Source organism: Lissotriton vulgaris, chromosome 3_1 (genome assembly GCF_964263255.1).
Source record: "Lissotriton vulgaris chromosome 3_1, aLisVul1.2, whole genome shotgun sequence".
NCBI lineage: Eukaryota > Metazoa > Chordata > Amphibia > Caudata > Salamandridae > Lissotriton > Lissotriton vulgaris.
The window spans coordinates 1157448970-1157593148 of NC_141689.1; the positions used below are offsets into that span (position 1 = coordinate 1157448970).

The following is a 144179-nucleotide window of genomic DNA, read 5'->3' on the forward strand; positions in this document are numbered from 1 at the left end:
GCTGGTTTTAACCTAATTGTCGAGTCTGTGGTCCTTTCTAGTTTGTGTTTTCTAGTCAGTGAGTGCGCATTATCACTGGTTACTAGATAAGAAAGTGGTGTTGCCAGATGGTACGCTATGCCCCATTCCGATTGGAGCACCTGCTTAAAAACACATAACTTCACGTCTCTAGTATGAGCGAGGTGAGCTGACATCAGTTTTCGTCATTTGATGATGTTCACAGTATAGCCAATATAACCTTTGAAATTGACAACTAATGATTATGAGAGGAATACACACGTTCACAGTTGTATATTGTTTATTCTTATTAAAACAAGGCAATTCACTCTGTTCAAATACATACAATGAGAAAGAACTGTGGATCTGGTGGGATTAATCAAGTTTATTACATTTTATAGTAAAAATAGTATGCAGACTGTTGCTGTTGTCGGAGTAGGTGCATAATTCAGGCCATGAATGGTTCAAAAGTACTTAAGAGCCCACATCGAATTCACACAACATCTTCATGATATGGTCTTTGTTGGCCCCAGCAAATTCATAGAGCTGAAGAAATTTTGCAAAGGGTAAAAAAAAATGAAAATTAATCATAGTCATCATATACATGGGCGATTCCAATATGTTGTGCTAGAGACGGATTCAATTAATTTTAATTTTTAAAACATAAATATGAAAAATTATTCTTCACGATACTTGTTTGGTTTCACGAACACTCCTAAGTGGGTAACCCGTTATCAGTACTGTTCACCCAAGAATCAATGCACAACTGCACAGATTCTACTTGGGATATGATAAGAGATTGAAATCTGAGCATAGAAAGATGCAGTGATGGATTTAAAAAAAATGCTACTGAAGTTGTTTCATTTGAAAATGACTACTTGTCTTTACAAATGTCCTAATTCTTATTTTGTACAGTTCAAACTATAAAATCAATTCTAGATTGCTGATCAATGGGTGTATTATTCTTATCACTGGGAAACTAACTGCAGTTTAATTCCTCACAAAGGATTTTAAAACGTTCAGATCAAGAAGACTCCGTCATATTTAATGTCTAATAAATTCGCTGCAGCAGACTGTATGTTCTGCAGCATATTTTTTAACTTTTACATTTCAAAAACATTTAACAATTTTCAGGAAAAAGTGCCTCACTCATATTATGCAGGGAAAGTAGTATGCACTCAGAGCTAAGGAGAGTACCCATTTGGAATGTACAGATATGTGGCGATGTCCCATGCTAAACCATTAGTAATAATTACATTTCCTCCCTTTTAATTTGGAAACAAGTGGACAATCTCTCAAAACATTTCATTATTTTTATCAAATCCGGAGAGAAAATACTGGCTCGAGTCTAGCTTTACTAGTGCATTATGTAACTACAGATAATCTTTATTCAGGTTAGTTTGACCCTTCCTTGCCTCAGTGTGGTCAAACTACAGGGTGGTTAGTCACTATACTAGCAATTTGTGTGTCCTTTTTTAGATTTTACACTGTTGGTACCTCAACCTAACCTTGTGGCGCTAATAACTAGAACCTCAACTAGAAGAGCTAAGAGCAAGCAAATACAGTGACTGCACAATGAGGGTGAAATTATGGAAATCTTGGACTGTGACATGAAATAATAGGACTCCTTATGGCCTGAGGATAAGCATGAGCCTGAGAAAAAAGATGACATATGTATGGTAAAGAGAACCAACAGAACCCAATTGATCAAAGCGAAGCTATGACTCCGAAGTACCGGTCAATATTAAACTATGAGAGAATGGCATTGTGAAATCATTGCAAACATTTTCAGAAACGTAAGAGTGTCAACACCAATAAGATCTCAATCGGTGGGGAAAATACTGTACTTTATTAAGGCTTATTATGGACAAAAACTTTAAACTATCCAGTTTGCCCATTGCTCTGGAGTGCATATATTGCTATGCTATTTCATACAATACCACAGTGTGTAAAACACCAATACCACTGCAGTTCCCACAGTCACCCAGTATGTAACCACTTACAATACAATTTCCACATTGATCTCATATGCCATGTTTAACCTCATCCGTACGATGCAGATTTACCGCCAGTGCTGAGCCCTAATGAAAACGGGCGTGGTTATGACGGAACGGTTCCGTCATGAGCACAGCTCAACCAACCGATGCTCATGACGGAACCTTTCTTTGGAGTGAAAGTTGCGCGTTAGAAATGTCCCTTACATTACATTACATTACATATAAACTACCAGTAGAATTCTGTTTGCATTTTGCAACAGTATTTAAAACAACAGTGCCCTGAAGGTTTTCACATTGTTCACAAGTTAAAGCACAATTGTCTTGTCCTAAAACGGCCTGTTCTATCAGTAAAATTAGTAATCCCAGATACCCTAAGCTTCCATTGAAGCAATGCTTTGTTTAGTCCTTTTTTATATCCTCATTACATTATGGTAATGCGGATCTTTATACATTTCAATATTTGTATTTAATCTTTGAACACGAAAATGCATTTAAATCAGGGCCTTTGCTTTTGTAAGTCTACTAATATAGAGCACTAAATTCCAGCCGAGCAAGCAAAGAATGTGAGTGAACCTGCTAGGTGTCTGAAATGGAGAGTTTCTGGCTTTACTCTGAAAATGTCTCTGTTCCTGAATCTTGAAACCTGTTAAATGTTGGCTGTCCATCAAAACGAATCGGGTTTTGCCTGAAATGACATTCTGGGCTACTACTTACTTTCTCAATCATGTACACAGGTTTGGGATTGGAGGGAAACATCCATTACAACGCAGGCATTACAACGCAATGCCTTTACAACGCAAGTTCCATTACAATGCATGCTATTACAGTGCATGCCATTACAACGCTGACCAGCACCGTCTTTGAGGTAAGAATAGTAAATGATGTTGTAAGGGTGCATGCATTGAAATGGCTTGCATTGTGAAGCTTGCGTTGTAAAAACTGTGTTGTAAAAGCATGTGTTGTAATAGTTTGCGTAGTAACGTCACACATCCTGGATTGGGAGAACCCATAGGGTCATATTACCAACAAGTAGCGATATTTATCGCTAAATAGACTTAGCGATGATTTTTTTATCGCTGCCTATCGCTGGATATGTTAGCGGAAAAAACATGCTATTAGCAACGTTTTTCTCCATTGTGCTAAAATATCCAGCGATAGGGGCGAAATGCGTGAATATCGCTGAGAACACAGCGATATTCACACATTAGCGACAAAATGCTCTTAGCCATGTTATCCACCTCCCATTGGATAACATGGCTAAGAACTGGTCTGGGCAGATGTTAGCATTTGGAGATATTCGCGCTTAGCACGAATATTTCCAACGCTACGCCTGCCTTGCTAATAGGCGATAGCGACGTTAGCGACTAGTTTCAGTCGCTGACTGGTTGGGTACACCCACTTTGCATGTCATTAGCGATAAACATTGCGGACATGCAAAGCGGGCCCCAAACCGCTCGCTATCGCCTAAAAGCTGTCGCTAACATCAGTTAGCGACAGCTTGTTAATAGGGCGATAGAATTATCGCCGCTTAGCGGCTGAAAATGGCCGCTAAATCGGATATAATTGCCTATTGCCCCCCTTGGTAATATGCCCCATAGTCCCTTTGCCCTGAGCATCGGTAACTGCTAGAAACAAGTACGCACAGTGCTTGTTTGTCTACTGAAGGTGTGAGAGCAGACAGCTCCTCAGGCCTGAGATTTCTCAAGTGCTAATGGTATTTTGTAGTGTCACCCATAATGTTGGCCTTCGGGAGAGATGGGACTGGTGCAGTGATGGCAGTGGTTACTTAGTCAAATATTAAGTCCTTCGGCCCTTCTCGGAAGGCTACTGCAGCCTGCAACACGCATTGCCCCTGCCAGCGATGCCAATGACAGCACCAACATAACACCAAACCATCACACTCCTAAAAGTATGCCAAGACCTTAAATATCCCTTTCCTTTTTCCACTGTTTTAGCGCCCACTTTCCTCTTTCCCTCCCTTCTCCATCATCTCATTTCCCCCTCCAGCTTCGTTTTTTTTGTGGTGATACTCCCCCAACCGCCATACTTCACCAATTTATTTATTTTGTTTTTATTTTCTTGCCCTTTCGTGCCTTTTTTCCAACATTTTATTGGGGGCGGGGAGCCTTCTGTACTCTCAATCCTCTGCTTAAGCCTTTCGCTACCATACCTCCCTCTCTATCATTATTTTTAATTGTTCTTGGGTTTTTCCACTATTTTCCACCAAACTGCATTGCTTTTATTTTTTTCCACTAATTGGGTTTTAGAATATTTGGGGTTGCAGAAAATATATTTTTTTTACAAATGTACGTGCTGCACACTCCATATAATGCGTCGTGTGTTGTGCCGTATAATTCAGAATCTGGAAGACCTGCTTTTTTCAGTTCTTCCTTTCATACCCAACCATGACTCTCGGGTTAAGCCAGGCAGAATTCTCACCATGCTGACGGAAAATAAATCTAATAGTGGGGGAAAGAGATTTTCCTTTTCACCCCAAAGGTTTGAAGCTTTCTTCCTGGAGTCATCAAAACTATGGAAGATCACCTCAGCTATGGGAACAAGTTCAACATCGACTTTCCAAGCGCACCTCAACACTAACTCTGCCACTCCAGTAGGATATACCTTTCCCCTTCCCTGATCTTCCCTTACAACCTGACTTGCTTCAGACAGGCTCTGAGGCAATTATTTAACGTCTGCATGAAGTGAAAGAAAGCAAATCACTAATACAGTTCCCTACCATACAAAGGTAGATATTTATAACTCCGGTTTTGACCATAATTACCATTTTTAACATTAAATATATAACTGTGTAAACAATACTGTACCTTTTGAGTGCCCCTGTAATACTGGAATGCAGGTAAACCTGTGATTTTAAAATGATCAATAAATTCCTGAAAAAAATATAAATGGATTAAGTTTTGCATTTCTCTACACACAGACTATTCCACTTTCATTCAGACAGTAAGAACAACAGACTTTGGGCCTTATTTACCAGGCCTAGCATCACTTTTACGCCACCGGTGTGTCACTTTTTTGTGACGCACTAGCGGTGTTAAAAATGCACCATGTTGCGTCATATTTACAAAGTGACGCCTCTAGGTAGATGCGTCACTTTGTAAATCCCTGCGCCACATTATACCTGCGCCAGGTACAATGTATGAAAGGGGTGCGTTCCCACGCAAGAAATGGTCATAGAAGTGACGCAGTGAAATCTATAAGATGTCACTGTGCCACTTCTAGGACGCAAATGAATCAATGACTTACGCCTGCCTGATTGCAGGCATAAGACTGACGCAGGCACATTTAACATGGGACTTGCCCATGTGTAATGACCCATTGCTGGAGTTGAGTCTCTTTTGTGACACACTCCAGCAATGCGTTATTTTTGCGCCTACAGATACGTCAGAAATACTGACGTATCTGTAACTCCTTGCGACATGATGTGTCATACTGTAAATATGATGCATCATTGGTGTCCCAAAGAGGGTGCAATGAACAGTGACGCATCGCTGTTTTCTCACAGTGATGCAGCACTTTTTTAGAAATGAGGCCCTTTGTGTACAATAGGGACCGTCCCGTGGTAACTTGTGCGCTTAATCATCAAATAACCACAATAAATTCACACTATAATTTCTAAGACACTTTTACCATTGCAAATGTCGTTGATCAAAAACTCGAATAATTAGGTTGGTTATTACAATAACTAATAGGGTAGTGGGCGCTCCAGTACTGTGGGTGCTGACCCACAGCGCTGCCGTCTGCGGAGTCTCATCCTAGAGTGGGAGTTGTTGTGATGCACCGCAGGTCAATTGACTGTAAATGAACACTACTGAGGAGAGGGCACCGCAAGACATTTACTTTCTGTGACTAGGCATCTTTTACAACGGGGCGCTAACAGTGGCGTAACATTAGCACCCGCAGCCCCCGCGGTGGGGGATGGTGCCCCCAAGCTCCATGAGGCCCCCTCTGGCACTGTGGATGGGCGGCAGGCTCCTAGCTCCTAGCCTGAAAGCTCCTAACTACTCTACATCTACTTTGCAGAGGGGGCTCTCAAGTTATGCCACGCCACGGCGTCCTAAAGCTGTCCGACTTGGTAATCCCTTAGCACACGAGCTAACAAAGGGACTGTTGTACTGCCTTCCACCCATACTATTTTTTTTTATAATCAATTTTATTTGCATTTATAGAAACAAAACCATAGGAAGACAGCAGAAAAGTACACAACCACCCATGCTATTAAACAAGGCCTAACAGGGAGGGGAACCAGTTAAAAACCCTGCATATAGCTGTAAACCTTTAGTGCGTAACATGGCTCAACTAATAATGATCAAATAGGGGTGACCTGGTCACTTGAATTCCAATCCAATAAGTGCAAATGCAACCTCACCCCGTGTCTCCTTGTATAAAACAAAACTGAGATCAGACTCTGTCCATTTAGTCAGAGGAGCGATAAACCTCAAACTACCTGCAAAACAAGCGCTACACCTCTGTAAATTTAAGAGTGCCGTACAACAGACAAGAGAAAGAGCAGTTTGTTTTTTATCAGGTGCTCTGTATTTGTGTTGTATGTGAATTAAAATTTAAATTACTCTAGCAAAATTCGGATGATTTGGGGAATTTTGTATTATGCTTGTTACGTGAAATTCCCAAATTTACGCTATTAGGCCACTTCATGTAATTACGCTGCCATTCACAGAGAAGTTATAGGGTGGGAACAATGCAAGTAACCTGAACACGAGTGACTGTTATTTGTGGCAATTGTGTTTTTCGCGCTATGGTTTGTTACATCAAAAATTGATGTGAGGATGCATTTTGCCCTAAGATATAAAGTTGACTGACAGATTTACATTTCACATAAGTATGTGAACTTTTGTGTAATTTTCCTGAAATTTCACATTATTACGGGAAAGCAAATTTGCACATTTCGCGCATCGCTAATGGTATTTTTCTCTCCTTTGCGAGACCTCTTGGCTCCTCTAACTGTAAATAAATAACAATCCCATACCATCCAGGTCAATGGTGGAAGGATTATTAGAGCAGGAATCCGCTCATGTACCCCCTGGTCAATTCGCTGGAGGGGTTCTTCGATATTTGGACATGATTCAAGTTCTTGTCCTGTAAGGTGTAGAATGGCAGCTGTGTTGTGTCTGAATCAAATCTTGTTCCCTGCTATTGAAGCAGAGTTCATTGTTGAAGGACAAGATAATCTGTCCAGGCTACAAAGCATGGACCTTTTTTCTGGTTCTGTATAATGCCTCCAGAAGACAGACACTGTTTACATTTGAACTGACCAATCAGAGTGTCCAGACAGCATGGTTGGTGTTGGATCATGATTTCATTAGAGCCTATGTGTAAGTAGCCGGGTCTTGCATGAAGTTAATGGTGGTGTGCCTGCTGTCATTCTTTGTGCAGTTAATTAGAATTTGCAGATTAGCCTTTGATCTTTGGTCTAGTTCCCTGTCAGTACTTTGATCAAGTAGTGTCATGTCCTACAGTGCATCTTTTTTAAAACAAATAATGTAATTTGAGCAGAATATTAGAAAGAATGAATAGTTTCAATCATCAACTATGATTAATATGAATTACAATCCATAAATTAGGGGTACAATTATACATGCACACTATGGACCAAAGGGGAGAAAAACCTTTAAGAAAAAGACAATGCATCTTGAAGTATTGAGCCAAATTTATCAACAAATTGGCAAGGGATAGTAGTGGCAAAAGCAAATGTTATAAGCATTGCCTGTTCCCAGTCTGGTTAACATTGGCAAAAGGGGGTTATAACATTGTATCTTCCATATACATTAAATAGTGGTATCTATTCACATCCACTGGAAACAGAAACCAAGGCACCACCGGTGAGCCAGTCTACTTCCCAGACAGCCTTTTAAGAGCTAATCAGCTCTAAATGTTCCACTGCTGTCTGCCGCTTGCTGATTTTCCTCTGTGTTTTGTGTGGGAGGTAGCAGATGGGGGAAGGAAACATAGGTGGATCTCAGCCTCAATTAGCATTTTATATTGCATTAAAATAAAACACGCCTCAATCTTCGCCGACAATATACATCCATCTGTACTGCACCATCACACTCGCAATCATACAATATCTTACTCGGGGGACCAGGCATGGTGCTATCTGGAAGCATTTTAGTGGGCGATATTGACATGTCCTATGCACCTCTCCTACATTTTGCCCAAAGGTAGAATCTGGCTGTTACACAATCTGGAGGGCAGTTTGCAATTTTTTCATCCTAATCCCTCCTCGCAGTATGTAGGAGCCTCTCTTGCCAGTTGTGGCTAGGGCCATATCTACCAATCTTATGCATGCAGCTGATTTCCAAGCCTTAGACTATTGGTATATTTTGCGGTGACAAAGGATCACTCTGACCTACTACTCCCAGTTAATTCCTGTCCGGGTAGTGTAACTGACTCCACAGAAGGATGGCTGCACCCTGGGGGAACCAAAGATCAGTCAATGTAAATGCTTTTGAAAACAGCCTCCTGACCTCCAATTGACCTTTACTTCTTATTATAGGCCTCAACTGTGAGAAGAGTCATCCTAGGGCAAGTAGTTTTTTCAGCAGTGTCGGTGTAATATGGGGGGTGGGCTGGAAAACTGAAACGAGGAAGAATCACTGTAAAGACAATTACTGTATTTAATATGGCCATCATCAAGCAGTCACTGGTGTTAGAGCCTCAGTCCAGCTATTCAAAGGTATCTAGCCTAAAATGGAGATTAACACATGGGTCTGGTTTACTAGCCCAAAAACCGCATCTGATTCCTATCCTTGGCAAAGTAACCGGGCCTTATCGGGTCACATTTATCATCTGCTCTGAGCAAATGGTAAGAACGATCTTGTGATCCTTCACTGGTCGCGGGCTGTTGAGGATGTATGGTTGTGGGGAGGGATTCGGCCTGGGGGAGGGGTAGATTCATCCCGCCCCGTCAAGTTGCAGGCGATAGTTGGGGACCAGGCTGTGCAGATGCCATCATACCTTCTCCTCCGAAAGTATTAATTCTCCCCACCCCTCAATTCCGCTCTGGGTGACTCGTAATGAGGGCCTTTGTTGGGTCACATTTATCATCTGCTCTGAGCAAGTGGTAAATAGGTTCAAGTGATCCTTGACAGGTCGCGGGCTGTCAGGGATGTCTAGATGGAAAGATTCGGCTTGGAGGAGGGATCGATTCATCCCCTCCCCATCAAGTTGCATGAGATAGCTGGCTATCAGTCTCTGCAGATGCCAGCATACCTTGTCTACCTAAAGTAGTAACCCCAATCACCCCAGTTTCGACTCTGGCTGCAACAAAAAAAAGAGGACAGCCCAGTCAAAGAATGTGCCGCAATAAAAGAAGCATCTTTCTTGGCATCAAATCACACTTTGCTGCTATTCTGTTTAAAGCATAATAGCTCATTCATCTGCCTCAGCCAGTTTTCAATTATATTATATTATATTAATATTAATATACAGTTATTATACACCCAGTGAATTAATGAGTTGATAACTGTTCCCTTTCTTCTTTCACAAAATTCTTATAATCTGTACAAATACTAAGAACTTTAGGGTATTCCAACCCATCTTCCTCTTTTGAAAACCCTTTTTATATATAGCCCACTCTCATGCATTGGTGTGGAAAAAACCAGGGCATCTACCTACCACTAGCTGGTCGATGAGCTTCTAAACTAACACGAGTCACACTTAGGTTGCATGGAGACCTACTGGTTGTTATAACCTGTTGGGTTAGTTCAGTAAGTGGCTCTTTGTTAGAATTAGTCACTGGTAGAACATTAAACAGCACCCATATGTCTTTCATGTGCATATACATTGCTTGGTACAGCAGGACATGCTGTGTTGCAGCATTGTGGTCCCACTTTAATGACACTTAAAATATTATCCCCCAAGGGATCAATGTACTCTCAGCCTTGCCAAAATTTGAATTTAGACCTGCAGGCCAATAAAAGTTGAGAACAGAAGCATACACACAGCTCACTTGCCTCTCGTGGTGTTGCATGCTCTTTCCAGCTAAAATTAAAATTCTTACCTTTGCTTCTTCTGTGTTAATTTTAAGGAATATTATGTGCGGGCGTTCTTCACACAATCCCTGTTAAATAAATAATAAAACATGTTTAGTTTTGAGAAGTGTAAATTATGTGTTGTCCTGTTTATTGCTCTTATATAATCGAGGGCATTGCATACGACCAAAAAATGGATAATCCTAGGGTCAGGAAATTGCAAATTGTCTGAATAGCTGAGCATAATGGCATAAACGGAGCTATATCAAATGGCACTGTGTATGCAGAGCAATCTTATGTTGCCCTGGACTTTATTTAATTTCTAGCTTCACTTTCAAAATAGTAACACATTTTTGTTCACTTCTTATGCATGGAAAGAGAGCACATGTAAAGCAATGGTGGATTGTTTCTCTTTTCACCCTGGAGCAAAATGTTATGCAATATGGACTGGTCGAAGTCCTGTCAATACAGATTGGGGCACACCTCATTCCCCATTAAGTAGCAAACAATGGAAAGTCTACACAATCTAAAACTTATTGGATAGCATAGACCACAAAGTACCAAGAGAGCTTCGATGATACAACTGGTGGCTGATAATAGCTGGAATATGCATTCTACCCCAATATCCCAATGCTTGTCGTTATGTCTTCAGTGGGTGGAATGTTCTAATGGCGTTATAGCCCATCTGACACTGACTATAATGGTTGTTAAAGGCTTTCTCCCATGATATAGGCCCAGCCCTGTGAATCAGGTCTATAACTTGAGAAGAGGGCCTTTAATAACCATTATAGCCCTAAACAGTGGGATATAATTAGCTGTTAAATCTACCCAACTGATGTGTTTGCATTTCAAAGCTGTGTGATAATGTGTAATTGACAAAGTAACTTGAAGGAGGTGCCAGAATGCTCAGAGAACGCACCTGTGATATTCAAAATAGAGTCTGTAGAGAACAAATGTTCCTTTAGGATGTAGGGGTTGGGGAATGCTCCATTGACTCCAAGACTAGTGAATAGCTTAAGTATATAGACGAGTAGGGAGATTGAGCCGCTGGTCAGAAATCCTTGGATCCCCGACACACCAAGAACTCAATGGTCTTGACCCACTGGTAACAAAGTGCTCTGTAACCCTAATGGAACTGTCATTAATTTGACATGTTTGGTCATCGCATTCTGGTATGGGGCTTACCTTACATTGTCCTTGTTTGTGTTGACCCCTTGTCTGCCCCAAAACAAGGGAAGGTCTAAAAACACAACAGTTTAGAAGCACAGGCAACCCAGCGTTGGTTGTTCTTCTTGAGAGTGGTGGAGCAGCGACAAAGGTCTTTCACCATCCAGCTTTCTGTGCTGGGTTCCCCCCCCCCCCCCCCCACCCCCCCCCCAAAGGACACAGGAATATCTTGCTAGCTGAATATCCTAGGACTTGGGAAGAAATAGAACAATGGATCAATGGATCCATGGGTCTTACGTAAATGTATTTGATTTGTGCCAACCTTTTTAATCATCAAGAGAAAGCTTCATTAAGGCCTTTCAGAATGCACATCTATTGTATTTTCCTTGGTTGGTGTAACAATTGACATTGATGATAACAGAGCAGTGTTCAAAAGTGAAGGAGCAAAAATATATACAAAATGATCCAAATATGACCAGTGAGGGGTGTCTCTTCTCTTCAATACAACCCCCTGTACAGCATGTATATTGGTCCTTGGTCATATGAATTCCATATTAGACTAGGGCTAGAGAGAGGATAGCCTAAGGGGTACTTTCTCCCAGAATTAATAAGACGTTTCAAATGTATGGCCATATGTGGTGTGACCAGAGTGCGATTCCTGAATAAATTGTTAAGACTCACCCCCCTCAACAGGTTACAGCATTGTACTCCAGCGGGAGAGCAAAGAAAGCACAGCTGTATGTCTTTCCATCAAAGGAGTTAGATTTGTACTGCTGGTGCTTGTGTTCTGTCGGAGGCAGGGCAATAATACAGTTCTGGGACTGTTTGAACCTGTCGCTGAAGCTGGGGGAACGTTGGTATCTTGGGACATTACACATGGGGCACAGGTCACCGTCCTCATCCACCGTCAGGCTTGAGAACCCTATTGCTGTAAGTCACTACATGTTGCAATAACCCTGATCCACCACAAGGGACAAGAAGCCACGTCCTGGCAACAGTACTCATTACGTTCATGAGATGCTTTAGAACTGCAAGCGAGTGCTAAACTATGCACAAATATCATGTCTCTTCCTGCACATACACAATCTTATAGTGGCGTTTGGTAACTTCTATGTGTGCTGCTTAATGCAGTACACATAGAAGTTGCAAAACGTCTTTTTTTAAATATTTTTTTGTACAGGAAGGGACAACTTTCAGCACATAAACAATCAAAGGCATTTTGCTGTTTCCATGTGTGCTGCACAACGCAGCACACATGGAACCAGCAAAAATGATGAGAAATTAAACTTTTCTCCTCATTGCGCCAGGGTAACACCAGGTTTCCCTTGTCTTAATTATGGCACTGCCCCATATTTATACCACCCTTGTAAATATGGGGCAGCCTCAAAATCAATGGGGATTGCGGTGGAATGGCCACTGCAACACCTATTGCCCTCCCCTTTCACACTACGTATAGCGTTAAAGTGTGTCATGTTAAGTGGCTTAACAGCGCCTTGTAAATAAGAGAAAAGCCCCTATTGCTGCCACAAGCTGTGAAAAGTGACGCTGTGGTGGTGATAGGGGGCCTGTAAATATGCCCCTTAGTGTCTTGTTCCAGTATCTGCTAAGTCAGTTTTCACTAACTAAAAGCTATTTATAATTGTCAGTGGAAGCCAGTTTGCAAGGATAAACAAGCATTGGAAATGCAATAGGTCTCGCATTAGGAAAGTTTGAGCTATTGGTATTGTAAATGACACTTTTTTTATTTATGTGTTGGTTTTGAAAGTAGCAAAATTAATAGCTTTGTCAGTTACAATGTCAATAGTGTTAACTTTTGCAAATGTGACACCTATAGCATTTGTAATGCAATGTGTGTTGTATTTACGTAACTTAGATGTCTTGATATTACAAATAACAATGGCTTTTAATTTTGTAAATAATTAATACTTAAATAAAAGTTATTGTAATTTATAATGGCAATAGCTTAAATGTTTGTAAATAACTTTTGTGAAGATTATGTTCAGTGTATTTTATTGTGACGGAAATCCAAGAACATTGCATTTGCACCTACACACACACAGAGCCACACACACACACATATAGATGTGGTAGTGGTGGATCTGGGGGATATGGTGGTGGTGGATGTGGTGGTGGTGGTGATGGTGGATGTGGTGGTGATGGTGGTGGATGAGGGGGTGGATGTGGTGGTGGATGTGGTGGTGGTGGTGGAGGTGGTGGATGTGGTGGATGTGGATGTGGTGGTTGTGGATGTGGATGTGGTGGTTGTGGATGTGGTGAAAGTGGTGGTGGATATGGTGGTGGAAGTGATGGTGGTGGGTGTGGTGGATGTGGTGGTGGTGGATGCGGTGGTGGATGAAGTGGTGGTGGATGCCGTGGTGGATGTGGTGGTGGTGGTGGATGTGGTGGTAGTGGATGAGGTGGTGGAGGAAGTGGTGGATGTGGTGGTGGTGGTGGTGGATGTGGTGGTGGATGTGGCGGTGGTGGATGTGGTGGTGGAGGTCATGGTGGATGTGGTGGTGGATGTGGTGGTGATGGTGGATGTGGTGGTGATGGTGGATGTGGTGGTGGATGTCGTGGATGTGGTGGTGGTGGATGCGGTGGATGTGGTGATGGTGGATGCCGTGGTGTTGGTGGATGCGTCGGTGGTGGTGGTAGTGGTGGATGGGGTGGTGGTTGTAGTGGATGTGGTGGTGGATGTAGTGGTGGTGGATGCGGCGGTGGTGGGTGCGGTGGTGGTGGATGCGGTGGATGTGGTGGTGGTGGATGTGGCGGTGGATGTCATGGTGGATGTGGAGGTGATGGTGGATGTGATGGTGGATGTGGTGGTGGATGTGATGGTGGATGTGGTGGTGATGGTGGATGTGGTGGATACGGTGGTGGTGGATGCGGTGGATGTGGTGGTGGTGGTGGATGTGGCGGTGGATGTCATGGTGGATGTGGAGGTGATGGTGAATGTGATGGTGGATGTGGTGGTGGATGCGATGGTGGATGTGGTGGTGATGGTGGATGTGGTGGATATGGTGGTGGTGGATGTGGTGGATGCGGTGGATGTGGTGGTGGATGCGGTGGTGGTGGTGGATGCGGTGGTGGTGGTGGTGGTGGATGGGGTGGTGGTTGTGGTGGTTGTCATGGTGGATGTGGAGGTGATGGTGGATGTGGTGGTGGATGTGGTGGTGGATGTGGTGGTGGATGTGATGGTGGTGGGTGCACCTACACACACACAGAGCCACACACACACACACACACACACACACACACACACATATAGATGTGGTAGTGGTGGATCTGGGGGATATGGTGGTGGTGGATGTGGTAGTGGTGTTGATGGTGGATGTGGTGGTGATGGTGGTGGATGAGGGGGTGGATGTGGAGGTGGTGGATGTGGTGGATGTGGGGGTGGTGGATGTGGGGGTGGTGGATGTGGTGGTTGTGGATGCAGTGGTGGATGAGGTGGTGGATGAGGTGGTGGATGAGGTGGTGGATGTGGTGGTGGATGTGGTGGTGGTGGATGCGGTGGTGGATATTGTTGTGGTGGATGTGGTGGTGGTGGTGGATGTGGTGGTGGTGGTGGATGTGGTGGTGGTGGTGGATGTGGTGGTGGTGGATGTGGTGGTGGTGAATGTGGTGGAAGTGGTGGTGGATGTGGTGGTGGATGCGGCGGTGGTGGGTGCGGTGGTGGTGGATGCGGTGGATGTGGTGGTGGTGGATGTGGCGGTGGATGTCATGGTGGATGTGGAGGGGATGGTGGATGTGATGGTGGATGTGGTGGTGGATGTGATGGTGGATGTGGTGGTGATGGTGGATGTGGTGGATACGGTGGTGGTGGATGCGGTGGATGTGGTGGTGGTGGATGTGGCGGTGGATGTCATGGTGGATGTGGAGGTGATGGTGGATGTGATGGTGGATGTGGTGGTGGATGCGATGGTGGATGTGGTGGTGATGGTGGATGTGGTGGATACGGTGGTGGTGGATGCGGTGGATGTGGTGGTGGTGGATGCGGTGGTGGTGGTGGATGCGGTGGTGGTGGTGGATGGGGTGGTGGTTGTGGTGGTTGTCATGGTGGATGTGGAGGTGATGGTGGATGTGGTGGTGGATGTGGTGGTGGATGTGGTGGTAGTGGGTGCACCTACACACACACAGAGCCACACACACACACATATAGATGTGGTAGTGGTGGATCTGGGGGATATGGTGGTGGTGGATGTGGTAGTGGTGTTGATGGTGGATGTGGTGGTGATGGTGGTGGATGAGGGGGTGGATGTGGTGGTGGATGTGGAGGAGGTGGATGTGGGGGTGGTGGATGTGGTGGTTGTGGTGAAAGTGGTGGTGGATGTGGTGGTGGAAGTGATGGTGGTTGGTGTGGTGGATGTGGTGGTGGTGGATGCGGTGGTGGATGAGGTGGTGGATGAGGTGGTGGATGAGGTGGTGGATGTGGTGGTGGATGTGGTGGTGGTGGATGCGGTGGTGGATGCGGTGGTGGATGTGGTGGTGGTGGATGTGGTGGTGGTGGTGGTGGATGTGGTGGTGGTGGTGGATGTGGTGGTGGTGGTGGATGTGGTGGTGGTGGATGAGGTGGTGGTGTATGTGGTGGTGGTGGATGTGGTGGTGGTGGATGTGGTGGAAGTGGTGGTGGATGTGCTGGTGGTGGTGGATGTGGTAGTGGTGGTGGATGTGGTGGTGGATGTGGTGGTGGATGTAGCGGTGGTGAATGTGGTGGTGGATGTGGCGGTGGATGTCATGGTGGAGGTGGTGGTGGATATGGTGGTGGATGTGGTGGTGGTGGATGTGGTGGTGGTGGATGTGGTGGTGGGTGTGGTGGTGGTGGATGCAGTGGTGGTGGATGCGGTGGTGGTGGTAGTGGTGGATGGGGTGGTGGTGGATGTGGTGGTGGTGGATGTGGTGGATGTGGTGGTGGATGTGGAGGTGATGGTGGATGTGATGGTGGATGCGGTGGTGGTGGTGGATGCGGTGGTGGTGATGGATGGGGTGGTGGTGGATGTGGAGGTGATGGTGGATGTGGTGGTGGATGTGGTGGTGGATGTGGTGGTGGTGGATGTGGTGGTGGTGGATGTGGTGGTGGGTGTGGTGGTGGTGGATGCAGTGGTGGTGGATGCGGTGGTGGTGGTAGTGGTGGATGGGGTGGTGGTGGATGTGGTGGTGGTGGATGTGGTGGATGTGGTGGTGGATGTGGAGGTGATGGTGGATGTGATGGTGGATGCGGTGGTGGTGGTGGATGCGGTGGTGGTGATGGATGGGGTGGTGGTGGATGTGGAGGTGATGGTGGATGTGGTGGTGGATGTGGTGGTGGTGGGTGCACCTACACACACAGAGCCACACACCCACCCACACACACACATATAGATGTGGTGTATCTGGGGGATATGGTGGTGGTGGATGTGGCGGTGGATGTGGTAGTGGTGTTGATGGTGGATGTTCAGGCAGGAGACTCACGATTTTTGAAGTCTAAAATGGCTAAAGCATGGTTTCATTTTAGCTGTTCTCACCTAAAATTGCCTCTGCTTCATTAGAAGTCAAAGGTAAAAAGACATTCCCCCTATTTGGTTTTAAAACCGCCCACTTTCCTGTTCGAAAAAATGGGCAGGTATCTATGGACTGGCTCTAAAAACACGCAGTCAAAACAACTTATCCTGGTATTTACATAGGAGTACAGACATAACCACAGCATCTCTATGTATCGCAAGCGATTTTTTTTCCCACACCGTCATCTATGGAAAAGCCGGCATCACATGACACAGCGAAAACGGGGTGAGCTGAAAAACCCATGCATTGTCGCGCCAATTCAGGCATACCTGTCGAAGTAAAGACCGAGGGAGTTCAGTTCAGAGTTGTCATTGTGTGAAGTACAGGGCTATAGCACCGTAAAATAATTAGGTCGAATAGCGTAAGAAGTAACTGTGGGAAGGGTTCTGATACCAAAAGTATACGTGCGCAGGTCGGTATCCATTTAAGTGTGATAACCATTCTTTTAACAGCACTGTGGGCGAAAGAGTCGGCTTCAGGCCTGTGTGTATCCCGCAGGCCTGAACCAGACATGTATGTCTCAGTCTTTCACCAATCAGTGTTCAGTAAAGATAAGTACATTGCATCAGGTAGCACTGTGTGTTGTTAGGAGGGCATTGCTGTGGGGAGGGGGGAGGAGAAATGCGACATGGCGGGCAGGGGAGGGGGCGGAGCGGGGGAGAGGGTGTTAAGCAGCAGGGTACAGACGGCTCTGCTTCATTAGAAGTCAAAGGTAAAAAGACATTCCCCCTATTTGGTTTTAAAACCGCCCACTTTCCTGTTCGAAAAAATGGGCAGGTATCTATGGACTGGCTCTAAAAACACGCAGTCAAAACAACTTATCCTGGTATTTACATCGGAGTACAGACATAACCACAGCATCTCTATGTATCGCAAGCGATTTTTTTTCCCACACCGTCATCTATGGAAAAGCCGGCATCACATGACACAGCGAAAACGGGGTGAGCTGAAAAACCCATGCATTGTCGCGCCAATTCAGGCATACCAGTCGAAGTAAAGACCGAGGGAGTTCAGTTCAGAGTTGTCATTGTGTGAAGTACAGGGCTATAGCACCGTAAAATAATTAGGTCGAATAGCGTAAGAAGTAACTGTGGGAAGGGTTCGGATACCAAAAGGATACGTGCGCAGGTCGGTATCCATTTAAGTGTGATAACCATTCTTTTAACAGCACTGTGGGCGAAAGAGTCGGCTTCAGGCCTGTGTGTATCCCGCAGGCCTGAACCAGACATGCATGTCTCAGTCTTTCACCAATCAGTGTTCAGTAAAGATAAGTACATTGCATCAGGGAGCACTATGTGTTGTTAGGAGGGCATTGCTGTGGGGAGGGGGGAGGAGAAATGCGACATGGCGGGCAGGGGAGGGGGCGGAGCGGGGGAGAGGGTGTTAAGCAGCAGGGTACAGACGGCTGAGGGAACAGACGGCGAACAGACAGCGATTTGGTGATGTGCACGCGCATTTTAGGTCAATGCGCAAGCGCATTGACCTAAAAGCCACGGGCACAGCACCAAATCGCCAAGTCGGGTAAAGTCTATTTAAGCCCCTATAGAGCTTCGCCAGCTATGCGCATGCGCACAGCAGGCGAGCCCTAAAAACGCAGGGATAACTTTATCCATGTAATTCGCCATTACCTTCCATCTACATCATACTTGAGTTCAAAAACACACAAAATAGCTGGTGTTAATGCTATTGGAATGAAGGTATTTTGTATCTATTACATCACGAAACCCAATGACCCTGTAGGACGGACTAAGAGGGATGCTAACTGGGCCAGACCACTTTTAATTCACTTTCGCTTTCTCATTCTGTGTTTCCCAGTTTACTCCACCACATTGGTATGAGTGGGGGGGACCCTCTGCCATCTTTCATAGAATTGTCTCAGCAATCCTCTTTCCATCCCTAAGTCTTCCAAGTCAGAACCTCATTTTATTGGGTTTCCCATCCCATTTTGTCTTTCTTTTCTAATCATAGTCTGTTCAGGTGATGCTTTCCTTTCTTTCTGTGATGATCTGAATTCTTAACTCAGCTCTTTGCTTCTCTTTTAACATCCCATCATCCCATTTATGGCTGGTTCACTTCAACATGCATCCCATTCAACAAGCCTTTTTCAGTCACTCTCCCTGTCTAATACATCCACTCCGCATCTCTAACTCTCAGTGTTGTCTCTACTCTTCCTTCATGACGATGACCTTGTTTGTTCCTTCTTTATTCCTCCACTACTACATCAACCCCGTTACATTTTATGCTTTCCCCCATTTGTCTACGCTCTACTGACATTTCTGCACAGGTCTTTCTTGCTCCTCTATTTATTAGTTACTCTCATCTCTTGACTTTGAATTTTCCTTCGAACTTTTTTCCTCAATGACATCTTTATTATCATACCATCTACCCTGCAACATCTTCACTTCCCTTTTGCAAACATCCTCTGCACAGGTTAACCTCATCTAATAAAAATATCAGTTATTCACTCCAAAACGTTGAAAATTGATGAAGCAAATCTCGTTCATGCTTTATCAACTAATTCCCCAGTCGCCTTCTTCTCCTCCTGACACCTTGACTTGTTCCAGGATATATAATTCACTTCATACTGAAAAATGTTGCTGAGTTTCTAGCAAGATGCTATTGTACTGCAAACCAGACCAAAAGCAGTTAATGCAAATGCAAACACAATACCCAATCTGTATCAGTCTAGGCAGTAATCCAGCAGGAGAGAACAATGAAACCTTGCCACACACCCTCCAACAAAATTGGTTCCTCATTCTTGCAAATAGATACTGTCTGAATTTGTGGATGAAGATGTTACTCCACAACCTCACAATCACCAAGGGGCAGATTATCAACAGAGCAGAAATGCATACATGAGGTCTTAACAGAAAGACACTTTACAACTCACTTGAACACTTTATTTTCCATCACAACTGCATTCGACAAGGGCATATACATCGGCCTAAAGTTGAAGGTCCACATCTAAGGTTATTTGGATGTTAATAGAATGTCTCCGACTAAAGCTAAAGCAAAATCTAGACAGATAACAACGCCTAAACAACGAAAAGGAAGGGGAAAGAAGGCAGAGACACAGAGCCTAACTGGAGAACAAATGGATCTTGGGGGAGAATTTTGATCACATAAGGACCATGAGGAAGATTTTAAGTAGCCCTGACAGAATGTCTTTGATGGGTCAAATATCATGTCAGTTACCAAATCCATAAATTACTTTGTGGGGAAACACTTTAAGAAAAGGCAAATACAAACAGAAGTAACATCATTTAGAAATGATAATCTAAATCAAGCAGTTACTGGCAATGAGAGCATTGCATGTCTAGCCCAATGTGAAAATTGTTGTGTATAACTGATTAAGATCTGTTGGAATGTATTAAGCTGTGGAGACTGGTAATTGGGGTGGGAGATATTCATGTTTACCAAACTCTGTAGTCGTTTTTTCATCGACCTTGAGAGGATGAAGAGCTGAGTGAGGAGTTGGAGTTCAAAGCATGGAGTCAAATACAGATCATTGCCTTGTCTGGAGGCTTTTTGAATGAATTATTCCAATGAGCCTTCAGTCCCAACTAAAAGGCCTGAAACTATCTAAACTCCCTTCACACCTTCACCAGTATTACCAGTTTATGCTTTGCACAATTTTCTCCCATTCATCCCTCCACCCATACACTCTCATTCTCCCTCTGAACCATCCACTCCCATCCACACACACCCATTCTGTTATTCACCCTCTCACTCATACTCCTTCAAACACTCAATCATGCATTCTCATCTACCCTACCACTCATTCACATAATTCACATTGTCTCACCCACTCACTGTTGTACTTTCCATTATATTAATAAAATATGGTATTGATGGCAGCCGGGTGCATTTCAGCCAATTCATGGTGTTTTCATGAGCTTTCGTCTACCCACCTTATCATTCCTATAGTCATCCACTCAGTTTCTTACTCCCTCCTCAAGACCATTCACTAACCTACACACTAACCTATATACATTCAACAATTCATTCACTTTCACTTACCCGGCATCCATCAATCATCAACCTACTCATATCCACCCATCCGCATCAAGCTTCCCACTATCATTCACCCAATTGTTATAACCACTCATCACATTTACCTACCCACTCAGACAGCCCTCACATTCAATAACTCACCCATTTGCAGAAACAGACAAAACATCACTCATTGAGAAACCAGCTACATTTAGTGGCTCTGCTAGTGCTTGTTTTATTCTCCCTGCAGATTCCATCTAGATGTCCCACTGTCCCAACGATAAGCATATGTAATATGCAAGGGAGATAAAACAACCCTATGTACTCGTGACCCCATTGGTGCTGCAGGCGAGAGAGAGCAGCAATTACATATGTTGCTGGAAAATATCAGGTCAGCACGATTACAACTAAGATTCATGTACGTGCTCGTGCTGATTATGAATGGGCTCTTTTTCTGACTTTCAATACACTAAATAAAACGTGACCTGACACGACAGACGGACGAAATATTTTTGTCTGTGGTGTCTTTCGGATGGTTCCTGTTCGCCCTTTCTCGTCTCATCACAGGGTAGGTGTGGTCAGTGAAGCTTGGAGGCCACACCTCACCCTGTGAGGGCGGGGTAACTACTGCTAAGTGGCAGGCAGACTTGTACAGCCCAGGCTTAGAAGCAAAATGCCGACAGCTGTTTTTAATCGGCGCTCTAGGTGTAGGTGGAGAAATCAAATGGACGTCACAACACTGTGAGAAAAAACAAGGGCTGTGCATGGGTAAACAAGACACACGCTCATGCAAGGGCAACAAAAAGCCTTGTAAAAATGCCCCAAAATTCCTACTTTTTAGACCTTCATTTTAGATGTGTTTATTTAAATAAGCTTTTATATTATGAAGCCATAAAAGAAGTGGGAATGCAGCCTCAGCTCCCTTCTATAGGAGCGGATGCTGGTAATAAGTCCTTGCTGGAACCGAGAAACTTCTGCACGCCTCTGTTATTTTCACCTGCAGCAGATACGATTAGGCAAGAAGAAGCCCCAGGTAATATAGGCGACATGAGAGTGAGTGCAGAGGAAATCTTGACGTGGGGAGAAAGATAAGTGGCTCAGTGGATTTAAGCCCCAAGGTGGCTAAGAATGGATTAAGAGAAGCAAACCAACATTCCTCCTTAGTAATGGAAATGTCAGCCTCGTCAACGTCATCCATCTTAGATATTATGTCAATACTGCAAAAAACATTGCAAGGTACCTTTGAAGTGATGGTGCTTAACAATTATATATATAACTTTATGTTACAAGGTATTGCAGGTGAAGTAATAAAAATAAATGAACGGATACCCACTCTAGTGCGACCAGTGGAAGGAAATATGGAAAGTAAGCCACAGGAATAAGAAATAAGAGGCATGGGCGGAATAACAAAGGAGGGTACCCCAGAAGTATCTATTTCCAGAATTCCAATGCTGATCAAAAAGAGGGGAGACTCCATTGTGTATAAAATATATATGCCATGCTCAAATAGGTCGAGTAGAGCTTTTGCGAGAAATCTAAGAAAAAAGGCAAAAAAGAAAAAGAGAGTGAAATAAGTGGAAAATTGAGATAACACAGGCAACAGATCCAACAAAGACAAGCATTTACAATGCAACGGTTTCGCCTTTGACAAAGTTTGAGCTATTGGCATTGTAAATGACAAATTGTTTATTTATGTGTTGGTTTTGAAAACAGATAAATAAATGGCATTGTCATTTACAATGTCATTAGCTTAATCTTTCGCAAATGCAAGAACTATTGCATTTGCACCCACACACACACACACAGCCACACGCACACAGAGCCACACACACACACAGAGCCCCCCCCACACACACACACAGCCGCCTGCTGACTCCTCTCAGCCTGCCCGTCTCGTGCTGGGAGCTATCCTGTTTCAGTGTTTATTTGCACGCCCAGATTTTGCACTCCTCATCTGCAGTGCCATTTGTCCTCATGGGGGAACTCTGTCAGAAATAACACCCCCTTTGCAGTTTGAGACTATCAGATAACGAGCCAAGAAAGAGAAAACACGACAATTTAGAACGTGCTTCATTTCAGTGTTTATTTTAAACGGATTGCCAAGCCGTTAATAAGCTTAAACTAGTGCACTTATACCGATAGGGGAGAGTTTGCATTTTCTTCCACTCAAACGTGGTTTTGTTATCGGACAGTTTGAATTGGCCTATTGCCGTTCGCTGCCTCATCTCTTCCTCCTCAGAAGGGTGCCGTGTATCTGGTAATCTTTCCACGGGAAGTCTGTCCCTCATTACCTGGATTAGCGTTTTTAAAGTGCACAAAATTCGACAGCTATCTAAAATGTAGGGTCATGTTAAAGGTGAAAAGTCCAGGGTGACCCTGCAGAGAGCACACGTTTCCTACAGCAAGGCACTGCACAAACGGACCATCTGCCAATGGATTGTTGTCTGCATAAAGATCTGTTAAGCACTGTTGAAGAAGCAGCTTCCATAAAGCTTACGGGCTCATTCCCACTATAGCTAATGCTGCTGCCACTGCGCCAGCACCCGGATTACCAGTCCTGGAGACATATCAGGAGGCTACGTGGATGCGGATACGTAGGTTCACGAAGCACTACAGCCTTGACAGTCAAGTACGTTGAGAGGAGCAATTTCTGCTGGACGTTGTGGCCTGAGCCTGTTTACAGACCCACCACCTAGGGGCATACTGCTATTGTGTCTATTCACAAGGTGAGGAAAATGTGGTGCGAAGCATCTGAGGGAGCGGACAGCCTAAGAAACCAACTGCCATCAGCGCACGAGTGGCACTTGTATGCTGCTCTGCCCATCACTTCCAGAGCGGAATGCTGTTGGTGCATAGCTGCAAGAGGCCACCTACTGGTGTGCCGGAGTGCTGCTTTAAAGTTTACTGACCCATTCTGAGCTTGGGAAGTATTCACAAGATGAAGAATCTGCGGATAGAGTATCCACCAAAAAGATTGCAACCAAAAGCAAGTAACTTGTTTTTTTGTCTTTCTCATTAAGCACAGTTCATAGCAGATAGCCCAACACATACGCACCCCAGTAGGTGACATGAAAGAGGGGAGAGATGTAGAAGGAAGATGCTCTTGTTACCCTCTTACTTTTTGACCTAGTTTGTAAAAAGAAACCAGCAGTGACGTGCGGGACAGGGGGGCAATAGGCTCCGGCACCGCTACACGCTTTTGCAGTCTGGGAATGCGCATCGGCACTTCAGTTTCTCCGTCAGGAATCTTACTTTTCAGAATCCCAAACAGTTCTTCTTGGCTGTGTACGTACGGTGCGTAACAATTACATTATTTATCAGCATAAACTATTGTTCTAAGCTCAGGATAGTTTCCAGCGGAACCATGGAGGAGACAAGAATGAGAAACTGAGAAAGCAGATTTTCGGATACATTCAAGGCGTAAGGTCGAACGGTGCACTGCCTCCAAAGATGATGCGCCCATGACCCTTGATGTGTTAACCACAATGTCACCTGTGCGGTAACTTCCGGCGGATGGATACGAAGGGGCCGAGCCTAGGGTGACCTTCCGCTGTCCGGGTCATTGTGGAGGCGGGTTCAGTCGTGGACGTTTGCGTGGTAGCACAGCCTACGGCATTCTGGCGGCTGTAGCCTGGGGTCAAAGTGCGCTATTAACGACTGAAAACTGCGATTCTCAGACAGTGGGAGTGAGGAGAGAGGGGTGGAACGGCTAGAAAGGACACAATATTCGGTCATTATTTTGTCGGCCTTTCATCAACAGGCAGCTCCATATAAAATATAAGGTACACACCTGAAAGCGCAGATTAAAGTCATCAGTGGGAAACGCACAAAGCTGAGTTTTAATGCGATCATTAGAGGGTCACTGATTCTGTCTGGTGCATTCAGGAAGAGCAATCTGCATTTATAGTGCTACGAGGCGCCAGAGAGTGACATCAAGCACCGTACATATCGAAGTAGTTAAACATTTTTATTACAAACTGCAGCAAAAGGTGTAAAAGGACTCCGTGTTTAAGTGCGTGCAATTACTTTAACAGTCACACTTGCTTCTCAATCATTGGCTTTCCTTCCTCTTGTGTTTGCCCCTCCCGTGCAGCATTTATTGCCTGTGTAACATCCTTTTGATGCACTAACTCACGGCCGGGGAATTCCAGCCGTGTCGAAGTGGTTAATTGTTGTGCAAAAATAATAACAAGGTCATGGAAAACTGATCTGTATTTTAAATGTGTAAAACACCCTAAATAGCGTGATCACCTATTTCTGTCATTAGAAACGTTGTTTCTAGTCCTAAATTACCATGTGACAACTTAATGCATTCTATTGTAGACTATGTCTAGGTCATTTGGCTTAATTAGACTAACATACCTGATAAGTGTTGGCACTAGTGTCAGTGACGTGTGTTCGGTGTGTGGCGCTTTTGTTTTTTACCATTGCGTTTAGTAACAGGTCCTAAAGCACACAGTTGAAACTTGTGCCTGTTATTCTTGCATTATAACCTCTATTTTAATACTTTTGCACTTGCTACTACTGCCACTGAAAATGTAGGGCATAACAGCTAGCGCAAGCAAGTGCAATTTGAGCTGCTGTTAGTTAGCACAAGTGCAACAAAGCTTGGCAAAGCCAATGGGTCTCACCCTGTTTCCCTATTTTTGGACAATGCTGTGCAACATTGAGTAAAAAAAATGGAGCGAAGGCACAATGACGCTGTAGGCATATGCTGCGTGATGACATTCAGTTCAGTGGCTGTTTTTGCTAGCACCAGTTTTTAAATGACATAGCTCCTCGAGTACTAAAACTCGAATGCAACCTATCGCCAACAGTAACTCTGCCAAGGAGTTTTAGTACTGATCTTAAGGTGAGCCTTTTGTATCCCCCACCCCATAAGAAAGAGCCAGGCATTGAGGTGCATAGTAGCTTTGCATCTGGATGTAGCTATCAATAGTGCCACGGGGAGCGGGGGAGAGAGAGGGGGTGCGGGGGAGAGGGAAAGAGAGGGGGAGAAAAAAACTCCGACTTGCTTCACTTTTTTGGAGAAATGAAAGCTGGCGAGAGTTTATCTGAACGGCAACAACGTATTTAGACACTTCAGCAAAAACTCTAGCCTAGAGACATTCTGGTGCATCTTTAGTAACAACACCAAACCCCACTCTGACTCCACTGAACTACTGCAGTGTAGTTTCATTGAGGCGCAGCAGGTGTGCCCTAGTGTGTGCGTCCTGTAGGCCTCTCGTGCTAGATCAACTAGTGAAGAGATCATGTGTTCAGGTGCAAGATGTCCTTGTGCACGGGTTGCAAGGTGGTGAGTGCGGGGGAGCGGTCCCTCGTGGGTGGCCCCTGTGTGCGTTAGAAGGTTCAAGTGGTATCGTCATTATGCGTTAAACAATTAACCATGCGCCTGGGTCTTGTCTCCGTGGTGCTGGGGAGCAGGGAGGGGAAAGGGGGAAGGGGGAAGGGAGGTGTCAGCTGACGCTGTCTCTGGATTTGCCACATTAGGCAAGTGGCACGTTGAGGTGTGGTTTCCAGACCAGTCTAATTAGCTGCTATTGTGCGACGTCATGAAAAGGCTAACCCTCCGCGTTAATTTACTTAAATTTGTAGTGGGTGGCACCGTGCGTGCCACCCACGGGTTAAGGTGCCAATGAGTGTTATGTAAGATCAGATCTGCTGGGGGTGGAAAGATGGGGGGGGCTACAACTTACCTTAAGAGATCGCACCCTATTTTAACCCCATCCTCCGTGCCCAGAAAGTGTTCCCTGTTGACATTGGGTTATTTGTTCTGTCAAAAGGTCATAAGCTGACCTGGTCTGTTCCGAGTTCTGGAGCAGCCCTGGTTGGCGTGGGGGAGGCCAAGGTGGACTCTGTTCTCAAAAATCGGTTCTATCAGGCACTTACTAGGGTTGGTGGGGGGCTTGTCCCCATTGGCCTCACTCTCCGCAGCCGTCTCCGGGAAGGTCTCCTCGCTGCCCCCCTGCTTGTCGGCTGGGCGAGAGCGTGTGGCTGTAAAGGTGGTGCAGTCCCCGCGGCGGGCGCCTTGCAGCGGCTCGGGGTCAGGCGAACCCTCGGTGCTTCAGGGATCATGGACGGCTTCACATGGCCTCTGCGAGCGATGGGCCAATCCCAGCACGGCCCTGAGGCGAGCCCCCGATGACGTCAGAGCTCCTTGACCAATCAGAGTGCGGCTCCCTCGTGCCAGCAGCCTATCAGAGCACGGCTCCTGCGTGCCAGCCACCAATCAGCTAGCTGCCCCTTCGGTTTGGTCTCCGTGGCTCTGGAGATGCGGGCGGCGATTTCTAGGGCAGTCTCAGGCCCCGGACAGCGGGAGGGGGGGGGCAGGAAAGCACACGGACAGCGGGAGGGGGGCGGGGGTGGGGAGGCACACGGAGGGGGGCGGAAATAGCTCCAGAAACAAATCACTTTCAGTGAAAGGGGAGGGAACGGGAAAAAACAAAACTCCGCCCATGGAAAAAATCTCGGGAACGCCCCCGAATCTGGTCCGGCCTTGACGGACAGATCTCTGTTCCAATGGCTAGCCTCCATTTATGGAGCTAGCCAATGGAACAGAGGGGCGTATTCAAGTGTCCCTTACTGAAAACTACAGATTTCTCCTGGGAGCGGAGCTAAAGCTCCGTGCCCCAGGCGAAACCTAAAAAGGAAAGGGAGGAGAGTGCAGGAAACTAAAAACGGAACAAAGTGGGGCAGGGGGAGAAGTGAGGCGACTAGGGTAGGAGAGTGGGCTCAGAGCTCGAACAATGGCTTAGGCCAAAAGATAGAGGATACGAAATCTAGAGGAAAAGGAAGCAAGGAGATAGCAATAGTGAAAAGATTGGGAGAGAATGGTGAGTAAGATAACAAAGAATGGGTATTTCTTGAGCCACTGCAAAAAAAAAAAGAAGGGTAATGGAGCCAGAAAATGAACCCCCTGAAGCATCACAAATATTATTTTCCCTTTCAAAATTGCCAAGTCTGAAAGCAATATTCTCAAAAGATAGAGCAAGTTGGATTTAACAGCAATAAAGCAGGGAAATAAATAACAAAGGCACTGCTTTTCTCAGAATCTGCTATAAAGGAGTTTGAAAAAGTAGACAAAGAGATTTTGAAAGAAGGTATAAAGTACCTGAGAGGTAAATTGCAAATGAGGGCACAATAAGGAAGATCTTCCTGAATAATCATGCGGGCCAGGGGAAATATCAAGTAAGATTAAACCACCAAGAAACCAAGAATGTAAGGCTGGTGTGGAGTAGCTTATAGGATCACTGAGGGTGACCATTCCTCCCGATAGTCTAAACGAGTGCTGGAGGGTATTTGAGAAGAGGAATCAATATGTGCTCTTAGCATCTCCCGCTGCAAGAGAGTCTGGGGGGTTGAGTGATCTAGATTAATATATCTGTAGGTTTATATAGCGCTGCTTATCACCTGTGAGGGTATCCAGGCGCTGTCCATGGCCACAGAGAGATAAAGTGATTTGCACAGAAGTTGAGCTCATTCGGAGACTCAAACCTAGATCCCCAGCTCCTGAGTCGATACCAATCCCGATTAGGATAGAGTTTGTTCGTACAACTTGTTAACTCAATCATGGAATGTTTGGGGGTTTGAGTAGAATGTTAAGTTTAGAAATCTTTAATGAAATAACATAAGTCTTTGAAATTTCGGGCCTAATTTGGATGTCGGTTGGAAAACCTCCGACCACAGGTCGGAGGCTTTCGACCGACATCCAAGGTTACAAATCTGACCGCCGTATCACAATAACAGTATTCAGATTTGAAACCAGTCGGTCAATCTGACTGGCTTCTGACGGGCTCAAGGAACTTGTTGGCCATTTAGAACCGGCACATAAACCATACGGACCGAGTATCCACCATCGGGATTATGATGTCAGTTTCCGACAAGCATTCCATGTTGGGCTTTCCGACATCAAAAGCCTGTCGGACAATGACTTTGGGGGCCCCTAGCACGGCCCCTCTTCCACAGTCTCCAGTTGGGGGCCAAGGGGGCACATTTGGTGCCCCCCTGTAAATCCCTGCACCCTGTGCCTGCCACAGGGTGCAGGGATTTACAGTGACTCTCATTTCTCTATGGGAACTTGCACTATGGTTGGTTTCCGACCACCACACAAGCTCCCATAGGGAAATGGGAGTCTGCGACCGTACCATGTGCAGTCGAATCGTAATTGCGGTTTCAGACTGTTGACTCAAGATCGGTTGGTTCCATAACGGCAGGGATGTCGGTCAGAGGCAACTCCAACCGACATCGTAATCAGGCCCTAAATGTCTACAGGAAACATGACTGTGCAATGAACCACCTGTTATAAATGGATTTATGCAGGTTTATAAAAAAGCCAAGAAGAGAAGCTGGGGTCAGCCTCGGGAGAAATGCTAACACTAATCTCCCCTAAAATATCTAAAAATGTGACAATGCTAAAAAAGTAAGAAGCAGTTAGGTTGTGGCTTATCAGTTGCATCTATATAAAATGGTCAATAAGAGGGGAAGTATGGTCATTATGATGTGTACATCCATTTAGGCAATATGGAAGATTATGGAGACTGGCTGCAATTAAGGAGAACAAATAACAGCTATTTTTTTTGCAATCCCACATGCATGGTTTTGGTACTGGTAGATTTTAACAATAAATTGGATCCAGAAAGTTGTGACCTATTGTATAAAGATATTATATCAGCATGTAACATTAAATCTGCAAGTTTCCCAGCAGGGGCGGCAACAGCATATCATGCAACACTGGTCAAATTCCTTTGCTCGATTGGGATGTTCAGCTGAAATGGACATATATTACTGAGTGAGATCGTCCAGCTAAGCAGACTTGTACAACTGGGAATCAAATCTGTTCTATTGACTATATTTCTATACACACTTTGCTCTTTTATAAAGTTGAGGATTTTATGGTGAAACAGATGTGTGGAGGTGACCATTACCCCCTGATTCTTGAAGTAAATGTAGGAGATTTTATGATTAGAGAGAAGGTCCTCCCATTACAGGTAGATTTCCCTAGACAGCTTACAGCTAGGGTTATAGAAAGACATCTTCTAGGGTTCAAAACAGTACAAAATGGACCAGGCATTGCTAAGGGAAGGAAAAATGTGGTTTGATGGATTGTAGAACCCTGGAAAGCATTGGAAGGACAAAGAAGAAAATTGTAGAGAACTCTTAAGATTAAGTATGATTATGAGATCCATACCATTCTCCTTAGTACTAAAAGGAGGTATACACTTTTGATAAATAGTAAGAAAAGGGCTTATAATGATGATTGTTGAAAACATCTGTTGGAAGCAATTGTAGTAAAATATTTTTACAAGATCTGGCAATTTGTGCAACGTTGATCAGGGAGGGAGGCAGGAAAAGTTAGCTATATTGTGGAAGAAGTGGTATGGGTGACATACTTTGAAGAAATATATGGTACAGAAAAGGTAAAAGAGCTAGGGAGGAAAGATGTAATATAAAAAACAATATGTTATCGCAGTTCTAGATAGACAATATTAAGGATATTATTCTATCTTTAAAACTAACAAGAGCATCAGGTCCAGATAATTTACCCGCCATTATAATCAAAACAAATGTAGTTTGGTGGGCGAATTTGTTTTGTTTAGTGTTTCAAAGAATAACATTATTAGGTCTGGAAAGGTGCAATTTTAAGACCAATTTTTAAAAAGGATATTGCAAGAAAAACTACAGGTTAACTAACCTACTTAATGTAGGTGAAATTGTTTTCCAAACTATTTTTGGAGTACACTGAAAGAATGGATACATTCAAAGGACATAATTTCCAGAGAACGGGGGGGGGAGCTAAGAAAGGACACTCCACAATAGACCATTGTTTAGCCTATGGAGATTTGCTCAAAAGTCAGTGGAGCTAAGGGGCAACTTCTTCTGTTGATTTGTGGATTTTCGAGCTGCGTTTTACGAGCCTAATTATACCAAAGCGTTATGAAGGGGGTCCCGTGCACACTGTGTCACTGGAACCAAGCAGTACCCAGCTGATGAGCCCATAAAGAGGGCAAAACCAGTCCTGCGTTGCTTTTGTTTCAGTTCAGGGAGGACTTAGATTGGTAGTTTAGTCTGGACTGTTCCTATTGGAGCAGGATCAAGACTGATTTGCATATAACTGGGTCAAAACGTAGGTGGCATGGTTTGCAAAATAACGATGGATTGGGATGCAGCTGGGAGTGATTGTCAGTGGTTGAGATTAATACAAGCATTCCATCCATCACTGTTTTGCAAATGTATTGTGTTGCCCTAAGTGGGACAGGTATGCCCAGACCTGGGTCCTGTGCACACTGTCACTGGAACCAAGCTGTACCTGGCTGATGAGCCCATAACTAGGGCGGAACCAGCCCTGGGTTGTTGGTGTTCCAGTTCATGGAGGGCCAGTTTTGTCAAGATTGTTCCCATTAGAGCAGGATCAAGACTCATTTGCATATAACTAGGTCCAAACTGAGGTGGCATGGTGTGCAAAACAATAGGTTGGGATGTGGTCCGAGTGATTACCAATGGATCAGATTAATTCAAGTATTCCATCCACCTCTGTTTTGTATATTTATTTTGTCGCCCTAAGTGGAAAGTGTATGCCCAGACTTGGGTCCCATGCACTCTGTCTCACTAGAATCAAGCTGTATACAGCTGATGAGCCCACAACTAGGGTAAAACCAGTCCTGGGTTGCTTGTGTTCCAATTCAGGGAGGACCTGGCTTGATAGTTTTGTCTCGACTCTTCCTATTGGAGCAGGATCAAGACTGATTTGCATATAACGCAATCCAAACTGAGGTAGAGTGGTGTTCAATATATAACGATGGATTGGGATGTGGCCCAAGTGATTACCAGTGGCTGAGATTAATTAAGGCATTTCTTCCAACACTGTTTTGTATATTTATTGTACAGGCCCAATTGTAGCATTCAATTAAAAGACCCTGGGTATATGATATGCCACCTTACCAAGGACTTTGAGTAAAATAAATTTGGCAATTGTAAAAAAAATTAGGGAGTGAGCAAAAGCATGTTAGCACTGGTGAGCAGTGGTAAAGTGTGCCCAGCCCTAAGGTTAGCAAAAACAAACTCAGAAAAAATAGGAATGGTGAAGGCAAAAGGTTCTGAGAGGTGATCCTACAGAGAGGGCCAAACCCATCGGTCTGCCTGTCTGGGCGGTGAGCGAGCTTGGTCCAGCTTAGTCGAGACTGAATGCTCATTCTCCCATAGTTCTGCTGGGCAGGTCTCTACATCGAAATAGCTAAATTAGGGTCAGCTGAGTCAGACCATGAATATGTAGGTGATTTACTTTACTGTCTTGGGTATTCCTTTTAAGAAGATAGAAGGAAATGAAAAATTGTGAGATATGCTCCCTCTCCTTAAATTTGATGTCTTGAATGTTTATGGATTCAATAATCAATTGAAGAACAAGGACGTCAATAACATCAGAACTGAAGATGAAGATATAACAGGAAACATACCTAACAGATAAAATGGCAGAGGGATGGATTAAGGATTGTTTAAGACAGGGGTACTCATAGTACAGCCCGCGGGCCGCCAGCGGCCCGGCAAGCCTTCCTTGGCGGCCCGCCGGACCTTGCAGACATGTACCAGTTTAAAATTTTTTTTTTCAAGAGTTTTAGTAAACACCGCCGGTTGATGCAGCCTGACTCGGAGAGGCTCTGCTCTAGGGGGGCCGGGAAATTCCAGCCATAGAGTGGAGCTGCAGGGGCCTCAGAAGAGGTAACACAGAACAAAGCCTCATTAACGATTTAATGGTCTTTTAAAGACCTGTGAAGTGCTCCGGCTGTGTGCGCGCCAGGCAAGCTGACTCATCCCGGGCTGCCACAGGGGGGGGGGGGGGGGGGATTTTTGGACAATTACAGTGACCAGGACAAACCCCGTGACTGATTGAACCAAGCCGAGCATGAACTTGGAGATCACTCTGCGCAGCCTCGAGTAGCATTTGTTTTATCGACACTGAAGGGATGAAAGTCTGAATCAGCCCAGCCTTATTTGGAATCTCTGCCCTCCGGATTACACCTGATCTCTGCTGCAGTGGTCCAGCCAGCTCTCGTGCACCCTCTACATTAGGGTGTCACTAATAATGTGCTGCAGATTTTGGGAAGGCTGGGGAAGGTGGTTCGATGTGTGCAGCAAATAGCTCTTGCTTTTCGTGATATTTCTAATAGAATTAATACCTAGACAGAGATAGGGAGACCGAGATCGAGAGAGAGGGCGAGGGAGGGTGAGACAGAGGGAGGGAGAGACAGGGGAGGTTGAGGAAGGGAGAGTGAGGGCGAGAGAGGGAGTGTCAGGGAAGGGAGACAGAGGGAGAGCCAGGGGGGGGGGGGGTGAGGGAGGGAGAGAGAGGGAGAGGGAGAGTCAGGGGAGGGAGAGGGAGGGAGAGTCAGGGGAGAGGGAGGGAGAGAGGGAGAGCCAGGGCAGGGTGGGGAGAGTGAGAGTCAGGGGAGGGCGAGGGAGTGAGAGACAGAGGGAGGGAGAGTGAGGGGAGGGCGAGGGAGGGAGAGACAGAGGGAGGGAGTGTGAGGGGAGGGCGAGGGAGGGAGAGACGGAGGGAGTGTGAGGGGAGGGAGGGAGAGTGAGGGGAGGGAGGGAGAGTTAGAGTCAGGGGAGGGAGAGAGAGGGAGAGCCAGGGCAGGGTGAGGGAGGGAGAGAGTCAGGGGAGGGCGAGGGAGGGAGAGACAGAGGGAGGGAGAGTGAGGGGAGGGCGAGGGAGGGAGTGTGAGGGGAGGGCGAGGGAGGGAGAGACAGAGGGAGGGAGTGTGAGGGGAGGGAGGGAGTGTGAGGGCAGGGAGAGAGTCAAGGGAGGGAGAGAGTCAGGCGAGGGAGGAAGAGAGTCAGGGAAGGGAGAGAGTCAGGGGAGGCAGGGGAGAGAGAGAGAGAGAGAGTCAGGTGAGGGCGAGGGCGAGGGAGAGAGAGAGAGAGAGAGAGAGGACGAGTCAGGGGAAGGCAAGGGAGGGAAAGAGTAGGGGTGGGAGAGAGAGGGAGAGTCAGGGGAGGGGAGGTATGCAGAGGCATAAGGAGGGAGGGAGACAAAGGGAGGGAGGGAGAAAGAGGGTGAGAGGGAGAGAGAGAGAGGAAGACAGGGAGAGAGATGGTGGGATACAGAGAGAGGGAGGGAGACAGAGAGAGGGAGGGAGGGAGACAGATGGAGGGAGGGAGGGAGGAAGTGGGAGGGAGTGAGGGAGACAGAGAGAGAGAGAGAGAAAAAGAGAGGGAGGGAGAGAAAGAGAGGGATTGAGAGAAAGAGAGGGATGGAGACAGAGAGGGGAGGTAGAGAGAGAGGGAGGAAGACAGAGAGAGGGAGGGAGGGAGACAGAGAGAGGGAGGGAGACAGAGAGAGGGAGGGAGACAGAGAGAGGGAGGGAAACAGAGAGAGGGAGGGAGACAGAGAGAGGGAGGGAGACAGAGAGGGAGTGAGGGAGACAGAGAGAGTGAGGGAGACAGAGAGAGTGAGGGAGACAGAGAGAGGGAGGGAGACGAGAGAGGGAGACGAGAGAGGGAGGGAGGGAGACGAGAGAGGGAGGGACGGAGAGAGAGAGAGAGAGGTAGAGAAAGAGAGAGAGGGAGGGAGACAGAGAGAGAGAGATATGTGTGTATGCTCGGTCTGGTGGCTCAGTGGACGAAGACATCCGCTGCCAGGGCCTGTGTTCAACCTCATGGTCACAGGTTTTTTTTTGTCTCTAGCCCGCCCCCTCTCTCACTGACCACGCCCCCACCGGTGCGGCACTCGGCCACAAACTACACTGTAAATTTGGCCCCTGAGAGAAAGTTTGTGAGAACCCATGGTTTAAGAGGTAAGGTTCACTGTCGCTTTTAGTCTTATTCACAGTGGCTCAACATACTGCTTCATGAGAATCTGAAATGGGGAACTGAACTTCGAGTTAGACCGAGACGGTCGATTTATGACCCTGCATGCCACCATCATTAATGGAGATAATTAGAACTTCTTTTTGGTAATTGGATAAGAATGATGCAACCAAGGTGGGAGACCAAGAAGATAGAAAAGCACTTTAAAAAACACAAAGCGAAACTGACAGGGGCAGATGCTTGCCAGCTGCTCTGACCTGTGAGCTCCTGATTGATTCCAGAGGGGTTGGGGAACCTGCATGTACCTTGTGGGGGGAGGGCCCCCTCAAGTTTCGTTACGCCACTGTTATTGTATTTTCGGCAATGATTTATGTTTAATGAGCAAAGCCATTAGGTTTTGAAGTTAAAAGGTAAGTGTTGATTTTTTTTTAGTATACCGTCAGCCACCTTGCAATGGTAAAGTGGGTCATGATGAATACATGCTCATTCATCGATTGGCATGTGTACACATGTGCGCACAAGGCGACCATCTTGGATCATGATACACCAGAGGTTATTGTAGCTTTGTTTTGGCGGATTAGAAAAAAATAACACAACGTTGGAAAAAAAGATTATGGAGGCTTATATATAAGCCCCTTGTGCCGCCAGTGCATCACTTTTTCGGACACTCTGATGGCGCAGGAGCCTGCTCCATAATTACCAGGCAGCACTAAGCCACTTTTTTTTTGGCTTAATGCTGCCTTGTAAATATTGTTCCATTTAACACAGTTTTCTGATAGATACGGCACATTCCTGCCATTTTCTATTGCCGTAGGGCAGCCCAGCAGGAAGGCCTGACGATCTGACCTACTGTAAAAACTCATAGATGAGGCCTTTGGATTGCTGAAAAATGGAAGTTCGGAAACCCTGGTACTTTTTCCATCTGCATGCTTTAAATATTTAACATAACAGGTAACTCTGTTATCTAAAAGTGCTTTTCATTGAGGTATGTCAAGTAATGTTATGTTATGTCTAAAAACACGCTGATCATCTACATTTTTCTGCACGATCATCTTATTCATGTATGTTTTTTATGTGGCCTTTTCTTGGACTTCTCTTTGTCCCATGTGCATTGAATTAAATTTGATATATTCTTTGCTAACTAGAGCTCCTACACACATCGGTATATCTGCGCAGTTCTGTAACGAAAATGTGCAGTGTATGGTTGCTTGGATGTGATTTGTTAGATGGTGACTTTTGAAATGTCTACCTAAGTAATGAGTTGTGTTGGTTAATGTGAAAGCAAAATAGATTTTATCTCCATAGTGTGTTAAGTGTGTAGGTGGGTGTGCCAATGGCCTTTGACATTTCTGTTAGAGTTGGCATTGGCAACAATGCTGCCCTAAAGGATACAGGAAATGAAACAGTATTACAGTGATAAACAAAAGGGTAGTAATCCTAAATGTTTGAGCTTATCACCAAATCTTGTTTATCAAAGCAGACTCTTGGACATGCCCTAACATCTTGACTAGCGGTCGGGACTAAGCGATTAAAACAGTGGTTTACAATGATCACACAATCACCAGAAAAGTGGTGAACTGGGCTGAATATTTCTAAAATTCTAAAGGTAATGCAATCACCAAGTCATGTTAAGGAGTGGAGATACATGTGTATACCAAGTCGGCAATTGGCATTTAAATTGGAACAATATCATGTTTATGCAACGGTCCACGACATAGTGTTACATAGCCGCCACGTTACACAGGAAATTGGTTATATGGAATAAAATTCAAAACCAATGTATTTGCAGCCATTGCGATTTCGTTAATTTATAACGTAGAGAAATCGAATCCGACCCGCTGTTCGGCGGGTTCCTTCAAACATGATACCAATATTCCCTATGGTAGAACGGCTCAAGGCGACAATCAGTACTAAGAGGCTCATTCTAACTCCCAAGGACTTTTGGTGCAGTAAATCACACCTGGGACACTGAGATACTGGCGAATGCAGCATTTACACAGTAATGTCACACCTTGGACACTGAGACACTGGCGAATGCAGCATTTACTCAGTAATGTCACACCTGGGACACTGAGACACTGGTGAATGCATCATTTACTCAGTAATGTCACACCTGGGACACTGAGACACTGGCGAATGCATCATTTACTCAGTAATGTCACACCTGTGACACTGAGGCACTGGCAAATGCATCGTTTACTCAGTAATGTCACACCTGGGACACTGAGACACAGGTGACTGCAGCATTTACTCAGTAATGCCACACCTGGGACACTGAGACACTGGTGAATGCTGTATTTATTCAGTAATATCACACCTGGGACATTGAGATATTGGTGAATACAGAATTCACGAGATAACGTGGTAACACAGCATATGCTCCCCCATTTTGAGGTGCGATAAATTGGAATTCTGCTCTTTTTCCCTTGATGAATTCCGTATGGATTTACCAAGTGAAAGCATACCAGGAAAATCCCAGGGGTGCGGAAATTGCCGCAGACCTAGAATCCTGACTCAGTATTCCCACAGGAATCGCAACAATGCTCCAGGTCTCTTCCACGTCAGGTTCAAGTTCAGCTACAGCAAGTCTTGGCATTCCCCATTCTACTGATCGGGTAGACCCTGATAATCCTGAGCCCTTCAATTGTCCCTGCCTACAAAGTCGCTTGAAAGCTGACCAGGCCCTCACCTTAAAAAATGCTGGGTTTTAGCCCCGTATGGAATTGATACTTGAATAACTACTTTCTATCTCTCTATCCTTGTTAAAACAGCCGGGTTGACTCCTCTTGAATTTTCGATGGATTTTTCTATGGTGAACCATGAGGTGTTGCACAAGTTTGTGGAGGACACTGGTTGGCGTGAGTCAAACTTGCTGTAAACCTGGGCATGTATGTCTGAGAGGGCTGAAACAATACGTTTGTGAAAATTTACACTGGCGTAGAAAGAGTTCTTATGTGGCATTTTTCGGGTCTGCACTGTCTCCGCACTTCTCAGATCATAGCGGCTCTCCAAGAGGAGTCTGGGAATGCGTCATGCTTGGGGATAGCTGACAACAATCCTGGGTGGGGGACAACTGGTATACCTTAGTAGTGGTGATACAGTCGTCCTTCAAATAGGCAGCACATGAAATAGTGTTCACTCATCACTTTGGACCGTGTCTAGTGCAATCAAGAGCGACACTCAACCACGGCTTATCCATCACACTTGATAAAATCAGTAATTAAATTGAGGCATGTTTTATAATCTTGATTTCTCCCTAAGGTCTACTCTCTATCTTCAGCACGAAAAGAGCACTGCAGATTGTGGGTTGATAGGCTGTCTCCTAGCCCTATTACAAGATCAATAGTGCTCTGAACTCGACCGATTGTGCCACCCTGGCACCGGGAGCATGTCAGTGTGGCACAGTCGGTCTGGACATTGTGCCACTCTTACATTTTTTCGGTGTCAGGCGGCTTCCACAGCTGAGTCGGTCCCCATGACCGAAACATCAAAACCATTTTGTCCGATTCTACTCCCATCTTCAACTTAATGGGGCTGTTCTGAGCAAGTGTACTAGAACTGGTTTCTATTGTAGTTCGGCTTTGGTTGATAGCGAAACTGGGGTTACTAACTGAGCAGGAGTACCAGACTCCTTATTTCTTTCCCCGGGTAGTTCTCAGCAATTAAAACCTGCAGAAGGTGTGCAGGGAAAACATGTCACAATGTAGGAAAGCCCCGGGGAATCAGCATGAAAACACGATTCCTCCAGTTTTTCCCATTCCTTATGAGAGAGTTTATAATCCTGCAGTAACTCCACACCGTGGACTAACCATGTTCTGGTGTGAACATGGGCTTCTATTGGAATTCTCCAGGGCATATTATCAAGCACAGAGTCTAAAGCGGCGATAATGGGCTTGATAATATGCTTTGGAGAATTCCAATAGAAGCCGATGTTCACACCAGAACATGGACTTCTATTGGAATTCTTATGGGCATATTATCAAGCCCATTATCGCTGCTTTAGCTGCAGTTTTCTGCCACTAAAGCGGCGATAATTTTAACTCCTTTTCTTGATAATATGCCCCATGTGTCTCAGAATCTGTAATTCTGACTGTGGGATCTCTGATATGATGCTCCTGGTCAGCCTATGACGAGGGTCTAAATCTAGAAAGGGCTTTGTTTGGCTAATGGTGGAGGGACAAGTATATGATAATGTTTATGCTTTCTTCCCAGCATCAAACCCTTGTATTTGAAAAGGCTAGTTGCCTGGGAAGTTTGTGCGTGGCTTTACTAACATCTATGTAATGCTGTCTATAGTGGACTAAATCTTCCACCAGTTTGGGATGTGCTCCATCACAGCCACTGAAATTCTGCGATTTTGCTGTATCTTTTCCCCTTAGTTATGCATTTGTTGCATTTGCCAAACAATCCATCATCTGCCAGATAATATGTAGATTACAGCAAAAGAAAGTTTCTTCAAAGGTTACTAAAAATGCAACAACACATGTTGCCTTGCGGTGGAAGGTCCTCTTCAAAGGTTTAATGGGGTCACCTTTCTGTTGCATATTTCTATGTTTGAGTGCCAAAGTGGTACTAGTGAGGTGAAATCTTTGCCCAGGAAGTTTTAAGGAGTAAAAAAGACAAAATAATAAGGCAATCCTAACCAAAATGTCCCATATTATGCTGCATTTTTTGCCCTTTCTTCCCGTATAATTTAGTCAATCATGCTGCATAATTTGGTCCTTCCCTGCCGCATGAATCCAGTGGACCTGCCCTCCATTCATTTACTTAACGAGAAGGATTTTGGAACGCTTTGAAGACTCTCTGCATTTTAAGCTGCATTAATTCTTCTGTAATTGTCTATATTTCCCTGGATCCTAATACTTTTTATTATATACAATGCTGATATGTGCCTTGAATTAACCCCTTCCATGCTCATGACGGAACGGTTCCGTCATGAGCATCGGTCGAGCTGTGCTTATGACGGAACCTTTCCGTCATGACCACGCCCGGTTCTATTAGAGCGCAGCACCGGGGGGGGAATCAGCGCCGCACAGAAGGGGTTAATAATGGCTTCATTGTGGTTGCTTCCACACAAAGAAGATACCAAGTGGCAACACTGAGATCCACTTATAGTGGACACTGCGGACTAGTTTTTGAAAACTTTCGCACAATGCAGCGCAGCACCCAAAATTGCTGCGCTGCGTTATGTGACAGGAAGGGAGCAGGAAAGCTCCCTATCCACTAAGATATACCGCTAGCCTGCTTTCTCTTGAGCACTGATACACAATTAGGCTGCGGAGCGCCACACACAAACCTTCACACCATAGTGCAAAGGTGTCCATAGCATACTTTTTGAACTGGAAGCATATAATTCCAGTAAAAAATACTATGTTTGAACTAAATCTTAGAACGTTTCCCACATTGGATGTGTGCTGTACACTGTGGCACACTTGCAAAGTGGGAAAAGTTAGGGAAATAAAATAATTTCTCCTTTTTTAGGGCCTGCTTTCAAGTGACAAGATATTTGGGTGCAAAACCCTGTCTACGATTGTTAGAAGATAGGGAGGCAAATTTATAAGGGCATTGTGCCAAGGAGCGTCACTTTTTGTGATGCTCTGGTGGCGCTGTGCCCTGCTCCATATTTACAATTTGACACTAAGCAGTTTCTGCGACAAAAGGGCAATGGGCATTGCTGTGGGCATTCCCATACAACACCCATTTGTTTTTGACTTTGCTATAGATTTACAAAGACCTGTATATCTGAGGCATCACCAAAAACACACGCCTCCCCAGGGGAGGTAAAAGAATGGTGCAACGAGGAGAAATACCTTTGTTTCTCCTTGTGTTTTGTTCTATCTATGTGTGCTGCATCCGACAGCACACATAGAAGGAGAAAAACAAAATTGATGATTGTTTTTGTGTAGGAAGGAGTCCCTTCCTGCACAACAACAGGCATCCCTGTAATGCAGGCACCCTTCCATCATCGTGCAAGGGTGCCTGTGCTAGTGTTAGGCTTCTTTTTTTTGCACCGGCGCAGGGGTGAGTACTGGAATGAGCCACATTGGTGAAAATACGGCCATTCCTGATGATGCAGCTCGATACAGCAAAATTGCTTGCAGCACCACACTGCACCATTTTCTTGCAAATATGCCCCCGGGTTTTGCATGAAAAACCATGGGTGGTTGCATGGGAACACCCATGTACCACTGACAGAACCGCCCCTTGTTGCAGAATAACACTTTCAGACAACTTTCCAGCACCAAACAAGCTTTGCTCTGAAAAGTAAACTAAGAAAACTTTATGCACATGGTTGTGTCACTTTTGTGGTGCAAACCCAGAGAAAATGTTTGTAAATCTGCCCCTAGATGATTCACCAGTGGAGATGAAAAGGGGGGTTTTCTCTTTCTAAAGGGGGTGGAAATCCGAAATATTTTCAACAACCTTGCGTTTCATGATGCATAGATGACTAATCAAATTTATTTAAAAGAAATCAGACTAAGGAGATGACATTCAAAACTAGATAAAAAATATTCATAGTTAACTAATGTAAACGGAGTCAAAAACTTTATAACGTGTTTTACCCTGCTAATCTTAGGGACATAAAATGCGTAATAACAATTTTATCTCCCTATTGAAATGAATTTCTTTCCCCAAAGTTACAGCAGACATAATTACCACCATTGACCATAACACTGCATGGACCGAAATAATGAATTGCCTTATTATACTCAGATTATTGTCACCCGGTCTCAGAATACAGCTGCAGCCTCTCTGAGGACTTGCCTGTCCAAGGTGGCCGTCTGGATGGACCTCAACTGCCTGAAATGAAATGCTGGCAAGACTGGGGTCCTTTTTCTGGGGGGTCTGGTTTCTATCTGGACGCCAGACTGGTATTCACCATCAATTGGCTTCCTTCTGGAGCCAAAGCCAGTTGTCAAGAACTTGGGCATCCAGTTTGATGCGAGCCTGACATTTGACTGACAGATTATGGGGTTTCTGCCTGAAGACGTGAAAAAAACAGTTATCCAGGACATAATCATCTCATGGCTGGATTACTGTAATGTCGTATACTTGGGAGCATCCCGGTCACGTTTTAGGAGGCTGCAACGCGTTCAGAACTCTGCAGCTAATCTATTACTGAACCTTCCCAGAAGGGCTTCGATCAGCTCTGCCCTGCATGAAATGCACTGTCTTCCAGTTAAGAAGTGCTTGTCTTTCAAGGCTCTCTGGTACTTTTATAGAGCTGGTGCTAGCTATCCCCATCACTTTATCAAACCCTAACTTCATTCAAGGTGTTTGAGGTCCTCAGGGTCTTTGTTGGCAGTGAATCTTGCTTTCAAAAAAGTATGAATTGTGGGCAGTTCTGTTCGTTTTCTTGCCTACAAGTTGTGGAACTCTACTTCCACTGGATCTCTGGCAGGATCAGACCTTTCCTTTTGGAAAAATCTTTAAACCTGGCTGTTCAGGTAGTTTCCAGTTTTTTCTTTAAGCCTTCTGCTCACCTTGGAATCTAGACTGTTTCAGTGCTGGGACACTTCTGTTGAAGTAGCCATCATAAATGGCTTATTAATATTAGTATTTGATATCAGACATTCTGAGATTTTTTTCACATAGTGATACAGTGCCCCCTTGTCTTTAATTTGGAACATTGGGGGCACACAATGATTTGGGAACTTGGCAAAGGTTGTTAGAGACCATTAGGATGCAAAGCAAGATTCTTTATTCAGCTTTTTTTCCACCTTGCTCTTTGCAGATTCTGTGAACAGTTCTGTCTTTAGGGGTTTTATGAAGCTCTCGTGGTTTGGGTTCTGTCTTTCATCTCTATACTCCAAGGAATCCATCTGCATGCTTTAACCTTTTGAAGTTTTTGTTTTTAGTCAGAACAGAACTGGTTGAATGTAAGTGTCTGACAGGTGTTTTTTAGGGTAATGACATGTTTGTACCATTATGAGTTGTGAATTGAAAACAGAACCTTGAATTTGAATCTAAACCTCATTGGGAGTGCAAGGACTTCACAAGGCAGGTTTCACCTGATCTCCTTTCTGGCGAATCAGAATCATTGTCACTGGAAACAAGTAGATAAGTGGCTTTATTAAAAGAATATCAATGCATGTGCCTGAACTGCAATTCGGGCTTCATTAGGATGGCGGTCGGATGACCGTCTGACCGCCATTGTTTCAGGCATGGGACCATCCGACAAGAAGTCGGCAGTCCCGACAACCCAATTACGATGGAGGCAGTCATAAAATACTGTTTACCATTGTGGCTTGAGCAGCCACCCAGAAAAAAGGCTGCTGTACAATCCCCAATGGTAAAGAGTATTTTTCAAACATCCATGCACTGTATGGCAGTCACCATGTGGTGCCTGTCACACGGTGCATGGATGTTTGTGGGGGAACCCAAGCCACATAGTGGATGCCCACAGGGGACGGGGCCCCTGCTAGGGCCCTCCAAAGTCCCTTTCCAACAGCCTTTCCAACAGCCTTTCCATGGCAGTTGGACCGCCCTGGAAAGGCTGTTGGAAAGGGACATCGTAAACCCTATGTCAGTGTTACAGAGATACCGCCTTCATTGTGGGATTACAATCCAACAGATGCCCTGATGGGCTCCTTGAGCATGTCAGAAGTGTTGGTCAGTCCCTCTGACCACTGCGGTCTGACTGACTGCATCATAATGCAGCGGTGGGACTATTATGCTGGATGTCGGTGGGACCGCCACCGACGGCCTGTCGTGGTGGTCTGACCGTCATCATAATCAGGCCTTTTGAGTTATCCCATGGTGCCATTCAACAAGCCAGTGGGAAGACTTCCTAATGTGGGGCAGTGATGCACTCCTACAAAACATTTCTTGTTAATTGTTTTTCAGATCTTCAGATGCTGCCATTGGTCTTTTTATTCACATTATTGCTGTCGCTGTGCCTTCACTTTACAGTTTGCATCTCCTTTAAGCACAAAATGCCAAAGCTCTCACGAAAGTAGAGAGTTCGGGAGCATCAAGGTACACCCACCTGTAGAGAGCCACACGGCCTATCTAGGACAATGTTGCATATTTACACGCATCCCCTCATCCCTCGGGGTGGGCTCGCCCCGAGGGCATAAATAAAGGGGCCGGCGACCGCTCGGGGTCCTCCGGCCAGCAGAGTTATACTGGTGTCAGCGTGTCCTCATTCCAGCGCTGCGGCCTATATCACCCTAGGCCCCGCCGCGCTACACTGGTGATGAGGCCGGTAGCACCCCACGCGTGCCTGCTCACCTTGCATGGTGCTCCTGCTGCGTCTGTGGAAAGTCGCACTGGTCTGCCTGGTTTGCCCCTCGGTACTGTGTGCCCGACGGAGATCGCATCGCAGAGCTCACCTGCGTCGATCTGCTGTTACCGCCCGCGCTGCCCAGCTCGAGTCTGCCCACGCGCCTCCCGTGCCTTTGGGAGCGCGTTCGGTTGTTGGTACTCACTGGGGCAGCGCCTGGAGCAGGGTGAGTTTGAGGACGGCCCCGCCCGCCCTCTGTGGTCCCGCGCGTCTGCTCCCCTGCCGTGTCCGCCAGCAATATTCCCGGGTGAGGGAAGAGGCCCCAGAGGCGAGGCTGCCCCTCCTGTGCCTGCATACCCGGTGATGTCTTCAAGAAGCACCCTGCGACGCCTTCCTACAGGAGCCGGCACTCCCTCAAGGTGCCAGTGTGCACACTGGATGAACCCATCATCCGTCCATCAAGCATTGGCACATCCAAGCCTTGAGCGGCTGATTGGGGAGACAGCAGGGCCAGCTTTTAGAGAGCTTGGTGAGAAAGGGAATATGAGGCAAGGAGACCTGGAGGAAGGGTGCAGCCAGCTCTGGCAGGGGCTACATGACCTGAGTAACACCATTTGAAGGAGCGCAGCAAGCCAAAAAGGAGGTCTAAAGGGCGCACCTCGCGCGTGAGATCGGCAGTGACCGAGCGAGGCCAACGCAGGCCTCATTGCCCCCACACACGCACACCTGCAAGACCGGGTCACGAAGGGCAACTACGCCCCCTGCTGACACAGGCCAGTAACGCAGCACAGAGCCGCGTGCTGAAACGTCCACCCCAGCGCAGGGCGTCTACACGCAGACCATACCCTCGCGTCTGTGCACACCACCGCAGCTATACTAAGATGTCTAATCCAGCGGCAGGCACCACAGCTCAGCAAGATGGAGGACAGAACCCCCTGGTCGCCAATAATCCTCCGCCCCCAGTACACACTCATACCGCGGTCGCGCTGCTACCGCCTTTCAGCGAAGCCTCGGACCCCGCGACAGCCGCAACCCTATGGAAGGCCTGGGTCGGACGGCTCAAACACTACTTTAAGAGGACAAGGGAGACGGATGGCACCGTGAAGCGGTCACTCCTCATGTATTACGGTGGAGCAGAGATATACGACCTATTCGAGACACTCCCCAACACAGGGAGGGAAGACGACTACGAGGCGGCGGTTGCCGCTCTCAATAGACACTTCGACCCGCAACTCAATCATGATTTTGAGAAGTTCTTGTTCAGGAGGGTGTGGCAGACCGAGACTGAATCTGTCGACATGTTCTACACGCGGCTACGCCGGCTGGCTAGCATGTGCCCCTCCTCAGACCAGCTGGAAGAGATTCATGAACAGATCATCCTTGGCTGTCGCTCAAAGCTTCTGTGGAAACTGATCCTCCGACAACCTGGGATCTCGCTGGATGAGATTTTGGTTCTTGCTTGCTCCCACAAACTGTCTGATGCTAGGGCGGAAGAAATGGAGGCCGTCCTACATACCCCGGTTGTCACTTCACAGGCACCCAAGACCCCGACAATCAAGGAGGAGGGAGTAGAAGCCATCCAGAGATGCCCCACGACGCCTCACCCAGTGCAGAAACCAACCACGAGTGAGCTGTGCGGATATTGCGGTGAAGACCATCCTGCAACGGCCATTTGTGGGGCAAAGGGGAAAACATGCTCTCAGTGCGGACGACTAAACCATTATGCCCGAGTATGCCACAGTGGGCGGTTTCGACGGGCAACATCAAGACCGCGGAACATGTCACAGAGGGTGTGACAAATATCCCTGGTGGACCCTTCACCAGTGCCGGATGACTAACCGAAGGGACGGCGTCCCATGTATGAAGACGAAGACGACAAAGAGATATTTGTGGTGTCGTATGTCAGCCGGACAGGAACTCGTCGACGGCTCCTCCCATGTTCTTTGTGTCCATCGATGGCACGAATGTGCGAGCTCTCATAGACACTGGAGCTTCGGTCAACGTGATGGACTCAGATCAGTATGACCGCCTGTCACCGCGACCTCCTCTAACACCGTCTACTGCCCGCATCTATACCTACGGAGGCACAGACCCGCTTCCTCTACGTTGCGTCATCCAGCCACGGTCGCAAGCGGCAGCTACACCACGGAGGCAAGGTTCCACGTCACGGAAGGCAAGAAAGGGACTTTGCTGAGTTACCACACAGCGGAAGACCTGGGACTTGTCTTCTTTGCGAACCAAGTCCACAAATCACACGCTGAAGCAATGCTAGAGGAATTCTGGGGAAGCTGAAAGGCAAAAGATTCAAGCTGCACGTTGATCTGTCAGTACGGCCGGTGGCCCTCAGACACCGACGTGTGCCTTTTAACCTCCGCACGCAAGTGGAGGAGGAGCTGAGGAGCTCAAGGAACTAGGAGTAATCGAGAAGGTGTCCGGGCCCACACTGTGGGTGTCCCCGCTGGTTGTGGTACCCAAACCCAAGCAGCCAGGAGCCATTTGACTCTGTGTTGATATGAGAGTGGCTAATACCGCAGTGAAGAGGGAGCAACACATTACCCCTACGATGGACAATATTGTGGCCGACTTGAATGGAGCGAAGTGGTTTTCGAAACTAGATCTGAGTGCTGGATACCACCAGCTGGAGCTGGAACCAGAGAGTCGGTACATAACTACTTTTTCAACACACGTAGGGCTTTGCTGATATAAGAGACTCAGCTTCGGGGTGTCGTCGGCCGCTGAGGTTTTTCAGAACACCATCCGGGAGACACTGTTTGGGCTGCAAGGCGTGATCAATCTCAGCGACGACATCCTGGTATATTCCCACACGCTTGAGGAACACCATGCCCATCTCCGGGCCACTCTGAGAAGACTGGTGGATTGCGGCCTAATGTTACACAAAGCTAAATGTTCTTTCTATCAAGAGAGTGTAGACTTCTTCGGATACACCTTCACCCGGGAAGGACTCCAGGTAGATCAGAAGAAGGCGTAAGCCATCTGGACGGCCAGCACGGCCTTGTCCAGCACGCCGCAAAACCCGACCGAGGTGAGGAGTTTCCTCGGTATGGCCATCTATTGCAGACGTTTCATCCCTAACCTGGCCGCCATATCCGAGCCACTGCGTGCCCTCACGAGGCACAATTGCAAATGGGAATGGACACCGGCGGCCAACAAAGCGTTCCAGGACGTCAAGTCGGGCCTGCTGGACAAGGCCGTGATGGCATACTTCCACCCACAAAGCCAAACAGAGCTGATTGTTGATGCCAGCCCGGTGGGCCTAGGAGCAGTCCTTCTCCAGGAAGATGGCACGGGTGTATGGAGGCCAGTAGCGTACGCCAGCAAAGCCCTCATCAACACCGAGACCAGATATGCCCAGATCGAAAGGGAGGCGTTGGCGATCAAATGGGCGTGCCAGCACTTCCATCTGTATCTGTGCAGCCAAGAGTTCAGAGTTGTGACTGACCACAAGCTCCCGCTGTTTGCAGGCTCCTCTTGGCTCGCCCCTCCGCGGATTGAACGATGGGCCGTACAGATGCAAGGATACAACTTTAAGGTGGTCTTCCGCCCCAGGGCGCACAACCCGGCCGATTACCTGTCCCGTCACCAAGAATCCTCAATGTCACCCAAGTCGGATGCGGATTACTACAGCACAGAAGAGTTCGTGCACATGGTGTCGCAAGGAACATGCCCCAAAGCAATGATGCTGGAAGCGATTAGCCAGGCCACTCGAGATGACCCCACTCTCTCCCGGGTGCGAGAGGCCCTGGAGAACAATGGCTGGGCTCACTTCATGGATGGGGCTCGTGCCCTACGTCCCGAGGTCAGCCATGCACGTCAACAGCTTTGGCAAGTGAGAAGTGAGCTGAGCGTAGGAGCGGAAGGAGTGATTCTGAGGGGACATCTCATCGTCATACCCGCGAAGCTCCAGAAGAGGATCCTCGGGTTGGCTCACATCGGGCATCAGGGAACGGCTAAGACCAAAGCCAGGCTGAGGGACAAAGTGTGGTTTCCAGCGATGGACTCTCTGGTGGAAGAGATGGTAAGGCAGTGCCATGCCTGCACGATCACAGGAGGAGAAACGGCCCCCACATCTGTGCTAACAGAGGAGCCGAGCGATACCCCATTGACACACCTCAGCGTGGACTTCGGTTGCTTTCCAGACGGACGGCCCGTGCTGGTCATAATCGATTCCTACTCGAAGTTTCCGGTTATTGAGGTGGTGGCTTCCACCATGTTTCCCCACGTGAAGAAGGTATTGGACAGGGTTTTTGCGATGATGGGGCTGCCCGAAGAGATTAAGTCCGACAATGGACCCCCTATCCAAGGGAGGGAGTTTCAGGAATATCTCGAGAACCGAGCGGTGCGGCACAGGAAGATCACCCCACTGTGGCCCCAGGAAAATGGGGAAGTAGAGAGGCTGATGCGAACCATCAACAGGGCATTACACATCGCTGTGGACAACGGAGAAGATTCTGAAGCGGCTTTAGAGCAATTCCTGGATGCGTACCGTCAGACTCCTCATAGCACCACTAAGGTGCTCCGGCAAATCTGCTGTTCAAACGTGCCCCAAGAGACAGCATCCCGGATGACCCGACGTGGGTGCCCGTGGAGCGGAAAGATGCTGCCATCCAGGCAAGGAGGGAGACGATGAACCGGAAGGCCAGTGAGGCCCGAAGGGCTCAGGAACCCCAGCTACAAGTGTGGGACCGGGTAGTGATGAAAGACCGACACCCTGGGTGGGAGTTGCGGACGCTGTATGAGCCTGAAGCATGGGAAGTCGTAAAAGTCCAAGGCACCATGGTTACTGTCCGAAGAGGACAACAGTCCGTCACGATGAACGTATCAAGCTTCAAGAAGACAGTGGAGGCAGAAACAGATCCGGAGGCATCGGAGTGTCCAGGCTCCCGCTGATCTTCTCTCCCACGGGCTCACCTGAAGCAAGGAGCTCTGTGCCAGAGTCACCAAGGACCGCAAGTCCAGGGAGTCCGGGAGATGCAAGGCCGACGTTCCAAAGCACTGGCGCCGAATCGGTGGAGGACACCCCGGCTGGGGTGACGACATACTTTTCCTCCCGGAGCCAGAGATATGGTCTCTGGCTGAATCCAGCACCCAGTCAGCGGTTGAAGGACTTTATGTACACCTCTCCGTGAGTGAATAGTTTTGATGGTACAGGACTAAAAGAAGGAAGGGATGTAGAGAGCCACCCGGCCTCTCTGACAATGCTGCATATTTACACGCATCCCGTCATCCCTCGGCGCGGGCTCGCCCCGAGGGCATAAATAAAGGGGCCGGAGACCGCTCCGGGTCTTCCCGACAGCAGAGTTATACTGGCGTCAGTGTGTCCTCATACCAGCGCTGCGGCTTATATCACCCTAGGCCCCACCGCGCTACACCACCGTAAATATTCTTATACATTTTGGTTCGGTTGCTCATCAGACACAGGAAACCCGTTTTATACAACATGTGATTGCTGTCAGAGATCCCAGTTTCAATGAAAGAGCACGGCATGCTGACAAAGGGCCCGATTCACAGAATGAACTTAAGACTCATCCTAAATTTACTACTGTTTTGGTATTCACAGATTGCACTTACTACTTTTGGTATTCACAGAATGAACTTACTACTTTTGTCATTCACAGAATGCACTTACTACTTTTGGTATTCACAGAATAAACTTACTCATTTCGGTATTTACAGAAGTTAGGACTCCTAACTTTAGGACTCCTAAATGCCTTCTGTGAATACCGAAAATCCTAAAATTACAATTTTTCTCAATTTAGTAGTAGTAAAGTTAGGACTACTACCTTTAGGACGCCTAAATGCCTTCTGTGAATACCGAAAGTCTTAAAATTACGATTTTTCTCAATTTAGTAGTAGTAAAGTTAGGACTACTAACTTTAGGACGCCTAAATGCCTTCTCAATATAGTAGTAGTAAAGTTAGGACTCCTAACTTTTCTACTACTAAATTGAGAAAAAACTTAATTTTAAGACTTTCGGTATTCACAGAAGGCATTTAGGAGTCCTAAAGTTAGTAGTCCTAACTTTACTACTACTAAATTGAGAAAAATCGTAATTTTAGGACTTTCGATATTCACAGAAGGCATTTAGGAGTCCTAAAGTTAGGAGTCCTAACTTTACTACTACTAAATTGAGAAAATCGTAATTTTAGGACTTTCGGTATTCACAGAAGGCATTTAGGAGTTCTAAAGTTAGGAGTCCTAACTTTACTACTACTAAATTGAGAAAAATCCTAATTTTAAGACTTTCGGTATTCACAGAAGGCATTTAGGAGTCCTAAAGTTAGGAGTCCTAACTTCTGTGAATACCGAAATGAATAAGTTCATTCTGTGAATACCAAAAGTAGTAAGTGCATTCTGTGAATGCCAAAAGTAGTAAGTTCATTCTGTGAATACCAAAAGTAGTAAGTACAATCTGTGAATACCAAAACAGTAGTAAGTTTAGGATTGAGTCTTAAATTCATTCTGTGAATCGGGCCCAGAAATATTACAATTCATGGGTTATTCTGTGATCCAGTCATAACAAAAAGAAGCTCTCTGACCTATGACCAGAAAAATGCTACAGTTTGTACGAACTTTATTCCACAGGGAAATTATACTACTGACACGCTCTTAAACTTCGAAGGCCAGCATGTAATAAATAAACAAACCATAAAATGGTGTTCCTCCTATTGTACTTACTTGAATTAATTTATCTGTCCCCTTGCACAGTCCACATTTCGGAGAGGAGTAGTTCACGAAGACAAGCCTATTACCTGCACTTTTCAATGCAGAATCCAGCTCTCCCTAAGAAAAGAGAGAATTGCAGATTTGAGACACACTGAAGAAATTTCGACTGTTGATTTCATTGCAGCACCTATGCTATGCTATTTAATGAGGTTAAAAATTTATTATAAGTTTTTCATGCATACAAAAAAAACAGCCTTATATTGCAGAGTTCTTGGATACAGCGTTTTGTAGACATAAAACTTCACACAGCAATCTGTCATACAATATTAAATACAAACCTTGCATATGTGTTTTACCATCATATTTTCCTTTGATGGGCATTAAAACTAAAAAGTCTGGCTATACCTGTTTGACACACTCCTTCCTGTTAAAATTATATACAATATAAACTGAGATGCCAGAAACGGTGCAGAGACCAGAACAAAGGGGTAAAAGTGCATCGTAACCAATGAATAATAAAAATACCCTATTTTTCACTATTTTCTATCAGGTATATAGAACCACATCTGACACAGGGTACACAATTATTATATGACGAAAAACAAATGTGTTGGCTTTTCAATATTTCTCACATTATGTGAGTTTGTCCTATTTCCTCAGGATTTTTGACTTGCCACCAAGTATATGTTATATAAACCCAAAAGCCGTTGTATAATCAGTCTCTACGGGACTGCTAGAGTGCACAAAATACCTTCTTTCTGTGGTTTTCTAATCAATTTTATTAACATACTGGTGCCCTCCCATCGTAAAGAAGCATTTGCAATGCAATAGGTATCGCGTTTGTGAGAGTTAGTGCTATTGGTATTGTAAATAAAAATGTATTTTACCCATGTGCTATTGTTTGGAGTGGAGTAGATGTACGTAGTGTGGAATTCAATAATGTGGGTTGAATTGGAAATGCTAGTTATGGAATTGAGTGGGGTTGGATTGTGTGGTGTGCAGTGTATTTGTGTAGTGAAATTATGTACCATGGTGAATAGATAGGGGTGAGAGCGTCACAGAATAGATAGAAAGAAAGCCATTGAGGGATAAGTTGTTTGTGCACAAAGTGGTGAATGAACTCCAGACTGAAGAGGAGAAAGAGTATGTGTAAAAGAAGGGGAGAGCAGGTAATAGATGCATAAAGAGGGAGTGCCTACGTATACAGAAGACACCCTAACAAGAGGAGGAAAGCATGGGTTTGAGGGTCGGAAATCTTGAAAATGTATGGGGAAGAAACTGTGCATAAAGGCCTGAAGTGAAGCACATGAGAGAGACGGGAAGGGTGCGTGAGAGAGCGAGAGAAAAGTGAGTACAAGAGAGAGGGATGTTTCAGGATGGGGGTCTAGTGTTCTTAGATGCCAGTGTTGGGAGGGTCAAACTTTCTATTAAATGTACATGAGCTTGAGACGGTGGTTTACTTTAAACTACTCCTTTTATAATTGAAGCCGGTGACGAACCAGTCCAGGTTGTTTTATTGGTGACCCATGGCATCTTTTTTTTCTATGAGTTTGGGATGCAATCTGGCCTCTTGTCCCTGTAAGAGAAACCACTGGTGTCTCGTAGGAGGCAGCCTTGTTGATTCTCATGATTTACCCTGCGGCTTCGTACTTTTTGTGAGTGTCAGAGTTTATTCTCAATTCATTGTCTAAAGCTGGTCCTATGTTGCAGTTCATGATGTTGCAACAACATCTCTGGTCATAAATAAGCCCAAATCATATACAATTACTATCTGAAAACACATTATGCACAGAATTGCACAAAGCTTAGACTTCGGTTTTGTGGTGCTGATTTACAAGGCCATTACGCCGCCAGTGCATCACTTATTTTGTGCACAGGCGGCACAGTCTGCCTGCCCATATTTACAAGGCCACATAAAGCCACCCCAGGTGGCTTTTCATAGCCTTGTAAATACAGCCCCCTTTAACTAATTTCTCTGCGTGAAAGGGGGGGGTTCCATAGGTGTTGCTGTGGGTGTTTCCACGCAACGTCCATGGAACCTGACGCATTCACAGAATTACAAGGTTTTGTAGACCTGATAATGCATCAGAATACTATGCCTTCCCAGAAATGAAATTAAATGAAATGTGTTGCTTATAGAGCGCAAACTGCCACTCCCACTGGAGCCTCTTGGGGCTATCCAATAACGAAAATCAGCAGTAACAGATTTGAGTCTAGATAAGTGCAAGGCATGAGGCATCCGATGTTCCAAAGATCCATGTCTTTAGTGCCTTTCTGAACTGCTCTTCATGTTCCGTTGCTCTGAGTTAATTTGGGATGAAATTCCAAGCCTTTGCCCCTAAAACTGCAGCAGATTTCCCTCCTTTAGTTTTCAGTTTGAAACCTGGCCATTTGAGCAGGTTTGCTGAGCTGGATCTAAGTGTCCTCATTGTCGTGTGTGACTTAAATTGTGTCAAAAGGTATACAGAACCCATCCAGCGAATTGCTCTGAAGGTTGTCAACAATAGTTTAAACAAAATTCTTTTATGAACCGGGAGCCAGTGAAGGGTTTTCACGGCAGCAGAGGCAGACGTTCTACGGGGGAGCCCTCGCACCAGTCTGGCTGCTGAATGCTGTACTACTGGAGTCTCCTTAGGGTTGCTTTTATTAGTCCTTGCCAGAAGCCTATTAAAGTAGTCTAACCGCGAGAGTATTAAAGCCACTGCCACGGTTTTCCTTGCGGCAAGCGGAATCAAGTCAAATAATTTTAAAAGAGTTTTAATTAAGCCAAAACATATCCCTGCTACCTTTAAAACATGTGGTTTGAAAGAGAGGGAAGAGTCAAATTACACTCCCAGATTTTTTGCCACCTCCACCATAGATGGATAGCTACAGTCTCCTCTGGTCACTAGTTCTTAGTGTAGAAGGGATTATTTTTTCCAATCAGTAAGATTTCTGTCATATCAGTATTACAGGAGAGTATTCTTAATCCATTTGATGACTGCTGTAAGACAGGCTTTGAAGTTTTCTTCAGCTTCTGTGGAGTTATTTTCCAAGGACAGGATCAGCTGGGCATCATCAGCGTAAGATCCCAAAAGCCGAAAAGTGAGATAAGTGGGGTCACATGCATATTAAAGAGGAGTGGACTGAGGGAGGCCCCCTGTGGGACACCCATGGTGACGGTGCGTTCTGGTGAGAGAAAGGATCCGAAGAAGACAACTTGCTTTCTATTCGACAGGAAGGATGTGATCCATGCCAGGGCAGAAATGGAAATGCCACAGCTCTCTATCTAGCTAGCAAGATGTTGTGAGAGATGGTATCAAATGCGGCAGACAGAGCCGAAAGAATCAGAACTGCCTTCTTGCTGTTGTCTGTTATGAATTTCAGGGTATCCGATATCTTCAATAACGCTAATTCCGTAGAATGTTTTAGGCGAAACCCAGATTGGTGGGGGTGAAAGATCAGAGCTGACTCTGGAAAGTTCTTTATAAACCATTCTCTCTGTAATCTTACCTAAAATCAGTAACAGGGATATGGGCCTGTAGTTAGAAAAGATTAGATGAATCTACATTTTGTTTTATCTTAAGTGGCTGCACAATAGCGAATTTCCATTCATCCGGCACTATGCCACTGGATAAAGAGGAATTCACAATATTGTCGATCACGTGATTCACTATGTCAATAATATGATGTAATATTATTGGGGGGCAAGCGCCCAATGGAGAGCCTGATTTACAGGCCAGTATGGCCTCCTTAGTCTGAAATAACGTACCAGTTTGGAAGGCTTGAAGGACAGGTCTGCCCTTCCTGTGATCTGGCTCATATTCATTAGTGGGCTCAAATGGACTATGGGTTCCGAAATCCTTTTGAATGTTCTTAATCGTATCTTCGAAATATAATGCGATCTCATTGCAAAGCTTTTGGAAGGGGGAATTTCTGAATGTAGGTCTTTTGGATCTGTGAAGGATTTTACAATTTCAAAGATTTCTTTTTGGTTATGCTTTGCCATAGTAATTCTATTATTAAAGTACTCTTTTTTGGCTAATTTAATAGCTGAATGATATTGCTTCTTGAAAAGTTTGAAGATCTGCAAGTTAGATACTTCATATCCCCTTCTCCATCTACGTTCACGTTGTTTACAGTGTAAGTGAAGTCCCTGTAACTCTTTCGTAAACTATGGATCATTATGAAGTTTTCTTTTGCTTCTCCTGGCAGAACACCTTTTAGGGAGCTAATTCCTCACCTATGGACATCATCCAGCTATGAAAGCATGGAGAATCCTCTCCTGGTTTTCCAGTTAATGTTGGAACCATGTCTTGGGCAAATATAGGTAAGGAGGGGAGGCGTAAGGAGGTGCAACGAGGAGAAATACTGTTATTTCTCCTAATTTTTCCTTTTTCTATCTGTGCTGCATTCTGCAGAACACATAGAAGGAGGAAGACACCTCTCACAATTGTTTCTGTGCAAGAAGGTGTTCCTTCCTGCATAAATAAAATCACCCCTACAATGAAGATTCCCTTACACCATGGCACAAGGGTGCCTGCATTGGCACTTGGCAGCCATTGTGCATCAGCGCAGTGGACAAGGACAAAAATGTGCAGTTTCTTATAGATACAGCTCATTCCTGCCCTTTTCTTTTGATGCATGGCAGTGCAGTAAGAAGGCTTGCTCCATGTACAGTTCTGTTATCTACTCATACATTCACTCTTCAGACAATCTTCTCTCTCTGTACAGTACTGTTATCTACCCGTACAGGCACTTTCCATATACCAGCACTCTCAGACAATCTTGGTTCTCTGAACAGTACTGTTATCTACCTGTGCATGCACTCTCCAGGTACTCAGCTCCATGAACAATACTGTTATCAACCCACGCATGCACTCTCCAGGAACTCAGCTCCATGTACAATACTGTAGTCTACCCGTGCAGGCACTCTGAATGAATGAATGAATGAATGAATGAATGAATGAATGAATGAATGAATGAATGAAATGAAATTTATAAACGCGCAACTAAGCCCGAAGGCATCAAGGCGCCTAATCAAAAGGAAATCAAAAAAGGCAAATCCAGAGCTAAGGGTAGGCTTTGGCAAATAGCCACGTTTTGAGCGTCTTCCTAAAGGCTTGCTTAGAGGGGAGGGATTTAATCTCAATTGGCAGAGCATTCCACAGCTTTGGAGCCAGAGTCGAGAAGGCTCTGCCACCCCACTTGGCTCTACGAACATGAGGGATTGCCAACAAAGATTTGTTGGCTGAGCGCAGAGTTCTAGAAGGGGAATAGGGAACCAGCAGGTCCCTCAGGCCTCTAGCTCCATTTGAAGCCAAAGCCCCATAGATCAGGCATAGGGACTTAAAAGAGATCCTGGACTCAATCGGGAGCCAGTGCAAACTTTTTCTGGCAGCCGTAGCGGAAGCCCGCTTGGGTAAATCTAGTACAAATTTCGCTGGAGCATTCTGTACCATTTGAAGTCGCCTTATAAGGCCCTTGTTAATGCCTAAGAAAAGGACGTTACAATAGTCGAGTCTTGAGCCTATTAGAGCAACTGAAATTTGCTTCCTGGCTTGAGGGGACAGATAGTGTTTTATCTTCCGCAAGATGTTTATTATGCCCCAGCAAGTAGAGATGGTCCTGTTTACTTGATAACCCATCCCCAGGGTGGGGTCAATCATGACTCCTAAATTCCTGGCCAAGGCAGTAGGTATAGGGCACTGGCCCAGGGATGAGGGCCACCATTCCGCCGACCAGATGTCCTCCTTACCTCCGAACACCAGAATCTCTGTTTTCTCGCCATTGAGCTTCAATGAATTGCAAATCATCCATTGAGCCACTGCCTCCATACAGTGTCTAAAATTGGAGGCAGCCGAGATGACAGGTTGGGCGATAGACATCAAGATCTGCGTGTCATCGGCATAGGAGACTACCTCCATCCCGAAAGATCTAATCAGCCTGGCAAGTGGGGTCACATAGATGTTGAACAGGGTCGGACTTAATGCCGACCCCTGAGGGACCCCACACTGCACAGGGAGGGATGGAGATAGAAACTCCCCCATCTTGACTCTCTGTTCCCTCTGGCCAAGAAAAGAGGTCAGCAAACTAAGTGCTGGCCCCTCAACCCCTATCTCCCTCAGTCGAGATGTTAACACTGAGGGAGACAGGGTATCAAACGCAGCCGTGAGATCTAGCAGAATGAGGAGGGTAGTCTGGCCCTTATCCACTCTTGTGCGGATGTTGTCAAGCACAATAGTGAGGGCCAACTCAGTACTATGCTCTCTCCGAAATCCATGCTGCGAATGATCTAAAAGGCCAGAGGTTTCCACAAAGGCTGCAAGATGCTGGTTTAGATGAGTTTCCAGCATCTTTGCGGGGGCTGGGAGCAGCGAAATGGGGCAGAAATTTTTGAGGGCACCCGGATCTAATGTGGGCTTTTTTAACAGTGGTTTAACCACCGCTCTTTTCCATTGTACGGGAAAAGTACCGTCCCTCATTGCCCTGTTCATGATCTCTAGATATATAGGCAGGAGAGACTCCTTACATTGTTTGAGGAGCTTCAAGGGGCAAGGGTCTAAGGGGGAGCCCGATCTGGTCTTTAGCAGATACTCTGCTCCATGTACATCACTGTTATCAACCAATGCATGCACTCTCCAGTATCTCAGCTCCATGTACAGCACTGTTATCAACCCTTGCATGCACTCTCCAGGAACTCAGCTCCATGTACAGCACTGTTATCTACCCGTACTTGCACTCTCCATGCAGTCTTAGCTGCCTGTACAGCATTCCCCTACTCCCCCTAGGTGCTGAAGCGAGACTCTCTGCTGCTGTAGCCGCTGCTTGTTTTAGAGAGCTGTTTACTTTTATACTTGTGATCCTTGGCCGGTGGATTCAGCTTGAATGCAGCTGTTCATTGCGAGGCTCAGACTTGGATTATTTGTAACATTTATTAAGAAAACAGCTTTATGATGGCCGCATAAAGAATGTTATAGCTCTGTTGACTTGCATCGAGGCACTTGTCTTTGTGCTTTAAAGTGCCTTACAATGTGTCCATAAATGTTTACTAAGGCAAGCATATATTTATATGTCCGACTACTTGAACTAGTGTGTAGCAGTTGTATGGCTCTTAAATCCTGGCCACACAACACCCAGGAAAATGTGCTGCATGGCTAAACACGTATAAGGTCCCAAAGGCGGACTTATTGGCTATGCCAATGCTTGTTTGGTTCTGTCATGACACACAGGCCCAAAGAAAATTGGTCCACATCATGGCCCTTCTAAGTTAGCCTATCTGGCAGGGCAAGACTGCCCGAAAGGCCCTTAAAACCCATGGTCCACGTAGTTATCTTCTTTTCATTCCTGAAATATTTGCTTAAATCTGACACATTTTTACTAATCAAGATTAATATGTTTTGTCCATTTATTATTTCAACAACTAGCAACTAGCAAGAATGGCAACATTGCAGACACTGAACCAAATTTCTATGTTTTGCCAGATAACAGAAGAGCGGTGGAATTTGGACCAAATGTGACCAGTTTCTAATGAAAATACAGGTCACCATCTGCCTCTAACCCGAAAAACAGTGCTGGTTGTGAGCATGAAAGTGGCAAATGAGTGTGCCCCACCATAATAAGATCACATTGTGGGCAGGCAGATATTGTCCACGAGTTCAATTTGTTGATCCTGGCAGGTTTGTACTGTATGTCAATATAGGTAAATTAACATCACTAGTAGCATATGGCATGTGTCAACTATGAAAATATTGTAATTATTGATGCTGAACTGCAATTCTGGACATACACGGATCTTCCTTCTTCCATTTGTCTACATACAGTGTGTTGCTGCCAGTTCATACTGACTTCCAGCAAGAAAGCATATAATTGAGACACAACATTCTTTGTGGAAATTTTTATTGTCAATGTTTTAAAAAGTTTTTGGGGATGATGTATGCTGTCTTTAGTTATGAGCTGTTCGGTTGAAACAGACCGTATTCGAAGCATAAAAAATGAAAGGGTATTGAACATTGCGTTCCTCGGATCTGTTTAAATTAATTTGTATTAGACCATAAATCATTAATTTTGTTCTAGGTTACTGTTTTCCAACATTCAATAATTTCTTAAAATTTGGGTTTAGTAAACTGGTATGTGCCCCTTAAACCCTGGCGAAAGTATTAAATCGCTATTTGACGTATGTCTATCACTGTCTTTAGCCTTAATTTTAGGTGTTTAGGGAATTCACCCTAGCACACCTGCTGGTGGATAGGTGAATAACAGGTCTACCATATACAATTAGTATGCCAAATTCTATCTGAGCCAATAGATATTGAATTTTGTGCAGACTGCTCGATATGTATATCACCGTCAAGATAAATGTGATGATTCGAGGCTACAATTACTGGAAATATGATATTGGAACATAAACTGGCCCATACTGGAAGAGGTATAAGGGCCGTTTTAGCATAACGTATTTTACCTATTGCAGAGATGGGGAGATATAGTAGTTTGTTAAGCATGGAATTAACCTCTTCCAATTTCTGCCTAAAATTGTCTGATCTAACTTCAATGAAGCGATATTGCTCCTCTCAAGGCTAAATGTATATAAATACATAAATAATTAAATATATGAATATAATAATGAAATAATTATATGAGTAAATGCAAACGACAGGCAGAAAGTTTAAAGTTATCTTCTACAGTGTGAGAGTGCATATGCAGCTTGCACTTTACCTGGGAGACTGAAAATCGTGGCCCAGATTTACAATCGTTCATGAAACAGAGCACTGGGTCAAATTTGCACACCTGTTTGGCAAATCTACAGCCATACACTGATGATGTCAATGACATCACTCACACACAAAATGGAGTTTAGAGCATCTTTGATCATTGCAGTATGGCACAAGCAAGAGGCAGTGGTGCATATTTACAAGCCCTCACTGGAGCGTCACTTTTTTTGACACTTTTGTGGCGCAGCACCATTTTCCATATTTACAAGTTGGCCCTAAGCCACTTTGAATGGCTTAACATCACCTTGTAAATATGCTCCCTTCGGCCGCAGTCCTCTGCAGCAAAGGGAAGTGCAATGGGTGTTGCTGTGGGGGTTCCACCGCTAACACCCATGGCTTTTTGGCGCTGTCCCAGATTTACAAGGCTTAGGCAGCACCAAAAACTAAAGCCATGGACTCACCTGGCGTTAGAATGGTGATAAAAGAAGAAATGATTAATTTCTCCTCGTTTTTTGCTCTTTCCACATAGAAGATGCAAATCTCTACTATTGATTGATCATGTGCAGGACGGTGTCCCTTCCTGCTCATAAACAATTGTCTGTGCAGCGCAGCCACCCTTGCAACATGGCGGCAGGGTGCCTGCACTAGCGCTACACAGTTTTTTTGCACCAGTTCTAGGGGAAACACAGTAGTATGCATCGCTGCATTTTGAAAATGTCAGACCACGGCGCTGCCAAATTTGATGCAGCTCTGTACGCTGACAATTGTTAATGTGCCCCAGTTTGTCTTGAACGGAACGTGTACTTGAGGTACATTTTGGGGTTCAAATTCCTACATGAAATTGCAAAGATAAAGCTGTGTAAAGTGTCGTTTTCCTTAAATTACACATATTACACATGGTTTAACCTATTTAAGTTTACTGCCTTTTTATCGAATTCTATGGCCGTTTTGCATTGGCCACTCTCTGATAGTGCTTAATTTAAGGGGCCCACCAAAAATCATTTTTGAGGACCGGCATTTAGTTTTCCTCTTTAGATACCGACCAAGAGAAAGACTCAAACGGAAAAGAAGGAGGAGGAGAAAGAAGGAAAAACCGTCACCAAGAGACAAGATTGAGACCGGTGAGAGTGAGATAAAGGGACAGGCAGTGTCAAGCCGTAAAATCACTTTGTTGTCTTTTTCTTAAAACATTTAAGATGTTACTGTTTTAAGCCTGCGTAATTATATTACAATATTTTATTAGGAATATTTGACATGCATACAGTGTTTAATCTCATATTTCGTTTTTACTCAGCCCTTATGGTGCAATAATATATTGTTTGTCCCCTTTCCCCCTACTTTCTCCCCCTTATTCCCCTCTTAGGCATAGAGGGGCATATTATCAAGGGGGTTTATCTCCGCTTTTTTGGCTTTAAAAGCCAAGAAAGCGGAGATAAAATATTCTTCCTATTACCTAGCTGTCGCTAACACCAGTTAGCGACAGCTAGTAGGAGATAGCGACCATCTTGGGCCCCACTTTGCATGTCAGTGATATTTATCACTGATGACATTCAAAGTGGGAGTGCCAACATGTTAGCAACTGGAAACAGTCGCTACCATCGCTATCTGCTATTACCAACTTTTGGAGATATTCGCGCTAAGCGCGAATATCTTCAAAAGCTATCACCTGCCCTGAGCAGTTCTTAGCCATGTTATCCAATGGGAGGTGGATAACATGGCTAAGAGCATTAGCTCGGTAATGCATGAATATCGCTGACATTTCAGCGATATTCATGCATTGCGGCCGATTTTTATCGCATTTGCGATAAACCTTGGTAATACCAAGGTTTATCTGCGATAAAAATCGCCGCACCTCAGCAGTAAATTTTTATCTCTAACCAAGCAATAGCGATAATTATCGCTATAGCTTGGTAATATGCCCCTGAATGTTTATTGGAACCATTGCATTTCCAATCCCTTTATATAATCTCGATGCTAATTATGGGAATTCAAGACTACCCAGCCATTAATAGCACCAGGTCGCGGGCCTCTGAACAGAGCTTTGGGAACTGATTCTGTTACAAAATAGGCACACTGTATAAGGCAGTTGTGGCACTCAGCTATCTCAACATTGAGAACAAAGTACCTTTTGTGTGACAAAGATGATTTATCTGACATGTGTGCCACATTGAGTGCCAATATAGTAGTTATTTTGGACCTCTGTTTTTTATTAGATACATTGCAGTCCTAGTAGTAAGAAAAGTTTGAGTACGGATTTTTATCACATGTATATTTTAAAAAGCATTGACAAAGTCAATAGTTCAGGCATTAGCAATTCTTTTTGTCTTTGACGTTTTCTTTTTACATTCTACAAAACGTTATTGTTCAGGAAGCTGCCCGAACATCGTCAATTCTTTAAAGAACAAAGACTTTGGCTAAAGACAAAAAAAAATGTTGGGGTCTCAAAAAGTACTAATTTCCATAGTACTCCCTGGCACTGAAGAAAACTACGTTGGGTGTGTATGTGCTTCAGGTGAAAGGGCAGCATTACATAACTCACAGTGAAGTCAGTCAATGGCTGAAGTGGGCTGGCACATTGGACACTTAATGCATGCTGGAATGCGTGGAAGGAGAATGTGAATGACACAATCACAGACTAATGGATGAATCCTGGATTAAAACCCCTGTAAGTAACTTTGTTATACCTAACTTTCGTAAAATCAAAAGACCTAAAAAGCCATTTGGTCTGGCAGCCTCTTTCTTTGAGAAAGAACGCAAGAAAAAAAAGACAAGAAAACGGGAAGATAGAAAATGAATGAGGAAGGAAGGAAAGCAAAAAGGAAGGAAGGCAGGCAAAACAGCAGGGCAAAAAGAAGGAATGGAAGGAAGGAAGGCAAAAATATGAAGACAGATAGAAAAAACTGAAGGAGGAAGGAAAGAAAGAAAGCGAAAAGGGAAGGTAGGAGTAAAAGAAAGAAAGGAAAGAAAAAAGAAAGAAGACAAAAGAAGGAATAAGAAAAGGAAAGGAAGTGAAAGAAGGAGAGCAAGAGGAAAGGAGAAATATAAGAAAGATGACAAAAAGTAGGAAGGAAAGAATGAGTGAAAGGAAGGAAGTAAATAAATATGAAAGAAAGCAGAAAAGAAAGAAAAATTAAAAAAGCAGAAAAGAAAGAAAAAATAATGAAAGAAGAAAATAAAAAATTAAAAAAGGCAAATAAGGAAGAAGGATTGAAAAAGAAACAAACAAACAAAGTAAAAAAGAAAAAAGGTAGCAAAAAGGAAAGAAAGACGGCATACAAGTGAGAATGAAAGAAAAAGAAAAGCAAGAAAAAAGGAAAGAAAGCAAGAATGAAGGAAAGAAAGAAAATGTCAAAAAGAAGGTAAAACAACTGGAGAGAAAGAAAGATGTCAAAAAGAAAATAGAAAATAGAAAAGGAAAAAGATTGAAAAAAGGCAAAAGATGGGAAGAAGGAAGTAAAAAAAGAAGGAAAGAATAAGGCAAACAGAAAAAGGAAAGATAGAAGTATGGAAAGAAGGCAATGAAGAAAAAAAGAAAGCAAAAAACAAAAGAAAGATAAATGAAAGCAAGAGAGAGAAATAAGATGACAAGAATGACAGAGGGAAGAAAGAAGAAGGAAAGAAGGAAGAAAAGATGGTTTACAGTATAACAAATTGTTTATCTAATGCAAATTAAACCAATTCTGTTTAAATAAAAGTGTTACAATGTGCCCTGTGCTCACTTCAAATGCATGCTGTTATCACATCAGGAAACACTAAAGAAATAACAAAGAAAAAACAGATGCACTGGTGTTTCATGTGGATGTGCTCCTTGTGAAAGAGCAAAATGCAGTCACTCAAAGTGAAGTTAACCAGTGACTTAAGTAGGCTCACTCATTGCCCCATGCTGTGTGATGTAGTGGGCGGAAGCAAAATGTGAATGACACAAAAACAGCCCAATGGATGAAGCGAGGGATCCGAAAGCCCTTTTAAGTATTTTTTGAAATATTTTGGCTAACGTCAGAACTAAATATTAATTAAAGGAAACAAGGTTATTGTTTAATGCTTGTGTTCTGCTGGATTTTGAGATACCTAATTGTGGAAGATAGGGCTGGAGGAGGAAAGGCAATTGGATATATATATTTTTTCATTCAGGGCACTGATTTCAAACAGGGAGCGGATGCTTGAGAGCATTGTGGAGGTTTGAACTTGAGCAGCATTACACAACATTTACACAAGTGGAAAAGCTGGGACTTCTAGATCTTCAAGTTTGGTAGATATCTTCTTAAACTCATATGCTTACTTTGTATTCTAACCGAAAAGTCATAGGTTCCAGTCTCAGTGGGTCCTCTATATCTTTCATTTTTCAGTTGTATTTGCATGCGGGCATTGATTACCAATTTCTCTAAGTTACTTTTACAGTGCAGACATGGGGTACTAAAAGGGTCACAACCAGTGTGTTAGAGGAGATGGATTATAGTATTCTAGCAAACCAGTCAAGGAAATGTCAGTTGTGTTTAGGCCTTTCTACAGATAGCTTTAACTGTCAGTCATGTCATCAATACCTCAAAAAGAAGTATTTATACAGTGTGGGGTTTTTTGCCAGCTCTCTCCAGCCATTGGCTTTCAAGTGTTTTTTCACAGTTTGCCATTGCTTGGATCTCCTGTCCATCAAGGAACTGGCATTTTGAGGATGGTTACATCAAGTAGTTTTTTTATTAAACCATTGATTCAACATGATGAAACACATGATTCAGTCTATGTTCTTTGATGTATTTACTTTGCTGGAACAATGAAAGTTAATTGTCGATTTACAGCTTTACTACAGCCTGTTTATGTGACTATGTATGTCATGCAATGAAGGCACTGTGCTATTCACTAATTTTATTTATGGCATTTATTTTTACACAGCAAAGGGGCAAAGGCTTCCTTAAAGACCAACAAACATGTTTGTTATGATAGTCTATTATGTAATATTATGCTGGGTATGCCTTTAACTTCCGCACATGCAACCAAAGAACAATTAATTTTCTACCTCTATTTCAAAAACCCTTCTTTGAGAATATGGAATAATTCTGCTAATGCAATATGTTCAGCAAAGTCATCCTTTTAGATTATCATTATTCTGAGTAAGTTTAAGATTAGTATGTGAAAACATGCCAACATGTAAATAAACCCCTTATCTATATGCAAAAAAAGGTATTTCATTAAAAATGGTATGCATTTGTGCTTCTCATAATTTGTAGACAAAACGTCAAGGAAATGATTTAATAGTGCATACCTTTAAATATCAGACAAAACTGTTATGTCCTGCCATATCTACCCACTTATATCATACCTAAGATACCATACTTAAATAATCATACTTAATAACTGTAACTGCCATTCCTACTTATCATACCCAGGCTACTGTGACTAAGCTATTTTCAACAAATATCATACTTTACATACTTGATCTTATGTACCATAATTAATTTACTAGAATGTTTGTGGCTCACATACCTCAGCTACCATACCTAATCTATCAAACCTACCAAATCAAAAACACCCTGCTTTTTATACATACTTATGTATCACCTATCCCTAACCTCAGGCACTTGGCTGCCATACTCATTATTTTAATCAACTTTACCTAACATAACATACCTGCAATAGCTATCCTACCATACCTAACCACTCTACCATGTGTAACCTATCATACATAATCTACCTACCATGTCTAACCTTATTATCACATACCTTTCCTAACCTTTTCACCCACCGTATCTAACCTATCATACCTAGATTACCATAGATAGCCTTGGATACCAACCATACTTAACCTATCTCCACTTCTGCAGTGCATATATCATATGCACCAAGGAGAGTGATTGAGTAGCCTTTCCCCATTGTATCCTGTGCCTAGTGTCCGAATAAGTGTACCTGACAAGTGGGCAAGTGGACACCTTTGGAACTATAGCACACCAGTCATAATTGCTTTCGGAAATGCTTTTTGGACTTGGGCATTTAGATAAAGTCTGTGGTTTAGACATGCATCCTTTCTCTAAAAATATGAACTGTGTTAAAACGTTCTCACTACAAGACTGAGATTGATTTCAGTATTATCGTGCATTGGCAAATTCAGAAAGTATGTACTTGCCGCTCGCCTTTTGGATTTGTCAAGGCATTTTTTGTTTTGTCATGGTTTTTGCAAAACATTTAGGAAGCTGCCCAGGCTTTATCAATTGGCTAGAAGCAAATATATTTATTTGTGGGAAAAGGGTCAAGTTATGCCTATGGGATGTCTAGCAAGAGTTTAAGATCCTGCAGCATGGTACACAACGCATGCATGTCTAACTTAAATGGCCTCTAGTAATGGCATAACATAATGTATCTTGCATTGGGAAAGTGCTGTTTGCAGCTTTTAAAGTGCGTGATAATCTGAATGCCATTTCTTCTTTAAATATGGCAAGATTTATTAGCTTTACCAATGCTTGTTAGATTGGTTTCATGAATACTGCAAGCTGAACTCATTTGACTTATTCTTTTGAAGATATAAGCATAAGGGCCAACTGGTGTTACAAGTGAAATTACTGGATGTGTGATTAGTTGAGCTTGAATGATTTTGCTCCAGGAATGGCATTTAACCTGGGTACAATATGATTTGATTTCTACAACATCTTCTGCTTTTAAAAAACACAGGCCTGTTTTTATAATCAGCAATAGTTATACCCAAAGACCTCTTGAAATAATAAGCACTAAGTTAAAGACCATCAAGACCCAATTGGAAAGGAACAGTAACAAATAACAAGAACAAAAAACACATTTTTATCTAACTAGAGCCACAAGATCTACCTAGAGGCACAAGATCTGCTTCTGTTTTCATGTATTTGCTGCTAATAGAAAGGTACTGAACATGTTTATACCAACCCAAGCCAAGTGTCAGTGTTGGACTAACCCTTTATTTTCATACCAGGTTTGTTATAATTAATTCCAGCAGTTTTGTTCTAAAAAGAGCAAATATTCCTCTGGAACTTTGAAAGAGAAATGCCACTGTCGGAACTTCCCCTATAACTTTTCCATTTTGAATAGTCCACTTGAAAACCCACCATGGTCAATGCTGGTTGCATTTAATTTGGACAGTTCTTTGTAAATGTGTCAAAATGGACCTAAATTCTATCAAAAAGTGATTTCCGTATAGACAAAGCAACTTAACAATAACTAAATTGGCTGTCGATAAATGTGTACCATGGCTTTGCATGTATCTTCGTGTACATAATCTTACAGCTCCATCTATATTTGAAGCCTGTAATTATATATATTGCTAATGATTATAATAAGGGCATGATTTTTTTATGGCATCAGAAAATGCATTGTCACTGACCTCATTGACCATATTACATATGGCATAATCATTATCGATGATAAGACTGTAGTCACAACTGATTGCTCTTTGCTTGTTGTTCCTGAGACATGAGCCAGAAACTCTCTTGTGTGTGATTACTTGTGGGTTGATGGGATATCTTTCTGCTCCCCAGCACAGCTTTATTCTTCCTGCCTTAGTATGAGGTTTTTTTAATGTAGGTTTTTAGTAATTATTAAGGAAAATTAACTTTTACAAAGTTGCCTTTTCCCTGCCTGAAGTTCCTGGAGGCAAAATTTGCATTTGTTCTCCCACTTCTGTCAGTCAGTAATTAGCATTTGTATAGATGTGGAAAAGGTGTGAAATGCTTTCCAGAAGCAAACAATAGGTTGACCTGGATGGGCAGAGATAACTCCTCTGAGCAAGAGAGAATATGCAGGCCGTAGCTGTGACATTACAGTGTTAAATACTGCTTGAATGTCAAATCCTGCTTAACAGGTCTGCTTGGTTTTAAATATAACACCTAAAAGTGAGGAAACAAGATGCTAAAAAATTCTTGAGTATCCACTGTCTGGTTGCAGAAAATCCTACTTTTATTCTACCAGACTTCTGCCTCTTGAGTTTTACATAAACAATACTTGAAAGTAAGTGACAGAGAATGCCAAAAGAATTCTTGTGTATCCATGGTGGAAGGGCTCCAAGATTCCCATGGTACACTATACACACACGCACACACCACAGACCCACCACACACAACCACACCCTGAGAGCCCCGCTTTTCGTGTGGTCGAAGACTTGTGCCAACTTGAAAATGCCCAAAGTAGCTACTGCTACTTAATTAGCCAGGCTATAACCTGGAGTCCTCCCCGCCCATTATTGCGTGCCAGACGTAAATGCGACATTTCAAGGCATCCACTCCAAAACAGTCCTGGACCTGAGGAAGATTAGAAGAGGACTGAACCTCTGCGAACTGAAAAGATCCATGAAGGACTGGACCTGCTCATTCTTGTACACAACAAATAAGTGGACTCTTAGGGTCATAAGGCTGGCCTCCTGTTAAAGCTACTGGGAGAAAATAGTTTGGAAGAGGCCTTTATTGCCTTTATGCAACTGCCCAGATGGTCAGTGGCAACTGGAACTGGAGTGGACCATCCTGTTGGCCTCTACCTGACACCCTATGAGTCTTAAAGTGCCTTTCTTTGGAAATAAACTCCTGTGGTGGATTGGTATTTAAAGGACTAAAGTCAAAAGTTAACATTTTTTACCAGGATGAACCTGGTTGGTATATCCAACTGATGCTCATTTGTGGTCAGCGTCAAATTTCCCCTAGGTCCCATTCTACCATGACCTGGGCTATCATTGGCACTTTATGCTTCTTAGCTCTAGACCTACATAAAACTACTTAAAACTTTTAAAATGCATATCTCCAGTTCCACGTATTTGATTTTTTTCATTTTTGTATCCATTTGTTTATTAACTTTTAATATAATTTTTGAAGTCATTTTAGGATTTGTATTGTTTTACATTTTATCTTTATTACTGGTTTGGTTCTTCATAAATACTTTGCACATTACTGTAAGTAAAGCCTGTCTGCTGTCACACTCCACAAATAATATTCCAATTTCTTACAACTACTTATACACTGCACCTTGTAATCAGTTTGCATAAGCTCCTCTGTTAAAATAATGTATAGGGCCTGGCCCCTAATGGCTGCCAGAACTCAAAAGTGCACTACTTGCCATGAACAATTACTCCTTTTTTGACATTTCAATTGTATTTAAACCATTGATATTCAGTTCACTTCACAATCAACATTTATCTTAGCATATTTTTTATGACATGATTTCAATAAAATCAATATCAACAAAATAATGACATAATCAAATCCTATTCAATACATGAACCCAATGTATTTCGGGGCTAGAAAGCCCCTTCGTCGGGGGTCTCAAACTTTGAGGGAAACTTTATGCTTTTAGCGGGTGTGATTCCTGGTATTATATTGTGATCTGTTTCCTGATTCGAATTGATCTGTTGGTATCAAGATGTTGTTTCTATCTGTGGTGTTCTCCCTGCGAGCCTAAGCTGTGTAGCGTTGGTCTCGCTTGATGGAACAGTATTATCTGGTGCTTACGAGACAAAGCTCGAATACTCCGCTTTCGTCAGCTTCGTGCTTTTTACAGTGACCTGTGGTCTTACGCTGTGGGGCTTCGGTTCCGCGGTATCTGTAATATTGCAGCTGACGAATTATCTTAGCTTGTTTGTAACGAAAGCTTCTCCATACTGCTTGTACTGTACTGTTAAATTAAACAAGATTTTTGCTCTTACATATATGTGTTTGTGTGATATTTATCATATTGATTTTAGCGCTTGTGCTAAAATCCCCAGTGGCTTTTGCCCTGGGGTGTTTAGCTCTAGTTCTAAAATCAATGGGTAAAAAATAATTTGCACTCGGACTGGGAGGTAAACCTGGAGTCAATCACGTTAGCAATGGGTTTTGGTTTTACCGCCAGCTCGTAGAGTGGACGAAGGTTTAATATGATGAAAGTGACAAACAATGGCAGAATAACTGAGGAGTGAAAATTGACCAAAGTGGGTAGAGGAAATTGTGAAAATGCTTTGGTGGGTCTAAGATTAAGTATATATTGGAAATACCATACTCATGGTTTGACTTCCACATCCACCAGTGGTCTGCTGTTGCATACAAACAACACCAGATAAGTAGCTCAGATTGATCCGAGTGTCCTGGAACTAGCTGCATTCGGTGTCTCAAAAGTTTCTGCAGCTGGTGCATTAGCACTCTGAGATATTTTATCAGCTGCTTTGTCGTTTCTGATATTTTTTCTGCAGGCAGTGTTTTGTGGACCTATGCAGATAACACTGGCATTGAAGGCCAATACTCTGCAGCATAACGGCAGAGATCAATTGCATTTTGGGTTTTTGCTGGTGATAAAGACAATTTCATGCTGACATAGTTCACTTTGTAAACTATTTTGCGGGGGAGGGTTGGCTGCACTGATGTATTATATAACAGCTTTTATAGGGCTCACCCTGTACAGAACCTGCTACTAGGATTTGACATTTATATATATACTCAGTAAAACCTAGTCATAATGATTATAGATAATATCCATCAATGATCATGCTTTTATACTGTTACCTACCTTCATGCTTTCCTAATTTCAGCTCATCTCTCTTCATATGAAAGTTCAGTTCAGAAAGATATAAAATATTCTAGTTGATGTTTGTTAGACCACCATCCTCTTTTAGGTTGGCTACACCTCTTTGTAGACTACCCCTGAAACATTTCCATTTTCTGAAAGATTTGCACATCTTTTAAAATGTATTTTCCACAAATAGCAAATGATTAAACCCTCATGATACAGGTTACAACATGAAATAGTACATCAAAGATTTCACTAGGTTCTGGGAGCAAGCCAATCAGTATTAAATCACTAGAGGATAAGAATGACACCCGCATCACCTGCATCCCATAGCTCCAGTCAGGTTCTGACATTTACGGGACAATTTATACTTGCAATGTTCCAATGCAAATGTGGCCATGCAGGGATCTTTATAAGTCTGGAAAAGTCCAAATATCACTTAGAAATACACATTTGAACACAGCAATTTCTCATATTCCTCACAGGCACACAGACCATCTAGGTCCTCCAAAATGGTGACTACCTGGGTAGGTCGACAGGATTTCATTCCAGCTCTGATAATAATGAGTCCCAATGTGTAGCAAGAGTGAACCCCCGACCAACTAGAGTATTCTCTCAATGCAGTACCCTATCCTTCAAAGCAAATCTAACTTCCACGTGGACAGCAGAGAAGCGGATTTAGATGTTCTTATCTAGCTGTATTGCAGGTCGATAAGCGTCTGTGTGTGTGTGCGCAGATTAGGCTTAAAAAAATCAGTTACCTGCTTGACCTGAGAGATAATCTTGGTAACTGAAGAGTGAACAAAGTTTTTCTGGATTAACACAAATCGGGCATTGAAACTGGCTTTGCAGGGTACTTTTGCGGTATATCACCTGCCATTCCTCGTCATAGAACACTTTTGCAACATCTGTCTTCCCATACTGGGGCTATTGCTTTCAGTTTTATTATGCTCATAATCAATAGACCTGTCTAGACAGCTGTTACTTTTTACCTTCAACCTCCCTAGGTTATCACAGTACTGAGGCGGTCCGGTTCTCTTTCAGCAGTACCCGGGCCAGTGTTACCACCCTAGTCATCTGTTCCCATCATTGATTTACCTACCATCATTTAAAGCCTGCACGCACAGTGCCAAATCGTGAAGTGCTACATAGACACCCCCACACCCCTTTGTAAATAACCCCAACACAGGAGGAGTATTAATTTTAGATGGAGCTGCAGTGGGGCCTAAGCTGCCTTCACAGTCTCCAGTTTTAGCTCCTTAAACCTGAGGGTGTAGGCAAGACTCTCCATTTCTAATGGACAATCTATCCAGGGGCATAGCTTCATGGGGGCTGTTTGGGGTGTTACACCCCCTAATAAATGTAGTTTCTGATTAATAGTTAGATACAGGTGCTTTGAGACGGTTATGGTGAGGTGTGCATTGGATTTCACCAGGAGTTCTTACACACACACACATACACTCTCCCTCTCTGTTTTGAAAGACTTCAAAATTGTTGTTTATTTTGCTAAATATTGTGTTTTCCCTTACTTTGTGCCCCTACCAATCCACATTTGTCTCCCTTTCCACTACCCCTTCAGTCACTTTCCAGCATCCTGCTGGTAGTATGATATATTTTAACATTATGTGCTAGTGTGATTGTCAGAAAATATGAAGCTCACAACCCTCCAATCTTACTGACCAAGTTACACCCCTCCCTGCATCTATCTCTTCTTTATCCCTCTTTTCATCCTCAAAATCTCTCTCAGTTTGCCACATCTCAAAGTGTAATGTTGTTAGGTTGAAATGCTTATGCATTGGTGACAATCGCAGCCGGCATGGCTTGTGGGTGGCGGGCGGGAGCTGGGGGTGGGTGCGAGGGGGGGGTGTCTGGGTGTTTTGCGCATTGGGGGTGGGGGATCGGAAATAAAAAAAAAGAAAAATGTACCTCGAGGCCGGGTCCCGCATCTTCTCTGCTCCTGCTCTCCTGCCTCCAACTTGAAGCAGGCAGCAAACTCCCTCCCCAAGCCAATCACAACACAGGAATGCAGTGTTGTGATAGGTTTGAGCGCGGTGAAACGGCACTCAGCCAGGGGCTGAAGCGGTGGGCATTTTCTCCATGCAGGCAGTAATGCAGCCTGGATGGAGAACAGGAAAGTGCGCATGACTGGTTTGGGCGGTTGGAGAGGGTCGACCAAACAGTCATTGCACACATTAGGAGTGGTCAAACTACTCCTCCCCTGCCCTGCTCGGAGAGCAGGGCAGTGCTGCCGCAAATCACAGGACACAACTCATAAAATGACAATAACTCTAAGTTATTGTCATTTTATATTCCGGAGCAGAATGTCTTTTTGTCGGGTAAGTTTTAAATAGTATATATTTTAAGTCTATATTTGCGAGCACGCCCGTTTATTTAATTTAACTTAATTTATTTTAGTGTGTGCGCCCCTCCTTTCCCATTGATGCCAGCTGCCACTGCTACTGGTGCAAGGCGGCACAACTAAGTAGATATAAGCCAGTGTGCCTGACTTTCCATCCAAAGTAGCCCAACACTCCAAAACACCCAACACCCACCGCCGATAGAGGGAGAGGGATTCCACCCTATTCCAAAATGAACATTATGGATGTCAATGTCAGTTTTAAGCCTGGGCAGTGAACTCCACTCCGCTCGTGTAGTTTGCTGAGTTTTCCACACTCCGTGTTACGCGGATCTGGTGGAGTTCTGAAAAACTCTGCTTCGCGTTGCGGAGCGGAGTTATTTTTCTCGCTCGCGTTCGTCAATGTAAGTTGGCAATCGTATGCGTGGAAAATCCACGTCCCAACGAGATTTTTCCTCATTTGCGATGGTCAACATCAAGTTGGCGAGCGTGAACATGGAAAATCAACCTCACAAGGGATTTCTGAATGCAGGCGGTCAGATTTTTCATTGCGATTGGTCGCGTATGCTTGCGACCGCTCGTGTTGAGAAAGCGCCCGCTCGCGTTGAGAAAGCTGCAGCTCGAGTAAAAATCTTCTCATTTGAGCGCACGCATGATGCCGGTCATGATGATTGCTTAGTGTGGACAAGCACCTGGTACTGAGAATCACCGCGAACTGCATTCATCTAAAGAAACTCCGCTGCTCTCGGAGCTCCGCGTAGCGCAACTGAGTTTTTTGGGTACTTTGTGGAGTTAGCAGAACTCCGTGATCTCTGCCTAGGGTTAGTAAGTTTACAATAGTCTAGAATGTCCATCATACCATTCTAGAAGACCTAATACCCAATACTAGTACACAGATAGCAGGGCCTCCACTGGTGAAGTTGTTAACAGTGCTGCATTCTAACTTAGTGTATGCATGACACATGTCAGCCCAACCAACGTATTTCAAGATACTGCAATAAGTAATGGATACACTGCTCCTGCTTTTTGATGAGCAAGTCATGCACTAAAATTAAAGCAGTGGATTCAGAGAAAGGCACCTCATGTCATTATGGGACCTTGAAGAGCTGTGTACCTGAAAGGAATGTGACAAATAGATAGTCTAGCACCACTCACAGACCTCTGCGCCATGGTGCGAAAGTGTTTGTGTGATGTCTAGCATAACTTTTGTAATGGATGTATACTCTACCAGTACACTAGATGAGTAATGTTTAAAACATTTCACACATTTGATACGCGTTGCACAGTGCAACACACATGCAATATGTAAATTGTCTTTAAAAGTACATATATTTCTCCAACTTTGTGTCTGCCTCAAGGAGAAGGTCTTTTATTACATGAAGCCTGGTATGATAATTTTAGTAGATAGGGCGCTGTGTCAAAAAACATTGGTGCCTTTTCTAGAACAACCTGTTACCACCCATGTGCCGTACCCTTGATGCAGGGTGGCAAATAGCAGTACAAATCGCTATTTGCACTGAAAAAAGGGTACAATTTTGCACTGGAAAGAAAATTAATTTTCAAGGTTTTGAGATGCTTTGTGTCACTTTGCAACAGCACAACGTCTAGATCAGTGGTCCTAGTGCATTACAAAAGTATGGAAACTATAATTCTGTTCCCAAAGGGAGCAGTGCAGTGCTTAATTTGAGCCAGTGGTTTCTGGTGCGCAGCACCAGCACTTATTTATCAGCATCTGTGCTTTTCATGAGTACTAATTAAGAACACATTCATTTTTGAGGAGATTAAGGGATTTGGCCAGAATCGTTGTGAAGACGCCTAGACTCGAACCTGGTCCCCCAGCTGTGAAATCGGCAGCTCTGGCCATTACTCCATATCCTCTCCCCACGTTCATGGTTAGCAGTTGGTTCTGTTTTAGGTGGAGCTAACAGGAGAAATGGGCTGGTGCAAGCTGCCCCCGACGAGAGCCACAGCACTTATTTTTTTTTACAAATTAACCACTGGAGCAGGTTGAGTAAACGTGGGGACGGGTTCAGAAATGTGGCTAAAAAAACAAAATATTCTGAAACTTTATACTGTCTTTTTGAGCCAAATGGACATAAAAGACAGACGAGTGAGCTTGGACTCGAACTGCTTTTGTTGAAGTAGTGAAATGCTTTGATGCTCCCTTTCACAGCGATATGTACCTCTGACAGCTCCGGCTTCATTTCCTCCACCTCACATTTAGGGGCATATTACCAAGGGCATTATCGCCGCTTTAGCTGGAATTTTTCCCGCTAAAGCGGCGATAATTGTATTGCCCTATTACCTAGCTGTCACTAACACCAGTTAGCGACAACTAGTAGGAGATAGCGGGCATTTAGGTGCCCACTTTGCATGTCAGCGATAATTATCGCTAATGACATGCAAAGTGGGCGTGCCAAGATGTTAGCGACTGGAAACAGTCGCTAACATCTTTATCTCCTATTACCAACTTTTGGAAATAATCGCGCTAAGCACGATTATCTCCAAAAGCTAACGCTTGGCCTGAGATGTTCTTTGCCATGTTATCCAATGGTAGGTGGATAACATGGCTAAGAGCTTTTGCTCGGTAATGCATGAATATCGCTGACTTAACAGCGATTTTCATGCATTTCGGACAATTTTTATCGCTTAGGAGATAAACCTTGATAATATCAAGGCTCCTAAGCGATAAAAATAGGCGAAGCTCGGCGATATTATTTTGCCCGCTAACCAGAGTTAGCGATAATTATCGCTATAGCTTGGAAATATGCCCCATAGTTCTATATTTAAGAATAATGTTAGACCTGGCACCTTGGCGTGAGTCTCCCTTCCACTTTTTGCTGATGTGCCTCCGATGTTTTGCTGGTTTTCCGATACTCAGGGCACTGCGCCACGGCTGATCCGTGCCGCAGTGCAAGTGCTCCCTACTGTAAATTGTTCATGAGATTGGTATCCATGATTGGTTCTTTGGATTTACTGTTAGTCCCTAGTAAAGTGCACAAGAGAGTGCCGGGGCTTGTAGATGCCAATACTGCTGGTGGGCCTGCAGCGCTGGTTGCGCCACCCACCGAAGCAGCCGTAAAGATGTGTCTGGGAACTGCGACCGCAGAACCCGCGTGCGGTCTCGTACTGTCACGCTAGCTGGGCAAGTGTCCCCACTTGCCAGCACCGTCCCTTCCCTTGACTACATATTAGTCACCCCTATGGTAGGCCTGCGGGCAGGGTGCGTTGTAGGTGTAAGGTAGGACAAGCCCTGATGTGCGTGGCATGTCCTAGTAGTGACTTACAACGAAGACCGTATTTCACTATTGAAGGCTACCTGCTCCATTAGGCCAGACTGAGCTGCGAGGATTATTACACCCTATAATCCCCGCAGGCTCAAGGAGCATGGTAGCGAGCCATGTTTAGTATGCCTGAACTCAGGATGATAAGATATTTCTTGTAGTCAAGTTTATTTTAGTATCCTGGGTTTGCAAATGCTACTTTTAGAAAGTTAGCATTTGCTTGCTTAACCATTTCAGCCGCCTCTGCTGGTATGTGTATCTGACTGTCTGGGATGTGTGAGTGACAGGGCTGGAGGGATGACAGGTGGTGAATGCGCAGATTACACCTTAGTGGGAGGTAGGAGTGCCTCTTGACTCGAACTGTCACTGTGCTCGGCCACCACAATGCTGGCTCCACCCTCCTGGGGAGCGGCGGATGACTCTGCCGGCACCTGGCCCAGGAAGGGCGAAGCCCCCATCAACAAGGTACTCTGGCCACCCCTGTCCCGACAATGCTGGCTCCACCTCCTGTAGGGCGTCTGATGCGCCTGCCCCTCACCCTGAAAGCAGAAGCTGGAGTACACCCGCCGGGGTACTCCAGAACTGAAAGTGGCTATGCAAAGGCCCCCCTGGCCTGCGAGAACAAAAGAATTGGCCTATAAAAGAAGGAGCCCTGCTCCTTGAAAGTTAGATCCGGTTTGGGCCACAGAAGGACTCTGCCCTACGAGAAGGACCGTGAGAGACAAGGAAGGGTGCTGACTCTTGCCTGTGTCTGGTGCCTTGCTGCTGAAGGAGAGGAAGAAGAAAAGACTACGAAAAGACTTTTTGCTTTACTTGTGCCAAACTCTGCTGAAGAGATCTCCAAGGGCTTGCAACTGAACTTGCCCCCTGACCGGCGTCCCAGGACCAGTGGACGCTACCCCCTTGGAAGAAAGCGACTGCGGGTGCTGACCATCGCCGCAGTATCGACAGAGGAATCTCCTCTAAGGCATCCACGTCATCCCGACCACCGTGACCGGGGCCCAAAGCAACAGCGAGAGCAAAGTAAGGACCAGCCGCCGCTGGCCCGAACACCGTGACCGCAACTGCACCGGGAGCCCGAGAGCAAAGGGAAGGAGGACCCGTCCGGTCCGAGCTCTCGAGGGGACTGCATAGGGAGCAGTCCCTCACCTGCAAAGACGGACCGTTGCCCTACGAGAATCCGCAAGGTCGGTAGCCTGCCCGACAGCCCAGCTGTGAGCCCACAGCTGCACCGGCACTTGGCTGGGTACGTCCTGCACTTGGGGACCGTACTGCCACTTGCCACCGCCGCACAGCCGCCGCCTCCAGGGTCGGAGCGGACGACGAGGAGAGGGCCCTGCCACCACAGAACACCGCTGCCCCGGATGACCAGTGACCTGCTCGGCTGAAGAGCCGCAACGATCAGCGACCCCGGGAAGGCAACGCGACGTGGGACAGATCCCCTGGAAGCCGCCGGCTCCACAAGAACTTTGAGTAACACCGGCCTACGGGCCTCAAGAGAACTGCATAAGAACTGTGGTAACCCGAATTAAGTAATCTGCAACCGTTTTCATAAAGTACATTGACTGTATTCACAAGCCTGCTTAAAATCTATATAAAGATATATATTTTTACAGAATACAGTCTGGTCTCGTTGTGTGGTGGGTTGGTTGTAAAGGTGTACTGTTGCAAGTGTTTAACCCTATGTGCCCCAAAGATTAGCCTACGACTGCTTAAGCCACACTACCTAGAGGGTAAGCAGAGGTTGTCTGGAAGGTAACCCTCAGCCCTGACGAGGAAGAGAGAGTCCCTGCTTGTCGCTAGTGTTGCACTGCGTCAACTAGAGCCTCCCCCTTCCTACATTGGACGCAGCGGTGAGGATTTCGAATTTACACTTGCGATATCTATACCTGAGCTTCTGACCACTACACAAGGATTACGGTCCAGTTACTTAGCCACAGACTTTGCTTTTTGAATTTTGCCGAAAGAAGATTCCGAGTGCAGAAACCATGCCGGGCACAAAGAGCCTGGATGGAGCGGAGTCCACGACCTCCGAGGTGTTGGAGGTAGAGTGGGACGCCGCAAAGCTGGACAAATACTCGAAGATGGAACTGAAGTTTTTCTGTAGGAAACTCAAGGTTCCGCACGCTGGTTGCAAAAACAAACCGGAATTCTACAAGGCCCTGAAAGCCTGGGTGGAGTCCAGAAAGACCCCGGAAGAGCAAGACGTCCTCGCCGAGCAGAATACGACGGAGGAGCAGAATGCGCTTGGGGATCTGATCGATCTAGAGAGGCAAGACAGCGAGCACAGCTTGGGTAAAGGCCTGTCGCCAGAGGAGCTGGCGGACAGGAAGGAAACCCGGAATCACGAGAGAAAGTTGGCAGAAATGAAAATCCAGCTGGAGCTTGAAACCAAAAGAATGGCGCTGGAAGAGCGAAAGCACCAGATGGATTATGAAGTGAAAATGAGGGAGATAAGTCTCAAGGAGAGAGGCTTGGATCGTCCTCCCTCTGGTGGCAGCACATCGCCAGTGCAGGTAGAGTCAAGAGTGCACATCCCGAAGGACGTAGTTAAGGAGTTCTTTAAGGGGGATGACATAGGACAGTGGTTTAGGGCATACGAGGTAGCCATGTCCTCCCACCGGGTCCCTGACAAGGATTGGGGAGCGGGGTTGTGGGGAAGGTTCCTTAGCGAAGGGAGAGATACCTTGCTAGATTTGCCCGTTGAGAATCAGAGATCCTATGCCCACATGAAAGAAGCTTTATTGAACAGGTACGGGCTTACCCCCGAAATGTATAGACAGAAGTTTAGGGGATGTACTAAGCGGCCTGGGAATACGTATGTGGAGTATGTGACTTACTTTTGCAGAGCACTGGATGGTTGGGTGAAAGGTAACAAAGTTAATGATTTTCAAGGTCTCTTTGATTTAATTGCATGGGAGCACTTGTCTGATCACTGTTTTCCTGAGTTACGCCAACACCTGATCGATAGCAAGCTGTCCAACCCGAGGAAGCTTGCTGAGGAGGCGGACCGCTGGCTCAGCACCAGGGTCCACAAGGGTCCCGTGGGGGATTCCGCCAAGAGTGGGCAGGGTCCCCAGCAGAAGAGTGGGGGGGACAAGGGGGGAAAACAGAAAGGGTTCCAAAAAGGCCCCCAAAGTAGTACCCAAGGGAATCCGCAGCAGGGTTCTCAGCCTCCCCCACCCCCGAAGCAGAATGGGGCCCCGACAGGTAAACCTGTTCCAAAGGGGCCCTTCAATTGTTTCAAATGTGGCGAGCCTGGGCACATATCCAGTGACCCCAAGTGTCGCCTATTTGGAAAACCCGCACCCACTGGTGCTCCGCCCCGACAAGTGACTAGCGTTCACCTGGGAGAAGAAATGATGGTCCCGCGGGGTGGAGATCCCGTTCACATGACCCTGGTCTCGTTAGGAGACAGCGAGATGATCCCTACGAACTACCTGCCCTCTAACACTAAAAAATATGGGCAGGTGGTGATCATCAATGGTAAGGAAGCCGAGGCTCTTAGAGACACAGGAGCCAGTGTGACTGCAGTGAGGCAGCACCTGGTGTCTCAGGAGCAGGTTGTACCCCATGCCTACTGTAGGGTTATCAACGCTGATAATTCTGAGAGTCAGTGTCCGATGGCTCAAGTTCCCTTCGAGTGGGGGGGGGTCTCTGGTACTCTGCAGGTCTGTGTGAGAAAAACCATGCCTGTTGACTGTTTGCTAGGGAACGACTTGGAGCACTCCCCTTGGGAAAAGGTGGAGAAAACGACTCACCTGCGGATGGTGGGTCTGCCTGACTGGGCGTGCGTGACCACCCGGTCGATGGCAGCCAGTAGGGGTGATCGAGAGGTCCTGGGGCCTGATGGAGAGGCCCAGGAACCGGCCTTAGGGAGAAGGCGCAGGGGGCGCGGGAAACCGGCCCCTGAAGTTCCTACGGTCCAGGAGGAGGCAGACCTTGAGGGGGATGCCCTGGAGCCTACAGGGGAACAGATCGCCGAACTGGGGGACCTGCCTGAGCTGACCCATTGGCAGCAAGAAGGAGGACCCTCCAGGGAGGAATTCTGCAGGGAGCAGAAAGAATGCCCTTCTCTCATGGGTATGCGGCAGCAGGCTGCAGACCAGGCCAATGGTGTTCAGGCCAAAACGCATTACGTGTACTGGGAGAACGACCTCCTGTACTCGGAGCCTAAGGCTGCTGAACCTGGGTCAGCCCGTGTGCTGGTGGTACCCCAGAAGTTCAGAGCCTTCCTACTGGGTCTGGCTCATGATGTGCCTTTAGCAGGACATTTGGGGATGGACAAGACCTATGACAGGCTTGTCACCCACTTTTACTGGCCCCAAATGCGTAAGAGCTCAGACGCTTATTGCAGGACCTGTCCGACTTGCCAGGCAAGTGGGAAGACGGGAGGGAAGAACAAGGCTCCCCTCCAACCCTTCCCTGTGGTCGGTACGCCATTCCAGCGAGTGGGTATTGACATCGTTGGGCCTCTGGACCCCAAGACAGCCATGGGCAACAGGTTCATCCTGGTCTTGGTGGACCATGCCACCCGGTACCCTGAAGCCATCCCTCTGAGGACAGTGACGGCTCCCGTGGTGGGGCGTGCACTGATGGGAATTTTCTCACGAGTAGGATTCCCTCTAGAGGTGGTGAGCGACAGGGGGACCAATTTCATATCGAAATATATGAAGTCCCTTTGGCAGGAGTGTGGCGTAACGTACAAGTTCACCACACCCTACCATCCCCAAGGTAACGGGTTGGTTGAAAGATTCAACCGAACCCTCAAAGGCATGATCATGGGCCTGGAAGGTCCGATGAGGCGTAAGTGGGACGTCCTCTTGCCATGCCTGCTTTTTGCATATCGCGAGGTACCACAGAAGTCCCTAGGGTTAAGCCCCTTTGAACTGCTGTACGGCCACCCCGTGAGAGGACCACTGAGTTTGGTAAAGGAAGGCTGGGAGCAATCTCCCAGGAAACCTCCCCAGAATGTATATAGCTACATGCTGGCCTTCAGAAACCAAACCAGACGCTTCAGACAACTTGCCGAGGCAAATCTGGAAGCGAGCCAGGAGGAAATGAAGCGGTGGTACGATCAGAATGCCACTCTGGTCGAGCTTCAGCCTGGACAGGAGGTGTATGTCTTGGCCCCAGTGGAGCCCTGTGCCCTTCAGGATAAGTGGACAGGACCATTTGAGGTTCTGGAGCGCAAGAGCCCCGTGACATACTTGGTGGACATGAAGACGCCCAGGAACCCTTTGCTGGTCCTACATGTCAACCGCCTCAAGCCCCACTTGCGAAGGTCCGAAGTGGGCATGTTGTTGGCAACCGATGACGGAATGGAGGAGGAGTCGGAGCCTCTTCCTGACCTCTTGGTGGCCTGTGAGAAGGATGGGTCAGTGGATGGAGTTAACCTCTCACCCTCCCTGACCGCCGAACAACAGGAGGACTGCCGCCAGGTGCTGGGGCAGTTTCCCGACCTGTTCTCCCTGGTTCCGAGTGTCACAGATTGGTGCGTCCATGATGTGGACACTGGAGACAGCTTACCGGTGAAGCATAAGGCTTACAGGGTAACTGACAGGGTACGGGCCTGCATCAAGGAGGAGGTCTCCAAGATGCTTGCCCTCGGGGTGGTTGAGTCTTCCAGCAGTCCTTGGTCCAGCCCCGTGGTCTTGGTTCCGAAGGCTGCTGCGCCGGGAGCCACACCCGAACTCCGGTTCTGTGTGGACTACAGAGGACTCAATTCAGTCACGAAGACTGACGCGCACCCCATCCCCAGAGCTGACGAGCTCATTGATCGGCTAGGGGCGGCCCGGTTCCTCAGCACGTTTGATTTAACGTCTGGTTACTGGCAGATCGCCTTGACCGATGGGGCAAAGGAGAGGTCGGCATTCTCTACACCAGATGGGCATTTCCAGTTCCGGGTTATGCCATTTGGAATGAAGAATGCCCCTGCCACCTTTCAGAGATTGGTCAACCAGGTGTTGGCTGGACTGGACGAGTTCAGTGCCGCCTACCTGGATGACATCGCGGTGTTCAGCGGCACCTGGCCCGAACACCTGCGACACCTCTGGGAAGTGTTGATGGCCCTGCGCAGAGCAGGCCTCACAATCAAGGCAAGCAAGTGCCAGATTGGGCAGGGTTCAGTGGTGTACTTGGGACACCAAGTTGGGAGTGGCAAGGTAGCCCCCTTGCAGCCCAAGATCGAAACCATCCTGGCTTGGGAACCCCCCAAGACCCAGACTGCAGTGAGAGCCTTCCTGGGGCTCACTGGGTATTACAGGAGGTTTGTCAAGGGCTATGGCACGATCGTGACCCCCTTGACAGAGCTGACTTCGAAGAAGCAGCCCAGGAATGTGATTTGGACTGACACCTGTCAGAAGGCTTTCGACACCCTGAAGACTGCCATGTGCACGGCGCCCGTGCTCCTGGCCCCCGATTTCTCCAAGGAGTTCATTGTGCAAACAGACGCTTCAGAGCATGGTGTAGGGGCTGTTCTTTCACAGATGACTGAGGAGGGCTTTGACCAACCCGTAGCCTTCATAAGTCGGAGGTTACTTCCACGGGAAAGTAGGTGGAGTGCAATAGAGCGTGAAGCATTTGCTGTGGTCTGGGCGCTGAAGAAGCTAAGACCCTACTTGTTTGGGTCTCACTTCCGAGTTCAGACGGACCACAGGGCCAGGCCCCTCAGATGGTTGATGCAAATGAGGGGTGAGAACCCGAAACTGTTGAGGTGGTCCATTTCTCTACAGAGTATGGACTTTACGGTGGAACACCGCCCTGGCACCGATCACGCCAACGCTGACAGTCTGTCAAGATTTTTCCGCCTTAGTGATGTGGAACTCCCTGGGGAAGGGTAGTTCCCCCCACATTTCAGCTGGAGGGGACACATGTTAGACCTGGCACCTTGGCGTGAGTCTCCCTTCCACTTTTTGCTGATGTGCCTCCGATGTTTTGCTGGTTTTCCGATACTCAGGGCACTGCGCCACGGCTGATCCGTGCCGCAGTGCAAGTGCTCCCTACTGTAAATTGTTCATGAGATTGGTATCCATGATTGGTTCTTTGGATTTACTGTTAGTCCCTAGTAAAGTGCACAAGAGAGTGCCGGGGCTTGTAGATGCCAATACTGCTGGTGGGCCTGCAGCGCTGGTTGCGCCACCCACCGAAGCAGCCGTAAAGATGTGTCTGGGAACTGCGACCGCAGAACCCGCGTGCGGTCTCGTACTGTCACGCTAGCTGGGCAAGTGTCCCCACTTGCCAGCACCGTCCCTTCCCTTGACTACATATTAGTCACCCCTATGGTAGGCCTGCGGGCAGGGTGCGTTGTAGGTGTAAGGTAGGACAAGCCCTGATGTGCGTGGCATGTCCTAGTAGTGACTTACAACGAAGACCGTATTTCACTATTGAAGGCTACCTGCTCCATTAGGCCAGACTGAGCTGCGAGGATTATTACACCCTATAATCCCCGCAGGCTCAAGGAGCATGGTAGCGAGCCATGTTTAGTATGCCTGAACTCAGGATGATAAGATATTTCTTGTAGTCAAGTTTATTTTAGTATCCTGGGTTTGCAAATGCTACTTTTAGAAAGTTAGCATTTGCTTGCTTAACCATTTCAGCCGCCTCTGCTGGTATGTGTATCTGACTGTCTGGGATGTGTGAGTGACAGGGCTGGAGGGATGACAGGTGGTGAATGCGCAGATTACACCTTAGTGGGAGGTAGGAGTGCCTCTTGACTCGACTGTCACTGTGCTCGGCCACCACAATGCTGGCTCCACCCTCCTGGGGAGCGGCGGATGACTCTGCCGGCACCTGGCCCAGGAAGGGCGAAGCCCCCATCAACAAGGTACTCTGGCCACCCCTGTCCCGACAATGCTGGCTCCACCTCCTGTGGGGCGTCTGATGCGCCTGCCCCTCACCCTGAAAGCAGAAGCCGGAGTACACCCGCCGGGGTACTCCAGAACTGAAAGTGGCTATGCAAAGGCCCCCCTGGCCTGCGAGAACAAAAGAATTGGCCTATAAAAGAAGGAGCCCTGCTCCTTGAAAGTTAGATCCGGTTTGGGCCACAGAAGGACTCTGCCCTACGAGAAGGACCGTGAGAGACAAGGAAGGGTGCTGACTCTTGCCTGTGTCTGGTGCCTTGCTGCTGAAGGAGAGGAAGAAGAAAAGACTACGAAAAGACTTTTTGCTTTACTTGTGCCAAACTCTGCTGAAGAGATCTCCAAGGGCTTGCAACTGAACTTGCCCCCTGACCGGCGTCCCAGGACCAGTGGACGCTACCCCCTTGGAAGAAAGCGACTGCGGGTGCTGACCATCGCCGCAGTATCGACAGAGGAATCTCCTCTAAGGCATCCACGTCATCCCGACCACCGTGACCGGGGCCCAAAGCAACAGCGAGAGCAAAGTAAGGACCAGCCGCCGCTGGCCCGAACACCGTGACCGCAACTGCACCGGGAGCCCGAGAGCAAAGGGAAGGAGGACCCGTCCGGTCCGAGCTCTCGAGGGGACTGCATAGCGAGCAGTCCCTCACCTGCAAAGACGGACCGTTGCCCTACGAGAATCCGCAAGGTCGGTAGCCTGCCCGACAGCCCAGCTGTGAGCCCACAGCTGCACCGGCACTTGGCTGGGTACGTCCTGCACTTGGGGACCGTACTGCCACTTGCCACCGCCGCACAGCCGCCGCCTCCAGGGTCGGAGCGGACGACGAGGAGAGGGCCCTGCCGCCACAGAACACCGCTGCCCCGGATGACCAGTGACCTGCTCGGCTGAAGAGCCGCAACGATCAGCGACCCCGGGAAGGCAACGCGACGTGGGACAGATCCCCTGGAAGCCGCCGGCTCCACAAGAACTTTGAGTAACACCGGCCTCTGGGCCTCAAGAGAACTGCATAAGAACTGTGGTAACCCGAATTAAGTAATCTGCAACCGTTTTCATAAAGTACATTGACTGTATTCACAAGCCTGCTTAAAATCTATATAAAGATATATATTTTTACAGAATACAGTCTGGTCTCGTTGTGTGGTGGGTTGGTTGTAAAGGTGTACTGTTGCAAGTGTTTAACCCTATGTGCCCCAAAGATTAGCCTACGACTGCTTAAGCCACACTACCTAGAGGGTAAGCAGAGGTTGTCTGGAAGGTAACCCTCAGCCCTGACGAGGAAGAGAGAGTCCCTGCTTGTCGCTAGTGTTGCACTGCGTCAACTAGAGCCTCCCCCTTCCTACAAATAACATATACAAAACTTCAAAGAAGTTCCAAGCAATAAGCTTCGTTTCAAACGTTACTCACTTGTGAGCACATTTGACTGGTCTTTGCCAACTTAATTACAACTGTACAAAGACAATGCTTCTTTCTCAATCCCAGATTGGAATCTCATGGTGCGCCCCTTGTCTCCACCCGCCCATTCCATAAAGCACAGCTTCTACCCAGGGGCTGTTGTGTAGGAGCCAGGTCCTTGGTCTGACTGTGTTCCAGCATGCCCTGTTCTCCCTCTCCTGCTAGGAGCACGCCCATCATGTGATAAAACCTGATGAAGGGGTGTTGAATCAAACCAGAAACAGAAGAACTTGTCCTGCCAGGATCTGACTCAGAGCCAAACATCCACAGGCTTCTTAGCCGTAAACGTAGCAGAACTTAGGGCCTGAGCTAATATTACTCCATACCCAAAAAGTGGTTTTCAGATTACACACCACGTTTTGTAAAAAGAAATAGGGTTTTGCAAACTGATCTAAGTAAAAATAGACCGGTTCACAAAATACCAAATAGCAGGGGGTCGCGGAACGACCTGCCTAATTGATATCCATTAGGCAGGTCACACTTTGTGTCCCTCTGAGAATGGCAACAATCACATCACGGGTGGCCTGCAGGACAAATGCAAAGAATGCAGCCTGTGGTCCTTAAAGGAAACGTTTTTTTTTTTTAAGATTCCCTGAGAGTTGGCAGCGGTCCTGTAGACCATTGCCTCCTCGCCTTAAAATGTTTGTGAAGATTCACAAAGTGAAAAGAATCAACCTTTTTGTGAATCACATACCACTCGAACTTAGTAGTCCGTAACTGATCAATTGTTTGCAGCCAGAAATACAGTCGCATCCATTGATACTTCACGGAATTTGGAAGTTACAGCGACAAAATGCCCTTTCCAAATATCGATTCGTAATGTTTTTCTAAACCTCATTCAGAGATGCTTTTCTGAATCTGTAAATGTATTTAGAAACTATTAAAATGCTATTTAATAGCTGCAAACTTATTTTATGAATCAGACTTAAATAATGCATTTTACACAATGAATTTCACATATATCTGCTAAAAAAAGATTGACTCTTTGAGAAGGCATTTATGAAATATTCCATTATGTTTACAGTGAATCAGCAAGGCCTGACCAGATCCACATGAGTTTGGCAGGTTTTCTCAACCTGTGATACATTTTGAAAAATCTCCTTTGAACACGTCTAAAACACATAGATGGTATAGGCCGTACAAAAAATGGAATTTCAAATGGCCTTTCATTCCCAATTGCATTTATTTACCCCTCTACCATACACTTTTTTAATTTGACATCCTAACCTTTCCAACTAGATTACCAATCATATCTTATAATGAATAAATCTGCTTGGAGGTGCAGTGTAATAAAAACATACACAAATCTTGCATTGTCAGTCAGACAGATTTACAGGCTCAAGCAGCATCTACACCATTGCTGTTGCTCAGTTTACAAAGATCTGGCAAGTTCAGAAATCAGACTTGATACACTAATCTTACAGATGATCAATTGACACAGTGTTAGTGCCAGTCACTCAAATATATCCCATAAATATATATATTTGGTAATAATATAATTTTGTCACCAAACATTAGTTTATCAAGTTATGTAAACATAAGCATTTTGATATCAAATACATTGTTTATATTTTGGGAAATAAACACAAATCCCCGAAACAAAATAAACAAATAAAATAAAAGACCTAGATTTTTGTCCGGAAATACCAGCTTTCTAGTTTTTGTAAATAATGTTTTCTGAGCAAACATCAATTTATCAATTTAAAGAAGCCCTATTACCAAACATAGATACATTTCTAGAGGAGGATACCCACAATATTCAATAATTATCATTATTATGAAAGGGACAACAGTACACCTAGGGTCGGCAATCTTATGCCATGGATAGCCACATAAATTCAGGAATTACTATAATAATAGCATTAAGCCACAATGGGCACTTTCACAGCAAAGAGTGCTACCTTTATGCATGACCAGCATTAAATTGAATGTTGGCATTGGACATGGAAACTCACCACCTTATGCTAAGCATCCCACCATTACGCCACTAGCAGCTCAGGACATGGGCACCATCAGGACATGGGAGACCAGTGATTTCCACCATTATGCCAAGTTCAGCATTAGGCCTGGAATGACCTACTTCATGCCATTGATGCTCCCAGTAGTCCACCAAATTTGACCATCATGCCATGATCAGCTTAAAGCCAAGAAGTGGGACACACTCTAGCAGAAGATAGCACGGTTCAGGCTAGTTGGACCAGTTGCAGGCCCAGACAGGTTCTGTTGCAGCAGGTCAGCCGGGCAGTTGCAGGGAGTCTTCTGGAACTTTTTATGTCTCTTTAGCTCAGAACAGAACCCCAGACAACTGACCCTGGGAGTCACTCAGGTTAGTCTGGGAGGAAGGGAGCAGGTCCAGGCTTCCTTTACAGAGTGCAGTTAAGACTTCAGGTAGCAGGACAGAAAATGCAGGCCTCAATCAGCAGGGCAATCCTCTGGTAGACGTAAGGCAGTCTTTCTTCTGTAGTCCAAAGGTCCAGGGGTGTACTGAAGAATGTGTCTGAGATTCCAGAATTCATATCTGTTGTCAGCCTTTGAAGTGGGCGAAACATCTACGATATCTCTACATCTGGTTCTGGAAAGTTCTTTCCTTTCCTTGCCCAGGCTCCAAGTATTCTAGGGCAGTGGTTCCCAAACTTTTTCAACCTGTGGCTCCCTTGACCTATTGGCCATCGGCCGCGGCTCCCCACTATGTTACTTTTTTTTGTGAGTGGGGGATGTAGGCCCATGCCTCAGGAGTACTTCCATTTTTATCCCTGAAAATAATTGAAATGAAGCCAATGAAGGTATTCTAATCATATGACTAGACCATCACAATTTAATTTAGCTGTAACCATGAGTATGAGTCAAAGAATTTCCCCTGCACAGAGGATACTGGTCCCCTTTGCCTACACCGAACATGGTCAGTGTTTGTACGATGCAGTCTAGCGTTTTAGAAATCCTAGAAAAGCATCGAGAGGGTAAATGCTATGGTTCAACTTCCTCCAAGCGATAGCCTTCTGAATGTGCCATGCTAGTAATATGGCAGAGAAAAGGGACTACCACGCCCCCAAATATACACGAGGACAATATGGGGATTAGTACATTAAGTGCAATGAGAGGTTTAGAAACCAGAAATGAAAAACAGAGAGCAAGCTCCTTAGGCAAGCTGTTTAGTGTAATGAGATTATCCAGCTCACCTCAGCAGAATGGGATGTAGTTGTCTTAACCGCCATGTGTTCAGTGTGCACATCAGTGACATTTCCATGTTTTTAGGGCAACCTTAAGTGACATTCATGTTTCTCATATATGACACCTTGCCGGACACTATCATGAGCAATGGATTAAGAAACATGTGTACAAAATTAAAATCTTGTTTGGTGAAATGTAGTGTAGTACCTGGATTAAATAAACCACCTTTACCTGAAATGGGATACTTTGTGATTTCTGAAGTTGCCATGTGTCTTCTGCCAGGGTACCATACCTTCCCCATATATTTTAAAGTTGCATTAAATAAATGCAGATGGCAATCTTTATCAGATGGCAGCTTTTTTATCTTATATAGCCTTTCATCTGTAAATTAGATATCAATTTTGCATACAAAAAAATTTAAAATGCTAGATTGGTAATCTAAAGTACTTCAAGTGATACTTGTTGATATTACCCAAAATTAATGACTCATAATTTTCTTATCTCTGAAGGATGGATGGCAGCTTTAGTCTTTCAGGGATTGTACTCTTGAGCTTCATTTAACAAGAGGCTTCTGCTTTGAATGTGAAACAAAGTGAGATGCTCCGACTACACTTATGGTTGATCACGACTAACACAGTCCTCTTCACCACCATAAAAAGCTGTGTCCACATGACATACCACTACCAGTGCTTTTGAAATACTGCAATCACTGCCAATTCAGCTGCCACCAGCCAGTGCACTGCACTCATATCATCACCACTTGCTTTTAAATTGTTGCAGGTTGACTGTATCACCACAGTAGGCTGGGGTACCTTCCAGGTTGTGTTGTGCAGTCAGGTTGCTTTTTAGGTCTCGCCTGAGCCAGTGCCTGCATTGCTCTGTCGAGGCTTTTAGTAAGGGCTTCAGAAAATGCTATCACTGTGGCCTAGGGCATGGGGTTATGCGGACGGATGCGCGCTTACAAAAAGGGACATCATATGGTTTTCCTCATCATGCTCATTAAGCGCATTGCTTGCCGCACTTGATCATGATTGTGATCACTTTCACTTTTGCGGCTTTGCGGCCGTGCTGCCGTGTCACTTTCAAGGCCGCGCAGCCAATACTTGTTGCACCTGGTTAGGATTTTGTGTGAAATGCTCTGTTAAGTTTGGCAATGTGACAAACGTGTGTTTGCTTTAAGTAAACTTACAAGAATAGTTTAGAGTGCTTCCTTTATATTCCATTTCAAGTGGGAGAAATTACCAGCATTTGCAGATTTTTTTGTCTTCATTTATTTTACTGGCTTTGACATGAAAGCGTTGGCTGTATTGATAACGTGCTGGCCGGGTCGGCATAATAATGGCCATGTTGCAACCCTATCTGAGTGCCAGAGGACCAGCTATCTTACTATGTCAGCATTAGCAGAAGACTTTGCACTCAAGAAAAAATCCCCTTGAAATCAAAAGCCAGCCGGCCCACAGATGCGCCTGACAAGCATATTGCATTCTGGTACATGGAGTTTCAGTTTTCCATTATTTGTATGTCTGTACAATCCCAAAATGCAAATGACATAGTTGAAAGTTTCACAGTTGGCTAGGGGTCCCTTTAGTATCCTGCCATGTTTACAGGGTTCTGTTATTACCCAGTTTCCTGTTTTGGACAATGGCTGGAAACAGAATTCATGTGAATGCAACTGGGGGGTCTGTTAGGTGCAAAGATGAACGTGATCTTATGTCGTACGTGAGATGCTAACCCACTCCAGGCTTATTATCCAAAATAATGTTCGATTGGTGGACTTATAGTTTTGCATCTAACAAAGCACACTTTGCTAGTAAGAGTGGTCTTTTAGCATAATAAGTGAACTTTTTTTGTATGATTTTCTGTCTTTCCAACCGGCGCTCAAACATGCAAAACAGATTGCTATGCAAATAAAGCATCGAAACCTCTGTTTCTTTCAGGCCACTTATAATATTTACATTTTCTTAAACCTACTCTCAAAACCTCAGAATTTAAGCGATCAAAAATAAATACATGCCTTCTTCACCACCTAAAACTTGGAACTCTGGGGCATATTAACAAGACAGGCGATAAAATGATCGCTGTTTTAGCGGCAGAAAACTACAGCTAAAACGGCGATAATGGGCTTGATAATATGCTCTATGGAATTCCAATTGAGGCCCATGTTAGATGTCCTTCACATTTAACATGGGCTTCAATTGGAATTCCATAGAACATATTATCAAGCCCATTATCGCTGTTTTAGCGGCAGTTTTCTGCCGCTTAAACAGCGATAATTTTATTGCCTGTCTTGATAATATGCCCCTCTGTTACTTCCTGTGTTTAGGATTTATACACGCTTTCAACCTGAACCATCAGTACTGCTTTTAACAGATAATGAATACTAGTTCTGCTGCAAGGCTACCACGATCCTCAAACGTATATAAAAAGGAAAAAAGGAAAGAAAAAAAGCAATCGATGTGCACTAGTAAAAATCACGAAACGTCTACATGCCCCACAGGACGATCCAGCTCTACGTAATGACAGGCACACACTAAGCAGGAATGGTCTACTGGGTGCCCTATATGACAAACCAAACAAGAACACATTATTAGGACCCACGGCCCACACAGTGCAGGCCTGGTTTGTGGCGCAATGTGCGCTAGGATGGGAGGGGGTGATAACAGCACAAGCCACTGTGGGACTCACCCAGGCTTGGCAGGCTACGCATGAGCAAGAGCTTTACAAAATGGGACCTTATAGGCATTTTCAGGGTTGGCGACCTATTGAAAAAGGGAGAGGTGATTCATTTCACACAATTACAGGCAACATATAAGATGGCAGGGAAGGAACAATACCAATACACTCAAATTAAACACGCCCTGATGAAGGCCATACCTACGGGAGCCAAACTGCCAGAGTCCTCCCCACTCGAGGATCGTTTATTAACAGACTCACTATCTAAAAAGATAATCTCATTGACATATCGAAAGTTGATTGACAATCAGAAAGATCCCACTCAAACCCTAAAGGAGCGATGGTAGGTGGATGTGGGAGAGATGGATGAGCAGGAGTGGCAGGAGGCGCTGGCGTCCCCATGAGAGGTGGCGTCCCCATGAGAGGTGGCGACCCCTTCCAGATTAAAACTTGTGCAACTTAGGATACTGCACAGAACATACTACACAAGAACAGCACTACACAAAATAGGGAGGGCAGACAGACCACTTTGCCTGAGGGGTTGTGGGCTCACGGGTAATTTTTATCATACGATATGGGATTGTCCCCACATTACACAATATTGGAGGGTGGTCATGGCAACGATCACCCAGGTATGCGGGTTTGAGGTCCCCCCTGAACCTCGGCGAAGCTTGCTTAATGTGTGGGAGCCCAATGATCACAACCACGCACCACAGGATAGGGCAACCCTCAGTATTATAATAGCCAAAAGAAATATTGCACAGCACTGGGGAGCCCCAACGATACCCTCCCATCAGCAGTGGTGTCGTGACCTTGATAGCGCCATGGTCGCGGAAAAAGCAGTATTTATTAATAGGGGATGCCCCTGAAAATGGACACGAGTATGGGGGAGGTGGAACAATTATTGAGGTAATACATGTGCCCCTCCACCCAAAGACTCAGATCCGGACTTAAGTGACTAATAAACAGAAATCAGGCACATCATGAGCGATCCCCCGCGTGAGGCTTAAGATTTCAAAACTGATACGGCGACGAGATGGGTACAAATGTATTTACATTTACGCTTACTATGTACAGTTATATCATTTGGTATAATATATCTACTACTCTATGTAACGGCCAATACTTGTGAACTGTTGCTCTGTATAAGAATCAAAATAAAATGTTTTTTTTAAAAACAAAAAAAATGACAAATGTAATTGAATGTTTGGGATGGGCCCAAACCAGCCAAGCATTGGCATAGCCAATAGGTCTCGCCTTTGGGACATTATAAGTGTTTAGCCATGCAACAGCTAATGTTGTTGCACCAAGGATATTGTGCTGCAAGACCAAATACTTATAAGGTCCCAAAAGCGAAATCTATTGGCTATGCCAATGCTTGTTCTGGGAGGGAGCCTGTCCAACGTCTTTGGACTTGAGATGTTTACAGCACTGGTCATGACTGTGCTTGAACATTTGGGCACTCTGCTAACTGTCAAGGCCCGGTATCAAGTGACTAGACAATACTGTGCCTCTGGTTCCCTGATGCACACATGACCGGAAGGCAGGAGCTGCAAAGTTGACTTTTTCTGTAAACAATCTCTTGTCAAACTGTGTCTGGGCTGGCGTGAGGACTTAGAAGGGCATGGGCCCAGCAGGCTGCAAAATAACAGCATCCTGCACCACGCCAGAAATACTTGAACCTCGGGTTGCACGGTGCATCAGGCACTGCTGTTGCCATATTAGGACTCCATATTGCAGAAAACCAGCAGGGAAAGGACAAGAACTGTAAGAGGCCTCTGTGCCTCAGAATACTCATCCTGTATTGCAGGGTGCCTGGCGTGCATCCAACACATGAAAAACTTCAGTTTAGAATGACCGCAAGCTTGTTCAACACGCTTGCAATCATAGAAATAGAAAGAGGACTGCACGAACACAGACCTTGAAGGACAGGCATGTAATTCCCCGTCCAATGGTTCCTAAACTGTGTGCTTGGTGAGTGGCGCCCCTGGCTAGTTTTGACGGCGCACCGGGGTGACATAGATTGGGAGCCACTGGTCTAGGGTAACAAAAAGCTGGTGTCCAGATCATTTGTTAGTGTGCTTGGGGCAGCCCTTTAAAATGTAAGTGGAGCAGAGTCCAGCTCCACCCCTCCCACCTTGGCAGGATGGGCCATCCTGCCAACACCTAGTCTCCCTTTATTTCACTGTCTGGGAAGAATAATAAAGGCCAACTGTCAAATATTCACAGCCATGTGAAACAGCACACAGTCTGAAAGCACCAAATGCAGGAGAAAATGACAACTTTCTAAAAGGGGCATTTCCAGAATGGTGGCTTAAATCCAACTTTACATTTCAAGGGGGTTTTATTTGCAATTATTTTAAGACCATACACAACATTTCTACCTGTTCCCAATCACAATCTAACACTTATTACATGTAATAAGATAACTTAATGTTATCCTATGGAAGAGGTTGGCCTCACACTGGTGGAAAAAGTATTTGGGAGTTTTTCACTACCAAGAGATGTAAAACTTAAAAACATGTCATACCTTTTAAATACAATGCAGCCTGCCCTATGGACTGTCTAAGGCCTACCTTAAGGGTGTCTTATATGCATATTAAAAAGTGAGGTGTAGGCCAGGGAAAAGGTTTGTTTTGCCAGGTCGAATTGGCAGTTTAAAACTGCATACAGGCATACCACCTAAAGGCAGGAATAAAGTAGATAGACTTACTAGTCAGGTATTTTTTACTTAGGTTATAACTATCCCCCACTCCACTCCTTTAAGATCCTCCTTATCATTATATAAAACACCAATCAAGTGTTCCCACGTAGCCATAGGTCGCAGCACGCCCTTATCTGCAGTGGATCGGGATGGACCTGATGAGGAAGCATGCCACCAAGGGGCAACCCTGGTGGGTGAGGGTTTTATAACAAAAACAACGTTTTTCTTTCTTTTGGAGAGTTATGAAATGTCCCTCTGCTGGGTTCCTGGTTTTTCAACAACAGTATATAGTTGAGGAGGACGAACCGAGTATATCCTCTTACACCCCCCCCCCCTTTTGAGTCATCATTCAAAATGGTTACACACTGTTCTATTTGAGTAAATACATTGGCTTGCATATTACATGTAAGTATGATTAAAGGGTACATTTAATACAAATATATTTCACGAAGACACCCTGTCCATAGTAAAGTGATAAAATAAAGAACTGTTGTCATGTTGACATGACGCCATCTTATTAGAGGAAAATAAAATCCCCAAAAATGTAAGTATAATAAGTTAAAAGTAAGAAAATGAAAAATATAGACCAATCAGTGGCAAAAGCAGCAATATAAATCATAAGATTTTTCATCATCACTCTTCCACCTTTCCTACTGCTCATATAGGGCAAGATGCGAGATTAATGCTCCTCAATAGAATAATATTAATGTACTCTCCACTTTCAAATTATGGAAGCATACAAAGTCAGTCCTTTGACAATTAAAAAATGTTTGATGGGAATAGAAGTAAGAATTCGCTAGTGTGCATGCTGTCACTGATAGTGAAGAAAGACTACCTGAGGGCTCTACTATATTCTCACTTCCAGCTGCACATCTTATATGATGATTCACTTTACTGGGTCACCGCACCCAGATTCAACTGCAGAAACTTTGATGACTGTATACAGGCTTTTAGTGTTCAATAACACGTATAGTCAAAACAAGGGGCAACAACTTAACGCACAAATCAGGTGGTATTACCACAGTAAATTAGAAATGTTTTACTGCTTTAAACAGTTTTTTTTATATCTTTAACAGTACTTTGAGTAAGTAATAATGGGTGGGATGACAGTGAGAAAATTCTTTGTAGTAATTATGAACAGAATTAGCACACAATCAAATGTAGGTGCAAAATAATGGACAGATATATTCATGTCGTGAGCCAGCCAATTGAATTCTAGCTTTGCAGGCAAAGTCTAAATAACTTTGCAGCCAACTGAAAATTACTGTATTTCAAAAATAGTGTTAGATCAGGTAGTGAAACAACCCGGTCTTGGACTGTTCTCAGATATCCTCCACTTTTCTAGTGATGAGTTACAGCCAAATTAAAGACTCCTTGCCGATGTAAGGCAAAGGCAGGTGCTTCCAGAACCAGTGGTGGAAGGGCGCAAAGTACAGTCAACAATCTCTTCTTTGAGTTTTACTCCTGTGCGGTATTCAAGCTGAGCATAAACTACACATTGAGGGAAGGCTACACTGCTTTTGCTATCAATCCTCTGCTCTTTGTCATAACAACGCATCCTTGGAGACTCTCGCACTTTGGCATCAAATTGACAAGTTCATCTAATGTTAGTGTCAAAGTGAGAAATAAATGGCAATTAAATAATGACACATATGTACAGATCTTTCTTAATCACATATTTATATTTCATTCAGCAGGGGCTGTTTTTCTGCACCGCTGTTTACACCAAGATTGTATTTTAATTAGAAATATGAGGTGGGCAGACCTTCAGTAGGTGGAAAGGATACTTTCTCATCTTTGCAACAGTGTATCTTTTCCACTATGCTCTATATCAGGGCTAAGTGTACTGAAACGCAATATAAAATAATAAATAAAAGGAAGAGATGAAAAATCGAATTACTTTTAGGACAAATTATATTTCTCTATTTGCATTTCAAACATTTTCCTTACCAAGGGATTTCCTGTTTTCTCAGGGATGAAGGTACCATGAAATAAATTGTTTTGATGTGAAAACACTTTGAATTTAAATATGTGTTTCAGTCAAGTCATATAGTAAAATGACAAAAGATATTACATCAAATGCCAGGCGACATAACAGAGGTGTTATAGTCAGGATATCTTATTTTAACACCACCATTATTAAAAATATCAGATGCCTCATTTGGAAGCTGCTACAGTTGAACTCTAGTCCTTATACACAACACTTGCAAACCTCGTTTGCACTGGTTATGAAGTGTACAATTTCGCACACTTGCCCTCAGTCCTTGTACTTTGAATATGTAATTGATTTGCCTTGATTCGCACTAAATCGCTAAATCCAAAAATGAAAACAACAAAGTAATAAATGATATACTAGAAGGCACTGGTACATTAGAAAAGGACCATGGTTGAGTCCTGTGTACTCTACAAGAGAATTTAGAGGGATTCAAGAAAATGTAATTCGAAGTCACACATCGAGTATGACCAGTCAAAACGGAAAGAATTTCAAAGCCATGCATCCAAGACCATTTTTTTCAACTAACGACTTTAAAATGATGTGTTTCAATGTGAGGAATGCTGCTAATATGTTGAACAGAACCTGGACACACACATCGTCTCTATCAACCACTCTGAGTGCATCCTTCAGGCTATAGAAGACGACCACTAAAGTACTCTGTCCAGGCCGAAAACTTGTTTGTGTATTATTCTGTTATGTTACACGTTGAGCTGTATGGGCCCGATTCACAGAACTAACTTAAGACAAAATCCTAAACTTACTACTTTTGTTATTTACAGAAGTTAGGATTTTGTCCTAAGACAGACTTAAGACAGACTTAATTTAGAATTCTGTCTTAAGTCTGTCTTAAGACAAAATCCTAACTTCTGTGAATACCAAAAGTAGTAAGTTTAGCATTTTGTCTTAAGTTAGTTCTGTGAATCAGCCCGGGATTTAGACTATACCATCAGCAAAATTATCTCTTGTCACGATATATATTAAATTCTGTTATACAAAACCTACAAATTAAAACGTTTTATGGTTCCAAAAATAAATTCATGTGCCATACTATTCATCCCTAACTGTATATTTTATCCCATTCCTTACAGAAAACCCTGTTCAATCTACAGGTCGAGTGTTGTGTTCGTGAGTCAGACTCAGTTTTCCAGCTGATCTGGTATTTATTTCACAACAAACTCACAATGCCCCGGCATATGAAATATTATATGAAAACAAGTTATAATTATTTGCTAAATTACACACCAGGAATGCAAAAAGAGGTGCTTGATGCAAATCAACGTAGCACATCACATGCCAGGCACACCCAAACACATTGTAGCCAACTGCTTAAGGGGATTGAGCACATCCAAGTTTGCATTAGCTCATAATGACATGAACACAAAACTCGTTCTGTGCAAGGCTTTGCGGCTTCATTCTGAAATGGGCTAGGTAGCCCAAGTGGCAAACAGCCAGTACTGTGGAGGCTCCACTGCCAGCCTCTCCTTTGCGGTCCTTTTAGAGAGCTGTGACGGGCACGCGTCACTCGCACCACCGTGAAACAGGGGGCGCCTTTAAAAATAATCCTACCTGAAGGAACAAGCACCACCGTGAAACAGGAGGCGACTCAAGGCATTCTCCTACCTGAAGGAATAGTAAGGAAGCCCAAAGGATGAAATGCATGGTAAAGACAGCCAGGTGCCCAGAGCAGCTGATATACCCTCAAGTGAACATGCATGTTTCATCAAGAAGAAAGAAAGTAAGAAAGGAACAGCCATCCTGCTCCAGATGTCTGTGGTGGATTGTCCCAAGCTTACCAAGCTGCGCACTTCTTTGATCATCCTGCTGGCGCGTGCGACCCGGAGTGAGGCGGGAGAGTGTTTGGGAAGGTTCTCAGGAGAGGTGCCTGCAGGTGGAGAAGAGAGACAAGACAGAACGCTGTGCTGCGATTTATTCCCCAGAGTTCTGGAGGTGTGGTTCAACTCCTCCTAAATGAAGGTTGCCTGCCAAGTAGATGGGCGGGGCCTGTCTCATCTGCATAGGTGGAGCTGGCAGCCCAGGAGAGCAGGATAAGCATAGGGTTCTTTTGTGACTGGGTGGCTGTTGCTAGAGCATCCCAAAAGATCTGACAGCAGAGGGTGACAGAATTTAGAGCCATTTGCATACAAAATGAAGGTGCAGTAAAACCTACATATAGAGAAACACCCAAGTTCTTTGGCACAGGTAATCCCCAATTAATGTAGCTTGTGCTATATTTGAAAGAAAATGAAGTTTAAGCTATTTTTGGTACAATGACAGTTCTTTTCAGGACAGAGCCAGATAGACTATAAGGCTATTTAAACATAAGATGAAGGATAACAAATGTCAATTAACTTTGGGACAGATCAAAATAATACAGTCATCTCAGCCACCTTCTATACTTTCAGTATACTTTAAGGACAATAAGAAACATTCTTCCTTGTATTCCCTTTGAAGTGCAAAAAACTGTAGTGACGACCCTTGTTCTTTCTAAAATAGACCACTGCAGGCTTCTCTAACGAGTAACTCATCAGCTACTAGAAGAAACCAAACTACCGGATTCTCCATTAGGGCTCTGTGGCTGCGCCCCCCTTATATTCCTTCACATTCCTGCACAAGTATTAAATTGATCGATTTTTTAGAGATACAATTGTATTTCTAAACAAATCGATGTATTTAAGTCTGGGCTGTCTGTCCCAGGCTGCCTGCCCTGCCTTGCTCTGAGTCAGGGGATGGAAGCCAGGCAGTAAATCAACTTTCTGAACTGGTACTCACAACACAGGGATTATATTTTTTGTTGCATATTTTATATAGTGCGAACTCGACCCGAAGGTATTGGAGGGCTTTACATGAGCACCGTATTTACATTACACATTCAGGCATGGGGAGAGTAAGTGATTTGCCCAGAATCACAGGATGTGGACGCGACCTTGAGGCCGAACCCTGATTTCCAGCTCCTTCATAATGAATCATTGCCATTGTAGTCTTTGGCAGTATTCTCTGTAGGCCTGTGACGCTGTCAGCGTCATGGTTTGGGATCTTGGAGTCTCCCTCCCTGCATCAGAGCAGCCCTCCGTCATTCACAGGCAAAGATCCCACCCTTTCCCATTTGTCACTCGTAACAGTGTAGGCAAGCATGTGTGATTTGGTGCCCTGTCCTCGGGAATGGTACGTTTTAGAGTGCTAATCTTCTGTTACCGACCTTTCATGGTAAGTGAGAAGGAAAGAGATGGAAAAGAAAGGGTAGCTCAGAAAAATGCGTTCTGTTCCGTATCAAAAACGTTTGGAGATTCATTTTTGGAGTGGGTGTGTTGTTGCACAGACTCGTGTGCGGACTTGCCTCTCCCGCAGAACTGAAGCCAGGGCAGTTACACCATCTGGGGTGTCTGACCTTCTTTCAGTTTGGTTAATTTTGTCCGCCCTGGGATGTGGACGGCTGGGGATCAGGGCAGAGTCAACAGACCGCATGACGAGCATAGAGAGCTGGGAAAGGCAGGAGGCGGACTGGAGTCTTGGTTGGGGTGGGTGAACTCTCTAGGTGGGGTATGCAAGCTGGAATCCTCCCATTATCTTTTTTTTTAAAGTTCAAAACAGATTTTATTAAAGTAAGTACAAATAAAATATGCACAGTCAATCAATAGAGACGTTACATAAGATCAATCACTGAGATGATAAAAAGAACGAAAAGGGAAAAAAAAAAGAATGATAATCTCAATAACAACAAGCACCATAAAATTGACTAGAATTTGCATAAAAAAGGAAAAATGAGGAAAAAACAACTTAAGTTAGGCAATGAACTGTCTACATGACTGAAAATGGAATATACAATGTGAATAAAAACAAAGATAGAAAATGAAACACACATCATATGGAACTATATGGAACCATGAAGAGGCATTCATGGAGGTTTGGGTACTTCTTGCTGCAAGGGGGATAGTGGCAAAGAGCGTTTAGCACTTTCGTTGAACAGGGATGTAACTGGATCCCACAATTCCTTTCTCTTTGTCGCTAGGGTCAATGGGTAAACAAAAGTCGTATCTAATCTGTGATTGTAACAGACCGCATACCACCAAACCTGATACAATTTTTTGGTGAAGTCTTTCCAATTTTTGGTGATTTGTTGAAAAGCAACTGCTAGCAGTAAATAAAATATTTTTGTGCGCAATGGACATCGACTCCAAATAGGAGAGACACTTCCCAAGAAAATGTGAGAAATAGAAAAGGGATGAGTGGAAGAGAAAATTTTATTTATCTGGGACCATACCTGCACCCAAAAAATGAGAACTAGGGGACAGTCGAAAAGCATGTGAAAAAGGTGTGCATGTGGTATAGAACAGGACCAGCATAAGTCAGAGGAATCTGGAAACTGTTTGCTGAGAGTGAGTGGTGAAAGTAATAGGCGATTATAAATAAAAAACAATGTCTGAGTCGAGTTAGCAGCCCTAAAGGACTTGCGTAGATTCAGCCATATTTTTTTCCCATAAGTTGATAGGCCAAGAGACATGCAAATCTTCCTCCCATCTCTCCCCCGTCTTAGTCTTAATGCGGGAGGGAGAGGAAACGAAAAAGGACGCATACATTTGGGAAGCTCAGGCTTTTTTGAGAAGTAAAGAATATAATTCAGGCCCGCTAGAAGGTTCTGGATAAACAGAAAAGGGAGAAGCAAGGTATGCAGCATGAGCATCCTGAAGTGCAGTAAGTAATAATGCATATTTAGCGCGAAAGGAAGAAGGAAAATTGAAGGAAGAGACAGCTGATGAAAAAGAAAGGGGTTGACCGTGAGAATATAATTGATGAACCCATATGAGACACCGAGCCCTCCATGTCTTCCAAAAAATGGGTCTATTATTAATTAGGATAGACATGTTATGCCAAATAGGTTGCTCGAAAAAAGATGGAATAGGCAGACTTGGAAGAATTTTGGACGTATGCCTGAGAATAGGGGTAGAGATAAAATGTGGTTTGCGAGTAAACATTAGATATTCTGCAAAAGAGAAAGGTGCGATGAAAGAACGCTCCAGGTCCAACCAAAGAGGAGACGAGGAATTTAAATCCAAAATCCATCTAGACGCCTGATGTAGCAGGAAAGATTTATGGTATAGAGAAAAGTTAGGAAAGTTTACCCCACCTTCTGTCTTAGGACGCATCAAGTTGGTCAAGGACATGCGAGTCTTTTTGTGACCCCATAAAAAGGTAGAGAGAATAGAGTTAATTTTCTTAAAGTATTTTGAGGGAATAGAAAACGGGATATTAGATATGGTAAATAGGACGATAGGCTAAAGCATCATCTTGATCGTATCCAATCTCCCCCACCAAGACAGATAAAGGGGATGCCATTTGGAGGTAAGGGCACTTAATTTTTTAATACAATCATCTAGAGATCTAACAACCGTGCTCTTAAGAGAAGCCGTGAAATTAAGACCTAAGTATTTAATAGACTCAGTATTCCACGTAAAACCCGAAGCAGTGAAATCATTTTTAAGAGTAAATTTCGTAAGGGGTAGAATCTCGCATGTGTCCCTATTTAATATATATCCGGATACATGAGTGAAGGAGTCTACCTCAGTTAGGACTGCAGGAAGGGAGGAACTTGGTTGGGACAAGAACAGCAAGACATCATCTGCGTAAGCAGCCATCTTAATATTGGTTTGTTGGAAGGGGAATCCATGAATATCATTGTTCTGGCGAATTCTTAAGAGGAAAGGCTCTAGGGCAAGATCAAACAAGAAAGGGGAGAGAGGACAACCTTGTCTAACCCCTCTATTAAGAGAGAAATAAGAGGATAAGCCGCCATTTGCCGATATAGCAGCCCTTGGGTGAGAATATAAGAGTGAAATCAATGTGGATATTTTTGTCCCAAAGCCAAACCATTTCAGAGTCCGGAAAAGATACAGCTATTCAACCGTATCAAAAGCTTTCTCAGCATCTAGAGCAATGGCTGCGAGGGAAAGAGAAGAATGAGAAGTCTTAGAGAGGATATCAAAAAACAATCTAGTGTTATCCGCAAGGAATCTGCCTTTAACAAAACCTGACTGTTCCTTGCCTAGAAGCTCAGGTAAGTAAGACTCCAAACACAGTGCCAAAGCTTTAGACATTTTTTTATAATCAATATTGACCAAAGATATTGGACGATAATTTTTTCAATACTGTAGATCCTTACCTGGCTTTGGAAGGATACAAATAAGAGCATCAGAAAAGGTACCCGAGGCGGAACCGGAAGCAAGAAAAGTAGAGATTAGAGAATGCAATTTGAGAATATGCAATTTGGAAAAGTAAGAAAAGAATTTAACTGTGAAACCATCGGGACCCGGGGCCTTCCCATGTTTCAAAGTTTTTAGCGCACGGGAGAGCTCTAATTGCGTGATATCCGTTTCCAATGGAGAAAGATCTGGGGGCGAAACAAAAGGAGAATGAATCTTAGAAAGGAACTGAGAAATAGAGTCATCGGAAGCGTTCGATTCAGAGGAATAGAGTGACTCGTAAAAATGATGAAATTCCTGCAGGATGTCATTATCCTTATGCTTAAGTGAACCATCCCGACCTTGTATGGAGTCTATATTGACTCGGTTCTGTTTAGCTTTTAAATAATTGGCCAGTAGTTTTCCAGCTCTATTTTGACCCCCGTAAAATTTGGCGCTAGACTTTAGCAGAAAATTAGAAGCGTTGTTTGTGGAGTCTGTATTAAACTGAAATTTGGTGGCTATAAGTTCACTCAAGCAATCTTTGGATTTTGAAGTATAGTAAGCGTGTTGCAAACGTTTAATTTTAGAAAAGAGATCTTTGGTGGTTTGCTGCGCTGTCCTTCGTTTACGGGAGACATAGCGAATTATAAAATCCCTAGCCGAAGCCTTAAAAGCGTCCCATACTACCGAAAATTGAATCTCATCAGATTGATTTAACAAGAAGAACTCATGGAAAAAGGAAGTGAAAGAAGAAACAAAAGCAGGATCAAGGAGGAGAGAATTGTTAAAACGCCACTTCTTAGCGGACTTGGGATTACAAAGAACATCTAATGATATAGAAACCGGCGCGTGGTCAGAAATTTATATAGATCCAATGTCAGAAGAAATGAGAGATTGAGAGAGGTGGTGTGAAACAAAAAAGTAATCCAATCGTGATTGAGTGTGATGCGGAGGGGAAAAAAGAATACTCTCGTAAAGTTGGATTACATAATCTCCAGGCATCGATTAGTTTATATTGGTGAATGAGTTGCGTGAAAGATTTGTGAGATTTGTGGGGAACAAAAGCAGTAGATGAATGTCTATCCAGGAATGGGTCGAGAACCTCATTGCAATCCCCAGCCAAAATAGAATTGTCAGCATAATGTAGCGTGATGTATGGAACCAAGGAGGGCCAAAAAGAGGCGTCTCCGGTCACTGGGGCATAAATATTTAATATGGACGTAGGGACCTTATCCAGGGTGAAATTTACCAGGACCCATCTACCTAATTGATCAGTACTACAAGTGAAAACCTTGACAGGAAGTGATTTTCGAAACAAAATCACAAACCCATTTCGCTTTCCATCACCTGGAGAAAAATAAACCTCCCCCACCCAACCTCTCTTTAACTTAACAGACTCTTTAGCAGAAAGATGGGATTCCTGTATACAAGCTATATCAGCGTTAAGTTTAGCAAGATGGGACAATACTCTTTGCCTCTTAATTGGTGAATGAAGACCTCTCACATTCCAAGAGACAATTGTCAAAGGCATACAATAACAATGATGACAATGATCAGTACAATCCAGTCATGAAATACATAAGAAATAAATGCAAAAACCATACATATGGGAAATAAGAGAGAATTCATCAAAAACCAGAGAAGAAAGAGCCCTGGAAAACAGGGAGCCCAATGCAATATATGGCGGTAGATAAGAAGTCGGAGTAAGAAAATGAAAGAAAGCCAAAAAAGAGAGACATAAAAAGAATGAAGGAAAACTGAGAAAGAAAGAGAGAAAAAGCAGAATAGAAATGAACTTAGAAAAAAGTATATATGGCAATCATAGGAATACACCAAAATCCATTCAGAAAGGGATAAGAGGAAAGAAGAGTAATAGGACACCATCAACCAATAAAGTAAAGGGATGACAAAGTGAGAAAAAGAGAGCAAATGTCCTAGATGAATCATAGAAAAGAGACAAAAAACTGACAGGGGAAAGGAGAGAAAACCAGGGAAAAGGCGCAACAAATTAAGTAAGAAAAAGGGCAAGAAAGAAGGTGCGAAGAAAGAGTGAAACATACAAAGAACAAAATTGCAAAAAACATTAGGAAAACGGTAATTTAATTTAATTTAATTTAAAAACATTTGTATAGCGCGCTTCTACCACGCGGTTTCTTGGCGCTTTTAGATTGCGAGGAGGCAGCAGGAGCGGAGGGAGTCTAGACAGCGTGAGATCGGGAGAAGAGCAGGGTTTTAAGACCTTTCTGGAACTCAGTGTAAGAAGGTGTCATGCGGAGTTCCGCAGGAAGGGAGTTCCAAAACATAGGAGCGAGAACTGCAAATTTAGTTCCGCCCGCCTTTTTCTTTCTGAATCGGTGGGTGGTTAGGAGTGACTGATGGGTGGAGCGGAGCTCTCTGCCCGGTGTGTAAGGCTTAATGGCGGAGCAAATGAACTCCGGGGCGGTGCCCATTTTGGCCTGAAAGGTGAGGCAGCCAAGCTTGAACAAGGCTCGCTCTTTCACCGGCAGCCAGTGCAGTGCCTGCAGTAGAGGAGTGGCACGGTGGAATTTAGGCAGGCCGTGGATCAGGCGGGCAGCCTGGTTCTGCACTAGCTGCAGACGGTGAATGGCGTAGGCCGGAGCACCATTGTAAATGATGTTGCCGTAATCGAGGCGCGAGAGCACCATAGCCATCACTATGATCTTTAGGGCAGGTAAGGAGAAAAAGCGAGAGATCTTCCTGATGGTTCTGAGGGAGAAAAAGCAGGAGGAAACAACCGAATTAACCTGTGAATGAACAGAAATTGAAGGATTAAGGAGGATACCGAGGGTTTTGACCTTGGGAACAGGGAGCGGGGGAACACCAAGTGACAGAGGCCAGTGAGAAGGGGACCAGGGGCTGCAACCACCTCCGGTCAAGACTAACTCCGTCTTGTCCGGATTGAGTTTGAGGTGGTTGCAGTTCATCCAATCCTGGATGAACAACATGACAGATTGAACGTTCTGGGAAGATGAGGGGGAGTGAGAAAGGTTGAAAATTAGCTGGAGGTCATCGGCGTAATTGAACACCGTGACCTCGAGCTGCTGTAACATAAAAATGAGGGGGTAGATGTATAAATTAAACAAAAGAGGGGAAAGTGAAGAACCTTGGGGAACCCCGCGTACAACCTTACGGGAGGCAGCCGTGAAACCAGCTAGGTGGACCGCCTGAGCCCTGTCACTCAGGAAGGACTCGAGCCAAGCGAGGGCTAGGCCCTCTATGCCTGCCGCCCTGACACGGGTGAGAAGGATGGAGTGGTCCACCGTGTCAAAAGCGGCGGACAGGTCTAAAAGAATGAGGGCCTGCGGAAGATTGGTGTCAATGCCCTCGCGTAGGCTGTCCATCACTGAGATCACCACCTTCTCCGTGGAGTGGAGGGGGCGAAAGCCCGCATGCCGAGGGGAGAGGCAGTGATTGGTTTCCACATAGGTGCTCAGGGTGCTGGTAACATGGGTTTCTAAGACCTTACCCAGGTAAGGCAGGAGGGAGATGGGACGGTAGTTGGAAGGGGACGAGGGGTCGGCACCGGCCTTTTTTAAGATGGGGATAACAGCCGCAAATTTGTGAGCAGTGGGAACCACTCCGTTACTAAGTGAGTCATTCAGAAGTGTAAGGGGTGGAGTTGGACAGGCTAGGAAGATTTCTCTCAGGATATGGGCAGGGGCAAAGTCCAGAGGGGAACCTGACTTCACCTTTTGGAGCAGAGGAAGAAGCGTGACTTTGGTCAGGGGGGGGGAAAGACGAAGAACTTACATAACATCCGGGACAAACAAAGGGTGGGAGGGTGGAAGCCACATGAACAATGGCGTGACCAGAGCTCAAAGGAAAAGACGAAGGAAGGGGTCGGACCCGACGAACTCCAATAACACAGGGAAGGAGCCTGAAGAGCAGGGAAGGATCTGTGTAAGAAAAGAGGAACAAAAGGTTAAACTTGACAACAATTCATATAACATAGTGTAGAAGCTATGAAGCTTAAGCAACCATCATAAACGCAAACTGCAAAATAGAGAAACAACAACGGTACACTAGGCAGAAAGTTATTAAGAGCTTGAAGTAGAAGCGGTATCCATCTTGTCAGTAGAATGCGAATAAAGGAAACTTTTCAATTTCAATGGATCATCATAAGTAGTGGTCTTATTATTGATAGTCACTTTAAAAAGGCATGGATGAAACAACCCATATTGTGCTCCCATGGAACGCAATTGTGGTCGAAGAGATAAGAACTCCTTGCGTCGATCAGCTGTTTATTTAGCATAGTCCTGCGAAAAGTATAAAGGGTGACCAGGCCACGTGATACAATTCATAGCTCTTGCTGCAGAGAGGACTTTAAGTAAGTCTGTGTACTCAAGGAAATACTTAATGACTCCTCATTGTTGCAGCAGAAGACGTGCCTCTAATGGAACCCAGACGGTGTGCCCTTTGTATATTGAGAGAAGTGCCTTCTGGTAGATTAAGGAGCTTTGGCAAAAAAGATTGAAAGTAGGCGACGGAATCTGACCCCTCCAAACCTTCCTCAAGGCTGTAAAGGCGGAGGTTGTTCCGCCTACTCCTATTCTCCAAGTTTTCAATCTGCTTACATAAAAGCGAAACCTGTGCACAAACTGGTTCAACTTTGGATACAGAGGGCTCCATTGAGGCAACATTTTGCTCGAGCACAGTTATCCTTTTGTCTACAGAAAGCCATTTGTCTGAAAGTTGTTGCATTGTAGATTTAGTTTCCTCGACAAAAGGATGTAAAGCCCTTATTTAACCTAATAACAAGTCAAATGAAGCGGACGCAGGGGCCTGTGAAGGAGGCGAAGGAGGATCCTTTTTCAGTCTTTTGATGGTGCCTTTTTTGGTAGCAGGCGTTGATGAAGTTGAAGATGCTGAGCCCTTCGAGGACGGAGTATCGGGTAGGTCCTCCATCTCCAAACACTGAAAGCGGGAGCCTGTATGAACTAAGAATTTCTTAGCAGTGGTGGAGGGTTTGCGCAAATCCTTAGATATTCTCCCCATACAAAAGAATAAAAAGTGCAGGACTCTAAAATGTGTAGGGATAACCAGCCCAATTGGACGACAGAAAGTGTGATCACAAAATATGTAAAGCAGGTAATGAACCTCTCAGAGCCCACTTGAGAAGTAACCCAGCAAGGTTAAGAATACAAAGCTCCAAAGGACAACATTTGTAAATGTATGAGAGTATGGCACCACCTCAATAGGAAACGAGCGTGAAACATGGGAGAAGACAGTCACTCAACACATATAGAAATTATAACAAGTTTGCATAACAATGTATATATCATAAAAGGGGAACAGCATGAGCCAAAAACCTGCAAGCACACAGTGACCGAAAGCCCGTGCACAACTATGAGGCACAACATGAGCATATGAAACAATAAAATGTAAGTGCAGCACTTTAAGTTAACAACAAAAATTGTAAATTATTTTGTAGAGCTGGCATGAGGAAATTAAAGTCCTAGTAACCCCTTTAGTGAGTCATGAAGAAAAACATGCCTGTAATAATCACATTGCTGAGGGAAGACTGTCAAAACCCTATTCAAACATTATGAGGCAGTTTGTGTCTCTCAGCGCACAAAATGGCGGCAGCCGGTTGTGAGGAGCATATGTATGAGCAAAGGCGCAGCTAGCCGAAATTGCCCAAAGAGAAATGAAGAGCTCAAAAGCTTCAGGAAAGTCAAGCTGCTCCAAGCAACGCAGCGCTAAAAGAGAAAAAGTCGCTCGAGTCCCTTGAAGGTACCGCTAGGAGCCTCGCTCCGTCAGCTGGAATACACAGTGGCGTCCATTAAATCGGCAACGCCTCAAAACTCACTTGCCGCTTTTATAATAACGGCAGTCAGCGGGCCAACCAAACCGTAGCTGAAGGCAAAAGCATTCGTTCTTGGAGCATATCCTCCGTTTCCAGGCTCCGTTCACATCTAGAAAGGGAACAGCGGGCCGGTCTTCTTCCCCGTCATCCGGAGAGCTACGGAACTGCGGCCATTTCCATCGGGCGTAAGCCACTCCCCCCCCATTATCTTTTTAATACTCGTTAGATTTGCAAAAACTTTGGTGGAGTCACTGTGCCTATGGACTCAGGATTTTTGTGATGCACCTGTGTAGCACCTTGTAATCCTTTCACTGGCTTATCGACACTCGCTGTTCATGGACGGTGACTGTTTTAAGTACTGTTGATCGGCCTGCTGTGTTTTCCATCCATGGTAAGGCGTTCATGCTGAACATTGACAGCAGGTGCGTTATAACTGTGCTACGAATGAACATACTCACCACCATTCAGCCCTCCTTTACTCTGCCGCATGGCAGGCTCGTTAACCGCCTACAGCCAGGGGGTATGACACCAGGGGTCCCACAGCTCTGTGACTTGCAGGAGTTAAAAGACCATGGCCATGCCTAGTGTAACGCTACATGCTGCAGTCAATTGAGAGAGAAGCGAGCCCGCCATGCAGTAGACTAAATGAGTGCTGGATGTGTAACTGGTGCTGATGTGTGTAACAGGTGTGAGAGTGTGTTTGTGTGTGTAAGTCCGCCTGTCTCAGTGTGTATGTCTGATGATGGGTTCTTTAACTGGGAAAAGGGCCTAAGTGAAGCGCCATTAAATACATTCACATAACAATTGCGGAGATACATTGCTCTTGCTTCAAAGTAGGTCTTGTAACTGGTGTTCACATAGAGCACTCCAATATCTTTGAGTCGAGTTCGAGCTATATAAAAACAGCAGAAACAACACGCATTTGCAATGCAATAGGTCTCGCATTTACATTACTTTGAGCTATTGAGATTGCAGATGGCAATGTTTTTTGTGTTTTTTTTAAAACGTAAAAAAGGCATTGTCATTTACAATGCTGATGGCTTAAACTTTTGTAAAAGCCAGACCTATTGCATTGCATTTAGACGAGTTTGAGCTAGTGGTATTGTATTCGCTTGGTACGCATTGCGATCCTGCGCAGATGATTTGGTCTTCTTGGAGTGCCCCAAACTGGGTGTTTGGCCTAGGGTACGCACGGAGAGTCAGGTGGAAGATTTCAATGCAAAGATGGGTTGAGGGGTGGACAATGACTCACAAGTGGGAGCAGCGAGGGTGGGGCTGCTGAGGGAGCCTTGGCTTGGGAGGTTGGTATTGGTGGTTGGACACAGGAGCGAAGGGTTTTTTGGTGGGAATATAGCAGTGGATGGAAGGGGATGAGGGGGAAGGGAGGGAGTCCTGGGCTCATATATGCAGACTTTGAAGCAGGGGAATGAGGTAGCGTGGCTGGCTGGCTTGTCTGGCTGAGAGGGATAGATGGGGAAAAAAAGTGGGGAAGCAATGGGTGGCGCGCTCGTGGGAACACACTGGTGGCGGAGTGTGCACATATTTAGCAGAGGGACAGTACAGCAGCAAAAAGTTGGATTTGAAGGAAGACGCCTGGTACCTGGCTGTACACTGCGCACACCTCCTGCAGGGTTAGAATACATGGTCTTGCTTTACCGTACCATGCACACTTCCTGCAGGGAGAGAGTGTGGGCACTGCCATACTGAACCATGCAGACCTTGTGCAGGGATAGGATACATGTTCCTTCCTGCTCTACCGTACCATGCACACCTCCTTGTTGGACCGCGCGTAGTTCCTGCACAATGGTCTATTATCCTTAAACTGAAACTGGACGCAACCTGGATCCCCAAACAAGAGGCGCTTGCTGTATAACGTGCACAGCAGAGAGCCCAGCATTTAGATATACCATAAAAACACAGGACTGTTAACATAACATCAGAATACGAAGGACATCATTAAATTCTCCACTGACCGAGCGTACATGCTCAAGTAAACCGCATCAGGCACACCCCCTGGCCCCTGTTCCTGAGGATCCATCGCCACCCCCTCCCCCGGAGACAGACAGCATGTGAGTGAGACCCACAGTCCAGGTATCCGGAGGGCGCTGGGAAGGCACACACAGCTTCACCCTCTCCGTGTGCAGCCAAGCAAACCTTGGGGCACTGGCCAACTGGCCGAGAGGGAGAGGTGGACTGAGCCCCTCCGGAAGCGCATGTGGAGGGGGGCGAGCAGGACACCGTGAAAACAAGGGAGGGAGAGCAGGGGAAGTGGGTGCAGAAGGCACTGTTGCAGGAACCACTGGGCACTATATGCTGGGAGCAAGGAACTAGCATAACACTTTGTAAATGAGGAGTGAGAAGTGGAAACAAGAAGGGCGGGGTTGGGGTTTAGAGGAAGCAGGAGGCGTTGGTGCAGAGCAGTGTGTAGGGTTTTAATGCTGCAGAAATTAGTGGGCACCTTATAGAGGGACCAAAATAGGATAAGAACACCTTGAAAACAAGGGAGGGGGAGCAGACAGGTCTATAGGGCGTGGATGCAAATGGCAAGAGTGCAATGTTGCAGGAACCACTGAGTACCACATGCAGGGAGCAAGTACGGAGCACAACACATTGAAAACAGGGAGCATGAAGTGCAGCTCGAATGCAGAGTAGTGAGGGGGTGTAGGAGAAGGCTGAGAAGTAGGGAACCGGCGTGCATTAGTGCGCGGATGGTATGCACAGCTGCAGGAACTAGTGGGCACCCAATGCAGGGTGCAATGGCTGAGTTGAACACCTTGAAAACAGAGTAATGTGAGGGGAGGGGTGTGGGATACTGAGAAGCAGAGTCTAGGTGCAGATACAGAGACCCCCAATGATCCCTCCATGCACACAATGACCTGCGGAAGAGAGGCCATGACCCCCATGCAGTGTTCGCTCAGCACGTCCCTGCAGGGGGCGCCCTCTTCAGCCCTTTGTGTCCTCCCGTGCACGCCCTCAACCAGGGCCGCCCAGCACTCACCTCTTCTTCGTGTTGTGGAGTATTTATACTTTTTTTTTTAAGTTCCGCAATGACTTCACCAAATATTTTGGGCTCCTGAGCGTGGGGCGATTAGCCGCCGCTAATGCATCGAGTCCGGGTGTGCCCCGTATGCCTCCTGCGACCACTGCACCTCAGTGGGGCATAGGGACTCTCGGCCCTTTAAATCATGAGCAAAAATAAACACGCAGCTGTGATTGCTAAAGCCCAGTTACAAAGGCAGCTGTTTGTTTATATTTGCATCGCGCTTTCACTTCAAGTGAAAGCGCGATGCAAAAATGAACACACTGCTGCCTTTCCGAAAGCCAAATGAAACAAGCATTTATCTCATGGCCGACAGACAATGCTGGCAGTGCAGGCTTCCTCTCGAGATGCAGGACAGTGGCAGTAGCACACAGCGTTGGTTTTACTTGTGTACCGCGGTGCAAGCTTTCTTCGCAATCAGGTCAGTTATCGTTAAAAAGAAAACATTATTAGTGAAACATAACCCAATAGTAGACGCACAACCCACACGCAAGTAATGGTAAAAAACAAGTGGCAACTGCAATTATTAAACCCACTGTGTCAGTCTGCCAATAAAAGATCCAGTCCAGGTGGGCGGGTCAAAAAGAGGACAGGGTGGTAACCAGGAGGGACTAAAAAGCCTCAGTTACAATCAGAACACAACGTTTAGCCTAATCAGTGACACAAAATGGCGCCCGCCAATAGAAATTACGTGCGGAACCAAAACTCAGCTTCTAAAAGTATATTGATTCCAAACAGCCCTCATAGAGCGGGCAGCGCATGCGCGCTGCAATGCCAGGCAAGACTTAAAAACAAAAAAAGTAGTTTTTCTTACTCTTGTACATAAAGTACACAGTGTGAGTTAATCAATGATGTGCTGTCAATTGTGGGCTATAGCTTAAAGACAAACTCATATATCTTTATTGTGGGACATTCATCAAGTGTAGAGTGAATCACCCAACGCCATATGTGACCTCCCCAGAGCTTGCATTAAAAAAGCCTGTCATGTCTAGTCTGTGTCAAATAGATGTCTGATGTTCCAGATCAGTACAACATGCCAGCACCGGCCAGTATTAACTCAAAACTATAACCTCCAGTGGCATGAGAGACCCTTGTATTATACCTACCAGTGCACACCCTTGTATTACACCCCCCAGTGCACACCCTTGCATTAGACCCACAAGTGCACACCCTTGTATTACGCCCACCAGTGCACACCCTTGCTTTACACCCACCAGTGCACGCCCTTGTATCACACCCACCAGTGCACACCTGTGTATTACGCCCACCAGTGCACTCCTTTGAATTAAATCCACCACTGCACATTCTTGCTTTACACCAACCAGTGCACACCCTTGTATTACGCTCACCAGTGCACACCCTTTTTTAAACACCCACAAGTGCATACCTTTGTATTACACTCACCAGTGCACACCCTTGTATTACGCCCACTAGTGCACACCCTTGTATTACATCCACCAGAGCACACCCTTGCTTTACACCCACCAGTGCATGACCTTGCATTGCACCCACCAGTGCACACCCTTATATTACAATCACCAGTGCACGCCCAAACACCCAAAACATAAGAGACACTGAGGTTCCGTGAATTCTGAACCCGTTTTATAAAGGTCATGGTTTCGTTACGAATTCGATAGTAGCGAACCGTAACTAGTGAGTGCGGCAAGTACGAGTGATTTCGCTGTGTTAGACTGATGGATTTACTACGTATTTAGGGATTTCGTTCTGAACCCTTGGGTTCCATTTTGTGTACGGCAGCCATTTTGTGGTTGCCCTCACATAGGCCGATGACTACGGCCGAACGAGTCTTTAGTACACGTACACGTTAGCTCGAGTTTGTGCTGACTCCTAGATGACCCGAGTGAACTGACCTCGTTGCCTGAAGCTGACCTTGTTAAGCCAGTTCCTTGCCTGGTAGCTGATCAAGATTAAGGATCAGAGCACAGGACATTGTAAAGTTTGGTATGCATGCACACACCCCTTATCCTACTTCTCATCTGTTTTCTGTTCCTTCTTTTATGGCTTCTTTATGATATGGGTTGTGGTCTTTTATTATGGGTGTGCCCTGCCTCTTCGAGAAAGAATGTTGGGCTTTCCCGTGTAATTTATGGTGGGCTGGCCAACTGAAAAGTGGGTTTGTCGTCATGCGATACCTTTTGTGATGATAACTGTGATTGGACAAATTGTAACTAGTGGGTGTTTGTCCGGAATGTGATTTTTGGCATAAAAGACGATGTCTCGCTATACAAAATTGAGCAGTCTCTGAGGAACATACTTGGGTGGCACTTCGTAGACTTCTGTTCCTGGTTGCAGCCAATAAATTTGATCTTTGACGCCACCAAGAAGTATCCTGTGTCTTTGTATTCTAAGACAGGTGAACCCGAAGACTTTGGGCGTGCCCCTGGCGCCGCTGGGTTCTAAAACCCGGTTCTTCAACACCAAATAAACTAGACGACAGCAAGGATATGAAAAACACATAAAGAAATATTTATGTTAATAGTTAGCATCTTTTGTGCACTTATGGTTTAAAGCACACTGATTGTTTCTTTAATTGCATAAGCTCACATAGTGAACTTAGTTTACACCAGCATGGACAAACTGCTCCTGGGAGGGTCTTGCCCGATTTCTTCATAGCAGGGCACTTTATTGTGCTGTAACTTTATAAAGCACGAACTTGACCCAAAGGTATCGGGTAGCAGAGCGATTTACATGAGCCCCAGTTGCTTATACAAGGACACACTCATTTTTTGTTATGCATGGGGAGATTATGTGATTTACCCAGAATCACAGGGAGGTGAGCGTCATGGCAGAGACTCGAACCTAGTTCCCCATTTGAGATATACCGCCCTAACTGTTAGGGTACATCCTCTCCACTTCTAATTCCACAGTGCACAGCACGAGACAAGACCATCTAGATATCAAACAAAAATCATCCAGCAACATATAGAACAAAATGCACTGTCTCAATATCAAGAACAGGCAGAAAATATTCCAATGAATTTCAAATACAGGCAAGTAAAGTGTAAAATGGAATGTAAATTAAGTATCACTGTGCAGACAACATGTAAAGGACCTACCTTTACACTTGCTTGTCTGGAGAGTGCAGATACAATACCCATTTCCGTTTTTTGATCATTACCTGAAACAGTTGCATCACGTTGCATTGAGGTTGTAGGCTAGAATTTCTGCTGATAAAAAATGCCTTTTTCCACAAAGGCCTGTTACACACTCACACACATATAATGTCTACCTGGATCAGTTTGGTAATATGTATAAAGTAGTGCATAGTACATAGGATTTGGTGAATTATTGTATAAGGCTAAAGGTGTTCCATCATTTATTTTATTGTGTTTATTATAGTGATGGTTTGCCTTCCAACATGTCAAACTATTACCTTTCATTTAGACTAATGTAGCCACTCTTACAGCTACTCTACCTACATTTGCCGACCTGTCTAGCTTATATATTATCACAAATCAATGGAATGCCACAATAACAAACATATATTGATCCCTGACTAAAATTCATTGCTCTCTTCTCTGCACCACCATAGCTTGGAGCCATAGGCTATCATTTACATCTCCTACTGAGTGTTAGTCAGTGCCACAGGCCTTCAATTTTTCTAATTCAAATTGCCTTCTAAAGCTTTAGATTTTCATACGAATTCCTTGCCAAAATGTTCTAGAACTAACAGCCCACCTTGCCCACCAAATCCTCTTGTGTCTATTGGTCTTTGTCGCTTTTCGAAAGATGAAATCAATTATTAAGCCCGCCACTTTCAAAAGTCACCCGCCTCTACTGCTTTAAGTAGCTCTCCTGTGTGCAGCACAGCCTACTAAATTAGAAGCTTTTGCTTGTTTGAAATGGTATATGTATACCAAATTGAAAAGTGTCTATTCAAGATGAAAATGTTGTTTCAGAATTCCCAAGCTGATGTGTGAATAAAAATGGTTGAATATCAAATTATATTTAAAGCTTATATTTGAGTGATACATCATGCAGCATTGAGAAGAAGTATTACTTATATGATTAACTTGGTCTGATGCATTATGCAGCATTGAGGGGAATTTTAACTAATATTTTTATCTTGGTGCCAAGGCATTGCAGTTATGGCTGTGATGTACTACTTAGAGGCATTCCATAACATTGACAAAGCATTTTCACATTGCTGCTGGCAACCGTACCTGATACCCTGAGGTGACACTGCTGGTAATCTAGTATGTGGTGGCTACTAATGTAATATTTTCTGATGTGTTCACTATTTCAACATTAATATTAGTAGTTTGGGATGCTTTTTATTGAACGTCAGTAGCTCCTATTACAGATAAAGTTGGAGACATCTGGGCCCGTATTATGTAAATAGCACATTTTCATTGTTTGCTCCGAGCCCAACTTTTTAAAGGTGTGCCCAGTGCGAACAATGACATTTCCCTGCATTACGGGGAATGTGCTGCCCCCAGGGCAGACGCCAACTCGCGCTGCCGCAGGGCAGCGCATTCCTGTGAAAAATGGAGTGTCTGCTTTGAAGCCACTCTGTGTTTTCACTGTACAGACGGCACCTGCCTGCACTTTAAATGGGAATTAGAGATCATCGTGCAGGTGGGTGCAGTCAGTGACTGCACCTACATGCAAGAGGATGTCTGGGGAGTCCATAGGACCCATTTTACTCCCTCCAGAGGGCTGCTCTCAGGTGGCGCACTGTCAGTGCGCCTCCTTAATGTTTCTTTGCTTCTGAGCCTGCGTCTGTAATATGGCGCCAGCGCAGAGGCAAAGGGATACGCTCATTTGCATAGGGCAAGCCCCCATGCACATGAGGGAACACTCCCTGCTGACAGCCTAGGCTCTTTATGTGCACCAGCACTATCTGTAGTACAGAAGGGGCCGCACAAGCGTCTGTGGCCCCTTCTTTAATACCAAAGTGGCCCGGGGCACCAAAGCAATCTCTGTAATACGGCCCCTGGCTACTGAACAAACTTCAGATACTGCAGAATGCAGCAGCCTGCATGCTTCAAGGGATCCCCAAGTTCCAATCGGCATCACAAGCCCTACTTAACCTACACTGGCTACCAATCAGGAAGCACATTGCCTTTAAGGCTCTGTGTTCCGCTTACAAGGCCCTTCACAATACTAGCCCGGACTATCTTAAATGTAACTTTAAATGGTATATTCCCACCAGGATGCTCTGCTCTACTTCCGCCAAAAATGGCATAGCCCACAAGTTCGGGCATTCTTCTTGGGGTGGCAGATGTTTTATTGTCTGTACCACCAAATTATGGAACAGCCTATATCTAAATGTGAAATCCTTGACCAATCTCATTCTCTTCAGAAAGGCTTTAAAAACGTGGTTGTAAATTATTAAGATTTTTTTTTCTTTTTTGACATCTAAGATCTCTTAAAACAGTTGCAGTGCCAAGACGCCACCGGGCACTCACCCACTTTTTAAGTAGTGATCATATCATACTTCCTTAGTGTAGAAGCATGAACTAGGAGTATAATGACATAGAATGGCAGCCACGTTCAATAGGGTGACAGCTATGTCTAATGACCACTCAACATTAAATGAATATAATATAAAACTGAGCATTATGTGAAGGAAAGTTAAAACAGCTAGCGGACAAACCCCTGGAATCTATTACAAGGATCATGGCTCAAATATGATATTGATGGAAATTAGATAGTCTTACAATAATTTTCCATTACAAGTCCATATCAGACATAATGACAACTAAATATCATAGCAACTGAAGTTCCAAATTACACTCTAATAAATCCTGAGATCTTAATAACAGTCAGAAGGGAATATTTTGAATGCATAATGCATTTAATAGCAGGCATGTTCCCTGAAATATCAACTTTTCCCTTGGCAAATACTTATAGGATAAAATAGCACAGTGGCGGCTGGCACAGGTAAGAGCTGTGGGTGGTGTGGGGATGGGGCGGAAGTCCACAGATGACGGGATAGGTAAAATTAAATAATAATTTTAAAAAACACTTACCTTGCGGTCGCCACATTACCGATTCTGTACACATCTCCCTCAACCAACAACCCAATTTACCACAATCCCCGACTTAAGAAACAGGTGATAGCAAATGAGGATAAGGCCAGTTGAGCTGTCTTGGTGCTCATCTTATCTACAGTTTGAAACATAAAGCTACATTTTCACAGAGCACTTGAGAAAGTGCATATTTACACTCAGGTTTACTGAGGATCTTTTCTGTAGCAAAAAATGTTTTAGCAGAATCGGTGTAGTTTCAATTTTATCACTGTAACCTTTTGTTGCGCTACAAAAATGGATTTGTGGTTCCCTCCTAGCCTTGATGATTCCTGGGTGTTTGGTTCCATCCTTCTGACCCCAGCCTTTGGGAACAAATGACCCGCAATCCACCTATATTGACAATAGAAGGTGATAGTGTGCCGAGCCCTGCCAGCAACGTAAAATCACACTATCCACTCCCACTTTTAGCCTGATCACAGTTACTTGGGCTAGCTGTGCTGATTCATGGGCAATGGGCCTCATCCTACTGACCCTCCCCACTTGCAAGGAATTGACTCTGAGTCTAACGTGGAAGGAGGTAAAGGGCACACACACACACACGCACTTTGCCTCAGTGTATTTTTATGGAATCACAGAGTCTGGCAATGAGGAGTCCTGGCCCTCATCTGGCACCCATAATAAACCTCCACCCTCCTGTTGGACTGGAAAAATGCTTTCGCCGAATTCTATATGCAATGTACGATTTAAATTAGCAATCGCTGAGCCATTTTGCATTAGCCGCCATTTTGAGCAATGATCGAAACTAACTTCTGTCTCATTTTGTGTCTGCCTCACCAAAAAGCAGCTGTCAATGTGTTCCCTGTTTACGTGTTTCTCCAAGGTTGAGCTTTGCTGTGCTAATGAACAGACCGTTTTTTTTATTTCACATACCTTTCTGTCTAGATAGGCCTGCTCCCACCGCTTAGAGCGGCGAGGGTGAGCAGAGTAACCTGGACTGTAAGATATTGTGTGCTCGGCCTCAGGATTGCAACCCATCCTTCTGTATATCCTTTGTTCACCAGCTACTAACTGGAAAATTCCAGTCTGGGCGTGTCTTTAGGGGTGTTGGAAATGTACTTTATGCCTTACCATGCTGACTAAAGTCAGTCCCTCTGCCACAATCTAAGGAGGCTGGTCAGACCGGACTCCACTCGAGTGTACTGCCATTGAGTTGTAATCTCCACTGTCGGACCAACTCTTCATTTGTATGGAAGGCTGTGGAGTGGTCGTGAGTGACCCGGGTGACCCTAATTAAGTCACTTCCTTCAGTTGGCTCCAGAACAGGGACTCCATCTGGTGACCCATCCTCGCCCGCGGATGGATGAGGAGTTCGGTCCACATCAGGTTGGAAGGGCAGACTGGAGATCCCTGCACGAGAGAGTCTTGTACTAGCAGCTGCCCCGTCTGGCTGACCAGGCGATGCCTAGTCCAGTGATCATCCAGACTGGGGTCCTGAATGGCGAAACCCTTGGATCTGACCGTTTGGTCCGAAGAGTCGGCAGGGGAGAATAACTACGTTTGACCTGTGTGCACCAGGTGAGTTTGCTTTGGTTCTTTGTGGATATCGCGCCATTTTGATTTGTATTTGGTATGGTCTGAGGACCGTTTTGGACAAGAGCTTGAATATGTTTGAGTTCTTTATGAACATGGTACCATTTTTGATTTGTATTTGAATAATTTGAGAACGGACTTTGATAAAAGTATTTGCAACCATCTGTTTGGTATAAATAGTGAGCTTGTTTTCTTTTGAAAATGCTGTGTTTTAGCTGGTTTCAATGCTTAGGCTGCCGTTGTTATTCTGCTGATGCTCGATGAAAGTCAGCAAGCTCCTCCAGAAGGCCCCCCAAACTTCGACATGTATATGAACATGGCTTTGGCCCTATATGTTTTGTACATTAGGCACAAATATACGAGTGACAATGCTGAGTTGCAGTGGCCTTTGACGGGCACCTTTGATGAACAGTAAATTCATTTTCTACAGGATAAATTGTTTGAAAAAGGAGCAGGCAGTCGATGTTTGATTCTCTCAGAACGTGGTAGAAGGAAGCTAAACAGAGACAAATGAAAGCAGAGAAAGAGGTCCTAAAGGAGGGAATGTAGTCGTTGACCCAGAATTCCATAGCGTATGATAGAGAGAAAATAGAAAAAGGAATAGAGTGTAGCAATTGGAAGTTTAGATTGCAATGTGAAAAGTCTTATGTTGCTCAAGGAGAAAATTATACTTTTGTGGAGGAATTGCTGGATGTTCAACCTCCGCCTCCAACTGCCCCGCAGAGGGTATATCCTGTACTTCCCCCACAGCACCAATTACTCGGTTCTCTGTCTCCGCTGTCTGTGACAACTACAACTGTTAGCATTCTGGCAACACCTATTGCTTTAGCATTCCTCTCGCCAGCTCTTACGCCCAAGACCCAGGCAGTAGCAAGTTATTGCCCGGTAACTCTGTTATCACTCCCACTGTTTTCCCTATCCCCTGATGTTACAGAATATTGAGACACCAGTACGTGGCCCTGATGATAGGGACTCGACGAAATTCAAGGACTGTTTAGGATGGACGTTGATACGATCTGATGTGGGGGAAGCTGAGAAAAAGGTGGTGGTTAATCAAGCAGCTCAGAGGGCTAGTAACCCCATTTACAGCATGAAGGTTGTGTGGGATGTGATGAAAGATTATGAGCCTTTTGTACAGCAGCATGCCCTTAAACACATGTCGGATACTTTGATTGAGCTTTGGGAGCAGTGTTTCAATGAGGCAGCACCGCAGATTATCTACGATATTAAGGATCACGTCTATGTAGCTGATATGGCGCCTGGTCAGGTTTTTGGTAATGTTGCAACGTTGGTTGCTTTTCGGAGTAGGCGGCTTGAGAAGATCCCTAAGATGGTGTCTCAGTTTCCGATGAGGGAGGTGCACCCCACAATATCACCCTGAAATACCAGAGCAACGGGACCAGCACAATGTTGGTACTAGACCAAGGGTAGGGGCCTGGTTCCAAGAACAGTATGTTTATTCTCCATGGAAAAGGAGTGAGGTTTTGTCACTTAAGATTCAGCTACTTGACCCTAGAAAAAATCCCACTGCATATCACAAGGAATTAACTGAGGCTGCTTCATCAACAGTGATGACGCTTGCGGATGTTGAAACATTCTTTGGTTTACTGGTGCCCATTGATATTTGGAGGCAGGTGCACACACAGGACCACGTTGTGGAATTGGGTGGTACCTGAGATCAGATTAAAGCATGGGACCGAGAAAGGAAGCCTGGTGAGAAGCCTAAGGCTGCGATACTAGCTTTGCCTGGTCGTATTATTATGTATATGCACTCTCTTATTCCACTGAGAAGGGTAGATTGGGAAAAGTTAAAGGCATGTCATCAGAAGAAAGATGAGAGTGTGTCTGACTTTTTTACTCATTTTGAAGGGGTATTTTTGGATTTTAGAAGGCAGGATTTATGGGTGGAGGGAGGCATCCAATTGTTTGTCAATAGATTTGTTACAAATCTGCTTTCTGCGCTTGTGGCTGGGTTGCAGGCTTCGGAGAGCACCTGGACTACTTCTTCACCTTCTGTAATATTGAGTATGGAGCAGTATTATGAGAACAGGTAGAACGAGGAGAAGGAGAAGGTGGAGTAAAAGCATAAGGAATGGAAGACAAAGGTATTTTTGCAGCAGAGTTCTAGGGGGAATGGTAGGGGACTAGGTGGTTTGAACCGGCAGCTTCTGTGGACCAGCTGGAATGCTATGCCTGTAGGGCTGAATCGGTGCGCATATTGTAAGGAGGAGGGGCACTGGCGTAGCGAGCGTCCGCTTGTTGTTGCAAAAAATTGTGACCCCTAGGGGACGAGGTTCCCATGGACAGGGTCGTGGAGCTGGTGGCCAAGACAGAGACGGGCACGGTGCAGCCTCATGGGATCGTCCAGACAGTAACTATCTCGACAATAACAAGGGCAGTCAGTACTATCATGACGACTATGATATGGATGAGGTGACAGGGATGTCCCATAGCTAGGACAGCCAGGGACGGAGTGAGGGACCAGTTCAGATAGCTGTAGATCAGCAGGGTCCTTTTGTTATAGCAGATTTGCATGGCTCGGCTAAGGAGTTTTTGGTAGATACAGGTGCAATGAATAGCTCTATTTCCCGCTCACTGGTTCCTGGGGCAGCTCTATCTGGCAATATTAATGTTTCGGTAGGTTTTTCTGGTTTACCAGTTGTAAGCCCCATTTCCAAGTCCCTCACGCTGACTATAGGTCCTTTCACTGTGGATACACCATTTTTGTTGACATCTAATTGCGGAGAAATTTGATTAAGCATGGGCGAATTTTGCGAATCTCGCGTTCGCGAATTTTGCGGATTTGCGAACTCGCAATTCGCAAAATCCGCAAATTCTCGCGAATTTGCGGAATTTTTTTTGTGTGTTCGCGCGGGTTTCTGCCAGTTCGCGAGGGTTTTGTACAATTTCGCAAACGCGAACTTACCTGTCGGGTCGCAAGTTTCGCGAACTTGTTGTTTCTACGTGTCCAGCCTGTTTGGGACACTCTTCTTCATCACTGCCACTCTCTGTCACCACTGCCACTCTCTGACTACTCATGCCACCCTCTGGCCCACCCATGCCACCCTCTGTTTCATCACAGCACCCTCTGGTTGTCCAGTCAGTGTACATTATTGTGGCAAAGCAAGCACACCTTCCCTGCCTCAAGTGACCTGAATTAATTTGGGGCTGATTAATGTGTCACAGAATATTTTTTTAGCTGGCACCTGCTTCCTTAGTGCTTCCTGATTAGTGATCTTTTGCGCTTGCTAAGTGCTTTCATTGTTGCAAAACACCTGCCCTGCCCCAACTGACAATAATGAATTAGGGGCTGATTAATGGATTTGAACTTCCAGCCTGGCTCCCGGTTGTCTCCCTTAGCTGTAATTCAGGACCTTTGTGGCATATGTGTAACTATTCTGAGGTTCAGAGCAGGGTCACATAATAGTTGCAACTGGCAACTGAACTCTGGAGGGGCCCCTCAGGAAGCACTACAGGAAATGGCTACTAATGATGAGCCTGAACTTTTGAACCTGGTAAGTAGTTTCAGTTTTGCTAAGATCGTATTTCTGCAATTTTGTGCTTATTCGCGGGGCGCGAAGTTGTACTGGGAAGCCGCGAACTCACGCGAACAGTGCGAGCAAGCCATAAAATCCGCTGCTCGCGGATTTGCGGATTTTGCGGGAGATTCGCGAATCTCGCGGATTGCGAATTTACCGAAAATCCGCAAAATCCGCGAGCGAAACGGATTTTCCGCCCATGCTTAAATTTGATGGGCTTGGATTTATTAAAGAAGTTGTATGCTACCATTTATTGTTCCCCGGAAGGTCATAATATGACAATGGGCACCAATGTAACAAGTACTAAACAGTGCTAGTCCAAAGATGCGTCTCTTCTCGTTGAATCTAAGGATGTACCGCCAAGTTGTGGGCAACAGGTGACTCTGATGTAGAACTATTGCAGATCCCAAAGTCTTGATCAAAGGTAAAGACAATGCTATTTTGCCTCGTATTCCCCAGTATAAAATACCAGAAGTAGGGGAGTGAGCCTTGCTGCAAATAATACAAGATTTGATTTTGTCTGGAGTGGTCAAAGAGACCACAGCCAATGTGTGTAATAGTCCTATTCTTCCTATTCTTAAGAGGGCACCTTTGGGTTCCTCTGATGATAATGTTGATGTTTATCATTTTGTGATTGACTTTCGTGAGGTTAATAAGATAGTAGTTCTCCGGATTCCTGTGGTTCCTGACATTACTGCTCTCTTGACGATGATTCCTTCTACTACCAAATACTTTTCTATCATGGATCTCAAAAACACATTCTTTAGCATTCCAATGGACCCATATAGCAGGTACTTGTTCAGTTTTACACTAGCTGGTAGGAGCTTTAGATTCTGTCACACTCCTCTGGGCTATACTGAAAGTCCTAGTCTATATAGCCTATCTTTAAAAGCCCAATTGGACTGCCTTACGTTTCCCTCAGGTAATATATTACTCCAATATGTAGATGACCTTCTCATTGCTTCCGACACTGAACAGGGTTGCAAAGACAGCAAGGTTAAATTATTGTTGCATTTGTTTCGACACAGACATAAAGTGTTCCTTTCCAAATATCAATATTGTCAACAGGAGGTCACCTACTGTCGAAGAAGGGTAGGCGATTGACTCCTGAACGCATCAATGCCATTGTTTAAACGCCTATCCCCAAAACTCAGAGGAATGGGCGTGCTTTCATTGGCATTACTTCCCATTGTCGTCAGTGGATTCCTAACTACTTGTTACTAATAAAGCCTCTGCTAGCACTAACCACTAAAGATGTGCATGATCCCTTGCCCTGGACGCATGAATGTCAGCAGTCTTTTGAGCAATTAAAAGTCATGCTTTGCTCTGCTCCTGTGCTTGGTACACCTGATTACATGAAGCTGTTTGTGCTGTATGTTCATGAAACGGCTGGCTGTGCACTCTCTGTCTTAACATAGGTCTTTGGAGGTAAGCAACAGCTGTGTGCTTATTTTTCTGCTATCTTGGACCCTGTTGCAAGAGCCCTCACTAGCTGTCTAGGAGCAGTCACGGCTGTGGCCATCTCAATAAGGCAATCGGCTGGGCTCGTACTTGATACTCACCTCACAGTTATGGTACCTCATGCTGTGGATACCCTTTTGCATAAGACCAAGACGCATCACCTCACCAGTGCACTTTTGACCGGGTATGAGCTAACTCTTTTTTCACCACATGTTATGAGCAAAAGGTGTGCCACTCTGAACCCAGCCATGTTACTACCCCTCCCTTCTGAGAGTGAGGAAATTGACATACATGATTGTATCTTCCGAACAGAGGAAGAGACAAAAGGACGGGTAGACCTGACTGATGTTCCCTTATCTGACCCCAAAGGGAACTATATGTTTATGACTCTTGTTTTAAGTTACCAGATGGCACTACAACTGCTGCATATGCGATCACGACACTGCACACAGTAGTTGAGACGTCACGAGTTCCCTATCAGTCAGCCCAAGCAGCAGAACTAGTTGCCCTTATACGACCCTGTGAGTTGAGTGAGGGATTTGCTATCAATATTTGTACTGACAGCCAATACGCATTCGGAGTCGGCCAAAATTTTGGACGACTTTGGGCAGAGAGAGGGTTTCTCCCTTCTCATGGGTTGAAGATCCAGCACAGCCCCCTTATACATAGGCTTTTGTCGGCTTTGACACTCTCCAAAAAATTTGCGATAGGGTGTGCACTACCCACAGGGCCATTACTGACAATGTGGGTAAAGGGAATGCATTCGTGGATCAGACATCTGAGGAGACAGCCCGAATGAAGATGAAGAAGATGTTTGTAGCAAGTCCTGCTAGGTGGGTGCCAAAGGTTACCATGTTTGAGGATACACTGGAAAGTGTCAAACAGATACACAGCACATTTGTATGAAGATGGGTGTTGGACTGATAAGTCAGGAAAACAGAGATGGATCCTGCCAGATGCATATGTTCTCCCCGTAGTCACCATGGTGCATAGGCCAGCTCATATCAGTGGTAAGGCTATTTGTAAGTTGTTAGACCATGTAAGGCAGAATGATAACATCCTGAAGACAGCTGCCCAATTTTGCACCCCCTACTATCCCTTTTGAGGTCCTCCAATTAGATTACATAGAGATGGATCTAGTCAACAATTTGAAATATGTGTTAGTGGTTGTTAGACCTGGCACCATTGGCGTGGGTCTCCCTTCCATTTTTTCAGTTGCCTCATGTGTTTTTGCTGGTGTCAAATGCTTTGGGCACTGTGCCACTGCTGTCCAGTGCCACAGTGTGAATGCTCCCTACTGTAAATTGATGTAGTGATTAGTGGTTCCATGATTGGATATTTGGTTTACTTGTCAGACCCTAGTACACTGCACTGAGTGTGCCCAGGGCGTGTAAATCCAAATGCTGCTAGTGGGCTTGCAGCACTGGTTGTGCCACCCACCGAAGCGGCCTTGTAAAACGTGTCTAAGGTCTGCCATTCTAGAGCCTGCGTGCAGTCTGATACTGTCATGCTGACTGGGCAAGTGCACCCACTTGCCCGTCCCTAAACCTTCCCTTTTCTTCATATTAGGCCTAAGAACAGGGTGCATTGTAAGTATAAGGTAGGACAATCCCTGATGTCTGTGGAATGTCCTAATAGTGAATTACAGCCATTTTCATTTTTCACTATTGCAAGGCTACCTGTTCTCCATAGGGCAGAATGGGCTGTTAGAAATATTACAGTCTATAATCCTAGCAGACTCAGAGAATATGGTAGAAATTGGAGTCTAGTATGCCTGGGCTCGGAATAATAAAATACCTCTTTCAGTGAAGTTTATTTGAATATTCTGTGTTTGCAAATACCACTTTCAGAAAGTAGGTATTTGCTTGCCTACCTTTTAAGCCTGCCTCTGCTAGGGTGTGTATTCCTTGTCTGGGTTTGTGTGTGACAGGGCTGGGGAATTCCAGGAGACAGGCTGGGGCTGCCTGGTGGTGAATAGGGAGATCTGCATCTAGATGGGAGGGAGGAGTTGCACCTGGGACCTGAATAGGACTGGGCCTTCCCTCTACAATGCTGGCTCCACCTCCCGTGGTGCTTCTGATGTCTCTGCCCTGCATACTGAAAGAAGAGGAGGAAGACTGTCAACAAAGTGCTCCAGGAATGTACTTGCCTTCCACAATGCTGGCTCAACCTCCTGTGGGGCGTCTGATGTGCCTGCCCTGCGCTGTGAAAGGAAAGGTGAAGTCTGGTAAACAGAGTGCTTCAGAACTTGCTCGTACTGGGCGCAGACCCCTCTCCTCTCAGAGAACAAAGGATTTAGGGGTGTAAGTACTGGGACCCTGATCCCATGAAATTAGATCACTTCTGGACTTTCAAGACAAAACCTCTGCTGAGGAGAAGAAACCTGAAGAAACTGAGGAGAGACTATTCCCAAGCTGAAGTGCTATCTGGGGGATTGGCATGCAGTGGTTGCCTGACTGCCAAAGAGAGGAGAAAGAACCTTGTGGACTTTTCTTTCAACTTGTGCAAAGATCTCCAAGGGTTTGGAAGAGAGCTTGCCCCTGACCGAAGTCCCAGGACCAGTGGGTTTCACCAGCCTTTGTGAATTGCTGCTGGAAACAAGTGGGTACAGAGGCAGGGAGCTGTGACAGACTCTCACGACCAGCCCGGTGTCCTGTAGGCACCGCATCAAGCAACGTCCGCTTCGAACAACGCAAGCTCTGCGTTCACTGACTCCGTCCTGACGCCGTCACCAATCTGAAGCCTGCAGCGCGACTGGAAGGACACCGCGACGTGCAACGCCTCGCTACACCGAATTGAACTGGTCTGACCAACGCGGTCACTGCTGCTGACTTCGAGTCCTGTGACCGCACCGGAGTTGGGCACCGCCTCGCATGCTTTGCGACGCCCCGTACGACTCGCACCGCTGTCCGGACTGATCGACGCCAGCTCCCGAATTCCGGCTCGTTCGCCGCACCACAAGCTGTAAGCACTGCATCGAAGCACCGTCTCACCCTGCAACGCAAGCCTTGGATCTACCGACTCTGTCAACGGGCCACAGCCTGCACCGCATCGAGGGACAACGCGTCCTGCAACGCTTCCTTTCTGCACCGCGACGATCACCGGAACCGGCTTGCACGTCCGTGCCGGTCGCCCCAGGTAAAAGGCACTGTGACTGAGTCTGACGACCATTGAGTGGGCACGTACCAACACAGCCCGCTGGATTTGCTAGACTCTGTTAGTTTCAACGACGTTGTAGTCTGCCCGGGCTACCTACTCGCACAGAACCTTGATTTAAGCCTTTTTAACAAGAACTCTTGAAACTTATATAAAGCCTGTGTGGTGTCCATTTGTAGTGTTGTCACTGGGTTACTGTATGTGGTCACAACTGCTTAACTTACATCACCTCTGAAATAAGCCTTGACTGCTCACGCCACACCGCTTAGAGGGTGAGCAGGGGTTATTTTGAGAGAGTAATTCCCTTGCCCTGACTAGAGGAGAGGGTCCCTGCTTGTCACAAGTACCTACCTGTGCCAACCAGAGATACCCAATTCTAACATTGGAAGTTAAGCGGAAAGGATTCCGAATTTGCATTTGTGACTCATGTACTGTGAGTGGTAAACACTACTTAGTGAGTGCAGACCATAACGCAACCACATACTTCTGATACTTGTTTTTGCCAGAGATTGCCATTTTTTAATCATGCCTGGTTTAGTCAGGATGGAAAAGGCAGCATCCATTGCATCTGTTGACTGTGATTTGGAAGAAGAGAAAGTAGAAAGCTACACCAACAACCAGCTCAAAAGCTTCTGCAAAAAGTTTAAAATTTCCGTGGCCGGAATGACCAAATGGGAGCAATACCACAAGGCGCTGAGGGCCTGGGTGGAAGCAAGGAATGCTCCTGGTTCATTATTGAATTATGAGGATGCAGAGGAGCAGATTGGTGGGCCACTGGGTCCTGAAAGGAGGGGTGTGCCGTCCCCAGTGGGTAGCAGTGTTTCTGCCTGAGGTCTGTCCCCAGAAGAGTTGGCAGACAGGAAAGAAAACAGGATGCATGAAATGGAGATGGCCAAGCTCAAATTGAATGGGCAACTGGAGCTAGAAAGCAAAAAGATGACTCTAGAGGAAAAGAGATTGCAATTGGAGCATGACAACGTTTTGAGGGAGTTGGATCTGAAAGCCAGGAGCCTAGAGATTTCTCCCTCTGGAAGCAGCACAGCGTCAGCACATGGGGAAGGTAGAGTGTACATCCCCAAAGATGTGGTAAAGGAGTTTTTTAAGAATGATGATATTGGGCAGTGGTTCAGAGCCTATGAGGTAGCCATGTCTTCCCACGGGGTCCTTGAGAGAGATTGGGGAGCGGGGTTGTGGGGAAGGTTCCTTAGTGAGGGGCGGGACACACTGTTGGACTTGCCTTCTGAAGTCCATAATTCCTATAGCCACATGACAGAGGCACTCATGACTAGGTTTGGTTTGACCCCTGAACTCTATAGGCAGAGGTTCAGGAAGTGCAAAAAGATAGATAATAGTACCTGGGTAGAGTATATCACTTTCTGTTGCAGAGCATTGGATGGTTGGGTAAAGGGCAGCAAAGTTAATGATTTTCAAGGTCTCTTGGATTTTATTGCATGGGAGCACGTGTCTGATAATTGTTTTCCAGAGCTGCACCAGCACCTGATTGATAACTAGCTGACTAACCCTAGGAAGCTTGCTGAGGAGGCTGATCGCTGGGTCAGTACCAGGGTCCACAAGGGTCACGTGGGAGACTCAGCCAAAGGTGGGCAGTGTCCCCAGCAGAAGAGTGGGAGGGACAGGGATAAACAGAGGGAGTTCCACAGAGGGCCCCAAAGTAATTCCCAAGGGAACCAAGGGAAAGGTTCCCAGCCTCCCCCTCAGAAAAAGCCAGTGGTCCCGACAGGTAATCCTATTCCAGAGGGACCCCTGAAATGTTACAGATGTGGGGACCTGGGTCATAAGGTGAATGATACCAGGTGCCGCCTGATTGGTAAACGAGCACCCACTGGTGCCCCGCCCCGGCAGATGGCTAGTGTAGCCTTTGGGTAGGAGGTGGAAGTCCAAGGTGGGTGAGTTTCCACAGAGATGTCCCTTGTCTCTTTAGGAGACTGTGAGGTGGTCCCAGAGAACCAACTGCCCAACAACACTAAGAAATATGGGCAGTGGGTAACCATCAATGGCCAAAAGGTGGAGGCTCTTAGAGACACAGGAGCCAGTGTGACAGCTGTCAGGTGTCACCTGGTGTCTCAAGAGCAGGTTGTCCCACATGCATCCTGCCGAGTTGTTAACGCCGACAACACAGAGAGTCATTGTCCAATGGCTCAGGTTCCCTTTGAGTGGGGGGTCTCTGGTACTCTTCAGGTAGTTGTGAGGCCCACCATGCCTGTTGACTGTTTGTTGGGGAACAATTTGGAGAGCTCACCTTGGGAGAAGGTGGAGAAGAGTACTCACCTGAGGATGTTGGGTCTGCCTGACTGGGCGTGCGTGACACACGGTCAATGGCAGCCAGTAGGGGTGCTCAAGAGGACCTGGAGCCTGAGAGGGAGGCCCAGGAACTTGCCTTAGAGAGAAGTGGCAGGCGGCCCCTGAAGTTCCCACAGCCCAGGAGGAGGTAGACCCCGAGGGGAATGCCCTGAAACCTACTGGGGACCAAGTAGCTGAACTGGGGGACCTGCCTGGGCTGACAAATTGGCAGCTAGAAGGAGGCCACACCAGGAAAGAATTCTGCAGGGAACAGAGAGAATGCCCTTCTCTTGAGGGCTTGTGGCAGCAGGCTACAAACAAGGCAGCAGGTGATCAGTCTGGGTCACATTGGATCTACTGGGAGAATGCTCTCCTGTATAGCGAGCCTAAGGTTGCTAACTGAGCCTGGGTCAGCCCGTGTGCTGGTGGTACCCCAGCGCTTCAGAGCCTTCCTACTTAGGCTGGCTAATGATGTGCCATTGGCAGGACATTTGGGGTAGGACAAGACCTTTGAGAGGCTTGTCACCCACTTTCATTGGCCCCAAATGCGCAAGAATTCCAGACACTCATTGCAGGACGTGTCAGACTTGCCAGGCAAGTGGAAAGAGTGGTAGGAAGCAGAAGGCTCCTCTCCACCCATTCCCTGTGGTCAGTGCCCCCTTTGAGCGGGTGTTGATTGACATTTTGGGGCCACTGGACCCCAAGACAGCCATGGGCAACAGATACATCCTGGTCTTGGTGGACCATGCCATCCGGTACCCAGAAGCCATACCTCTGAGGACATTGACGGCCCGTGGTGGGACGAGCACTGATGGGAATTTTCTCTCGAGTAGGATTCCCTCGAGAGGTTGTGTCTGATTGGGTCACCAACTTTATTTCTAAGTACATGAAGTCCCTGTGGCAGGAGTGTGGGGTAACTTACAAATTCACCACTCCTTACCACCCCCAAGGAAATGGGTTGGTTGAAAGGTTCAACCGAGCCCTGAAGGGCATGATTATGGGTCTTGAGGAACCCATAAGGCGTAAGCGGGACGTCCTCTTACCATGACTGTTGTTTGCATACCGGGAGGTGCCACACAAATCTCTAGGGTTCAGTCCCTTTGAGCTTCTCTATAGGCACCCGGTCAGAGGACCTCTGAGTGTGGTCAAGGAAGGCTGGGAGCAATCTCCCAGGAAACCTCTTCAGGATGTATATAGCTACATGCTGGCCTTCAGGAACCAGACTAGGCGTTTCAGGCAACTCGCTGAGGCAAATCTGGAAGCCAGCCAAGAGGAGATGAAGCGCTGGTACGACTAGAATGCCACTCTGGTAGAGCTTCAACCTGGTCAGAAAGTGTGGGTCATGGCCCCAGTGGAGCCCTGTGCACTCCAGGATAAGTGGACCGGTCAATTTGAGGTTGTGGAGCACAAGAGTCCAGTTACCTACTTGGTGGACTTGCGGTCTCCTAGGAACCCCTTGAGGGTCATGCATGTCAACTGCCTTAAGCCCCACTTAGAGAGGTCTGAAGTGGGCATGCTCTTGGCGACGGATGCTGGAATGGAAGAGGAGACTGAGCCTCTTCCTGACCTCCTGGCAGCCACAGAGCAAGTTGGGTCAGTGGATGGTATTAACCTCTTGTCCACCCTGACCAATGAGCAACAGAATGACTACTGCCAGTTGCTGGGACAGTTTTCTGATCTGTTCTCCCTGGTTCCTAGTATCACAGATTGGTGTGTCCATGATGTGGATACCGGAGACAGCTTACTTGTGAAGCACAAGTCTTACAGGGTAACTGACAGGGTAAGGGCTTGCATCAAGGTCTCAAAGATGCTTGCACTAGGGGTGATTGAGTCCTCCGGCAGTCCCTGGGCCAGCCCAGTGGTCTTGGTCCCGAAGGCTGCGGCCCCGGGTGCCACACCCAAACTCCGGTTCTGTGTGGACTACGGAGGGCTCAATTTGGTCACGTAGACCGACGCGCACCCCATGTCCAGAGCTGATGAGCTCATTGATCGGCTAGGGGCTGCACAGTACCTCAGCACGTTTGACTTGATGTCTGGGTATTGTCAGATCACCTTGACTGATGGGGCAAAGGAGAGGTCAGCATTCTCCACCCAAGATGGGCATTTCCAGTTCCGTGTTATGCCCTTTGGGATGAAGAATACCCCTGCCACCTTTGAGAGGTTGGTCAACCAAGTGTTGGTTGGACTGGATGAGTTCAGTGCCGCCTACCTGGATGACATCGCAGTGTTCAGTGTCACTTGGGAGGAACATCTGTGCCACCTCTGGGAAGTGTTGTTGACACTGCGGAAGGCAGGCCTCACGATCAAGGTGAGTAAGTGCCAGATCGGGCAGGGTTCTGTGGTGTACTTGGGACACCAAGTTGGAAGCGGCCAGGTGGCGCCCCTACAACCCAAGATTGAAACCATCCTGGCTTGGGATCTCCCCAATACCCAGACAGAGGTGAGGGCCTTCTTAGGACTCAAAGGGTATTACGGGAGGTTTGTCAAGGGGTATGGCAAAATGATTGCACCCTTGACAGAGCTGACTTCCAAGAAGCAGCCCAAGAAAGAGATTTGGACTCCCACCTGTCAGAAAGCTTTTGAGGACCTGAAAGCTGCCTTGTGCACGGCGCCCGTGAGGGATAAAAAATAGATTTCCCCTACATAAGGAGTATCAGACCATATTGTGTTAGCATGATGCATCTATATGTACCCCCTTTTCTCGATATATATATACATATATAAATATATATATATTGCTTTTGCAGGGAGGACAGCATTTATTCACTCCTTGCGTTAACACTGCCAACAGAGTAGACCGAGAACCATACAGACGCCATTTTCGAATCTATGCTTGACACGGGCTGTGATCACGTGTTAGTCTCCGGCAGTTGTCAAGCCCCAGTTCATCTGATTTACAGGGAGCAGCTGAATGTAGGCTGTTTACTCGACTGTCCTGAGACTCAAGGTCCCATCTGGCTTTGGGTACGAAATGCGAATTCTTGGAGGCGCTGTGCCTACACTCCCGGGCACCAAGACGAAAGGGAGTCACCCCTCCTGACCTCCCCAGTAATAAATAGCTAAGCTTTGAACTAATCATGTGTGCCATATATGGTCCTTTCCTGGAGCTTGAGGGCCAACTGGTGTTTTTCCTTTTACAGTGATTAAATGTGTTGAACTGAAAAGTATCTAACCTCATGTTTGAATGTGAGCCAACAGACTTCTCCGCGCACCTGATGGGTGAGGGTTGGAGAGGCTCCTCTATAGAGTATTTTTGCTTAATAAATGATTGAACTTTCTTCACTGCAAACTGACAGATTATTTGCTAATGGGATTGGGGCTATTGGTAGGTATAGCCCTTTATGTTATTTTTTATGGTACTTCAGTTGGAGACTCTGGTGGGACTCCGTGATAGGGTCGTCCTCCCGTAACTGGGTAGAATGGACAAAGAAAGGGGAGCTCTGGTCGAGCGAGTGGACAGACCGAAAATTATTGACTTACTCCGCTCTCCCGATCAGAGTGCCCCAGCTGCTAGTGACCCTTCGCTGGAGTCCTACGGGTGTAACCCAGGAGCTGACCGTGTTGGTCTTCAGGAGTTGGCAGGGGAGAATACGCAATTGTACCTGCGTGCACCAGGTGAGTGGATTGTTTTTGGTGTTCCTTTGGTACACGCTGCTGAGCTGTGCTTTTGAAGCAGTTAACTGTGTAGGATTTGGTGGTCGGTGTACCATAGAGAATCTTGGGCGTCTGACGGGCTAGCCTTGTGGCTGCACGGGTAGATGTTCCACGGACTTGTTTTGTGAACAATAGATACGCCGATCGGATGCCCTGGTGTGGCTCGTGTGGTACGCACCCGGCCGGACTGGTCTTGGAAAGGCCTGTGGTTGAACCTGGGTAGCCTTGGGGACATATCTGAAACGATGCTAAGGAAGCAGGCTTAATCAGAATAGTCCCAAGGGTGAACCAGGAAGACTGTAGGATGGTCTGTATGACAGTCTGTGGGTATACCTGTCCGACGGTCTCTTGGTAGTCTTTGGACTGCATGAATTTGGTATCTGTTGGTCTGGAATCTGAATTGATTGATTCTCCATGAACAAGAGTTGAAGGGCTCTGTTCTTTGTTTAGAAAGACAGAAAAGAGACATGTTGTTTTGAATATCTTTGTATGTACATATATTATTGTTCTGTGTGTGTTCGAATAAGAGTGAGGTTGAATATGTTGTGAATGTTTGAACATGGCCATGTTTGAAAGTACGTTTTGATGATTGAATGAGGAATATGTGACAACAATCACTATGCCGTGTTTTAGCAACTTTAGTTGTTTTGGATGTTGTCACCGTCCTAATGATATGCGATTGGCTGAAAGTCAACCTGCCCCACCTGAGGTCAGCCCGAGTTATGATATGTATGAAAAGCATGGTTTTACACCTATTTTGTTTAACACACTATGGCATAAATATACTAAGGATAATGTAGAGTTGCAATGGCCTTTAACCGGGTCTTTTGATGAGAAAAAGATACATTTTCTGCAGGATCGATTGTTTTCTAAACGTAGTCGACAGTCAATGTTTGATTCCCTAAACCTATGGCAGAAGGAAGCAAAGTGCAGACGTATATGGGAGGAGAAATTATGCAGAATGAAGGGAGGTCAGACGATTACGCAGAAAGCCATTGCTTATGCTAAAGCTCAAACCGAACAGGGAATTGATTGTGCAGATAGGCAATTTAGATTACAAGTGGATAAGACCTATGTGGCTAGGACTGAAGCGGAGAATGAGATGGAGGATCTATTGGATACTTGTCCACCTGCACCTTATGCCCCACAACGTATATATCCCGTTGTTCCCCCGACTCCTGTACAGGACCCATTAGCCTCTGCCCCTGTTGTTTCCTCTTCCCCTGTCTCTCCGGGAACGTCCTCTGTTTTATCTCTCTCTGTGTCTGAGACAGCTACCTTATGGTCTGTTACATTGCCATCTTCGGTTATGTCCACATCTGTTTTGTCTCCCCCTTCCCTTGCTTGGGCTTCCCAGTCCACGAGCACGACCCCATCCCTAGCTGCTTCAAATCCAGCTCGTGCTCCGGGGGATTTGGACGCACGGAAGTTGTTTACTCGTTCGCTCGTTCGAGTGTAGGACTAAATGAGAAACAGATGGTTGAAAATCAGTCATCCCAGTGGATGCGACATCCTATTTATACTATAATTGATATCTGGAGCACGCTCCGAGACTTTGAGCCTGTTATGCAGCAACATGCCCTGAAACACATGGCCACATGTCTTATTACTTTATGGGAACAGTGTTTTGCAGGGGGGATGGTCCCCCAAGTTATGAATGATATTCGGGACAGCGCTCATAAGTCTGAACTTAGAGGAAGTGTACAAAAATGTTGAGGTTTTATTAAGTTATCGTGGGCGGATGCACCCAAAATGTTACTCATGGGACTCTGAGCACCCTATGCGAGAAGTCCATCCTATATTTCACCATAAAAATCCGGAATTAAAAAATGATCAGGATGTAGAGACTAGACCTCGTGTAGAGGCACGAGTGCAGGAACAATGGGTTTATACCCCATGGAAGAGGAGTGAAGTCCTCTTGCTAAAATCACAACTGCCTGACCCCCCAAAAAATCCCACGGCTTATTATAAAGAACTCACAGAAGCGGCTTCCTCAGCCGTTATGACCCTAGCTGACATAGAACTATTTTTTGCATTGCTAGTCCCTGTTGATGTATGGCATCAGGTGCATGATCAGGACCATGTTCAGGAGTTAGGCGGAACATGGGAACAGATAAAAGATTGGGTTAAGGAACGTAAGCCTGGTGATAAACCAAAACCCGAACTATTGGCGTTACCTGGCCATATTATTACTTACATGCATTCCTTAATTCCGCCTCGTAAGGTGGATTGGGATAAATTGACAGCATGTAAGCAGAAGAAAGACGAAAGTGTTTCTGATTTCTTCACTAGATTTGAGGGTGTATTCATTGACTTTAGTGGACAGGATTTTTGATTGGAAGGCGGTGTACGATTATTTGTTAATCGTTTTCTCACCAATTTGTTACTGGAAGTTTCTGCGCGGCTACAAACCGCTGAAAGTACTTGGACTACGTCTACGCCCTCGGTAATATTGAGTATGGCCCAATATTACGAGCATAGAGAAAATGAGAGTAAGGATAAGACAGAAAAGAAAACGAAAGATCTCTAGACACGGGTGTTGTTGCAACAAGTCATTCGAGGACGAGGCAGAGAGAGAGGCGGTAGAGGGTTTGTCCCGAGGGGGGCAGGAACCAGATGAGGCGGAGGGCCGGCTGTTGTTCTGGGACCAAACCAGTGCGCTTAGTGTAAGGAGGAAGGAAGGGCATTGGCGATTTCAGTGTCCATTGTTGCTGGGTCAGAATGGGGTTATGAGAGGAAGAGGTTGAGGTGGTGTGGATAGCAGTGATATGCGACGAGAGGAGGCGGTGCATGTCGGATCAGAAAATATATTTTTCAATAATCCAAGAGGTAGGCAGTACTATAATGAGGACTGTGCGATAGATGCAACCAAAGGGTATTCTTATACATAGGACAGCCAAGGACAGAGTGGGGGCCAGGTGTCAGTACCCGTTGATCAGCAAGGTCCTTATGTAAAAGCGCGTTTCATGGGGACATCTGAAAAGTTTTTAGTTGATACAGGTGCGATGAATAGTTCTATTTCTCGTTCTCTGGTCCCAGGGGCTGCTCTGTCCGGGCACAATAATGTTTCGGTGGGATTCTCGGGAATTCCGGTGGTAAGCCCCATTTCCAAACCTATTCCGTTCACAATTGGTCTAGTAACTGTAGATTCCCCGTTTCTCTTGACTTCTCATTGTGGTGAAAATTTATTGGGCTTGGATTTGTTGAAGAAATTACATGCAAAAATTAATTGTTCACCTGATGGTGTTTGATTGACTATCAATACCCTTGGCAAGCATACTTTGCAGTGTTTCGCCAAAAATGAACCCCTCCCTCCTGAGTTTGCTGCTATCCAAGAGACGCTGTGGGCCACTGGAGACACAGATGTAGGATTATTAAGGATTCCACCTGTTTCTATTACTCTGAAACAAAATGCTTGGCTTCCACGTATACCTCAGTACAAAATTTCTCAGGCGGGCGAGAAAGCTTTGCTCTCCATCATACAAGATTTGATCAAAAAGGGTGTGGTGGAAGAGGCAGCTGCTAATATATGCAACAGCCCCATTTTACCGATCTTAAAAAAGGCCCCTGTTGGAAGTGATCTTGACTATGTTGATACTTATCGTTTTGTGATTGATTTGCATGAAATTAATAAAATAGTGGTGCCCAAATACCCTGTGGTTTCTGACATCACTACTATTCTTACCATGATTCCTCCCACTGCAAAATATTTCTCAGTGATCGATTTAATGTATGCTTTCTTTAGCATTCCGATACATCCTGATAGCCGTCATATTTTCGGCCTCTCATTATCTGGTCGCAGCTTCCGGTTTTGTCGCACTCCCCAGGGGTACACGGGGAGTCCTAGTATTTATAGTCAAGCTTTGAAGACATTGTTGGATGATTTGTTCCTACCCTCTGGTATTGTGCTTTTGCAATATGTTGATAATCTGTTAGTGGCCTCTGATACTGAGGAGGGTTGTAAGGAAGCCACAGTACAATTATTGTCTCATTTGGCAGCTAATGGCAATAAAGTATCACTTTCTAAATTCCAATATTGTCGACAGGAGGTGACCTACTTAGGTCATCTGCTGTCAAAAGAGGGGAGGAGACTAACCCCTGAGCGTGTGACTACCATTTCTAATATGTCTGTACCTTGTACTCAGTGCGATGTTCGTGCATTTCTCGGCATAACTTCTTACTGTCGCCAATGGATCCCTAATTTTTCCCTTCTCAGTAAACCTCTCCTGTATTTAACCACTAAAGATGTGCATGAACCTTTACCCTGGACTGATGATTGCCAGAATGCTTTTGACTCTTTGAAATCTGCGCTTTGCTCTGCACTCGTTCTTGGTACCCCTGACTATCAAAAACCTTTTGTGCTTTATGTACACGAGGTGGACGGTTGCTCGCTTTCTGTGTTAACACAAGGATTTGGTGGTAAGCAGAGAGCTTGTACCTATTTCTCTGTGGTGTTGGATAACGCCGCCAGACCACTCCCTAGGTATTTAGGGGCTACTGCTGCGGTCGCAGTGCCTATTCGACAGTTGGAAGGGCTCATTATTAACACTGATCTCACAGTGATGGTACTGCACTCTGTGGATACATTATTGAACAAAACAAAGACCCAGCACCTTACGAGTGTGCGTCTTACAGGTTATGAATTGACTTTGTTTGCTCCCCACATTACGATTAAACGATGTGCCACTCTGAACCCTGCCACGTTACTAACCCTCCCTTCGAACGAAAAGAACAATGATGTTCATGATTGTATATTTTGGATGGAGGAAGAGACGAAGGGACGGGTAGACCTGACAGACAATCCTCTATCTGACCCTCAAGGGAAGTTGTATGTCGATGGCTATTGTTTCAAATTGCCAGATGGCACGACAACTGCTGCATATGCGATAACTACTTTTCACACCGTAGTTGAGGCTTCTCGAGTACCCTATCAATCAGCTCAGGCAGCTGAGTTAGTGGCATTGCTTCGGGCCTGTGAGCTAAGTGAAGGATTGAGAGTAAATATTTACACCGATAGCCAGTGCGCCTTCGGAGTGGCTCATAGTTTTGGCCGACTTTGGGCCGAAAGAGTTTTTCTCACTTCCCATGGTCAGCGAATACAGCATGGCCCCTTGATTTTGCGATTGCTAACAGCATTGACGTTACCAGAGATGGTGGCTGTAGTTAAATGCAGTGCACACAAGGCAGTGGTTGATGCAGTGGGTGAGGGTAATGCCTTTGCTGATCAAGTAGCTAATGAAACTGCGAAATCAAAAATGACCTCAATGTTTGTGACTAGCTCTGCTAGGTGGGTAGCAGAAACAGAGATGTTTAATAACACAGTGGAGAGTGTCCGAGAAATACAGAAAGAAGCTACCCCTATTGAGCTGGCTCACTGTAAAGAGAAAGTGGGGAAATTAGATGCAGATGATTGTTGGATTGATTTGACAGAAAAACAATGATGGTTGTTGCCCAATGCATTTGTGAATGTGATGGTAACAATGGCACATAGTTCAGTGCATATTGGGGCAAAGGGTATTTGTGCATTATTAGATCCTGTATGGTACAATCCCAATATTCCAAAGACCGGTGCTCATTTGGTGCAATATTGCATGGTTTGTTTACGACATAATCCTGGGGGCATGGAGCCTGTTCTGAGTGGAAACTTTGCACCACCATCTTTGCCTTCTGAGGTGCTCCAAATCGATTATATCCAGCTGGAGCGTGAAGATAATTTGAAGTATGTCCTGGTTGTGGTGTGCACTTTCAGTAAATGGGTGGAAGCCTACCCGACCGAGGAAAATACTGCTTTGGCAACGGCAAAGGCATTGGTAAAGGAATAGTTCCCACGCTATGGATTGCCTCGCTGATCTGAAGTGATAATGGAAAACACTTTAATGCAGATCTTATCAGTCACATTTGTAATGGATTACAGATTAAACAGAAATTCCATGCGGCTCGACACCCCCAGTCCGATGCGTTGGTCGAGAAGTATAATGGGATACTGAAGCTCAAATTGGCAAAGATCCAAGAAAGTACCGGAGTGAAGTGGCCAGATACTCTACCGCTGGCATTAATGTCAATACGGGTTACCCCACATTCTCGTTCTGGCTTATCTCCATATGAGGTCATTTTTGGGCGCCCTGCTAATGTTTGGGGCATCCAGAGACCCTGAACATTCCGTGATATAGAGTATACTATGTTGACAGACTATTTGTATGCTTTGACTAAAGATCTCCGTTCCATTCATCAACAGGTCTCAACAGTTTTGCAGCCCCTGCCGGAGGGTCCTGGACATCGCTTGGAGCCAGGACAGTGGGTTCTGGTCCGTAATTACCAGCGAAAATCCAGCTTGGATCCCTGGTGGTCCGAACCGTTTCAAATCTTGTTGGCCACGCGGACGGCGGTAAAGGTGAAGGGCAAGAGACACTGGATCCATGTGTCACATCTGAAAAAACTACCCCTCCCGCTTCCATATGATCAGCGAATCAAGGAAGGGGTCCTGACCCAGGAAAGTGAGCGAGCGAGTTCCTCGTTTTGTCCCTTTTTCTGACGCCCAGGTAATTGGAGAAGGGCAAGGAGAAGGTGTTTCGGGCTCGGAAGGGGCTCTGTCATCAGCACAAGCGATTGCCCCAGATTCTGCTGCCCCTACAGTCGAACGAGAAGCTCGCAGTACACCTGTTGCACCAGATTCATCATCCTCTGTTTTGTTTTCTGATCAGGAAGTGCCTGGCCATGCTCGATACACCCGGCGGCCCAGAAAACAACGCAGTACCCCAGGTGAATATGGTAGGAGGTAGGGATAGACTTGAGTGATAGGGTATAGACCTGGTCCATGAATGTCTGTTAGATGCGCTTCTGGGGTTCTGAGTGAGACACTGGAGTGAACGCGTTGAGAGCCTTGAAAATTTTGCTTGCTTTGTTCAGAGAGAAAGACTGAATTTCTTGTTTAAAGAGGCCCAGGTTGTGTTTTCTTCAAGGGTTGTGTGAGAACATAACTCCAACGGGAGAGGCTTGCTTGGGTATTATTTGTAATGAACAATAGGAGCCTGCCTGTGAGGCTCTAAACGGACACAAGAAAGAAGCACCCTCTGGTTGGACTGCATTGCCCGAGGTTATTTTTTGGACTTTTAGTTAGTATGTATCCCTTTGCCCGTTTTGTTTCTGAAGAGGAACGTCCTTTTGTACCGCGTTATTTCCCTGCATATATGCCTGTCTTTTCTAGTTGGACTCATCGTGTTAAAATTGCATTTATAGTTATTATAGCGATATTATTAATCACATTGATGGGAGTATTCATCTATTTAGAATTTCGCCACCATATGCATACTATTTTAAGATTAACTGCTCAACCTCCGGAACATGTGTTTCACACTTTAACCCCACATAAGGAAAGGCATCGTCAGACTTATGTGAAAAATGTACTTCTTGAAATGCTTCATCAAACGCACAGCGCCATCAATGCTACAAATTGCTGGGCTTGTGGTCTTTTAACATATGTTATGCACAAGCACGACCTATTCATATCCCTACCCTTGTCTCATTTAGGGAGTTGTGAAGCTTGGTTTAAATTACTTTCAATGATGTATATGCATTATACTGTGGACACTAAAAGGTTTTCGGAAAAAGATTATGAAATGATTTTAGCATATATTGAGGTTCATCAAGGATTTGACCCCGAGGGGAACAATGGAGAGGGAACCTTGGATCGGAATGCATGTATGAATATGTATACAACGCATGAAAATATCACTTGGTTGAAAAATGAAATTTGGGATTTTGCTGAGTTTAATTTTACTCAGTATTTTCGACATTTTCAAGACTGCAATGTTACTGAAGATAGGGCTATTCCAGTGCCTATACTAAATAGTACCTCTGCATTCTGTGTTCAGGGAGAAGGGTACATATCCGTAGGAGACAGCCAATGTAATTATACTTATCAGTTGCGTACCTTTAGCACCCCCCATTGATTACCCCTCCTAATGTATATTTTGTTTATGGAGAAAATGCCTATACTTGGCTTCCACAAGGTTGGGCTGGACATTGCTACCTGTCCTTCCTGTACCCTCCAATCTATATTGCCCCTTCTAATTATCACAAGGATCACCGCTTAGATAAACGAAGTATGCCTGCTAAGAGAAATAAAAGAATGATAGACACTACCGATATAGATCAGACCGATACTCCTGAACAGCATTTTACCGACATTGTAAAAAGAGTGTTTCCCATCTGGGGGCCTATAATCACCGAGGAGGAGCATGCCATGTGATCGGCAGTTCCTGCTGTGTTGATGTTCCCTGCTCCGCCCCCTCTATTCATTTGGCTATCCAAAAGCTACATCATTTGGCTTGTGAAATACATTTAGAGACAGGTACATGGTCCCTCTCTGGTTGGTTCTGGGATCTGTTGTCTACTTGGGGATGGAAAATTTTGATGGTGCCGGCAGGTATAGCCGGTATCATATTCAGGTGTTGCCTTTGTGTACAATGTTGACCTGCATGTTGCTCCTATTGCGCAACTAAATTCACCTCCTCCTTGGCCGGTTCATCTCCAGCAGCAGTAAAGGCTCAGTTAGTTCAGCAGGAGCTCAAAGAGTTATTGCAGATTGACGAGTGAATATTTAAATATTGAGCTGTTTTAGTTAGCTACATCATGCTAAAAGGACCGTTCTGAGGGATAAAAAAATTGATTTCCCTTACATAAGGAGTATCGGACCATATTGTGTTAACATGATGCATCTATATGTACCCTTTTTTCTCAATATATATATATATATATTGCTTTTGCAGGGAGGACAGCATTTATTCACAACTTGCGTTAACACTGCTAACAGAGTAGGCCGAGAACCATACAGGCGCCATTTTCGAATCTATGCTCGAACACGGGCTGTGATCATGTGTTAGTCTCCGGCAGTTGTCAAGCCCCAGTTCATCTGAATTGCGGGGAGCAGCTGATTGTAGGCTGTTTACTCGACTGTCCTGATACTCAAGGTCGCATCTGGCTTTGGGTGCGATAAGCGCATTCTTGGAGGCGCCATGCCTACACTCCCGGGCACCAAAACGAAAGGGAGTCACCCCTCCTGACCTCCCCAGTAATAAATAGCTAAGCTTTGAACTAATCATGTGTGCCATATATGGTCCTTTCCTGGAGCTCGAGAGCCAACTGGTGTTTTTCCTTTTACAGTGATTATATGTGTTGAACTGAAAAGTATAAAACCTCATGTGTGAATGTGAGCCAACAGTCTTCTACACGCACCTGATGGGTGAGACCTGGAGAGGCTCCTCTATAGAGTATTTTTGCTTAATAAATGATGTAACTTTCTTCACTGCCAACTGACTGATTATTTGATAATGGGATTGGGGCTTGTGAGAAGTTGGCCTGGTATATGATGCTCACTAGTTCTAGTGATCACCTTGTACCATGCCAAGCAACCCTTATGATGATTGGTTGTAAGTCAACCTTATAGACCAGCTATCCTAGTGGTAGCGTGGACAAAGCAGTCATAGGCTAAACTCTGAAAGGCATGTGAAGCAAGCTGTTTTACCATATACAACCCCCTTGAATACCAAATGAAAGGACACCACACAGATATATATTGAAAATATATATATATTTATTAACTACAAATATCCCCTATACTCTTTATGAGCACAGAAGCACAAGCATTAAAACAAAACACAGTTAAAATACACAAAAGTTGCAGAATATGCATGAGGGCTGGTGGCCACTCAAACCATATAATAAGAAAGTGGTATAAGAGATACCAATCGAAAAGGAAGTAGGCCTAGGGCCTTGGGAATCGCTGGAGCTGATCGGGACTAGCAGTGACTAAGTCGGGAAAGGCCCGCGGGACTCGGGTGCAGTGTTTAAAGTGCACGCATTCACCAATGCATTGTCTGTGGTGCGTAAAAGTTACAAAGTTAGTTATTAAGGAACCTTCCGAGTGACCTAGAGGAGTGAAACTTTAGACACAGACACTAGAGGTGTGTACCAGTGTGGGAACACTGGCGTTGCTGAGTTACCTCACCCACAGGAAGCGGGTGCACAGGTGCGAAGTAGTGTTGGGTTTCGTCACGCAGGTCGATGGTGCTTGGAGCTGAAGATGCTGCAGGCGGCTCGATGTGAAGAGTTCCGGTGGATCCAAGGGTGGAACTGAAGTGGTGAAGACCTGAAAGCAGAGGAAACAATGTTCAAAGTCACTAGCCAGTGACTACCGTGGAACCAGATTGGAACCAGGCGATGTCGGGTGCAAACAGGCGATGAGGTGTAGCTTCTCTCAGCAGCCACGTGGACATGAAGAGGTCGAGGATGTCCAGGAGTCGATCACGAGCTGTTCCAAGAAAGCTCTAGCTGATGGCTGTGTCGGCAACTTGATCAGAGCAAACAGGCCTTGGCTAATGCAAGCCACGCAGGAAGTGAAAAAGGCTTATCACTCGGACCAGCAAGGTCAGAGCGGGTGCTCCTTCTTACAGGAGCAAGGGCAAGTCTAGAGCAACCAGACCCGCCATGTAGATTGTAGGTTTCGTTGCCAAGATGGCCGCTGACCACGTGGTAAGTGGCCAGGATGGCGCGTCGAGTGGCACAATGCAAAAGGGCCCCACGCAGATCGTGGAGATGCTGGGGGTCTGATCTTCGGTGCAAGGGCTACTCGGTTGTGAGGCTTCCCAAACCCCAAAGCACAGTGTCGAGTGTGCCTCGGGTGCTGCGCAGTCAGCTTTTTGGGGGTCTTTCGAGATGTCCGGTCCCATGTCTCTCGGTGCGTCCACGGGTCCCTTCTTTGCAGGGACTGTGGATCGGGCTGTGAAAAATCTGGGAGCCTGGGTCTCGTCAGGCTCTGGGCTCGGGCTACGGGGGGAGGTGGCGGCAAAGCAGACGTCGAGTTGCCGGATGGTGCCTGTGTTCACAGGGTGGCCACTCCTAGGCCACAAATGAGATGCTCTTCAGTCTTCTGTGCAGCAGAATGTCTAGGTCCAGTCGTCTTCTTAGTTTCAAGTTGATTCAGGATGATCTGAGGTGCTATGGCACTGCTCCCACTCTTATTCCCAATCTGAGGGGTGGTTCACCTGCTAGGTCCCTCCTCTGGGTGGGACCAGGAAGGGGGGCGGTTACACCCCCTTTCCTTTGTCCAGCTCCTCACCAGGCCTGGGTCTGGAAAGTCCCAGGACCGGTTTGGACTGGCATATGCACGGGGACACCTTGTGTGCCCCGGGCATGTCTGATTCTATTCAGCCCTGTCCTACCCAATACAGAAAATCCTGTCTGGGGTGGTGTTCACACCTCCCAATGCAGGAAACCCTTTGTCCAAGTCTCCCTCGCTGGAAGGACTCCCAGCAGCAGGAGGTCAGACTTGTGTCTGTGGTGGCAGCATCCATTTTGTGATGCTGAGGCTCTGGTTAACTTTAACCGGGGTTAAGGCTATGTACATGTTGTGTCCCTCTAGAAGGGTGGAATGCTATCCCCTTCGACAGAACTGTTGAGGGGATAATATTCCAAATCGTATGACACCTTCCTCGACATGTTTTGATAAAGCCAAACCAAAGTTAGCATATAACCGCGAGGATTATAATGCACTTAAGAGTATATGGTATGGCAATATCCCGGAACAGCTAAGGGAGTTGTTCCCGACAGCTGCAGACAGGCTCAGCTCATGCTAGAGCACCATCTCACATGAAACCATGCACTCTGCCCCCAGGATTGCAGGGGCCTTCCATAGGAATGGCTTACAGGTTAACATGTGTCCAGTTAAGGTTAGATATAGGGATACTATATCTAAGCAAGAGGTGATTACACCAACTTACCCCAGCTGAGTGATCAGCCAGTTGTGTCAAAGATGAAGGCCAGGCCTGGGGCGGCACAATACAGGCTGCAGCCCCTGGTAGGCCTTGGATGCACCTATGCCCTGGGTACCTAGGGTACACTGTTACAGGGGCCTATAAGGTGAACCAGTATCCAATTCGTAATGCACCTAGAGTGCATTGGCATTAATTTAGAGAGAGAACAGCAGGCTGTGGGTCTGATTAGAAGGCCCACAGCCACATTAAGTCATAAACCAGTGAAGCAAAAAACAAAAATTTGGGGTGACCATAGGATAGCAGACCCTACTCTCCTACACAACCCCCCCCCCAAACGCAGGGACATTAGACTAACCTTGACCAGTTGTGTCTTCATGTTCTAAGTGGAAGTACCTGGAGAGACCATCTGCGTTGCCATGGTCAGTTCCTGGGCGGTGCTCCACTGTAAAGTCCATCCCCTTTAGGGAAATGGACCACCTGAGTAGTTTGGGGTTTTCACCCTTCATATGATTAAGCCATAAGAGGGGCTTATGGTCGGTCTGAATCTTGAAGTGAGTGCCAAATAAGTATGGTCTCAACTTCTTCAGGG

The 144179-nt window shown here is 45.5% G+C and overlaps 1 protein-coding gene across 1 annotated transcript; it reads right to left on the reverse strand.

Annotated features, from left to right (window-relative positions):
* Window positions 1-280: 280 nt before the first annotated feature.
* LOC147727610 (thioredoxin-like) lies at window positions 281-97026 on the reverse strand. The gene is made up of 5 exons (XM_086961645.1): window positions 96873-97026; window positions 50430-50534; window positions 10033-10092; window positions 4820-4885; window positions 281-543 (listed from the first exon to the last, which is right to left on the reverse strand). The coding sequence occupies exons 1-5, from the start codon at window positions 96894-96896 to the stop codon at window positions 472-474; spliced, it is 327 nt and encodes a 108-aa protein (XP_086817771.1). The 5' UTR covers window positions 96897-97026; the 3' UTR covers window positions 281-471.
* Between the last annotated feature and the right edge of the window lie 47153 nt (window positions 97027-144179).

What these genes read in the sequence shown, in the direction of transcription:
- LOC147727610 (XM_086961645.1), bottom strand. Translation starts at nt 96,896, where the DNA reads ATGATCAAAGAAGTGCGCAGCTTG. An exon ending in TCAAAGAAGTGCGCAGCTTG is followed by an intron (nt 50,535 to 96,872) that starts GTAAGCTTGGGA and finishes CTCTTTTCTTAG; the next exon opens with GGAGAGCTGGATTCTGCATT. An exon ending in GGACAGATAAATTAATTCAA is followed by an intron (nt 10,093 to 50,429) that starts GTAAGTACAATA and finishes TTTATTTAACAG; the next exon opens with GGATTGTGTGAAGAACGCCC.